The 139876-nt window shown below is 36.5% G+C and overlaps 11 protein-coding genes and 1 pseudogene across 16 annotated transcripts; 4 read left to right on the plus strand and 8 right to left on the minus strand.

Annotated features, from left to right (window-relative positions):
* Positions 1–13786: 13786 nt before the first annotated feature.
* On the minus strand, positions 13787–18236 carry LOC110691938 (aspartate-semialdehyde dehydrogenase-like). The gene is made up of 7 exons (XM_021868916.1): positions 17259–18236; positions 16403–16489; positions 16237–16281; positions 16047–16142; positions 15788–15889; positions 14097–14251; positions 13787–14010 (listed from the first exon to the last, which is right to left on the minus strand). The coding sequence occupies exons 1-7, from the start codon at positions 17865–17867 to the stop codon at positions 13929–13931; spliced, it is 1176 nt and encodes a 391-aa protein (XP_021724608.1). The 5' UTR covers positions 17868–18236; the 3' UTR covers positions 13787–13928.
* A 530-nt stretch (positions 18237–18766) lies between these two features.
* LOC110691939 (50S ribosomal protein L23, chloroplastic-like) lies at positions 18767–23293 on the minus strand. Of its 2 annotated transcripts, none has more exons than XM_021868919.1 (3): positions 22914–23293; positions 19613–19934; positions 18767–19348 (listed from the first exon to the last, which is right to left on the minus strand). In XM_021868919.1, exons 1-3 carry the CDS (start codon positions 23122–23124, stop codon positions 19252–19254), a joined length of 630 nt encoding a protein of 209 aa, XP_021724611.1. In that variant the 5' UTR covers positions 23125–23293; the 3' UTR covers positions 18767–19251. The 2 variants fall into 2 exon arrangements, with proteins under 2 accessions (XP_021724611.1, XP_021724610.1); XM_021868918.1 differs by having other exon boundaries at positions 19613–19940; positions 22914–23290.
* An 8023-nt stretch (positions 23294–31316) lies between these two features.
* Positions 31317–40298, minus strand: LOC110691940. 3 transcript variants are annotated; one of them, XR_002505362.1, is made up of 10 exons: positions 39882–40298; positions 38988–39415; positions 37806–37905; positions 35781–35837; positions 35131–35254; positions 34327–34409; positions 32750–32820; positions 32562–32658; positions 32155–32222; positions 31317–32047 (listed from the first exon to the last, which is right to left on the minus strand). XR_002505362.1 is itself a non-coding variant. In XM_021868920.1 (9 exons), exons 2-9 carry the CDS (start codon positions 39317–39319, stop codon positions 31988–31990), a joined length of 921 nt encoding a protein of 306 aa, XP_021724612.1. In that variant the 5' UTR covers positions 39320–39415; positions 39882–40298; the 3' UTR covers positions 31317–31987. The 3 variants fall into 3 exon arrangements, 2 of the variants coding, with proteins under 2 accessions (XP_021724612.1, XP_021724613.1); XM_021868920.1 differs by lacking the exon at positions 32155–32222 and having other exon boundaries at positions 31317–32044; XM_021868921.1 differs by lacking the exon at positions 32155–32222 and having other exon boundaries at positions 39882–40297.
* A 1706-nt stretch (positions 40299–42004) lies between these two features.
* On the minus strand, positions 42005–47793 carry LOC110691941 (TIMELESS-interacting protein-like). The gene is made up of 5 exons (XM_021868922.1): positions 47158–47793; positions 46379–46501; positions 45650–45749; positions 43677–43870; positions 42005–43302 (listed from the first exon to the last, which is right to left on the minus strand). Exons 1-5 carry the CDS (start codon positions 47500–47502, stop codon positions 42955–42957), a joined length of 1110 nt encoding a protein of 369 aa, XP_021724614.1. The 5' UTR covers positions 47503–47793; the 3' UTR covers positions 42005–42954.
* Positions 47794–51876: 4083 nt separating this feature from the next.
* On the plus strand, positions 51877–52752 carry LOC110692036 (zinc finger MYM-type protein 1-like). The gene has a single exon (XM_021869029.1). The coding sequence runs from the start codon at positions 51877–51879 to the stop codon at positions 52750–52752; it is 876 nt and encodes a 291-aa protein (XP_021724721.1).
* Positions 52753–52796: 44 nt separating this feature from the next.
* LOC110692037 lies at positions 52797–53684 on the plus strand. The gene has a single exon (XM_021869030.1). It carries the CDS (start codon positions 52797–52799, stop codon positions 53682–53684), a length of 888 nt encoding a protein of 295 aa, XP_021724722.1.
* A 456-nt stretch (positions 53685–54140) lies between these two features.
* Positions 54141–62805, minus strand: LOC110691942 (annotated as a pseudogene).
* An 11319-nt stretch (positions 62806–74124) lies between these two features.
* Positions 74125–79199, minus strand: LOC110691943 (reticulon-like protein B8). 2 transcript variants are annotated; one of them, XM_021868923.1, is made up of 6 exons: positions 78977–79199; positions 77237–77425; positions 76932–77112; positions 76688–76829; positions 75628–75697; positions 74125–74591 (listed from the first exon to the last, which is right to left on the minus strand). In XM_021868923.1, the coding sequence occupies exons 2-6, from the start codon at positions 77418–77420 to the stop codon at positions 74422–74424; spliced, it is 747 nt and encodes a 248-aa protein (XP_021724615.1). In that variant the 5' UTR covers positions 77421–77425; positions 78977–79199; the 3' UTR covers positions 74125–74421. The 2 variants fall into 2 exon arrangements, with proteins under 2 accessions (XP_021724615.1, XP_021724616.1); XM_021868924.1 differs by lacking the exon at positions 78977–79199 and adding an exon at positions 78856–78968.
* An 18238-nt stretch (positions 79200–97437) lies between these two features.
* On the plus strand, positions 97438–107757 carry LOC110691945 (UDP-glycosyltransferase TURAN-like). Its single transcript, XM_021868925.1, has 18 exons — positions 97438–97715; positions 97790–97926; positions 98176–98209; positions 99014–99069; positions 99144–99284; positions 100746–100894; positions 100981–101070; positions 101160–101226; positions 101309–101372; positions 101444–101555; positions 103438–103604; positions 103679–103789; positions 103909–103970; positions 104132–104184; positions 104280–104355; positions 105087–105215; positions 107106–107191; positions 107365–107757. The coding sequence occupies exons 2-17, from the start codon at positions 97834–97836 to the stop codon at positions 107127–107129; spliced, it is 1428 nt and encodes a 475-aa protein (XP_021724617.1). The 5' UTR covers positions 97438–97715; positions 97790–97833; the 3' UTR covers positions 107130–107191; positions 107365–107757.
* On the minus strand, positions 107687–110921 carry LOC110691946 (uncharacterized oxidoreductase At1g06690, chloroplastic-like). The gene is made up of 10 exons (XM_021868926.1): positions 110529–110921; positions 109918–110009; positions 109770–109810; positions 109418–109582; positions 109315–109337; positions 109130–109201; positions 108768–108935; positions 108513–108595; positions 108369–108431; positions 107687–108023 (listed from the first exon to the last, which is right to left on the minus strand). Exons 1-10 carry the CDS (start codon positions 110797–110799, stop codon positions 107838–107840), a joined length of 1164 nt encoding a protein of 387 aa, XP_021724618.1. The 5' UTR covers positions 110800–110921; the 3' UTR covers positions 107687–107837.
* A 2243-nt stretch (positions 110922–113164) lies between these two features.
* LOC110691947 (bifunctional bis(5'-adenosyl)-triphosphatase/adenylylsulfatase FHIT-like) lies at positions 113165–118451 on the minus strand. 2 transcript variants are annotated; one of them, XM_021868927.1, is made up of 6 exons: positions 118180–118451; positions 116178–116358; positions 115939–116049; positions 114036–114182; positions 113655–113753; positions 113165–113559 (listed from the first exon to the last, which is right to left on the minus strand). In XM_021868927.1, exons 2-6 carry the CDS (start codon positions 116340–116342, stop codon positions 113443–113445), a joined length of 639 nt encoding a protein of 212 aa, XP_021724619.1. In that variant the 5' UTR covers positions 116343–116358; positions 118180–118451; the 3' UTR covers positions 113165–113442. The 2 variants fall into 2 exon arrangements, with proteins under 2 accessions (XP_021724619.1, XP_021724621.1); XM_021868929.1 differs by lacking the exon at positions 116178–116358 and having other exon boundaries at positions 113216–113559; positions 118180–118430.
* Positions 118452–125615: 7164 nt separating this feature from the next.
* Positions 125616–132355, plus strand: LOC110691948 (probable polyamine oxidase 2). Its single transcript, XM_021868930.1, has 10 exons — positions 125616–126205; positions 128387–128502; positions 129135–129223; positions 129337–129450; positions 130119–130206; positions 130310–130395; positions 130476–130578; positions 131101–131198; positions 131285–131714; positions 131863–132355. Exons 1-10 carry the CDS (start codon positions 126166–126168, stop codon positions 132166–132168), a joined length of 1470 nt encoding a protein of 489 aa, XP_021724622.1. The 5' UTR covers positions 125616–126165; the 3' UTR covers positions 132169–132355.
* The last annotated feature ends 7521 nt before the right edge of the window (positions 132356–139876 follow it).

The raw sequence follows: 139876 nt of genomic DNA on the forward strand, positions 1-139876 counted from the left end.
CCCACTTGGCTAGCCTACCAGATTTTTCAACCTTGCCGAGAACTTTTTCCAACGGCTGATCAGTTAAGACCACTATCTGATGGCAATCAAAATAGGGCCTCAGCTTCCAAGCAGCTACTACTATCGCGAAAGCAACTTTCTCGAGTAGAGGATAGCGAGTCTCGGCATCCGTCAGTGTATGACTGACGAAGTAGATCGGTTGCTGACTTTTACTTTCTTCCTTCAGCAATACTGCGCTGATGGTGGCTGGGCTAACGGCCACATATAGGTACAAAGTTTCTCCTTCATCTGGGCTAGCCAGCGTTGGGAGTTGAGCCAGATGCTCCCGAAGCTGTTTAAAGGCGTCTTTTTGCTCTTCCTCCCAAACGAGCTCTTTTGTTTTCGGGAGTTTCAGGGCTTTGAAGAAAGGTAACCCCTTATCCGAAGCTCTGGAAATGAACCTCGAGAGGGCTGCCATTCTTCCGGTGAGCCGCTGAACATCCCGCTTCGTTTTCAGCTCAGGAAGGTCGAGCGCCGCTTTGACTTTAGAGGGATTGGCATCAATCCCCCTTTTGCTGACTATGAACCCAAGGAATTTCCCTAACTTCACGCCGAAGACACACTTCTTCGGATTCAGCTTCATTTGATGCTTTCTCAAGGTGGCGAAAGTTTCAGCCAGGTCCTTTACATGGTCCTCTGGTTTTTTTGCTTTTGACGATCGAATCGTCAACATAGACTTCCATGTTTCGGCCCTTTTGATCGGCGAAAACTTGATCCACCAGCCTTTGATAGGTTGCCCCCGCATTTTTCAATCCGAAGGGCATCATTTTGTAATTGTACACCCCAGCGTTCGTGACGAATGCTGTCTTTGCTCGATCGTCGGGGTGCATAAAGATCTGATGATACCCCGAGAATGCGTCCATGAAACTAAGAAAGGCATGGCCACTTGTCGAATCGACTAGCTGATCGATCCTCGGCAAGGGATAGAAATCCTTTGGACAAGCCTTATTTAGGTCCGTGAAGTCAACGCACATCCTCCAGGTACCATTGGGCTTCTGAACCATCACCACATTTGCCAGCCATTCTGGATATTGGCAAGGTTCGATGAATCCTGCCTCCAACAATTTTTTGACCTCGGCTGCGATGTCTCGGTTCTTATTGGCGGAGTAATTCCGCTTCTTTTGCTTAACTGGTCGACACGTCGGGTCAACATTAAGCTTATGGGAGATGAGGTCTGAACTTATCCCGGGCATATCAGCTGCCGAGAAAGCAAACACATCTCTGTTGTCCCGAAGGAGCTGAATAAGTTCACAACGGGTGTTCGGATCAAGGTCCATCCCGATTGTTACACATTTCTCAACGTCTCCTTCGGCCAACTCAACTGTTTCAGTCTGTTGGTCCATGTCCATTGCTGATGGACTGGACTCTTCATAATCTGGTCTGCTGCCAATGTCGGCAGGTGTCCCAGTCTTTTTGTTCTTCGGCTGGCTCTCTGAGTCTTGCGGCTCAGCTGAAGAGCTAGCCTTTTCCCTTTCGGGCCCTTTACCTCTGGGTACAGATCCTTGGGCCGAAGCACTTAGGCCTTTCGGCTTTTTTGTGCTCGGCTCTCTTTCTTTTTCTTTCTCCTCCTCATCCTTGTCATCTAGGCGACTATTGGATGGTTTGAGGTAGTTGCACCTTCGGGCGTCCTTTTGGTTGCCCTGTATCCTTTTGGGGAAGCAGGCGTCTGAGACGTAAATCATCAGCTGATGATAAGTTGAGACGACCCCTTGGATCTCGTGAATTATGGGTCCCCCCAAAATCACGTTGTACACTGAAGGAGCGTCGATGACCAAAAATTCAATCATGACGTTCCTGGTTGCCTCATCGCAACCGATGGTGACAGGAAGTGTCACCTTCCCATCTGGATAAGTTGAAGCCCCATTGAACCCGGATACCGGGTAGGGTACCGGCGTAAGGTGCTTGGGCTTCAGCTTGATTTGATTGTAGGCCTTTCGGAACAGAATGTTTGCTCCGCTGCCACCGTCAACAAGGACCTTACTGACGTCGTGGTTGGCCACCGTGGCGATGATCACCAACGGATCCTCGTGAGGGAACGTAATCCCCCGGCAGTCGGCGGCTGTGAACGTCATGTTCGGCACCAGCGACTGGGGAGATTGAATGTCAGCGTTGTTCACCTGGTGAGTCAAAGCTCTAAGGTGTCGCTTGTGCTCCCTCCGAGAGTATATTCCTCCCGAGATAACATTGATCGGAGGGAATTTCCCCTCCGGCTTTTTACTGTTTTTCCGGGGGAAGTCGAGGTCTTGCCGAGAGTCCTTTGCTGACTTCTCGGATTATTTTTTCTCGCGGCGATCCGCGATGTATTTTTTCAAGTATCCCTTCCGGACCATGTCCTCTATCTGGTCCTTCAGTTGGATACACTCCTCAGTGTTGTGTCCCGAAGACTCGTGGAACTCGCACCACTGATTTTAATTTTTTCGCTGATACCACTCTGGGAGTGGTCTCGGCTTTCGGTAACTCTGCTCCTCCTTCGTCACGCTGTAAATTTTGGCGCGTTGAAGAGAGAGCGGAGTGTAGGACTCGTATCTGCCTGTGTATGAGGCAGATCTTTCCTTCTTTGGGTCGCTGGCCAAAGATTGCTCCGAGGCCTTTGACTTTCCCTTTGCCTTATGGCCTTGGCCTTCAGACAAGGGTATTTGCCTTTGTTTCCCTCCCCCAAATTGAGGTTGGGTTTTCGCTTTGTTCCATTCTTCGGCTCGGATGAACTTATCCGAGGCATTCAGAGCTTCCTCCAAGGTCTGCGGGGTATGCATGACCATGAAGTCTAGGAACTTTCCGGGCTGAAGGCCATTCTGCATTGCAAAAAAGGCTAGCCCCTGGTCCAGCTGAGAGACGCTGGATGACTCGTTACTGAAACGGGTCAGATAGTCTCGGAGGCTTTCGGTTTCCCCCTGTTGTAGACTCATGAGCTTTGCAGTAGTCTTCTCTCGGCGGTTTGCCGTGGAAAACTTGCTCCTGAACTTGGAGGACAAATCATCCCACCCTGTTATGGAGCCTTGCCTTACTCCCTTGGAGATCCACGCTTGCGCGACCCCCTTGAGAGTGGTTGGGAAATATTTGCACCAAGTCGCCTCGGATCTGGGGCAAAGATGCATATGAGTCTCATACGAGGCCACGTGATCCTTCGGATCCGAGGTCCCGTCATATGTGATGTGCGACGGTATTTTAACCGTGGGTACGCGCTCTTCCAGTATCCATTGCTCGAATGGTGAACTGGCGGGTAGCATAACGGCCTTGCCCTTGTTCCTGGCCGAAGGGACCGCGCTCCGCCCTCTTAGAGAGGTAGGAGTGGTTTTCGTCCCTGGCTGGGAAGTCTGGGCCTCGGCTGCAGGGAACGAGAGGCGACTGCGCACGCTCGGTTCCTTGCCGCCGAGTCGGTCAAGGACGCTTCGGCGAACAGTCTCAGGTTCTCGGTGAGTAGATTCTGGCCGAGAAGCTGAGCTGCTGCTCTTATGCGCTTCTGGTCTTGAGGATGAGGATCCTTTTAAAAATTGAGGGTTCTTTTTCCTCTCTTTTTCATTTTTCCAGGAATCCTCTTCCCACTCTTCCAGTTCCCGGAAGGAAGGAAGCTTCCCACCATCATGGTCTAACTTCCTCCGCTGATGCCGGGTATGCGGAGGAGTTCGATCACGAGGTGGTGGCATATTTTGTGCCCTCATCGCCTCCATGAGCACTGCCAGCGCTCTTGCCACCTCTTCCGAGCTGGGCCCCGTCAAAGGGGTCCTCGGCCGAGTATGGGAATGAGGGCGCGCAGCCGACGGTTGGCTTTGGGGCACTGAATGTGTCCTATGATCGGACTCACCCCTGCTAGACCGAGAGTGACTCGGCCTATAATGAGAGTCATGAATTACGGGAGAAAGGGAATCCTCCTTGTATGATACTCCCCCCGAGCTGGCACCCTTGGGAGAGTTCCGGTCCGGCGAGGGTGATGGTGTAGGGGTTTTAGGCTTTTCGCCCGCTCCTTGACGGAGGCTTTTGCTCTTGCGGTTCTTAGCCATTGCTACTAAGATAATTGCAAGATGATCTTGGTTAGAAATTTGGCTTAAAGATTTTTGAAAGTCTTCCCCACAGACGGCGCCAAATTGTTTCGAGTGAAAACAATGGGACCTTGCCGAAGGTCCGCTGAAACGGAGAAGACTGGATTCGGTCCAAGTTATGCTGGGCCGAAGGTTTCCTGCACAGTAAACACACGTAAACTAGCCTCGGGGGTGTTGCCGAGGAAGGCCCCTCCGATGCTAAAGTCAGTACAATGTGTAGAAAGAGAACACTATGCAAGAGAATTAGTTGCTTGAGGCTTTTCTTGAATATATGAGAATGTATGGGAATCTATCCATTGATGAATGTATGAATATTGATGGCTTTTATACCTCTTCATACATGGGAGGTTGGGCCTTAGCCCAATTGGCTTGCTTTGAGGGCTGACCTTTGAATTTAGCACAATTGGAGAGTTGAACCTTGACCTTGGGCTTTTAATTGGATCATTTAATGCCTAGGCCCAATTGGACTAAATTGGACCCAAACAAATATTATTATGGATTTTTAGGCATATCATATTAATTATGTGACATGTTTATACAAAGATTAATGTTTGGATGATTGTATCCTATTACCAAATGTTGGATAAATTGTTCTTATCTAACTAAAAAGTTATTTTAGAATATCCCCACCACAAATCTAAAAACAAATGGGAATATTAAGGTCCCCCCAACTAAATTGACAAAACATAAAATATGGTAAATGTATGGCAACTTGATCTTGTTTGTCAAATAAATAATTGATTAAATTTTAGCGTAGTTAAAATAAATCGACCAGCCTGAATTTTTTGACTTACTAATTATTATACAACTAATTTGACTTACTAGTTGCATTAGATGCTTTAACTATTTTTTTTTTATAATGAACTAATAAATATCATTTAAAAAACCATTTTAAGAACAAGTATCATTATTTTATTTATTTATTTATTTTTTTTTTGAAAATACGAACACAAAACACAAATATTTTAGTAGCACTACCACATATAGTTTTTTAGTAAGATCTCTGGTAAAGGGATCCGCTTTATAATATTTTAATGAATTACAATAGAAATAACAAGGAAGTTCAATAGCCGAACACAGTTACAGGTAAATTTATCTTTAATTTCTTCGCGTAAGATACTAGCTAGAATAAAACACTTCATTAATCCCATTCCCGAATTAGTTAAGACGAAATCCCAACCGCTAATAATCAATGTCTTGATAAGATGACATGATTTTACAAAAAATAAAAAAAATAAAAAAAAAAAAAAAAATTGAACAATACTTAATATCACCACATAATTACGTATGAATGTGTTAGAAAGTTAGATCACCCCTATAAATTTATTTTTGAGCAAATAGGTTACTTCTATTTCAAAATAGTTATAATGCAAAAGAAAACAAATTATAATGAGATGGATACTCGTGGACTTGTGGTTGATTAGAATGTGTTTGTAAGGGTGCGTTTCCGCAAAATCTTGTACTTTTAGTGGATTTCTCTAATCTAAATTGAGTTGGACAACTTTTTCAAATCAGCTTATTAAACTCCTATTGATTATTTAAATAATTTATTATCAAAACACCAAAAGTAGTTGATTTTATGGTCAAACTAATACTATTTTATCCGTCAATAATTATTATGGAATGGAGGTAGTATAATTCATTTCTTGAGAAGAATTACTTGCACATTACAAGTTCAACTCTTTCGTATGGATAGTAAGGTTTTTTTTTATTATTATTTTTTTCTTTTTTCCTTTTTTTTTAGGAAGGATAGTTAGGTGTTGTTGATGATTAGGTGACTCGAATCTTGCAGCTTTCCTCTGTCCGACCGGGCATAGAATGCCCGACAGACCGGGAGGAGAGGATATGTGTGCAATGTATCTTGCAATCCCCACTGCCCGATCAGGCATGGCATGCCTGGCAGACCGGGTGCCCATGCCCTGACAGACAGGGCGGTGAGGGTAGGTAGTGCAAAATGTCTCGTATTGGATGTTGCTTCGCGCGCCCGACCGGGCATGGCATGCCTGGTCTGACCGGACGGAAGAAGGCTACGATAGAGATACGGATTTTGCGGTTTTTTTTAGAGTTATCTTATTATTTTATCTTGTAGCCCAAGTATCTTTTAATTAGGGATTAATATAAAAACTTCCTGAAATTAGTGCTAGGGTTACGAGAGACAGAGAGAGAGCCATTCTTGAGAAAGACTTGATTCATCTTTGTAATTCTTTGCAGTTTATAGTGAAATCTTTGATCTCGGTGCCCGTGGACATAGCTATCACATTGATAGTGAACCACGTTAATTCTTGGTGTTGTTCTTATTGTTTGCATTGAATTTGTTTGTTGTTTTCTTTATTGTTTTCGATCTTTGCTTCCACTGTCGCACAACAATTGGTATCAAGAGCTCAGGTTTAATCCTTGGAGAGTTTCTTGAGGGAAACAATGGCAGGAGATTCAACAATAAGAATTGAGAAGTTTACCGGGAAAAATAGTTTCGGGCTATGGCAAATTAAGATGAAGGCTATGTTAAAACAACAGCAGATATGGCTTCCGTTGGCTCCAAAGTGTACTACTTCGGGGTCAGGAGACGGACTGACTGACTTGCAATTAGAAGTTATGGAAGAGAAGGCTCACTCTACCATATTACTTAGCCTTGATGATCACATCATCACGGAGTTTGTTGATCAGGGAACGGCAGCTGAATTGTGGATGAAGCTGGAGTCATTGTACATGACTAAGTCATTGACCAAAAAATTATTACTGAAGCAGCGGATGTTTAGCCTCCGAATGCAGTCAGGTACTCCTTTCGCGAACATCTAGAAAAACTTAACTCTATTTTACTTGATTTGCGTAATTTGGATGTTAAAATTGATGATGAGGATGCTGCGTTGATTTTACTTGTGTCTCTACCGTCTAGCTTTGAGAATTTTGTAGAGTCCTTTGTTGTTGGTAAAGACTCACTGACCTTAGAAGAAGTGAAGGCAACACTTCATACTAGGGAACTTCGTCAGAAAGCTATAGGTGATGATAGGGATAATGGTAGTGGGTTGTTTGATAAGTCCGGGAAGTCTAAAAAGAAAAAGGGGTTTAACAAGGGGAACAATGTTGGGTCGGGTGCTGGAAACGGCATGGAGGGATTTGGTAAAATTGCTACTAAGACCTGTTATTACTGTAAAGAACTAGGTCACTATAGGGCTAATTGTCCAGTGAGGAAAAACAAGCCCCAAGCTGCTGTAGTCGAAGAAAAACCGAAAGAGAGCTATAATTCAGAGGAAGACTTAGCATTGGTCAATTCTGCTAGGCCTGGCGATTTATCTGATAACTGGGTTCTAGATTCGAGGTGTCCGTTCCATATGAGTCCACGTTGAGATTGGTTTGATACATATGAGCCTCGCAATGGGGGTACGGTTATAGTTGGTAACAATGCTCCTTGTAAGGTCACAGATATTGGGTCCATGAGTTTGAGGACTGTTGATGGGAGGAGGTTAACTTTGACTAGGGTGCGGCATGTTCTTGCTTTAGGAAAGAATCTGATTTCATTGGGTACCTTGGATGAGTTGGGGTACAATGGTGTGTTTTCGGATGGGGAGTTGTGCATTTACAGAGGTTCTGAGTTGGTACTTAAGGGTATCAAAAGGAACACCCTCTATGTTTTTGAGGGTGTTAACTGTCTAGTTTTGCGGTTTGTGCATCGGTGTCTCACCAGGAGATGACTAAGATTTGGCACATGAGGCTTGGTCATATGGGTGAGAGGGGGATGCAGCTATTGTCTAAGAGAGGTCTTCTATTCGGAGTCAAGGTTGCCAACCTTGAATTTTGTGAGCATTGTGTGTTTGGTAAGAAACACGGGTCAAAGTTCAGCAAGGGTGCTCACATTACTGATGTTGTGCTCGATTACATCCATTCAGATTGCTGGGGTCCATCTAGAGTTGAAGGTATGGGAGCTTACCACTATTTTGTGTCATTTGTTGATGACAAGTCTTGATACACATGGCTTAGGTTGCTTAAGTCAAAGGATGAGGCCTTTAAAGCTTTCAAGCAATGGAAAGCTTTGGTGGAAAATCGACAAGGAAAGAAGATAAAGAAGCTACGAACGGACAATGGGCTAGAGTTTTGCAAAGACGAGTTTAATCAGTTCTGTGCAGATGACGGTATAGGTCGGCATCATATCGTCCGAAAGACACCACAGCAGAATGGTGTTGCAGAACGGGTTAATCAGACACTACTAGAGAGAGTTCGATGCATGCTCTCTAATGTAGGTTTTGGGAGGAGGTACTGGAGTGAAGCTGTGTTGACAGCTTGTTATGTAATTAATAGGGGTCCTCATTTGGTAATTGACTTCAAGATTCCTTTTGAGATCTGGAGTGGTAAGTTGCCAAAGTTTTCAAATTTGAAGATTTTTTGTTGTGTTGCTTATTATCATGTTAGTGAGGGTAAGCTGGATCCACGAGCCAAGAAGGGGTGTTTTGTTGGGTACGGGGATGTTGTGAAGGGGTTTAGGATCTATTCACCTTCGGAGGATCGGATCATTCTTAGTAGGGATGTTACTTTCGATGAGAGCACCATGTACGGAGACTTCTGATTTGGGAAGGGAAGGGGAGAACTTATTACAGACAGATGGGGTGCTTGAGGTACATCAGTATACCATTGCTGATTTACCTCGGGTACAATATATTGATGATGATGCTGATGTTCCAGTGCCAGGTACTCCTGAACCTGATATTACTCCAACTCATTCTAACTCTAGGGAGGAGGTGGAGCAATCTAATCAGGGGTCATCTAGTCAACCTGACACCATCCTTGAGATGCCTAAACGAGTTATCAAGAAGCCTGTTAGATTGACTGAAGAGATGGAGGGAAGGACTTGTTGTGTTGATGAGTTGACATGTTATGCATTGAGTGTAGTTGATGATGTAGAGTCATTTGAACCTGCCACATATAAACAAGCAATTAGTTGTAGTGAGTCGGCGCAATAGCTTGCTGCAACGGGTGAAGAGATGCAGTCTCTTTACAAGAACAGAGTGTGGGAACTGGTAAAGGTACCGAAAGGGAGGAAGCTTGTGGGGTGTAAGTGGATTTACAAGAAGAAAGAAGGGTTATCAGAAACTGAGCAAGTGCATTTTAAGGCTAGACTAGTTGCTAAGGGGTTCAGTCATGTAGAAGGGTTTGACTTTGTGGAGATATTCTCACCTGTGGTTCGACACACTTCTATCCGTGTGTTATTGTCAATTGTAGCACACTTCGATTTTGAGCTAGAGCAGCTGGATGTTAAAACGGCTTTCCTCCGTGGAGATTTGGAGGAGGAGATTCTGATGAAGCAGCCCGAGGGATTCGAGGTTCCTGGAAAGGAACACTATGCCTACAGATTGCTAAAGTCATTGTATGGACTTAAGCAATCCCCCCGACAGTGGTACAAGAGGTTTGATTCTTTTATGGTTTCGCATGGGTTTGATAGGAATTTATATGATTGATGTGTGTATCATAGTAACCTGGATGATGGCTCCATGATTTATCTTTTGTTATATGTTGATGATATGCTGGTTGCCACAAAGAATAAATCTGATATTGCTAGATTGAAGGAGATGCTTAACTCGGAGTTTGACATGAAAGACTTAGGTGCATCTAGGAAGATTTTGACTCAGAAAAGCTACATTGAAAAGATTTTTTCTCGTTTTGGGATGGAAAAATCAAAGCCTATAAGTACGCCAACTACTGTTAGCTGTAAGTTGTCTTTGTCTGTGTCACCTCAAACAGAGGAGGAGTTATCTTATATGTCTAGAGTTCCATATGCCAATGCGGTTGGTTGTTTGATGTATGCTATGGTCTACACTAGGCCGGATATTGTGCATGTTGTTAGTGTTGTAAGCAGGTTTATGGCTCGACTTGGGAGGGAACACTGGCAGGGGGTGAAAAGGATTTTTCGCTATTTGAGAGGGACTGCTGATATTGGTCTTGTGTATAGGAATGGTAAGGAGTGCTTGGTGACTGGGTATAGTGATTATGATTATGCAGCTGATGTGGATACCAGGAGGTCCGTGACAGGGTATGTGTTTCCTTTAGGTGGTTCTGTGGTTAGTTGGAAGTCTACATTGAAGTCTTCGGTTACGTTGTCTACTACTGAAGCTGAGTACATGGCTTTAACTTCTACAGCTCAAGAGTCTATTTGGTTCAAAGGCCTTGTAGGTGAACTGGGTATTGCACAGGATTTTGCTACGGTGTATTTTGATATTCTAAGTGCCATTTTCTTAGCTAGAGATCAAGTACAGCATGATCGGACCAAGCACATTGATGTCAGCTATCATTTCTTACGTACTGACAAGATGATTAAGGTGAAGAAGATTGGGACTGCTGACAACCCGTCTGATTTCTTCACTAAGCCTGTTCCATTTAGTAAGTTTAAACATTGTTTGCACTTGCTAAATATCGATTACTATGTGATGTAATAGGCCCTTAGGGGCGGTGTTGGGGAGCTCCTGGTGTATGCATGTTGGCCTTAAGGTGGAGCTTGCCCGGGGCTTGTGATGCAGGTGGAGCATTATGAGTTGTTATACTTGGAGACGAGTATGTAATGGGTCTTGGTTGGAGGCTTATCGGGACGAGTCTTGGTTGGAGACTTATCGGGATGTATATCTTATGCATGAGCTTTGCATCGGGTTAGGCTTAAGATGTTTTTTCACTATGTGTTGATGGGATCGTTTTGCTGACTACGAGTTCTCGTCAAGGTGGAGATTGTTGATGATTAGATGACTCGAATCTTGCAGCTTTCCTCTGCCCGACCAGGCTAATGCCCTGGCAGACCGGGCAAAGAGGATATGTGTGCAATGTATCTTGCAATCCCCACTGCCAGATCGGGCATGCCATGCCCTGGCACGGGCGGCCATGCCCTAGCAGACAAGGCGGTGAGGTTAGGTAGTGCAAAATGTCTCGTATTGGATGTTGCTTCGTGCGCCCGACCGGGCGGAAGAAGGCTACGATAGAGATGCGGATTTTGCGATTTTTTAGAGTTATCTTATTATTTTATCTTGTAGTCCAAGTATCTTGTAATTAGGGATTATTATAAAAACTTCCTGATATTAGTGCTAGGGTTACGAGAGACAGAGAGAGAGCCATTCTTGAGAAAGACTTGATTCATCTTTGTAATTCTTTGCAGTTTATAGTGAAATCTTTGATCTCGGTGCCCGTGGACTTAGCTATCACATTGATAGTGAACCGCGTTAATTCTTGGTGTTGTTCTTATTGTTTGCATTGAATTTCTTTGTTGTTTTCTTTATTGTTTTCGATCTTTGCTTCCGCTGTCGCACAACAAGTGTTTTAGGAACACGAAAGCTGTAATTTTTTTTGTATCATACTTCTACTCCCTCCTCCCCTTGTAAGTGTAACTTCACCAGACGGTTTATCCGTTTATACATGGTTTACTACAAGCTATTGTTATGGCATTTTATCATATTACGTATAAAAGAGAGTATATTACATACAGATGTTTCTGAAATTGCTAAAAAAACATCTTTTGTAGATGTCGTATGACTTTTTAGTAATGAATTTTTTTTTTACTATTCAAAAAAATAAAAAATAAAGATGCTTCTGTATTATACTTGTATAAGATATATTGATGCAGTATACAGCTGCATCTTTTATTCATTTGATTTTGCTTCAAAGTTATTCACTAAAAAGAAAGATCATTGTGTAAATTTAAAATAAAAAGGGTTCATAATCAAAGTTTTTATGAGCAATTAAACAACTATGAACACCCATTTCAAGTGATAATTAATCATCAAGTCGAACTTCTTCATGATCAATTGTTATAGACATCGTCTTGTTGTTTATAACAACGTGAGCGGTATCATCAGTCTTAGGGAGAACCCAACTCGAGGTGTCAAAGTCATCTCCCTTCAAACAAAGATAACCATATACTTCCTTCAGTTCTTCTTCCATATGTTCGAGTTTTGTCTTGCAAGTGTTATACTGATGCTTCAGCTCCTGCACATCGTTTTCAGACGATTCCAACAACATCTTGGTGGCTTGCAGCTCATTGTTGGTTGCAGAGAGTTGCTCTTGTACCTTTCGGAACTCTTCTTCTGCATCTCTACTGTCGTTTTTATTGGTAAAAACTTGATCCTCAAGCTCTATTACCTTTCGAGCTGAGGATTCTAGTTCACTTCTAGTTGAGTCTAACTCGGTTTTCATACAATTAATTTCATCTTGTATCCTACGTATATCATTAACCATGTCCTCGTTTTCTTTCTTACAAGAGTAAATCTGAATCTCGAGTTGTTCTACCTTTTCATTCGAGGATTTCAGTTCATTCTTAGTAGACTGTAACTCTGATTCAAATTCCGTAATCTGAACCTGAACATTTTGATACTTTGTTTCCACAGCTTCATTTTCCTTCTTACAACTGCTAATTCCTTCCTCGAGCTCTGCTACTTTCTTCTTCGAAATCTCTAATTGATTTGTTGCAGACTGCAACTCAGAAGTCGTTGAAGAAAGTTGATCCTGTACTTTTCGCAATTCCACTTCTATGTTTTGGCTTTGATTGTTATAAACGGAAAGTTGATCTTGGAGCTCGTTGAATTCTTTCTTAGACATTTCTAAGTCAGCCTTGTTAGATTTTAATTCAGACACAGTAAAAGAGAGTTGATCACATACCTTGTGCAATTTCATTTCCACGTCTTTCTGAACTTTTTCACATGTCGAAAGCTGTTCTTTGAGTTCCTCTGCTTCCCTCTTCGAGGCATCCAAACTGGCATTTGTGAAAGATGTCTCGATCTTAATACAAGAAATCTGTCTCTCAATCTCGGCTATCCTTTGCTCGATTGCAGTAGATTGTTCAGCTCCCATGTTTAACTGTTGGATTATATTTTGGTGATAGAGATGTGAAATAGATGAGCAGGTAGAACGAAGCGAATGAATTTATTTATACATCGATGAGCTCTTAATTAACAAGTATAAATCATAGTACCAATTAGGGAGAACAGGTTACCCCCGTAATAATCTATACCTCGCTTGTGCGTGCATTAATTCATTTATGTTTCTCATATAGAATATTCTTGACTAAAGCAAAGAATAAGTTTGTAGCTTCTGACAGAAAGATATAGTAGCAGGTAATGAAGAGTAACTTGAGCTTCAGGTAGGATGCTAGAATAACACACATAATCCATTGGTTATTAGCTGACAAATAATCTCAACCTCTAATAGTCGACATCTTAATAATATGACATAATATTACAAAATAGCTACGGAGTAACACATAATCCCAACCTCTAATAGTCGGTAATCCTAAAGATATGACGTGATATTACAAAAGACAAAATAGTTGTGACACTTGTAAATTTGTAATATTACAACATAATTTAAGTAACAATGCGTTACAAAGTTGAATCACGAATCGTTACTATTTTTTAGGAAAGGACAACTTTTTCCAAAAATCCTATTAAAATGAATAGTAGGCTGAATACAGATACAAATATACAATAACTATCAATTCCAGACATACGAAAGATATTTTTATTTATCTTCTACCCCAGTGAATGTCAAAGCTTTCATCTTTCCTCAATCCCTTTCTCTTCAAATTCACTTATCCAAACACATGTTCACAGAGAGAATGGATTTCAACATACCAGAATTTGGGAAACCAATTCCCGGTATGTGATGTTACCTGATATTTGGGGTAAAAAAGAATAGATACAGGACAAGAAACGCCTTATTTCACCTCAGTAAGCCAAGTAATCCAATCATAAAGATCAGCATGATAAAGGTTTCTAATTGCAAAATTTTCTCAGAAAATTGGGGGCATCAAGCCGGCTGTTAGTAACCAAATATACCCCAGCACAAAGAAAAAAAAATACAAAATCAGGAATTAGAAACAAATCTACAAGTCTATAACAGCATCTCAGCAATCTGGACAGCATTAAGTGCTGCTCCCTTGCGTATTTGGTCACCACATACAAAAATGTCCAACCTGCAAAAATCACCACTCTTAGTCTCTTACTAAATTAAAAATGACAAGTAGAAGGCCAAGGGTAGATTAATAAGAGAGGCTCGTACCCATTATCTCCATCTAGAGAGACATCACGCCTTATCCTGCCAACAGCAACAGCGTCCTTGTTGGAAACTTCCAAGGGAGTGGGAAAGTGATTTGATGCACGATCATCTATTACCACCACACCAGGAGCACTCTCTAAAATCTCTCTTGCTGTGTCCTAAAAAATATTCAGTGAAGGAGTAGATCAATCAGAGGTTTCATACAATAATACAAATAAAATAAAAAAAGACAAATAAAGATCATTGTAGATGTCCAAAACAAGAATAATAGGAGTATACACTTTTTGTTTCATAAAATATTAATTTGTACACAGTTGTGTTAAATCGTTTATCATCTACAAATATGCACAGCATGCTTGGACTAAGTCAGGGAGGTAGTCGGAACTCTAGCATCCAAACGTGCTGAATCTAATATTTAATATCACAGTACAATGGTGAAAATGCACCAGTTAAGTTCTAGAGGGAGACCAGGAACAATAGTGCTGCCACACACAAGCTATTAGCACATCATCTTTGTAAGAGAACAAGTAACCAATAACTTAGGGCAATATCCTAGCGAGAGAATGATGAGCATGCCCACAAACATACTAGTTTCATAATCCCAGATATAAGAACACAATGGTTAACCAGTAGTAAAACCTTGCGGTGCCAGAAAGCTTAACCAATGCAAATGGAACATGGTGCTATTATAATGCAGAGTGCTCTTACATTAGTTTTTTTTTATGGTATATGTTTATCTTGCTTCTACATGATAGGGTTAATTGGCATACCTTCCCTCTCCCTAAGCAAATCCAAGGCTAAATCGGCTGACAGTGCAAAGTCAAACTAATTTAAGGCTCATGTCATCCAAAAGGTTTCCACTCTAAGATGTCTGGTGCGAAACCAACTGACTGTAAGAATAAGAAATTAAGAATAACTGACATCAATAGTCATTAATTGAAATTCTGAAGATATCCCTCCTCGAGCTCCTTTTATCTACCTTGGCAGATTACTTAAACCACCCACCCAAAACATATTCCTTCAAAACAATTCCCTCAAGAGGCCCATGTCAGTAATCATTAATTGAAGTACTTATGAACAAACTAGCAATCATCTCACTCAAAACATTAGTTCTTTGCCAACAACTCTCTCTCTCTCTCTATCAATTTCAGAAAAAAAAAAAAAAAAAATCTCTCTTACACAGGTATTAGTTTTAACATAACTTCATCTCTATCAATATATAAAATATATCAACCATATATTGTGATAACTTATTCATCATTTAGCATCAATCAAACTTAGGATCATGAACAAAGGGGTGAATAAAATATTCTAGCACGGATTCAAAAAACCTAAAGCAGCACAAACTGGATAGTGTTATCCATTTGGTGTTGTATAAAGGAAGGTGATGATATCAATACAATGCATCACCAAGCAGGCCAAACATTCTTCCTGTAGCCAGAGCGCTCAGATCCTATTAGTATTGTGAACAGTAATTTATCAAATTAGGGGCTGTTATAGAATCAATTTTCCTTGGCATGTATTTTCATAGCAAAGTTGTTACGTCAACAAATCAGCTCTGAACATGCACATTTGTAATTACAAGAAGATTTTTTCATAAATCTCATGGAGACTAGCAAGTAGCAAAAATATGTAATTGAAATAGAAAAGAGTGGGTCAGTGACAATCAGATCATAAAAAAATGAAATATGTACCTCGTCAAGGGGGTTCTCAAATTGAAGGTTTACACTCTCGGCATGTGCACGCATAACAGGGACCCTAATACATGTAGCAGTAACCCTGACAGTAATATCATCCTACAGAATAAAAAGAGCAAGGTTATAAAAATGTTTCATGGCAAAACAATACTCAAAAACATCCGAGTACAATGAAGAGCAATAACCAAAACCACAACAACAAAAACCGACACTAAGGTAAGATAATTAATCAACAGAAAGCCCTTCATATGCTTACCCAAATTTTCCTGGTTTCCTTTACTAATTTCATCTCCTCTTCATTGTATCCATTTGAAAGAATTGGTGCATTGTGGGAGAACAAATTAAAAGCATACTGCATAAAAGAAAATGATAAGAAGCACAACAAATGGTGAAAAGAGAAGAGAGTAAAAAGCATAATCAAGAAAGCCACATAGAAAAATATATACCTGCTGACTAAAGATGTTGCAAGTTGGAGGCTTGCCTTCCAAAACCTTCACGTAGAATAATGTAATATTGGATAAATACATGGGCCAAAAGAAAAACTGCTTTCAATTCTAATGGATATACTACAGATGGAAATTAATAAACAGTGAAATATGAATTATGATAAACCTCACGAGTTTGCAGCTCAAGCTCTTCCATCGCAGCAGCACCAGCACCACTAGCAGCCTGGTATGTACTAACAACCATGCGAGTAACCTGCAAAATACACAACATTGATTGATTAATAAGATTTGACGGAAGTAAAGCAGAGAGGAAAAAAAGCGATTCAGATGTGCATTATTAGAAACTCGAGTAGGAAACTAGTTATAGGTATCTTATTAATCAAGGTTCAAAGGCTCAATTTTTTCAACAACTAAGTAAAGCTGCTACCTGTCATAAAAATTGCTACATTATTACTGCTAAACACTAGCCCTTATGTTATATTTCCCCAAGTATCAAACTTTTCTCAAACCTAAATTGCAAAAATGGTTTTATTGCAATTAGCATACCACTTGCTTAGGCCCCTACAAATTAGCAACCCCTTTACCAAATCAACATTGCATAAAAAGTTCTATTACTATTAGCATATTTTTGCTAAGATCACGACGTTATCGATCCAATAACATCCTAACAATCGAATAAAATTGCAAACCTTTATAACAACCAATACTATACCATCAAAACAGAACACAAACAACAGTGTATATGAACCATCAATATATATCGTAATTCCAATTTGTTCAAGCAGCATTATATCCTAAAATCCAACTTCAAAACAAAATTTCATCTTTTCTTTTCTTTTTCCCCAATTACTGTAAAATTTCTTAAACTTCTGCCCATTAACAATCAATAATCAATCAATCCAAAACAAACCCAATTCAACATTTACCTAGAAATGCAAACCCTTTAAAGATCATCAACTATAAAACACAGAATTACAAGAAATCAATCAGATTAAAAAGATAGTGATAGAAGAATCCTAAACCTTGGCACGGCGATGAAGAGGAGTAGCAGCCATTAAACAAATAATAGTAGAACAATTAGGATTAGCAATCAAAGCACCCTTTCCAGAACCAAGCTTAATATGAGCCATAGCTTCAGGATTAACTTCAGGAATAACAAGCGGAACATCATCAACCATTCGAAAAGCGGAGCTATTATCAACAACAATGGTACCCTTTTCAACAGCCAAAGGTCCAAACTGCTTACTAATAGAACCACCAGCACTAAACAGAGCAATGTCAACCCCATCAAAGCTATCTTCATCAAGCTCTTCGACAACGTATGTTCGGCCTTCGAAGGTCATCTCTTTGCCGGCGGAGCGTTTGCTGGCGAGGAGTTTGAGGGAGCGGTAAGGGAAGTCGCGGTCGGAGAGGACGGAGAGGAATTCTTGGCCGACGGCGCCGGTGACGCCGACGACGGCGAGGGAGGGGCCGTCGTCGCGGAGGGACATGCGGATGGCGGAGGAAGAAGGGGTGGTGGTGCGGGGGAGAGGGAGGAGAGTGCGGCGGAGGGAGGTGGTTGTGGTGGTGGTGGTGCCGGAGAGGAAGGGGGAGTGGAGTTTGCCGGCGGCGAGGTTCATGGCGGCGGACATTGTGAGAATGGCGGCGGAAGGTGGTGGGGGGTTTAGGAGAGAGAAAGTGAAAGTGGAGGAAGTGTTTAGGGCTTTCAAAGGGAAAATGATGTGATGAAATGGAAGAAAACGGGATTATGTTGGATTTTAAAATATGGTTTATAGAGGATTTTATTTGTTTTTCTTTTTGGGAAAGGACAATAGCTCATGGTTTTGGAAGATGGGAGTTTGAATGTTCGACTTCAAAACAAATGTGGTTTTTTAAGTATGATGATGGGACAAGTTGAATTCTTACCATTGGAGTGGCAAAAGAGTGAAGTAGACTCGAGTTTTAATCTGATCAAGTAAATTTTGATAAAAATTACAAAGATGTAGTGTTTGGCATAACTCGAACTTGAATGTAGTTACATGATTCTAAGATTTCTTGTTCAAAATTGGCTTTTTAAAAGTCTTGCTTCATGGGCAATTGTTGCTAATCTGATCGGATGTTTGTACTAGTTTATGGTTGTTTGACTCATTATTTGTATATAAATATATTTGTTTGACCCAAATGTCTAAAGCCAAAAGCTACTCCAAGCAACTATTTCATTGTGGTTTAAAAGTTATCTTTTCAGACTTTAAGCTAGCTTAGAAAGTCATCTACTAAACATATTTTTGGATATTTGACCAAAGAAAAAGGCCATTTACCATTCAAAGGTCATTTAACAAAAATATTTCAAGGATACAACTTGCTCTTGGTTCATGAACATAGTCATTTGCATTTAGCTTGCTCTTGATTCATGAACGTAGTCATTTACATTTAATTTTAAGCTTGAGCTAGACCGAGCTTATATCAACCTTGACTATACAAGTGATCTTTGATGCGAATTTGTGAAAGTCAAATCGGCAAGGAAGTGTAAACAAATACTAATAGCAAGGCATAAGATAAAGCTAGTAGGTGAATTCATTTGCAAAGCAGTACACTAGTACATCCAGTCAAAAAACAATGATAGGAAGCATTGTTTGCTTCCACCTTGACCACCTGATATAAACTTTTTCAACCCAGCTCTCATCCACTGACTAAGACAGTAATTTACCAGCCTCAACCTTACCAATACAACAGTGTTTGCAAAACACAAAAATACAGAACGGAATACTCCAACCAGTGTTGCTCGAGAAGAAAACAAAGAATGAGTAAAACTGAAGAGAAATATTACTGCACAGCAGACAGAAGTTACACGCTTGATACACAATGGCCAAAAACACATTCACCTTACAACAGCTGGAGACTTGAAACGCAACCAGTGGAATACTTGATAATTGCAAATAACTAGTGATTCTATTTCCAAACAAGGCTCCAACACAGCTGCCCTCGTCAAGAAAGGAGAAAGAAGGCCACAACTATACATCTAACAAAATTTTAAAGTTAGCTACTGCTTGGGAAGATTCCTATCTTCTTCGCGAGATCTGAAGCATTGTACTCTTTACTTAACATGACATATGCTTTCTTTGTTCCATCAGGCCTGCAAAACAACATACAATGTATAAATTAAGAATAAGCTGAAAACTCTAGATCTTAGGGAATCCAATTGAAAGAAAATGAGTGATAATGCATTTGTTCAAAAAGTCATTATTATTTAGTCAAAAAAAAAAGAAGTCGCTATTATGGCATCATAATGCGATTTGCAAGTAACAATACCCTATGAAAACCATGTATAGAATGCCTAATTAGTCAGGGGATGATTTAGACGACAGGATAATGGGTGGTAAAAGATCTAAAAGTTTACCTTATCAAAGTGTTTATTTTGCGAACTTTCACACCAAAAAAGTTGCAGATAGCATCTCTAATCATCTTTTTGTCAGCACGAACATCAACAGTGAACATCAGTGAGTTCTCGTCAGCAATGTTCTTTATGGCAGCCTCAGTAATGATAGGGACTTGAAGGATCTGATACACATCAAGTACTCTCCGAGGATACTTCACTTTTTTATTCTTCTTTGAGGTTTTGGGTTGAGAAGCAGCTGCTTCCTCTGTGGCTGGTGCAACTGCTTCGGTGGCCTGGGCAACCATCAGATTCCTGCCAAAGCCAGGCTTCTTCATCGGAGAAACTGCATCTGGAAGTAATATTTTGTTAGATTAGCTCATAGTTAAACAATTAAATGCCAAAAAAAAAAAAAAAAGGTTTCTATTTTACACAATGGACATCCCAAATTTCCAATAAGAGCTGCTTGAACAGACTGATTGACATCACCACTGAAATCTAATTTGACAAGCTTCAAGTATGTCATGTTATTAAGAAATATGTAAAAGCATGACAATCAAAAAACACGGTAGTATACTGGACTACACAACTCAATTATATTAGATGAGGGAGAAAAAAGATGGCATAATACATACTCCTTCTTCCCGAACTAGGAAAGTTTGAAGTATTAGGTGGGTGCGTGTAAAAAACAAAAAAGGTAAAGTAAGAAAGACAGTAAAGGGTGTGAATATTGTGGGGGTAAGGGAAGTAAGGTGGTAATATGAGGTTGCCCAAAAAAGTAAAAATTGAACCTTTTGAAATACCCCAAAAACTGAGAGTAAGTTGAACATTTTGAAACACCCCAAAACAGAAAGTCGAACTTTCAGGAAAGGAAGTAGTAAATCAGTAAATTGATGTCACTCAATTTCCTAATTAAAACAATGATGACGCACCAGAAATTCCTTGAATGTAATTTAAGGACAGCTCAGTTCCTAACAGCACCATCTAGCTCAGCATCATCTTTACAAGCATCAAAATCATAGAATATGAGGGGTATTACGCATTCTCACTGATCACTAGATCAATCTGACGGCAGATTAAAATGCATACCAGAGCATGAGCACCATGGGATTGCCTGCTTCTAAGCACTAGAAGAAAGACCAACACATAGCTCAGACACACCCTAGTATGTTAGAAGCACTATAAGGTAATAATTCGACTGAAGATCAACCTGAAGTATACTCTGTAGACACTGAGCATGTCGAGAAGATTAGGCATGAGAGCTACAGAAGACCTTTAGTATTCAAATTGAATGCAGGAATATTTTTATTAACCTCAAGAAATGACATGGGATCTCAAACAAGTAATAATGAAGAAATTAAACATAGCACAATCCTTCGAGAGAGTATGGTGCACACCTTTACTCACACACACACACACTCACTCAAAGCTATGAGGAGAAGAACAGAAGAAATTTACTGTTATGTGGCATGCTTTGACTACTTAGAAGAAAAAGGGTGCAGTTTAACCATAAGCTGATACACTTACTGAATCCCTACTACGTTCCAATAAATTGGTATAACTCTTAAAAACCGTAAAGTAAAAGCTGCTAAGAGATTGAAAGAGTGCAGCACTGATTTTACAAACTAATCATGGCGGTGTAGAACAGTATATAAGTTATAATGACTACAAACTAATCTTTTTTACTAGACATGTCTTTGACCTAAGCATATGATTCATGCTAGTTTGAGTAATACCAATGCTTTTCTAATGTCATGACAAGAATATCTAGGATCTCTATGAGGAAGACACCAATGTTTTCAATACTACTAAGCCTCATGAACAACATAATGCCAAAAGGGGGAATAAATCTATTGACAGAAAAATTTTGTCCTAAATTCCTCCAAACCCATAATACCACCAATTGCCGAGGATAAGTCGGCAGAGATTCAACGTCACAGAATAAGTAGAAATAAGCTATAGAATCATCATGGTAGACAAGTAAAACAACAGATTTGTCAATTACATTGCTGGTGAATGTAACACACAAACTGATAAGCCACTTACATTATAACAATGAAGTTGATCTGCCCATCACAGCTAGCTCAAAATTTCACTAGCAAAAGGCACAATTAGTTTCTATAGAATTCTTTCCATGACTCATGTGACCAAAATACAAACATCAAAAGAGCAAAGCTTCAGTCTCACCCTTTACCTAGTTTCTAACCCAGTTCCCACAAAGTAAACCGTGAATAAAATGTATCTTGCACTCTAATCAAGCGATACTCCGGGTAAATGTCCTCACCAAAAGCTTTAAATTAGCTATGGCCATTAAAAGGTCAATAATAAAGAAAACCCAGTCCGAAAGCCCAAAAAGAGTACATTATACAATCACAAGATTGAGGTGCCATTTTCAATTCACATTAAAATAGTACCCTGCCCAAAAGGATATCTACAGTTGAAATTTAGACCCGAAAGCTTCAAAATCTATAATACAACTTTAGCATCTACGGGTACAGCTTCTTACTTTTGAAATGACAAATCAAGGGGTTTAATATAGCAAACAATCTTGACTAGGATGCATTCTCATGTATGCAAATCCTTCCTATAGTATCTAAAGTAATGCACCCTTTTACACAACCAAGAATTCCTTCAAACGTTTAGTAAACCACTTATAGTAACGGTCCAAAGTGACCCTACCACGCGGAACTATATTCCATTACATTCGGAAACACAATAAGTCATACTCAGGTAATTGTTTAGGCAAGCTCATAACCTTCCAAATTTCAGTGCAATAATTCATCACAGTTCCCACTAATTTACTCTCTTCTGCCAAAAAGACTTCCTGGGTGATCAAATATGTGAAAGGAATTCCACCCTTTAGATATATTTTCCCACAAACAACTGGTTTCCACAATAGAAGGTACACTTAAAAATGTGTGCTTTTCCTCAACCAAGGGTATTCAAATTGAACATGAATACCTTCAGACAAACATAGAAAAACCCAAACACAATTCTTCTTCACCTTAACACCATATACGCTTTTAAATGTGCAGATACCAACAAGCTTAATTGGTTAAAGTCTCGGGTATCAAATCCCGTCTACTATCTACACCATTGCCTTACTAGCTTTTTCTAAAATTCAAAAATTGTATGTTGTAACTCAGCAATTCAAGAGAAAATTATGTTCCAATTTGGAGAATAAACATCACCAATAATCCTACAAAAATTATGAAACATTTCCACCCAGAACAATTCAACATGAAATAAATAACTAACACCACCAATCAATGAAATTATTAATCATTCAAAATTAAACAAAACTCAAAGTTAGCAGGGAACATACCAAGAGCATTGAAACCCTTCTGGGTACAAGAAGCAGCAGTGGTAAGGTGAATTGGGTGAAGAAATGCTGGTTTTTTGGAGGAAAGGCATGAAAATTGTGGGGTTTTTCTGGGAATTTGGAAAGAGAAAGAAGTAGCAGAGACATTAGAGGAACGGTTAGAAAGGGTGAATGTCGAGGAGAGAGAATGCAGGTTTGGTGCGGTGCTGGCCATGGCTGATAGCTTCAACTCAAGTAGACGATTAGAGAGAGAGAAGCGGGTGGTAATCGGATAAGCCTCAGTTGCGCCCCTTTTCACTTTAAACACCTTCCCTATCTTAAAAGAAGTCTACAAAGGACTGTTTACTAATCGGAGATAAGTAGTTTTGTCGAACACGACCTATTCTGAAATTTCTAACTTATTCTAATTACTATATATACTATAAACTCTCCGTTTTAATTTGGGTGTACCATGCAATTATTATTATATATACTATAATTTCTTCGATTTAATCCGAGTGTACCACGCGCATAGTACACCCGGGTTTACAAACCACCAATTGTATATTTTCTCATCAAATTGCCCAAAGTCTCTTATTTAGCGTCATTGTGAGACCTACCGACATATTTTTTCGTTTATCTACCATATGTTCTTCGGTTTCTTAATTGTAAATCTAAATTATATAATTAAAACACAAAATTAGGTATCTAATTTATGAAATTGGGACTAATTATAAGATGGTGTTCTTCACTTAGTGTTTTAAAATGAAATTGAGAGTCTGTAATATTTTATTATTTAATGATTAATTTATAAAATTGGGATTAATTTGCATCAATTTCATGTATGATGTCTTCACTTAGTACCAAAATCGATACTATAGTTATGAAGAATTAGGGTTAATGCATGTGTATTTTGGGGGTTTTCTTGAATTCAATTATTTTTTTAAATTATGATTTATAATCGTAAATTGAGCATATATATTAGTTCACTATAGAGTTAATCAATGTAAATAATGCTTAATTTAAATATTATACCAATTTGAAAAATTACCCAATTTGAGATAAACCTTAAAGAAAGAACAACAAATTATAATTGATACATGTTTAGTGACTTGATTATTTTCGTGTGAACTCGAATTATGTTATATTCCAAATGTTTTCCCCAATCCAATTTTAAAGTTTGTTGAAAAAAAGGCAATTGAAGATGAAAATCAAGAAGAAGAAGACACAATGACATCATGTGTGAGGACTTGGGCAATCTGGTGGGAATTTTTAATGTTTTGAAAATAGTAGGTAGTAAATTTTTTTTAAAAAATAGGAAAAATTCACTTTGATAATCTCAACTATGGTTGATTTATTTCTACTAATCCCAGCTAAGGATTATTATCTAATAATCTCAACTTTGCTATCACTTTTCCTCTAGTAGTCCCAATGACCGGTAACCTGCTGAAGGGGAATTTTTTTTTGTTTTTTTTAAAGTCACGTGTTAGCATGTGATTGCTTCAAAATTAAAATAAAAAAAGTTAATTAAAATTTTTTTTTAAAAAAACCCATTCCTAGCCACCTACCTCCCCCATTGTGAAACTCCTAAGCATAACCCCTGGCCATCGGAATCCGGCCGGCCACCTTCCTTAACCCCCTGAAAATGGTCAGTAGGCTCCCCCTACTCCCACAACCACCTAGCTGATCCACCCCCACCTCTTAAACCACTCCCCTTCCTTCCCTCCCCCTTCGTTGGAGAATCGAAAAAAAAAAAACCTTAAGTGTCGCTCCCCTTCCCTTCCCCAACCCCAGAAAACGACCCCCACCCCTAAACCACTTCCCTCCCCCTTCGCCAGAAAACGAAAAAAAACCTTAAGTGTCGCTCCCTCCTTCCCACACCCCCCAAAACGCCCATGGGACCATTTTCGAGGGTTGGGGAAGGGAGGAAGGGCGGTTTCAATGGTGGGGAAATGGAGGGGGGTTGTTTTCGAGGGAGGGGTCGGGGTGGGAGTGGGCTAGCTAGGGTGGTTTCGGGGGTTCATAGGGGCCAACCGGCCATTTTCGAGGGTTAGGGGAGGCGGTCGGTTGTTTTTCGGTGGGTTGGGGACTTAGGGGTTGGCCCTAGGGTTTCACGGTGAGGGGAGGGGGAGGGTAATTAATAGTATGTAATAATCTAATTGTTCTTCTTGTTCTTCTTCTTCTTCGTCTTCTTCTTCTTGTTGTTCAACTTCATCGGCCAATTGAATTGATTGAGAACTAGTAGAACCCGACGTTTCTTCATCGTCGTCGTTTTGTGCATAAGTACGATCTTGGCAGCGAGTTTTGGCATCCAACCAATCCTTGAAACAAACATACATTTCAAGTGTTTCGGGTTTTAGTCTTGTTCTTCTATCGTCTAAAACCTTTCCTGACGCACTAAAAGCTCTTTCGGAGGCAAAGGAGGAGACTTGAATAGCAAAAATATCACGAGCCATTGCCGCCAAAATTGGATGTTTCGTGCTTTGTGCTTTCCACCAATCAAGGATGTTGAGGCCGTACTTCTCTTCGTCATCCATACCTTTCATGAAGTCGTAACTTAAGTACGTTTGCAACTCCGAAACATCGCTTTTTGTTCTCCTAGATGATGATTTAGTGCCTGAAAACTTAGACATCATGTTAGCAGCATGTGCAAATAATCCTTTGGCCCTTTTACTTACATTTTTGGATGTTTGAGAAGAAGCAAATTAGGTCACAGTTCCATATTTAGATTTAAACTCTATATAAGGAAAAAAAAGTTGATTGGTCACATTAGTTTTATAAGATTTAACATCATCTTCAAAATTCATGCATTGAAAATAAATATCAATTAATAAAAATGCACTACTAGAAATAGGCCGTTTTCCGAGGGAATTGTTCCGACGGACCCATATTCCGTTGGAAAATCCGAACTTTCCGGCGGAAATAGGGTCTGTCGGAACATTCTGTTGGAAAAGGTTCATTACGACGGAAACTCCGTCGGAAATATTGCGACAGAAATTAATTCCCTCGGAATAAAAGGCTTCCGACGGAATATTCCGTCGGAAAGTTAGTTTTCCTACGGAATATTCTCTCGGAAAACCCTAATATTCGGACGGATTTTTTATCCGTCGGAAAATTTCCGACGAAAAAATACGTCGGAACTTTATAATATATATAAAAAAAAAAAAACCAGAATTTTTCTTACTCCTCTTCTCTCCTCTTTCTCTCTCTTCTCCTTCTGTGATTTTCCTCCTCCCTTCCCCTTCGTTTCTCTCTCCTCCTTCCCCTTCTCTGCTTTTCCTCCTCCCTTCCCCTTCGTTTCTCTCTCCTCCTTCCCCTTCTCTGCTTTTCCTCCTCCCTTCCCCTTCGTTTCTCTCTCCTCCTTTCCCTTCGTTCCTCTTTCCTCCTTCCCCTTCCCCTTCCCCTTCGTTTCTCTCCCCTCCTTCCCCTTCGTTCCTCTTTCCTCCTTCCCCTCCCCTTCGTTTCTCTCTCCTCCCCCTTCGTTTCTCTCTCCTCCTTCTCCTTCCCCTTCCCCTTGTCCTTCCCCTTCCATAGACCACCGCGCAGCACAACCACGAACCACCGCCGCCACTACGCAACCACGAACCAACAAAATACGGTTTTTTATGTCAAATTCGACCATGAAAACCCTAGATCTAGAGTTTTCATGGTCGAATTTGACCTTTAAAACCCAAATTCAAGCCAAATTAGGGGTTTTGATAGAATTCAAGGTGAGTATTCTTATTCACTTTCTCTTATTTTTTTCGGCATTTTTACTTTTTTTTCGTCTTTTTTCGTTTTTTTTTTCTTCTGATTTTTCTATATTTTCGTGTTTTATTTTTTTTTCCGCCTTTTTCTGGTTTTTTTTTTCTTCTGATTTTTCATTTTTTTCGTGTTTTATTTTTTTTTGCCTTTTTTCGTTTTTTTCTTCTCATATTTCGTGTTCTTAAATTTTTTTTTTTCGGATTTATTCGTTTTTACTTTTCTCTGATTTTTCTTTTTTTCTTTTTTTTTTAATTCTGATTTTGTATTTGATTTTGGATTTTGAATTTGTTTTTTTTTGGAATGTGGTTTAGGTGGGTGGGTAGATCGGGGTTTTCGTGGTGGGTGGGGATCTGGGTTGTGGTGGGCTGGTGGTGGGGGTGGGCTGGTGGTGGGGGTGGGCTGGTGGGTGGGGCTCTGGGTTATGGTGGCAGGGGGTGGGCTGGTGGTGGGGTTGGTGGGTGGGGCTTTTTTTTATTGTTTTCTATTAAATTTTCCGACGGAATTTCCGTCGGAAATTTCCGATGGACTTTCCGGTACCGGAGAAACCTCTTCGGACGAAAAAATTCCATCGGAATTCCGTCGTAATAGTGTTTTCCGACGAAATTTCCGACGAAAATGGCTATTTTTCCGACAAAATGATCTCCAACAACGTGTTCCGACGGAATTCCGTCATTCCGTCGGAAATAGCCCTTTCCGACGGATTTACAAGGTTTACCGACGGAATTTTTCCGTCGTAAATAAGGTGTTTTCTAGTAGTGATGTGCCATCATACTTTTGCCTTGGATCTAATATAGAAGCAAAAATATAATCATAGGAATAGTAGTGTAATATTTACGCCATTTTTCCTCCATTGATGGAAGATATCCATTATAATCGTATTGTAATCAGTGTTCATCGAAAAGTTGTGCAAGTAAACATGCATTGCCAAGAAAAGAATGAGCACAAGGATTATAAACAGAAGAAAAACAACGTGTCATACTATATAATAATTGTAAAAACTGCATATATTTTTCACAATTTGACCAATCATCATCTAGTAAAGCAAATTGTGGAAATTTTTTATTATAAAAAATTTTTAATGGACCCTTGTACTCGATTGCCCTACTCAACATTTCATAGGTGGAGTTCTACCTAGTTGCACAATCTGTTGGTATTTTAATAGCCTTTATCCTTTGTTTCCTACAAAAAGCTTTCAATTCCTGAAATCTCATGTTAGAACTGTTAATAGACATAATAACATTCCTAATTTTATGATAAAATGGACCAATTGCTCGTGTTCCATCCTTCAGACACAAATTAAGAACATGACAAATGCATCTAATATGAAGTGCATCTCCATCGAAGTTGCATTATCAAAAGTCATAGACATGATTTTGGGCCTAAGATTATATGCATCAATAGCTTGCATTAAATGATGAGCAATATTCAGACCGGTGTGGGGGTATTCAAGCATTTTAAAATGGATAATGCGTTTTTGTAATAACCAATCAGTAACCAACCAATGACAAGTCACACACAGATATCCGTAACCATTATCCCATGCATCAGCAGTCAAAGAAACTCTACAAGTAAGATTACTTAATTCATCGTATAACTTCAATTTGTACTCTAGAAAAGATTTCATGGCAGCCAAACAGTTTTTCTAGAGATTTTTTTGTGTTGGGGTTGTAGTGCTCGGTTAATGTAATTGTTAAAGGGATCATTTTCGGCAAAAAGAAAAGGTTGTTCGGCATGTACTAACATTCTCCCAAGTTCATCTCTATCTCTCTGATAATTGTAAGTGAAGTCATGTGGATGGAATTGAGAAATTTTGGGCTGAGTTGGATCACTAGATGGACCACCACATTTTTTTATATGTCTACTAAGGTGTCCCGTCCTTCCCTTGGTTTCGGCCGAGTAAATTTTGTTACATGTCTTACACTTGGCTTTGGTTCCATCTTTACTTAATTGAAAATATCCCCAAACATTACTCTTTCGGTTGGTATTGACAAGTTCCTCTACGGTACACGATTCTAATGTGTTTGGAATTTGGGTGGATTGTTCACTTGACCCGGTGACATTTATTTAGCTACATTGGGTACTTTGATAAAAAGGTTCATGTTGTGAGCCGTATAAATCAGGTGAGAATTGGTTTTGTTGAAATCTCGAACTAGACATAGTCCAAGGAGACATATTGCCAAACTGTTCGAATCCTCCCATGGTTTGGGGATAGAAGGGGGTGGAAGTGTTCGGATTGGGCATGTTGGTGGGGCATTGAAGTGTTTGGATTTGGTGATTCACTACTAGTACTAGTACGTTCTGACTTGGCTTTCCTAGAGGAGGAAGAAGAGTTCGGGTTTGATGTCATGATTAATAATAATAACAATAATAATAATACAAATAATAATAACAATAATAATAATACAAATAATAATAACAATAATAAATAATAATAATACAAATAATAATAACAATAACAATAATAATAACAACAATAATAATAATAATAACAAGAACAATAATAATAGTGAAAAGAACAACAACAACAACAACAACAATAATAATAAGAAGAAGAAGAACAACAACAACAACAACAACAATAAATTAAAGAAACGTTGAGTTAGATCTTACAACGACGCTTCAATTGCTTTCTGCTAATTAATTTTCCGAACTTATAATTTTTTTTTTTAATTCATAATTGAGAGAATTAGAGAATTAAAGATTATATGAGATTTTTTTTTTTTTGAGAAGTAAAGATTATAAGAGAGTATGAATTAGAGAATAAGATATTTGAAAATAGATGAGTTGATGAATTGTGGAAAAAAATGGAAGAAGAAGTGAAGTATTTATAGGTATTAGGAAGCTGAAAGTACCGTTAATATAGCCGTTTGTGGCCGTTGGAAGAAAGTAGCCGTTTATGGCCGGATAATGGACCGTGCCTGGCCGTGCCGCATGCCGTGCTCACGGGCCAAATGACCGACCATGTCATGCCGATTTCTGAAAATTTTGTTCACGGCATGGCCCACGGCCCACTGCTGGGCCACCGTGCCGTGCCATGCCTATGGAGGGCTCATGCCGGGCCGGGCCACCACCGTGCCGGCCTGCGCCCACCTCTACTCTGCCTCATATTCAGAATGTAAGTTCCCTTTTCTGAAGTTAGCTATCAGAATATATGGTGACTAAAGTAAAGTTGTTTGGTTGATTAAAGTTAGTTTTCACGACGTTAATTTTGTCCGAACCCTCTCTCTCTCTCTAGTAATCTCTGTGAATAGCTAGCTTAAACATGACACTGGCAATTGGTCCGAGGAATGCTGTTGCTTTTCTTTAAGTTTATTGCATAACAGATTACTTGGGAGCTATATCTTAGCTGAAGGGTGTCTGAAATTTAGGTTATTGTTTGGGATCATCTCTACTGAATGTAGCTGTAGGCCTCATTAAATCCTCTACCAGTGTAGTTGGCTCTTAGTTAGTAGGGTACATACCATGAACATCGAAACCCGTCTGACAAGAAGCAGCAATGCTAAGATCAGTTGAGTGAGGATATGCTGTTTTTTGGGAGGAAAGGCAGGAAAATTGTGGGTGCACCGTGCACAAACTATTGCAAAGCTTCTACGGAGCACCTAACTTATTTACTACTCGTATCAATCTAGGTTGTACAAGTACGGGTAGGAAAAGAACACTTCTTACTACCATTATATAAGAAAGCTACTCTTTCTATGTTTTTTTTTTTTTTTTAATCAGTCAAATCTCTTACTTAAATATCTTGTTTGAATAAAAATTCAAATTAGAAATATTAATTAATCCTACTTATTATATTAATCTTTGAAGCCAATGGAACTCTAAAATCCAAACATATACTTGATTGTGGATATGATTAAGTAATCAGTACAACTACGAAGTATAGTGATGCTGTTTCTTGTGTTTGATGGGTCATGCGTGATTATAGAAAATATAGTGATGCTGTTTCTTGTAGAACGGGGTTTTGCTCTTTGGCTTCTAGAGGGGGATGGCAAAGGCCGCCTGCAAGGAAGGTGAGCATCAATACTGATGCTGCTGTGATGAAAGGTGAAGGTGCTGGTCTGGGTGCTGCTGTGCGCGGGAAATGATGGGCAACTGATTGCAGTGGCTGTTAGCAGTGTGAAGTTTGATGGTCAGGTTGCTATGGCTGAATGGGTCTGCTACTTGCACAACAACTTGGATATGAGCACGTTGAGCTAGAATGTGACGCGCTAGAAGTCGTGTAAGCAATCAGTACTGGGAAGCAGGGGAAAGCTCCTATTAACCTCATCTTTGACGATATTGGACTGCTGGGAAGTTCTTTTGCTTCTCAGCAGTTCCAATATCTCGTACATTATAAATTTCTCGCTAGTAATGAATAGCTAAACATCCACGAATGTTGATTTTGATTTCTCTTCCATATATTCAGCCAATCAATTTGTAATCCCAAAAAAATTATTCTATCACAGCTAATTTTTAATTTATGGTTGTGACATCAAAAGTCGTACATACGAAGTATCTGATTTTGAAAGTTGACTACTAAAAATCAATAAACCAACAAGGCGACAACAAATAATTCTTTCGAATTGATTACCAGGCAAGGGGAGTTAAAAATAAATAAATAAATAAATAAAAATAAATAAATAAATAAATAAAAGTAAAATAAAATAAGCAAACAAATCTAATTCTATAGCACAATTGTTCAAATAAACTTGCAAAAACAATTGTTCTAATATCAACATTTGAACAGCTAATTGATAACTTTTCGGCCAATTCAGTGAGAAAATTAGATTACAATGTAGAAAAAAAATAAATATCAGATCAGTACAACTTCTACAACAATGTCTTGTCTTTGGCAGCAGCACAAAGATGGAGAAATTAGTTCTACTCATCCACCATAATACACAATAAAATTAAAATAGAGCTTCTTAGGGCGAAATGCTCAAACGAAAGCTACAGAATCATCCTTGTTCGAGACCTAGCAACTACCATCACACTGACCTATTGGGGGTAAGAACAGGGTTATAAGTGTAAATGGCAACCCTAGCCTGTTATTTTCGTTACTTAATACTTTTCAGTGACATCATCCTATACACAGTTCAGCTCCAGATCAAGAGACAGAATGGATGGCCAGTGCTCTGAGACACGTGTTCTTCTTAAGTAGTCGGCAACCTCTGCAATTTCATGATGTGACGTGATGCCCAGATTCCATTTTCTTCTGATGTCAACCGGCAGGTTCAAAATTGTGTTCTCTACACACAGACCCAATATATGCAACTGAATCGTACACAACATAAAGAAGGTCCTAACTAAATTTACAGCAAAAGCTTCTGTACTTGTAGTTCAGATCTTCACCCAATACTCCTGCGAATCCTCTATCAACATCTTGACTCCAGCTTGGGTTGCAATCCTCTATGCATTCCAAACATCATTGTCTACTGGAACGTCAATGAAAAATAATTGTTAGTTTGCATTTAAATTATGTTCGCCACAGAATACAAACATAGGCATGATAGGTCATCTTTATTTTAAATTTTTGCCTTACAGGGTGAAATATGAAAGGAAAGAAGATTGCATGAGATCAGCATTAGATGGCAGCATTCTTCATTACTACTGTAAGACAATGGAGTGGTAAGCGAATGAGTCCATTTAGCATATACAAGTCGAAATTATTTACAGGTTTCCCCTTCACACATAATGCATGGGATAATCAGCAAGATGAGAAGTTGAGAACAATGATTGTGGTGAAAAGGTGGAGGGGTACAGAGGTGAAGAAAGAAATGAAGTGAGACAGGAGTCATGGGACAAAGAATGAATGTGATGGAGATTACTTCTCATTTTTCAATCAATTTCTCCAGAAATAATCTTCATAGCTAACTCCAAGGAATCCTTGGGACTATCTAAACGTACAAAACGACTGAAATAAGAATAAGACAAGACATGAGAAGCTACCGAATTGTCACGCGGCAAGATACTATTTGCAAGATTCTGATCAATAGATATTGGAAGCTCTTGCATCTGGCCAAGTTTTCCTGAAAGCTCTTTCATGCTGCAGTAGATCAAAGTTTGCAATTACAAAACCAGAAGGAAACATGGCAATTTTACTTTAATGATTAAGAAAAAAGGCGAACAATACATACTCATTCAGGATGGCATTGATATTGTTAATGTTGTCTCTAGTACGACAAAAGAGATCAATGTTATCCTGCAACTGAACACAAAGATTTGTTTAAAACAAACAAACAAACAAAAAAAAAAAAGCTACCAACCAAATAAAAAGAGGACAATATTGAGGAGCTATATCAACTATTAAAAGAACCCAAAAGAGGTGTTCACATGAAGGAGGCCGACCAAAGTACGATACCAGTGTACCACATTAATTATTATGTTATTCAGATTCAAATGGCAACACTCCAGACAACAAAAACACCTCAGGTATCTCATGAACATTATACAAAATTACAAAGTGGCAACCAAGTGGAAGTGGCAAGTACCCGTTACAGTGTCTTTGAGGACTTTGACAACTAAAGAGGAATTTAATATAATTTAATATCATTGCAGTTTGGCTAAATACACAAAAAGCAAGACTTGAGAAAAATATGAAGTTGGCAATTTGGCGTTATATAGTAATTACCACTAATAGTTAAGTAAATCAGTGGAACCCAAACCTTACAGGATCAGAAAATTCATACTCCCTCATTAGAATTATTACATATTTCATTTTGCACAAAATTCAAGAATAGTTGTTAAATATAAATAAAAATTTAAGTTATTACTATTAGAGGGGGAGGAGTGGGGGGGGGGGTAAAAGAAATTGTGAAGAGATAAATAAGTAAGAGAACAAGGGTGGACAAACAAAACTAGGCAATTGCAAATTATTTTGAGATATTTAGAAATAGGAAACCATGAAGCTTCAAAAAGGATGCAGAGGGTAGACATTTATAATTTGCAGGTGAGGCACTTATTAGGGTCATTTCTGGGGAAGAGTAATAAATTTTGGAGATTTTCAGTTGTAATTATAAGACTCATGGCCAAATCACTCCATATTATTTGTATGTACTATTATTCAGTTGCCTCTAACAAAGCTCCCAACTAGGTTGCTGGAGGAAGGAGGAAACTGGAAACCTACATTCTTGGGCATAGCAGAATGGCTGGCTGTTACTTTTGAATATATCCAACAATCAAGACTCAGATTATTTCTCACCTGGCATAAAACACATAGAACAAACTAGACAGGTAGTTTAACCCACTTGTTAAATGAGAAATGGAGTCCGCATAAATTTGAGAATCCCTCCCTTCCATGTTACTAGTCAAGCATCGTAGAAAGAAAAGGCAAGAAAGAGAAAGCGTAATTTGATACACCATCTTTCACCCCTTCTGCTTACTTTCTCCCGGTCAACTTTTAGATTTGTAAAAGTTTCAAATACTTTGGTAAATGAGTAATAGGTCTTAACAACTATTTTGAGACAAGTTGAAATAGGAAACTCGATATCTCACATAGGAGTATTTTCTTTTAATGCCAAAGTTGAGAACATATATAGGACAGAAGGGTAGTACTTAACATTTCCAAAGCAAACAAGATAGATGCAGATAAATCTGTTTGTAAAATCTGAGTTCACAATAAACAAAAAAAAAAAAAAAAAAAAAAAAAAAAAACAAAACAAAACAAAACAAAACAAAACCTTCCACATTTTTATTCCAGTCAGAAGAAGCTCACCTTCAGCAATGATATATTACTGTTAATATGATTTAAGGCTTGAATATTCTGCTCCAATAGATGCTTAGCTTTCCCGGTCAACACTGTTAACAATTAAAATCCAAAAAGAGATTAATAGGAGCAAAATGCCAATTGCATATAGTAAACAAGTGTGTACTTGACCAACTACCAAGACCTTTATCAAATTACAACTTAAACCGAACATAGGATATATATTGTCTAAACCAGTGTGTCAATTAATTTTGAGTTTTATTTTTACAGCTCCAAAAGTGAAACTTCATCAAGGAGATAATCTTATAATGCCTCAAACTGGCTTCTAGATATGATCTACACGGAGATCTCATTTTACCTTTGGTTCTAGACTCCACATTTATAACAGAAAACTTGGAATTTTGCTATGTTTTGAGCAGAAAAAGTCCTTCAGATATGGAAACTATATTTGCACAAAAGCCCGCACATGAGAATATGATACGTATTGGCATCAACGTTTCAGAAAATTCCTTCAGATATGGACAACATTTTTTCCAAGGTTCAAGGAGACAGCCACTAAACTTGGAAAGAAATGTCAAAAGCATATGAAGCATGTCAAGGAGCAAAGCTATGATGATAAAGTTGATGGAAAATTGCCATATGTACATACATCAATGCAAACAGACATAGACACTTTCTCTAACATAATAAACATAGAAAGACTTTTTTTTTTTTTTTGACAGGGACATAGAAAGACTTTCTTTCAAATAGTATGCTTCATAAAAAATAAGTGTTACACATCATGTCCGATTTTATAATTGTTGAAAGACAGACCTTGGCATTTTACACGCTGATTATGATCCATCTGATTCGGCTGAAAAGAATATGGAGTCATGTTCATGTTAGATATTGACGGTGATGGTAAATTAGTCTTTGAAGATGATTCCACGAATTTATCCTGGGAAAGTACGAAGGAAATCATTAGATAACCAATCATTAACACAAAATTTCAAACTTGCAACAGAAATACATAGGTGGCCTTACAACATGTTCACAGTTCACCAAGCATGATTTATACAGTACTAGCATACTGTCTCCTAAGAGGCAGATAAAATGTATGAAAGAAAATTCTACTATGTAGTGCATTACTTGATAAGCAAGCCATTCTTGCATTTCATTGGTTTTTACAAGCTTTGGAAAAATAATCACCAACAGCATAGAGAAGTAAACATACAAATAAAATAAAACATTAAAAAAAAATTAAAAAATTAAAAAAGAGAGAGAGAGAGAGAGAGAGAGAGAGATCAGAGGAAGTAACAAACACATTCACATTAAAGCATGAAGTGCACTTAATAAGTTTATTTATTGGAAAACCCAAACGGACGTTAACCCGCATGTCCACAACACTTATCAGCCTACTTCAAACAAGAGAATAAACCATGGAGGAAATGCATACAGCTTCATACAAACATCGTCAAACATACCTTTCTGTAATTTCCCTTCCTTCCTAAGTGTGATTCTTCTTGTTTTCTCCGCTTTCTCTGTGGAAATGCAAGGAATTTATTTGTCAGAACCAAATGCATATCTAGTTAAATAGTTTATATAAATGATATACTCTACTAAAAACTACTATATAAGACTATTTAGCATTCCATCAGCTGAAAGCACAATAAAATAACGATCTTCATAATGACAACTTGACAAGTAGATGTATTTCCCACAGGGGTACAATTAGGGTTCTGGTTACCCTTTAATTTTGAGGAATCCTAATAGTGACCTATGTTTTTGCTTCTTATATGTGGTAGCCAGGTTTATGGAGAGGAGGGGATAAGAAAGAAAGAAGAATCTAGAGATCAGGGAAACTAAGTGAGATATCACATGCACAATGAAGGAGAATGAATTAAGGGGGTGCCAGTTGAAATTGGTTACACAGTATGGGCCTATAGCGACAGGGGCTCAAATAAATCCCATTTAAAAGTACAAAGAGCTTTAGGTGGTAAGAATCATTGTTTGACACTAAAGCAACGCAGTAGCTGGGAATCTGGGATCTTAAAGCTGGATTTACTTTTAAACTAATTTGTCCACCAACTTAGATATAGAGGTTTCCATCAATCTTTGGTAGCGTACAAACAACTACAAATCTATGGGCACTCTTGTGAGTCACTACCTCTGTCACATTTTAGTGCACATATGCATCAAACTAATAGGCACGCCTTCAACACTATAGTGTCCCAACAAGATAATCGTCAGAAGAAATGAAAATGTACTGCTCACAAAAGTGTCATATAGAGAAGGTTACACTAGTGAAACAAATAAGCACAGAGTTGAGGACCTCTGGAAAGAAGGATGAACTGCTCCACTTTACCAGAGAATCTGATAAACCCCAATGGCATTAGCAACAATGTTCTAAGTCGGACCAAATTATATTATTTATGGGGAGATCAGGAAAATAAAAATACCCAAAACTTTCCACCTGATTTAACATCATTTAAATATAACCCCTACCCACTGAGGTGTGAAATAGGGAAGATGGTTGGAAATAGTGTTATACTTAATAATGACATCAAATTGGAGACATATCTAATGAGACACTTGCCTTTCGCAAACTAAATCAAAGGTGATACTGAAATCTCATTCTTCGAATATATGGTGTGGAATTTATCCTCGCATCACACATAATAAACATCCACATCCACCCAGAACAGTGGATTACCTTAATTGTGGTACCCTTCAATTACTCCCCAATATCTTCTCATTTGGGGCAAGGGATAACTCTGATATGATCTTCTGCATTTCACCATGGCCCTATGAAGTTTTGCATCAATAATTACAACAAATAAGGCCAGAAACGAAAGTTTGTTATACAACTAAGGCACTAGAAGCCTTAATCTGCTAGGCTCTGTTAAGGAGCAAAAAAGTGGAGCCACTGACTTCTGTGTGGGAAAGTTTCCATTACAATATCATTTTATTTTAAAGAAAAGTTTCTTCAGCACTTCAGCAGACTTCTTAAGTGATATTCCTGATATGTAACGGCAATAATTTTCGTAGAGAAATGCGTTATGAAATACTAGTGGAAAGAGCTGGTGGTAGCTATTGTACAACAACCTATCATAATGAATAAGGGATCATGGCAACATCACAAGGAAAAAGAAGAGCAGGTTGGTCTACTTGTATTTTTACTTTACATGTCACAAAGATCTTCACTTGAAGATTATTAGCTATATATGAAACTAAGTCTATACAAAGATTGTTTCATTGCCCTATACTTCCCCGATTATCCACTCCAAAATAAACCATATGTAAATGGAAAGAAAAAACAGGAATATCGACTACCAATCCTGTAATCTCAGCTCAGATATTTAAGTGACAACCTAATCATATTCCCATTGAAGTTGATATTAGATAACCATCTATTGCTAAAAGTAGACAAAGCTTGTAGATTTCATTATAATGTAAACTTACAAGGATGGGAGAGAAGATAGTAATTAAGCAAAAATTGAACAGCTTACCGTCATCCACCGACATCTGAGAGCAACATCACGTACAGTTTTGTCTCGCAAAAGAGCTGCAATTTTGATGTACTTCAAGATACTAGGCTCATCCTTATACCTGACAATCACATATTACAAGTAGGGCAGTAAGGTTAATACTAAATTTTTGCCAACTTAGATATAATGGGAAGTATAAGGGCATAGAATAGCAATGATAGGCTCATAGCATAAATGACTATATTGAGGGCATAACTTTGGAGATCACATTGAGGGGGCGTATGTCAGTAATGGAACGTACAACAGTTCAAAGATAAGGAAGGGGAATCAGGAAAGATATTAAAAAAGAAAATTAACTAATGTAGTTAGTTAAGGAGTGGCATCATATTCCCTCTCAAGATATTTGGTTCCTCACCAAAATAAAGATTAAGTCATTTTCGGAATCTTCTACCCTTATAGTTATCATGGCCAATGTGAATGCTTCAATTCCCTCACAATTCCACTCCCACCTCATCTCACACTACCCACAATGCCGCGATCCCTAGTTCTTCACTTTATACCTGAGACACATTTCCTCTAGCACCCAAAAAAGATTCTCTTGTAGATTGTAATGCCTATGGGAGGGCAAGGGAATAGAAAAACCTCCTATGATGAGTACAAGGCTACATGCTGCATAATCAGCAAAAGGCATTACAACATCTCAACCAACTACGTAGATTAAAATTTAGTAATGAGAGTTCTCTTTCCTTTTCTTAAGGACCCCCAGACGAAATGGTCCCTATTCCCTAATATTCAAGTTTCCCTAACAAACTCATTCTGACAAGGAATAGACGTAGCAAAACAATAAGGCTAACCGAAAGAACATTTGAGAAGTAATAAACATGCATAGATTTGTTAAAGACAATCAAGATGTTGACAAACTTCGCAGATGAAGTTAGGTATGCATGTCTTCACTAGCAATCTTCTACTTCTATACTTCACGGCAAATGATTACTGTAGCAGGGCAACAGAAACTTCTTTTCAACTAGATAGAAGACATTATACTAATATAGTTTGACAGTTTACTTTACACATTTCTAAAAATTTGGGAATATTAACATAGCAAATATGTTTAAGTTGAGTCATAATCCACAAAGATACTTCATATATACGTGAAAGTGTAGGTTTAACTACCAAACATAGCCTAAAGAATAGAGTACTAACTTGACAAGGCCATCTTCCAATTTGTACTGCTCTTCCTCTGTCCACTCAACAGCGAGGCCAGCATCGTGCTTTAGCCCAGGCACCGAATCCAAAAGAAGAGTACCAGATGAACTGCCAACAGGAGTTGTGGTGGGACTGCTACTACTAATGATGCTAGAATTGTCGCAAAACATTAGATTTCCATTACTATTATTCATCCCATAATAGTTACCAATCGGGATCATCTCCGACGTGCTATTTACTGCCCCCGACTGAAACGATATAGCATGTCGATGCAAACTAGCAGCTATGGCGTCTTCCTGATGAAAGCTTGTATTAGACTCTGCTGCCATCTCTACTGGCTCCAATCACAAAATTCACAAAGAACTACGCCCGCAAAAGAATCGTACTTTCAAATGTCACATACTCACATTGCGTGAACTCTACACCTAGAAATCAGAATCAAATCATAAAAAGCACTTTTAAGTCTATAACAACACATAAATAATTAAAGAAACTCAAAGGAAAAAAAAAACATAAAATTCAGCTCAAAACTTCAAATAACCTCATCTAGAATCACTAGGAGCAAACTTTAACTAAACAAAAAATTAATTATAGCACAAAAATTAATTACCTTAATCTAATTAGTAATTAGATACCAATAACAGCTGTAACTTGCTAAAAATAAATCAAACTGAAAAATTACGAGAAACCCACAAAAATTAGGAAAGAAGAAGAGATAATAATCAAAACCCAGTAAAAATTTACAAATTCCCAGAAAACCCCAGAAGCAGCTCAAAGTAGAAATCAAAGGGAAGCAAGAAAATTCCAAAAAAAAAAAAATCTCAACAAAAAGTACTAATCAAAGAAACAAGAAAACCCTAATAAAGAATCAATAGTAGAGAGAGAAGATACCTCTAGAAAAATTGAAAAGGGTGAAAATAGTAAGAGCCCTAATTGAAGAGGGTTTATGAGATATCTTTTTTATCTTCCTGGAAAAATTAAAATACCCACAAAACAAAACAAAAAACCCAAGCACCACCAACGCTACTACTTTAAAGTGTGTTGCTTTATTGTGAATTGAGGAGAGAGAATGGAGAAAGAAGGGTATCTGCCAATGGGAAGGCGAAGAAGGGGGGCAAAAAGGTGGGTGGGGGAAGAGAGAGAAAGAGAGAGTGAATGTATGCGTTGGTGTGTGAGAAAATTATGAATTTAATTTTCCAGGTTTTGTTGTAGTGTGTTGTTGCAGATCTTGGAATTCAGCAACAGTGAGAATCCCAATAAGGCAGCATTTGATGCCAATTATTGTGGAGCCTCACACCCCTCGCCTTTTTCTCTCTCCTCCCCTTTAGCTACGATCCGATTGAACCGGCATCTTTCACAAGTATACGATGTTATTGAACCAACATCTATTACGAGTATACTAATTCAAGTCATAATCTGAAGTACCATCGAAAAGAGAAAGACAATTTTCGGCCTGAAAAAATAAGCGATTTCTCTAAATAATGCTAAAAGATGTCAATATTTCTGAAATATGGAGTACCATCCATGTTAGCAATCAATAGCAAACTAAACCACTGATTAACATATCAAACTGCGCGCTAATTTAGCGAATAATTTTTAACTTTATTAAAAGTTAATGGGTTATGGTTAACTACCAATATGTCTCTAAAATCTCACCTCTCACGCCATTTACATGAAAAAGTCACTGATTAGGTTAACCGTTTTGCCTTTCACTAAAATGTCAAATCAAGTAGCGTTTTAATGATAAACCATTAAAATTCTAAACAAAATTATGTTAGTGTAGACAATATGTAGTGACATCATTGTAAATGTAGTGTAGTTGAACCCTTTAAGCATTACTCAATATATGAATTGCTCTAAAAAAATAAGTATTTATAATTTATTTTACGACTTTAAGATCATAAGTGATATCTCTTATCACTAGACTAAGTACTACCCTATAATTAGGTATATTACTCGTAGAACATTGAAATTATGTTTGTGTGATTTCTTTTATATTTTGTGTTGTGTTGTGTGTTTTTTTTTATTTTTTATTTTTTTTATTTTGCACTGTGTTTTTGACATGCTTTTTTTTTTTTATGTCCTTTCCACCCTTCTTTCCCAACCATTTTGCAACTTGCAAGGAAAAGAAGAAACAATGCTCAAAAAGAAATGAAAAGGAACAATGAAAGTGCGCCAAGAGGTGTGTGCATAACTACTATTATATACACATGCACTCTACATTTTTTTATTTAGTTGTACAAAGTAGTAGAAATCCATTACTTTCTTTGTTCATATCAGTTCATAACTAATTAATTATATTTAGCCTTTAGGCTATAAAATAAGGATTTATTGTACTTGTATTAGTTTTTGTTTTCTAGAGTAAGATGAAGTTAATCAAAGGGAAATAAATATCTCGGATTGTGCTTGGTAAGACTCAACCTTATGTTTTCGCATGGTAGTTATAAATTTGATCAACTACCCTAAAGGCCTAAACTCTCTTCTTTCTCTTAGTTATTGCATTGGTATTTCAAAGTGAAGAATTATAATGCACTAATAAATTTATGCACGGTGTTTTGGTCCACTGAATAAAAAGAGTTTAATTTTTATGATATAAAAAATAAAATAAAATAAAAATAATAAAAAATGGGCTAACATCGATCTGAATGGAAGCGAACAATTTTACTATACAAGTAATTAGCTCATATTGCAGTAAAGCTCTTATATGACTATCACAAGATTTGTACCGTGATTGATAAACTTTGGTGGCAATGAAGATAATGACATATGAGTAGTTCATGCAGCTTCAAACCTAACTTTAAAAAGTTTAGCTAGAATATAAATTCTAAAAACATCAATTTGTACATTTAATATGTGTCACAAGCACATTGATTCAATGACAAAAAACACTAGGATTATAATTAATTCTACAACTTGTTCGAACTCTATCAATAATGGATTGCACATTAGAATATATGACTCATGTATATTAATAATAGATATCCAAATTCAATGGTGTTTTATCACTCTTTTTGTCACTATCTTTGAAGAAACATAATTAGCAATTAATTCTAAATCAAGACAAAAAAAAATTCATTCATAGTTTCATATACTATCATGATTTTTCATTCTGTCGCTATTAAAAAATGACAAGTTTTTCTTCAAACCTATTTTCAAATATAAGAAAATACAAAAAGAAAGTTTTAGAATCATAACATGTTAATAATAATAAAAAATAAAAAATAAAAAAATAACACTTGATTTTGTGTTAAATTCACAAAGTTATACTCCGTACCATTTTAAGAAATATATTTAATTTTTTTATGTACTCCAAGAACTGTAAATATATTCATATCCGAAAAAAAAAAGTTTAGATGATTTCAAACCTTTCTTATTTTTAGAATTTGCCAAAAAAAAAAAAATTCCAATTTAGTTATGTTCTATAATTATTTACAGCTAACATCTATGCATCATCAATAATTCTCACTCACTCCCCATCCTAAACTTGAGTGCAGTAATGATTAATTTCGCACTATTGTATCAATCAAACAATGTACTCTGGAAAAAGAAGAAGTTTTATCTCTGATAACTCCATAATATCCACAAGCACAAGTCTTTGCAGAGGAAAAAGAAGATCAGAGCATCACTTTATAAAACAAGAATTGACATATCTAAGAATGCTTCACATAATAGTACATAACATTCAACCTATTTTCGTCGGTTTTTATTCCAGTCACTTATAGGCTTATAGCCCAATGTCAATCAGACATCCTGCCAGCTGCGGAACCTTTGAACGGACAAAGCTATATGTTATAGATTCTATCAGCAAGCAAACATAATTTCAGCACAGAAGCACAACAGCAAATTTACAAAAGCATATCAGAGAATTTACAGCTGATATTGCTCCTACCCCAGAAGAAAAGTCCTATTTGTTGCAGATTAAGTGTAAGAAAAACCAAGAGCATGTCTACTGCACCAAAAAAGGTCAAGAAGCTGGCAACAGCCGACTGCGAGCACGAGCTCTCTCAAGTGCCTGTTGTCTCTTGGCTTCCATTAGTGATTTTTGATCTTCTGTAATCTGAGTAGGGTTGGAGCTGCCAGCTCCTACACCTGATGATTGATCTGAATTCTTCATTGGTTTGTCACCCACAGCAGCAACTCTTTCAAGAGCCTTCAATCTCTTGGCTTCCATCAGTGATTTTTGTTCTTCTGTAATCTCAATAGGATTGGAATTTCCACCATCACCTAATGATTGATCTCTTTGTTTGATTGAACTGTCACTTGGTGGCAGATCAGCATTTATGGTGTTAGATTTCCTAGATATGGATGTTTCCTGTTGCAAAACAAGCATCAGTAAGAAAAAAATTTAGGCACTCCGGCCAAAATAAATAAGAAAAAGGTTGACACAGGTCTATTTATGATCAATTTATCAATTTATTGGCTCCAATGTATCCCTCAATTAACTTCCTTGAGCCTCAATAATTATTCCATTCTATTGCTTGCATTAGATCTAATTTTGACAAGTTCATCATGCCAAATAGCCAGTTCCTTTCTAAATTGTCAATCACGAGTCTAGAAGAAGAAATGCTTTTCCTTTTCCAATTTCTATACTGAAGAAAAACGGTATCATTGAATTATGCTTTTCAGAAAACAAACAAAATAAACTCAACCAAGAGTCTGAGACCCTGGTAGAGGTTTGGAACTTACTTCAACAGTCTTGTCATATATTTCATTGAGCATGTCTACATGCATGTCATCATCATCATTCCCATTGAAAGGCATGTCATGCATCTCATCAGCATTCATCCCATTAAAAGTCAGGTCATGCATCTCATCAGCATCATTTCCATTGAAAGGTAAGTCCTCTTGGCCGTGAGTAGGCTCGCTCACATTTAGGACATCTGAAAGAATTGGATGGAAACAAGCATGTGAAGAACTGAAATCCATATAGAAATTTCTAAGTGCAGATGTACACAAATGTCACTGATTGATTATGAGTTAAATATTCAACTTCAAACGTTATATATAGCTGCCTTAGAGTTGATTTCTCTTCGAACCTTAAAAACTGTAACTCAAGTCCTACTTCAGCAGTGAGGGGGTTTCCTTTTGAGGTGCACCTCAATGTTCAAACTTCAGCCAAGACAGATACACAGCTTAGAGAACATATATAAATATGTGATCAAAGTTCATCTTTATGGCAAAAGGGTCCTTAGCTCATTGTTTAAGGAAAGAAATTCCTACATATTCCCTAACATTACATATCAAAAGATTTTTTGTGAAGAAAACTTAAAACAGATATATGATGGTACAGCAAAATGCTAATAAAAATAGCCAAATTTCAACTGACTGGCTAACAAGGGTAACCTCAACCCCTTCAGCTATGTTTGGATTAGAGAATTTGAATGGAGGGGAAGAAAGAGTGAAGTATTAGTTTTCTTATGAAAAGAATTTAGAATCCATTTTGTTTTCCAAAGGAAAGACTTGGAGGGAAACGCAAATCTACTTCTCACTTCCCCCTCTCCTCCCTTTCCCATCCCCCCAACATTGCTATGAATGCTATCCAGACACACTTAATCTCATCATGTCAATCAATCATACTTGTATTAAAAGGAAAAAAGTTCAAAAACCTTCCTACTATCTTGTAAGAATACCAGCTTCCATGTTATGACTTCAAGAGAGCCAAGTAGAATAGGGCCCTAGCATAATGACCTTTCATATCACAATTAAAAAGGCCAATAACTTTAATCAGGCAGTCAGTTTCTTCACCATATTCGGATGGGCAGAACATGAACCTGCCAGTTAACAAAACTACTGCTCAGTGCTCACAATAATATCCCTTCCCATCATTTTTATTAAAATTTTAGGGGTTGGAGGTACATCAGAAAGAAAACAAAGCCCATGATTTTGGAGAAAGGCTGCCAATTAATTTCATGCTTCAATCCCTTGAGCACCCCCCCAATATTCAATTAGTTAACAACCATTTCAGGCCAAATTTAGAAAATGCAGCCCAGGCTTGGCCCATGGCCTACAAGGTGGCTTTGTGTAGGGCCAGGTCTTCCTGCTTAATAAACTGAGCCGCTGCTCACTCTAACCATGTTAAGGTTCATACCTTTATTCAGAATTTCATTCTAAGCCATATTGGTCATCATTGTCTGTGGGTAAAAAAGATAATAATAAGCAAAGGCTCATTTCAGGAGCTCTCTCAAATTCTAAGCCAGGTTGATGGGACAAACAGAGATTGAAAAGCATAAAGACGAACCTAAGATGGACCGAAAAATAATGTTAAACCTTAGATCATCATAACTAAAGTAGATCTGACTAATATTGGGTTCCCGTCTCTCAAAAGATAAGAGCAGAAACCAGACTATAGACTTATATTATGTCATTTATCCATTCAAAACCATTGTAAAACCAACTTGATATGACTGATAGCAACATATAAATTAAATACAAAATGATAAATTGTTCTTTTCTGGCACACAATAACCTCATTGAACCTCTTATTTGTTTTCTTCAACATGTCCACATTTTCTACCAATAAATAATAATTATAATTCTCCTTGTAAGCATTAAGGAATAAGATTAACAGTAGCTCAATCTTCAAAACAGTGACAAGTAAGCACATAAGACAAGTATTTCAAGTATATTACTCCGGATATATGCATAGCAAATTAGAATACCTTCTTTATCATACGAGATCTCATTTTCAGTAACTGTCTCGTTCAGTTTCGTGGGATCCCCTCCATTAGCAACTCTTTCTTTTAACTCGGCAATGCATGTCTAGGAACAGCATATCGAAGAGATCAGTATCAAAAAGTAGACAAAGAAAAGGAGAATTCACTCTAGTACCCTGAGATTTTGCCATTTACACAATGATAACATAGTTTAAATCACAAAGTAGATTAAAATGATGACAACCAAGAGGCAAAAAATTCTAGTGAGTGCAAAACAGAGAAGCAAGAGAGACTGCCAGGGTGTTATCACTTATGCATGCTCCCTATATATGAATATAGGAAAAAAAATGACTCAGCTTTTGCTTATTTGAAAACAATGGTCCGAACTCCTAATCCCCTTTGAAGTGTTTATTACAAAGAGAAAAATCACAGAATTATATTGATATTCAAATAGTCAAGTGACATTCACCAAAACACCACTCTAGATCAGGCAGCTTAGTGATAAGGAACAGCAATGAAAACAAAATACATTTTAATCAGCACTGTTATTGTTTACCAAAAGCACAAATCTGGGAATTTGAATTGAGGAAACTTAAGATCATATTTTAAAAAGTAGTATTAATAATAATATTAAGAAAAAAAACACTTGCCAAAAGAAGAGTCAAACTACATAGAGAGATAATAGCAAACATTTAAGAATGCTAGAAGAATTAATCGTAAGAAAAGAAAATCTACCTTCACTCGTTTTGAAGATCCAGCTTCCTCTACCTTGTGTATGAACTGAGCAAATGGAAAGTATGGAAGTAATTGCGCATGCCATTCAGCATACATACGAAGTAGATTCCTCAGATCATTAACCTGTAGTAGATAAAATTAACAATGATCACAAATTCACAATACATCAAATGGTTAATAACATGTTCATCCATTATTTTGTACTGCATAGTCCATATGTAAATTATAATTACAAAAAATAGAAGGCTCATTTGAGCAGTTTTTACTTCAATTGAGTCAAATGACTTCTATAAAGTTCAGACTGTACATTATATTCAATTTTTGAAAATATGTTGAAACTTTCTTACACGGGTGCTTGGGGCTTGGACATGGGTACATGTCAAACTTGGCTATTTTGCAAAAATAAAAAAAAATAAAAAAAAAAATGCCATGCCATTTCAATTACTGAAGCTCTGTTCACTTTTATTAGCCTGCGAAAGCCGTGCACACGGCCATATATGAATTAATTTCGAATCATACCAATCAAATAGTAGATTTTACAACCTGTTCACTACCCACATCCCAATCCACAACCCGGCTCGAACCTCTTCACAAGATCTTTCACCATAACAACCACCATTCTAAAATAATTTACCATCTCCACCCTTCACTAAAAGGGCGTTTTCAAAAGCTAAAAAAAGTGCAACTAATTGTCAAATGAACAAATGCACCATTTTTCCAAATTCATCCTCAATTCAATCAAACAATTAGCAGAAAACAAAAAAGGAATCAAATTTTACCTCATGGCCCCGGCCTCTGTACTTGAAATTACGAGGAAAATAGCGGAGAATGTACCCAAGACCTTTCTCAGAAAGCAGTAACTCCGGGGTAAGCTTAGGCCGAGTTCGAGGCGCTTTCTTCGGCTTCGAAGCAGAAGCAGTAGGCTTCAATTGGAAGCTACTGCTGCTGCCATTACCACCATCGCCGAACTTTGAGAAATTATTGGAGGATTTTGGGTAAGAAGAAGTTGAATTGACATTAGGGTTAGGGTTAGGGTTAGAAGGACAGTCGCGAGACCAGTGGCCAGGTCGGCCGCACTTGTAGCATCCCGTCGGAACTGCGGCACCGCCGCCGGCGTCGCTCATAATCGTAGGTTGGTGATGAAATAACAGATCTGATATTTGAGATTGGGGATTTGAGTTCTTCTACTATCTAATTCTATATAAAGGTTCTTCGTTTTGGCGGGTAAAATGGGAGGGAAATTTTTATTTTCGTTTCGAGTCAAATACCAACTACAGTTTTCATTATTGAATTCAAACTACAAGTACGGAATTAATTAATATGTCCTTGTTCTCAAATTTTTTTAAGTCTGATTTGGTCTCAATTTTTCTAATTTAGTCTGATTTGATTGGATTAATTAATTCGACTGAACTTTTTATTTTTGTTTCGAATCAAATACCAAGTAACAAAGTACATTTGCCATCAACCATGAGTATTATATTGCCTAATCGATTATCTAATTTTATTTCTTATTTGGATGATCTGTTCTCAATTTTTTGAGAGAAGGTAGGTTGTACCATTAGACATATGCAACACTAATATTGCTCGATCTAATCACGGTTAACCAACATGTTAACTAATCGATTACGATAAATTGGATCGGATTTTGCTGTTATAACTAAATCTAATTTTACACTACTTTTTTTTCCAATAAGGTGTGCTTAGATAAAGCATATTTTCTTTATTTTATTTTTCTAGAACTTTACTTGAACCATGTATTTGAGGATTTTTTTTTTTTTTTGAGATATATGCATAACATTTCAATCAACATTAATTTCAAATGAATTTTTAATATTTATTTATAAAGTATATTGGTTTACTATTGGTAGAAATTATATTAACTGCAAGGACACTCACTAGTTGGTTTATTAGAAATGATCTATTCAATATTACATACAGTACAAATATTCATAAGTCGGATGAAGATAAACTCATAAATCCCCAACAAAACAACATTAATAAATCACTAGGAAGACATTTCTTAGCACGTCACTAATTCTCAATGAAAGAACCTGATAAGATTTACAAATCTTCACCTAAATCCTAATGGTTCTGTTACACACCAACAATTTTTGGTATCAACAGTATATATATTTATATTAACTTTGGAATTGAGTTTACATAGGAATACATGTAGCTTAGCTACGACTCCAACTTGCAACGACAGAAAAGGCAGCAACGTCAATTTGACAGATAGAGCACAGAACAAGAAAACAAGGCAAAACAGGTTCTTGATCTGGAGAAGCAGAATCATGGTGTAGATGCACACTCCCATATCTTAATTGTTCCTTCATCGCTTGCTGAGGCAAGCAACGGTTTTTCCTGCATGACAATAGTGCATCAATCCATGCGAAGAATATCAATAATTGGGCATGTAAATTATACTTTATTGCCCGCCCATCAGATGGGGTCTCATAACCCCAAAGAAAATTATTAACAAAGAGGATGCAATAACAGCAGCCAATCAACTATGATGATGTCGCACCATCTGAAACCTGCACTCTTATCCCCCTTCCATGACCGATCATGGGAAGGTCCCACAAACTTTAGAAATTAAGCATACAGGATCACAAAGATGGTAAAAGGGATGGCCCAATGTCCAAGGTAAGGCTACGCTCTTACATCCAGCTTAGATATTGGCACTCTCATAATGCATGCCAGTTATACCTCAAATGTGCTTTTAGTGGACATTTTCCTAACATATCTAATCAGATAGGTGTGGATTGCCCAATCTGCTATTGCATACTGTAATTTGTAAGTTTGGAACCCTTTGCATACAATGTTGGAAGCATATGTGTTTTTAAAGCTACAAAGAAACAAGTACGAAGGAGACGTCATGTTGAGGCATAAAGTCTACAAATTTACTGATTGGTTAACCCCCCCGCCCCCCTCTCTTCCCCAAACCTCCCAAACATCAAAGAGCAGTACACAAGCTTCCAAAAGAAAAACACACCCCACGACCACACGGTGGCTAGGACTGAAGGCCATGGCCAACATGTGGAAAGCAAAAAAGGACACGAGGTTTATGTGGTTCGGTCAATAAAACCTAATCCAAAGGTAGGGAACATGGGAGCTTTTCTTAACCTCTAATGGTGGAATAACAAGAGGATTACAAGGAGTCTCTTTAATGTGGCTCAATTTGATGATCACCCAATGATTCCCTTTATAACATGATGAAACCCTAATAACAGCATAAATGATTCCACAAGAATCAACCTTATAGCTGTCTTGAGCAAGCCATGAAAATTGAAAAGTGGGACAAAATTACTCACTTTAGCAAGCCATAAAAAGTGACAGGGGCATTACAGCCATACTAACCCAAACAGTAACAAAGTGCAACGAACCCAGAGGCTCAGCCACGTGGCATAATTACATATGCGAGGAAGGGCAAGAAAGGACACAGATAGCTATTAGGAGAAGAGGAGGTAGTGGAGCAGCAAAATGTCAGTGAGCAACAACAACAGCAAATGACTGCTGCAGGGGGGTTAGGCGTATCCTAGGCAGCTTTTGTCAGATTGTAATTTTGGCTGTTTATGTATTTATAAAAAGGGGAAGATGGGTAGGGCTGAGTAGCTTGTTGGATGTATTGGCATTGTGAGACTAGTGACCTAAAGTCACCCTTTTGAGTGTAGTGGCCTTAAGCTACCACCTTTGTAAGAAAGTTCTGATCTTTGAATGAAAAAAGTAGTCTCCTTGCTTTCATCAGCTTGATTTTTTTTTATTACTTTCATTCAATCTTTTTGCTTGGTTCTGTAGTTTGTTACACCAAGTACTCAACCTATACCTAACATCTGTTCCCACCTCAACAGTCAAACCTCCCCCTCCCCCCCCCTCCATAAAAATAGGGAAACCCAACCCCACTTAATCAGTTTGCCAGATTTGTACTAACATGTTAGCCATTTATAGTAAAAAAAAAAGTTTCTTACCGTAGGACTCCATTGTACAAAATTCACATCCATTTCATGAGCCTTTTCTTTCTTTGATAGTAGTTTGTACATGGGGCCATCTACCTGAGCAGTGGCGGACCCACGTGTAGTCATAGTGGGTCCGCGGACCACCTATTATTTTATAAAAAAAAAAAACACTATGTATTAAGGATTTAGCTTGCAGCCTAGTGGTTTTTTTCCCATCCTACCACTCATGAGACGTGGGTTCAAATCCCATTACTCACAATTTTTTTTTTTTTTTGCTTTAGAATGAAAACATAAGTCAGAACCCCAATTCCCCCAAATTAAAACCCTAAGTCCCAAACTCACCTAAATCGAAATCCCCAAACTCCAGCAACCCCGTCGTCGTTCACCGCCTCACCGGCCGTTTTTCTTGCTCCTTCTCACCGTCGCGGCGTCCTATTAGCGGCGTTGAGGCGTAGCGTGAGAAGACTGAGAACAGAGCATCGTGAGACTTAGTTCAGTCCACTGCCCGCAACCGCAGCAAAACCACTGGCCAGCAACCCCGTCGCCGACCTCGCCAGCAACTTCAGTCGTCTGTCCCGGCGTCCCGCAACCGCGGCAAGGCTCTGCTCAGGCGTGAGTGTGAGGTCTTCATTCCGTACTCCGTGAATTCAATTTTGTTTTGAGGTTAGTTTTAAACTTTTAATTTACATAATTACATTGCAAATTGATTAGATTCTATATCAAATCATCAGTTTAAATGTTTAATTATCAAAATTATCAGATTATATGTATATCACGATTCACGAATTTACTGTATGAGTTGTTTTTTTTTTTTTTTGGTGAAATTTCTTGATTTTATTAGAGCTTGATTATTTGTATGACTTTATTAGAGCTTGAATCTTATGACTTGATTATCGTCACTTGATTATCTGTATGATTTTATTAGAGGTTGAATGTTGTGATTTGTGAATGTGAGTTGTGGCCGATATTTGACCATTTGAGCCCTATTATTTTATAGTATTATTTCTGTTTAATTGATAAATGATAATAGTTGTCCAACTTGCTTATTAGATATTGAGAATGGTGATTGCTAATTTGGAGATTTGGGGTTGAAGGATGGATTGAAATTGAGGTTAATGAGCGTTCTTTTGATAATATTATTAGTTTTATTAACTTTGAGAGAACCCTACCTTCTTGTATGATTTATCTAATTCAACATTTAACTTCAATTTCAGAATGAAAAGAAAAACAACTCGAGATATTTCAAGTTTTTTTACTAAAAAAGTGCGTACTCTAAATCCTCCTCCTCCACAAAATGATACTCCTCCTCCACAAAATGATACTCCTCCTCCACAAAATGATTTACCCTTTCAAGAAAGTGAACCAAGTTCTCCTTTACATCATGCTAGTGAACAACATTCTTCCCCATCTCACAATTTCCCTCAAAATGAAGATGGGCAATCTTTTCCCCAAGGTGGTTCGGATCCTAGTGCTCAAATTGGTGAAGGAAGGTTAAGTGCACTTGATATTATTAATCTTCCACAAGACCCCGGGAAAAGAAGAAGGATGTGTGATTTTCATCCCGATGATAGGGATTTAGTGCGGAGAACATACATTCAAAGAAAGCCATGTCAACCTAAAGATCATGCGTTTCCTCAAACACTTTTTGGGCCGAAAAAACGTCGATTTAATGTTAATTGGTTTGATACTTGGCCAACATGGCTTGAGTATAGTGTTGAGAAAGATGCTGCCTTTTGTTTCATTTGCTATCTATTTAAGGATGGTAACACAGCGGGAGTGGATGCTTTTGTTAATGGAGGTTTCAGACGTTGGAATAGAAGAGACACAATTGTAAAGCATGTTGGTGGACACAAGAGTGCTCACAATAATGCTGTGATTGCTATGAACTTTTTCATGAATCAAATGAGTAGCATTGCCACCGCTTTATCAAAACAAACAGCGAAAACCATGAGTGCCTATCGTAAGAGATTAGAAGCTTCAATTGAAACCATTAAATGGCTATTGTTCCAAGGGTTGCCTTTTCGTGGTCATGATGAAAAGGAAAGTTCATTGTCTAGAGGTAACTTTCTTTCGTTATTAACTCTTCTTTCAAACCATGATCTTGAGTATTCCAAAGTTGTTTTTAAAATGGCCCCTGGTAATTGTCAACTTACTTCTCCAAGTGTCCAAAAAGATATAATCAATGCTTGTGCTAAAGAAACAACTAAAGCAATATTGGAAGAACTTGATGGTGGATTTTTTGCTATTCTTGCTGATGAATCTGCCGATGTTTCCGTTAAGGAACAAATGACACTTTGTTTGAGATTTGTTAATAAAAAGGGGGAAGTGTGTGAGTGTTTTCTTGGTATTGTGCATGTTCCTGATACTAGTTCTTTGACTCTCAAAGCTGCTATTAGTCATTACTCATGGAACACTCTTTAACTTTCTCTCAAGTTCGAGGTCAAGGTTATGATGGGGCAAGTAATATGCAAGGTTCAATCAATGGCCTTAAAACTCTAATTTTGAATGAATGTTCTCAAGCATACTTTGTTCATTGCTTTGCTCATCAACTTCAATTGACACAAGTTGCACTTGCTAAGAAAAACTCAGATTGTGATTGGCTTTTTGTTGATGTACTTGCACCTCTCTTGAACTTTGTGGGAGGTTCACCTAAGAGGAAAGAATTTCTTCGAGAAAAACAACGTCAAGGGGTTGTAGAAGCATTATCTTTGGGTGAAATTGAATCGGGAACTGGTTTGAATCAAGAACGTGGCTTATGTAGACCTTGTGATACTCGTTGGGGATCTCACTTTAAAACCATTTTGAATGTGCTTGATTTATATCCTTCAATAGTTTTGTCACTTGATTCCATTGCAGAAGTATCTGATACACTTGATTCGAATAAAGCACAATCTATTACACACTTGTTGATGTCATTTGATTTTGTGTTTGTGGCACACTTGATGGTTGATATATTTGGAATTACAAATGCGTTGAATGTGGCATTGCAAAAACATGATCAAGATATTGTAAATGCAATGGTCATGGTTGATGTAACCAAGACTAATTTGCAAAAATTGAGAGATGAAGGATGGGATTCACATATGGAAAAAGTCACTTCTTTTATGGCTAAATATGGCATTGAGGTTCCAAACATGGAGGGGCAATATGTGGTTCCTCGGAGAAGAATGTATAGAGGTAAAGGTCCACAAGTGACTAATCTTCATCATTTTAGAGTTGAAGTTTTTCTAAGTGTCATTGATCTTCAATTACAAGAACTTGAAAATCGATTTCCCGAGGTAAGTAAGGAATTACTTGTGTGTATGTCTTGCTTTAATCCTGCAAATCGATTTCATTCTTTTGACAAAAGATAGTTAGTTCAACTTGCCAAATTTTATCCCGATGAATTTTCAAGCTCTGAGTTATTATTTTTTGAACATTCACTTGAAAATTTTATTGTTGATGTTCGAAATGATGAGAGATTTTGGAATTTGAAAAGTCTAAGTGAACTTTCTACGAAACTTGTTGAGACGGGAAAGTTTGAAACTCATGATCGAGTCTACTTACTTTTGAAGTTAGTGTTGATTCTTCCTGTTGCAACGGCAAGTGTAGAAAGAGTATTTTCCGGAATGACGCAAGTGAAAGATAAATTGCGTAATAGCATGGGAGATCAAATGTTGAATGATTGTTTGATTACTTATTTAGAAAGAGATTTGTTTTTGAATGTTAGCATGGATGATATTGTAAATCGTTATCAAAATATGAAAACTCGTCGAGAGCAATTGTAATAAAATTAATAATTTTTTAGTTGTAATACGAATTTGCATTACTTTATGAAATGAACTTTTTTATGTAATTTTTTTTTTGTTCATTATACAAGCTTTGACTTTTTTTTGATACTTTATGCGGTCGATGGACGATGATGGGACCACCTATTAATCAAATCCTGGATCCGCCACTGTACCTGAGAAGTACAAGAACAGAGCAAATCACCACCTCAGTATAGAAAACAAGTTAACTTAAAAGGTAAACCACACAGTTGAAAAGAATGCTTGCAATGTGTGCAATTTTTATGCTAGGCTTCAAAAATATAGATAAATTTAATCACTGAAACATCACCTAATAAATGCAAAAATACATTTCATCTTCATGTTCAATCGAGAAAATGCCCAACAGAACAAGTGAACGTCAATTCACCATCTCAAACTCAAAGAAAAAGTTCATAAATTAAATTCACAGTTCAATCCAGCTTCTGCCAGAAGTAGCAAAGGATAATGAAATCCTTCGGAAACAAATTAGTTAAAAAAAAAAGGCGACACAAAAACCACCTAATCAAAGCACACAGACCGTCAGACCCTCATTATCTTTGTGTTTGGTAAATTTTCATTTAATGCAGCTGAAGTACTTTTAAAATTAAGGACGAAAGTAAGTTTTCCATCCATCGAAAAATATCACTATATCAGTATGAGGTCAATAAAGCTTAGGTTCTCATGCTTTCTTCTCACTTCCACTTTCATGCCACTCTAATTGATGTCACCCCACACGATTGGTTGCTGTTTTGTTTCTTTGTTCCCTTTTTTATGCCTTCTCATTTCTCGTCCTCGTCTTCCTAATTAACCTTTGGAAAACAATGTGATTCCCTTTCTGGGAAAATAATTAAAATGAACAAAAAATCTGCAAACAAAATTTCTCAAATTCTAACTCATTTACAATATTAGCTCAATTTGAGATCTTATTCAATTTTTCTCTCTTAATAACAGTAAAATTCATGTAGAATAAGGAAATTTTGTAAAAAAAAATCTTTTAAAAGAACCATTTTGCGAAAAAAAAAAAAAAAAACCTTTTAAAGCTTGTTGGCATAAGAAAACTCGATGTAATTTTTTTTTGTTAAAGACAACCTAGTCCATCTAATTGACTTAATTAACTTCTAATTACCTTCTAAATCTCACTTAACCATTTAATAATTAAATTTAATTTATAATTTTTTAAAAAAACAAAAAAACACCATCAACATAAACCACCATCCCGACCACCACCCAACCACCCCTTCCCTTTCCCCCTCCCCTGGCAGCATCTCCTTCTCACACCTCCAATTCTCCAAACAGAGCATCAATGGCAGACTGGCCGGTCTGATCTTCCCAGAGAACTCCGAACTCCTCGATGAAATCTTACCCCGCCTCGATTTCCCAATTGACGCCCTCTGATTCCGCTCCGTATGCTCCAAGTGGCGCCAATCATCACCATCCAAGCTCAAAATCCAACGGCCCACAAACCCCCTTCTCTCTCCCTTCCCATGGCATTTCCCTCTCCAAACGCTCCATCTTCGTTCTCTCTCCTTCCAAAACCCCCATTTCTGAAATACCCGACAATGACAATCCCTTTTCAAAACCCGGACCCTAATCCAAATCCCAATCCAATTGTTGATCCTTACGCCAATCCATGGCCTCAATCTTCCGGTTCAGCTCCTCCGGGGGATCTGGGCAGGCAAGTCCGATGGGGGAGGCGGTGGTTGGCTGGTGGTTTGGGACTTTGGAGGTGATGGTTTTTCAATAAATTAAATTTGATTATTAAATAATTAGGTGAGTTAGAGGATATTTAGAAAAAGTAGGGGATATTAGAGAGTAATTAAGTAAATTAGAGGGTAATTATTTAAACAGGTTTCCTCTTGCAAAAAAAAATGAATGTGGTGGTTTTTTTTAACCAAAAAAAGGTTTTTCGCACAATGGTGCTTTTAAAAGATTTTTTCTGATAAATTTTCCTCAGAAAATGAAAATTTAAACACCTTGGCGATTGATAAAAGAATTCTGACCAATTTTTGCTTTCTACACCAGCCACTTTCTATCATCAAAATACTTGTCACTGACAATATTGGCTTGTAAATCAACTAAAGCTACCCTCATAAGCGTAGTTGCAGGAGAGCAGTTGTTACAATGTTTGGATTCATCAATAAAAAAGCATGTCTAATATATCAATTTAATTTACCCATAACCCAATCGATCAATGTAAAATAATTTTACAGGCAGACAGCAAGCTACTTGAAATGACAGTCTTCTTGTTTTCTCGTGTGTATCTACAGAAATTGCGTTAGAAGGGCATTGCTGGAACTAAATCTACCAAAACAACAGTCCAAGAGAAAGCCACCACCATCAAAGGAACTTTGCTTTAATGTATTAACTTCTACAATGATGAAAGGTGGTATGAGAGACATTAATTCAAGTTCAAGTTGTAGCCTCAATTGTATTAATAACTTGTTTCTATACCCCTAGAATCACAAATTAGTCACTAGATCGTAAAGAGAAAGCAAGAGATAATAGCATACCAGCCCATCATTATTCTCAATAAACAAGCGTATAGCATTATCTGCAGCCCCAGTGGCAATTACACCATTCCTACAAAGCCGGAAGTCCTTGATTAAAATTAAATAATAATGACGAAACAAAGGGGAAATAAGCAACAAAAATCTAAGGCAAACACCAAGAGTTATAGATGAACATAGAATACAAATACTAGGCATGAATAAGCAACTTCCTAAGCATGGTGATTAAGCTTAATCTCATCGTTGCATTTCTGTTCAATAAACTCGGATCAATATGTTTGCATCAGTCTATCAATGACACGAGCACATTTGAAAATTGCTGGTTGTTAAGTAATACACGAGAGTCTCTATTCTATGTTTTAACACAAAGCATTCAGAAAAATAAACAAATAAAACCGGACCAGCCAAACAAGTCATCAAATCAATCCTGTAAAAAATTTACTGCACACTTGCAGAGTTAGTGTCTAGTGTATTAAATCAACATCATAATATAATGTTTAGTTCTTTTATGCTTTCTAGAAGGTAAGGCTACATTTTCCCTCCAAATCTTTCCAACATTGGAAGGATTTGGTTTATTAAAGAGGGAGAGAATATAAATCCTTCCATTTCTCTTCCCTTCCCTCCTATCAAAAGGTATCCAAAGAAGGGAGGATGAATCCCTTCTTTTCTCTTCTCTTCCCTTCCCCCCAATTTCTCAATCCAAACAATTGTAAATCAAATACATCCATACAAGAATTAGCAAGACCACATAATAACAAAGGTTCAAGCAAAATGAAATACAACCTTGACCAATGAACTGAAAAAATCGTGCGATCGTGATAGCCTGAGATAGTGCAAAGGTGTTTCCTGCAATAATGTACCAAATTAACACAAAATGTCAAGATCTATATACCGAAAAAATGCTGCTGAACACTGGCATTACAATTTCAACCATCATGCAGTAATTTACCATTCATCCAACTAACATGTGAATTTAAATGGAGAAGAAGACAAAAAAACATGAGGGCCCTTTTTAGATTTTTCTTGATGTATACTCTCAAAATAATCAAATTTTAATAATTTAGTAAATTAATAGTAAAAGTTGTGGGTTGGGATGTATTGCGATAATAAAAGGACAAAGGATGCAAAATATAACATTATATGTAGCCTCCAATTGTTAGAACTTAAATCAGCTAATTTAATGGTACATTAGAGCAAATCGAACATGATGACATCATCTAAACCATGAAATCCAACAATTGTAAATACCAGAAGCTCGATAGTAAATGAGCTAAAATCATTCTAACTAACTAGATACAGGCCTTCCTGAGTTCAGCATGGGATAGACCCTTGATAGAAACATACACACGAGCATCCAATTTGTATCACAAAGAAAGATGAATAAACATCAATTACGATTTTCTTAACAAGGTGCAAAACCATCACCAGATTCTGCATACAGGCTGTCAGTTCCCCACACTTTAATAGTAAGATCATCACTGGAGAAGGGGTTTAAACAACACATTAGCTACAGCTATATTAATGCTTGAGAAAAAATTGGTCAAGATATAGGGTCACAGCGTACCTGCAGGTTACCATTTTGTCGCCACTAGCATTGAAAGACAAATCCCATACTGTCGAAGTATGCCCACTGAAAATGCACAATAGAAGTTTAAATAATCTGAGAGGGGGAATGTGCAATAGACTAGCCTAGGGGGAAGGGGCGCTTTAATGCATTTCAATTGTTTTTCTTATCTTGAAGAGGAAGACAGCTAGTTAGTTACGAGGTTTGAGAGAAAAGGGAAGTGAGAAAGGCTATAATTAAAAGAGAGGGGAAGCAAAAAGTTGTGGAGAGTTATTTTTCTTTATTTTGGTTAGCTTTGAATTTGGGAGTGTCCAGCCACTACAAGGATTTGGGTTGTTAACACCGCTGTTGATTATTAAATAGCATTAACATTACAATCATCTATCATATTTCCTCAAATTCTCTTCCTCTTCCTCATTTCAATGATTTTGATTTTCCGTTCTATAACAAAACATTTTTCCATGAGGATACCCGTAATAGCAACAGAAAGATATATACATGCAAACATTAACAAGGCTTCCTATACAGCTTTCAGATAAACAAAGGCGTCATGAGGAGGCAGAAGGACAAGGGGAAACGACTAAAGTTTCATATCAAGCAGCAGTAAAGCCATCACACAGTTTAGAACATAAAAAATCTGCTAATCGACCAAATAAGAAAACACACATGTTAACAAGTGCACAAGTAGTATTAGCAGGTAGCTAATGACTAATAAGAAAACACACTTTTATCACAATTTAAGACTTTGACATGGCAACCACTCTTAAACCAGATGAGAAGTATTTTCATTCCCACATTATGCACTATCTATGATTCATATTCACCATTTTGCCAGATATGAGTATTAGCCCAGCCAAATCAGACAGTAGTTAGATACCACTAGATATCTGCTATAGAAAGAGCTGATTAAGTGATTAGTCACTAACATTAACAGCAAAAAGGCCATGACAGTATCAGTGTGCAAGAGCTGACAAAATATGCCAAGACATAAGCAGACACAACTTACAGGACAAGGCATAGGCATTGAACACATACTGAAAAGTCAACACATTGCCAATCTACAAGCTTTAAACAGTTCAGTATAGACCAGAACAAGAGAGAAGGATGGAAAAAGCAAACCTAATTCAAAAACCTGCTATATCTGATCAAACTCATCTAACTCCTCATTAACACCCCTGAAACTGTCATATCATAATTCTCAGGAAGAAACAACCTTAATTAAGCCTAGGGGCTCTCAAGATTCACTTTTCCCAAGTTATAGCATATCAGTTTTGCATATAAATCCTAACTAAAGCAAGCCCAACAATCCCTGGTCGACTCAGAGAATCTACTGGAAAAATGTGCTCACATGGCATATCGAGACTATCAAGTATCTACAAATTAAAATATAGCCATATACTTACAAACAGCAACAAAGTAGGACTCAAAACAATTCCACAGTATTCTATGTGTGTGTGTGTGTGTTAAATTGTTGTAAGTATCATTTTCTTCTCTACTTCAGCTCTTCAATTTTCTACCCAACTTCCTTTTCTTATTACCCTATCTTCTATTCCGCACACTACATAAACGATGGCAACATTGGCAGGCATCACCAACATTTTTCTCTCTGTTGTGGGAGTTACTAAAAAGTTCTTACACGCTATGTTTTTCTTGAAGAAAATTGTAATTGTAAAAGAGAAAAATTCAATTTAAGATTTGAGAAACCTTCTTAATTCAAAATCTTATTTTAAACATTTTTAAAAAAAAATGAGCAGACTGCATTTGAACCACAGACACCACAGAATCAACTTTAAAGCATTACACCACAATACTCTCATCTTGTTTTCCCTTCCAGAGCCCACAAAGCAAACTTGCAGCAGATCCATAACAGTACCCAGTATTCCCCAATCCCCATACACAGCAAATATCCTCCTCCGGATACTAATTGCCATCTCACAAAGAGGAAAGACATGTGAATAAGACACGATATTGGAATGAAAAAATAGCCATTTTTGGTCATCTCCTTCGGAGCGTATCAATAGCGTTGATCACCCAAAGGAAAGGTCCACATAAAAGCTCTCACATGAAATGTAAACGGCATGAAGAGGGGTAACTTGGAAGCAAAAATTATGCTCATGCTTAAATCAACATGTAATTGAACATACTACATCCTGTCCGTACAAATGCTTTCCAAAAATTTGTGAATAATCTTGAGGCACACAAACTTTAACACAGAATATAACAATAAAAATGACAAGAATTTAATAGTCATATATACTCATATACCTGCTGGCCTCATTTAGTGTTTGAACACAATGCCAATCATCATCACCATCTTCAGCCCATATCTGTCATAATAAAAGTAGAATAATATCACATAAATCAAATCCTATGATTAATGACTAAACTGAAATTATTACTCTGTATAAGATACAAAGCCATTGTTCATACACAGAAAAGGCTTGCACATAATAAAGAAAGAGTTTGTACCTTGATACTATTATCATAACTACAAGAAAACAAGACATCTGTCGTAGGATGCCACTGGACCATTTTTACATCCTGCGTATGACCTTGCAAAACTGATACACACTCAAATTCATTTCCAGGCTCAACCTCCCATATCCAAACAGATTTATCTCGCCCACATGTAGCAATTAGAGACCCGGCTGCATTCCAAGATACACTTTTCACTTCATTTTCATGACCCTGAACAAATTACATGCCAGCATAACTCTATTAAATACAGGCAGAACTGAAAATAGGTATCAGTAAAATAAAAAAAGAAAAAAGAAAAAAAAGAAAGAAAAAATGGAATATAAAATTATGCGATTGAGCATTCATTCAAGTAAAAATTTAATCATTTCAATAATTTATGCTTTGGAATACAAGAACAGGAGTTTTAAGTCGATCAAAAATTAGTAACCACAAATCCAAAAAACAAGTCAAGCATAATACAGTGTAAAAGTGAAATCAAAGAATAGAGAGTTAGCATTTCCTTATCCATATCCAAACATCATCAACCATTACAATCCCCCCTACATGCCATACCTTATAAAATCCGAAGTTGCAAACTCATCAATTACGATTCAAGTTACTTTGTCTAACTTATCATATATGATTATCCAAAATTATTTATCTAAAATGAATACCTCCAAAGTTGAGATGCATTCAAAATCACCCCCAACATTTTCCCAAATGGCGGTAGTAGCATCAAAACTAGCAGTAGCCAACATATTCCCTGAAGGTGACCAAGCACATGATCTGATAGTTCTGGTGTGTGTTTCCTCCAATACCGCCTGCATAATAACACAGCCCACATTGTTAACGATTAAGGGTCGACTAACATGAATTTCCAGAAACAAAAAATCTACTTACCTTGCAGTGGAAGGAAGCAGAGGAGGGAGATTGTTCCCAGATACGAACAGTCTTATCGCCGCTACAAGAGGCGAGAAGATTGGTGTTTGTGGGGTTCCATGAAAGGCCCTACACTTTATCTGTATGACTTTCAAGGGTTTGGACATGTCTCAGCTCACCCATTTCGTCAATTGAATTCATCTTCTATTTCAACTTGTGATTGCTTGCTTCACTGTTCAAGGTTTTAATTTTCCAGTTTTGACTGATGATTCCTTTACAAAGTTTTAAACCCTAATTTCTTAATTAATAAAATCTGAAAATTAATTATATGCTTTATATATCATAAACTCAATAGATTTGCAATCTTTCACAATGTATATACATAATCAAATCATGATAGCAATAATCATAGAAAGTTTAAATATTTAAAACACGAGTATTGAAAAGAAAGGGAGGAAGATTGGTGGGCTACTAAACCAATGGTGGACTCGACTGGATACGGTGGCAGCAGGTGGCGAATTCCGGCGGAGGGCAGGCGGCAGTGGGGCGGAGCAGCGGCAGAAGCAGCAGCGAAGGAGATTTTTTTTTTTTTTTCCTGTTTACAGTTCGTCCAAGTAAAAGTAGTTATTTCAAGTAAAAGAATGATTTCCCACAATATTGCTAAAGCTAAAATAAATTTCCTTTATTGCGCCGGTGTAAAAATAAATTCTCATGCTATTGTTTAGAGGCCTATTCTATTCACCTTATTAGATTGTATCCGTACTAATACACAATATATACGTATATATGATGAATGTAAATTATTAAAAGGAAAAAAAGTTCAGTGAAGATATAGTTTTTTTTTTGTTTTTTTTTTTTGGAAAAGTGGAAGTTATTCCCAAAAAAAAAATATAAAAAATTTAAGGATGGAGTTTCAAGTTATGTGGTGAGAGTAGTGGAAGTGAAAGAGGAAGTCATAATTTGTTCCAAAAAAGAGGAAGTTATTATTTGATCAAAAAAAAATGAGGAAGTTATTTAAAAAAAAAAAAGAGAGAGAGAGAGAATGCATAGAATTGCTCCATTCAAGGATTGAAGTGTTGTGGTGAGAAGTTGGAAAACGACACTTAAATTATATAAAAGACTAGAGTGTACCCGTGCATCAGATATATATTTTATAGAATGATATTACAAAAAAAAACTAATAACAAAAATTATATTTCAAATACGAGAAGTTGATTTTGATATGGTAACTTACTCTTATAACACCGCGTGGCCAACTATTATAGGAGTTACTTTATCAGTTTTATATGGGTTATCAATTTAGCGTTATAGAGATAACCTCGTTAGTGTTATAAGGGTTACTTCGTCACTATTATAAGAGTTAATTTGTTTTTTTGCAAGCAGCCACACTGATGCCTTGTCGCACGGAAAACGTGTAGTGTATTTTTATTTATTTTTTTGTTCATGATTATTGAATTAATAATAAGGTAGTTACTAAACGATTTTTTGAAATATGTGTCAATGTTATAAAGGTTACTTTGTTCTTCTACAAACAGTCACACGGTGTGGCTAGTCACATTGAAAACATGATGTATACATTTTATGTTTTCACAAGTTTCATGTGTTATTAAATCTTATATGTTGTATACATTTTATGTTTCACAAGTTTCATTTTTTATTTTGATTATTATTGAATTAATGAAAAGGTGGTTATTGAGTGATTTTCAAAAATCTAAAAGAAAAACAATTGTGATTTTTTAAAGGAAAATAGTGGATCTTTTGGTGGTTATATTATTTTATTTTTTTTAAATGAAGTACACATAAAAAAAGGGAGAGAGAAAAAAAAAAGGGAGTACGTGAGAATTGAGGATTAAATGTCTAGAGTGATTTCCTAAAGTAATATAGTAACATAAACTAATTTATTAACTATTACTAAAACAAGTACGAAGTATTAACTGATGTCATCACTGTCTATATGTCACTCTCATAATAAAAAATTTCCTGCCTAAATGCAAGGATGATGTCATTTTTTTTATGGAGCTACCATATTTAACAATTTTGAAATTTGAATATTAGAAGCTTCTACATTACAACTGTAATACCCCGTAATTTTAATGTATTTATAAATTACTTATTTATTTATAAAATATATTTCGGGTCAAATGATTTTAATTATTGAATTATAGGTAGAACAAGTTTTAATCTTTGGGTCAATAGATATTCTATCCGAATACAACCCATTTACATAATAAACTCAATCATCGTATTTTTATATATTTGGGCCAACTATTTTATTATTCAAATCCATAAATTCTATGAAGCCCAAACTTATCCTAACCTACTTTACAGTGTTTACACTATAAATACTCCATTTATTCCCAAATTTTTCCCCACACAAAAGTCAATTGGTCAAGTAAGTTAGTTCCCTTTCCTTTTTAATTTTCCTTTTCTTCTTTCCTCGCTTTTTCTTTCCTTGATACCTTACGTGAGATCAAGCCACCATCGTGGCTGTCGCCACCTGCAGCCGGGCCAAATACTAGGAGATCCATATTGCTGCTCATGACGAAGTGGAGTCCCCGTAATTACTGAATGACATGACTCCTGTAATACACCGTATTTTTATACATATTTTAAATCTAAATAAGTATTTCTTGAAGTATTTAAACAATTCAAAATGAATTATATATTTAGGGTTTTCATTAATCCGAAAAGAATGATTTTAATTAAAAGTATATTTTATTATTTAATAATCTAGAAAATATTTTATTTCATGATTTAAAAATATTGGGGCATATTATTTTATAAAAGATAATTTATTTAAAAAGTCAAAAGTCTATTTTGAGTAGGAAAAGGATTTTTAAGGAAGGTAAGTAGGAGGTTATGAGAGAGGGTATAAATACCCATCATATATGCCTTCCTACTTACCTTACCCATCATATGTGCATATATGATTTTCAAAAATCTAAAAGAAAAACAATTGTGATTTTTTAAAGGAAAATAGTGGATCTTTTGGTGGTTATATTATTTTATTTTTTTTAAATGAAGTACACATAAAAAAAGGGAGAGAGAAAAAAAAAGGGAGTACGTGAGAATTGAGGATTAAATGTCTAGAGTGATTTCCTAAAGTAATATAGTAACATAAACTAATTTATTAACTATTACTAAAACAAGTACGAAGTATTAACTGATGTCATCACTGTCTATATGTCACTCTCATAATAAAAAATTTCCTGCCTAAATGCAAGGATGATGTCATTTTTTTTATGGAGCTACCATATTTAACAATTTTGAAATTTGAATATTAAAAGCTTCTACATTACAACTGTAATACCCCGTAATTTTAATGTATTTATAAATTACTTATTTATTTATAAAATATATTTTGGGTCAAATGATTTTAATTATTGAATTATAGGTAGAACAAGTTTTAATCTTTGGGTCAATAGATATTCTATCCGAATACAGCCCATTTACATAATAAACTCAATCATCGTATTTTTATATATTTGGGCCAACTATTTTATTATTCAAATCCATAAATTCTATGAAGCCCAAACTTATCCTAACCTACTTTACAGTGTTTACACTATAAATACTCCATTTATTCCCAAATTTTTCCCCACACAAAAGTCAATTGGTCAAGTAAGTTAGTTCCCTTTCCTTTTTAATTTTCCTTTTCTTCTTTCCTCGCTTTTTCTTTCCTTGATACCTTACGTGAGATCAAGCCACCATCGTGGCTGTCGCCACCTGCAGCCGGGCCAACTACTAGGAGACCCATATTGCTGCTCATGACGAAGTGGTGTCCCCGTAATTACTGAATGACATGACTCCTGTAATACCCCGTATTTTTATACGTATTTTAAATCTAAATAAGTTTTTCTTGAAGTATTTAAACAATTCGAAATGAATTATTTAGGGTTTTCATTAATTCGAAAAGAATGATTTTAATTAAAAGTATATTTTATTATTTAATAATCTAGAAAATATTTTATTTCATGATTTAAAAATATTGGGGCATATTATTATATAAAAGATGATTTATTTAAAAAGTCAAAAGTCTATTTTGAGTAGGAAAAGGATTTTTAAGGAAGGTAAGTAGGAGGTTATGATAAAGGGTATAAATACCTATCATATATGCACATATGATGGGTAAGGTAAGTAGGAAGGCATATATGATGGGTATTTATACCCTCTCTCATAACCTCCTACTTACCTTCTTTAAAACTCTCTTTCCTACTCAAACTAGACTTTTGATTTTTTAAATAAATTATCTTTTATAAAATAATATGCCCCAATATTTTTAAATCATGAAATAAAATATTTTCTAGATTATTAAATAATAAAATATACTTTTAATTAAAATCATTCTTTTCGGATTAATGAAAACCCTAAATATATAATTCATTTTGAATTATTTAAATACTTCAAGAAATACTTATTTAGATTTAAAATATGTATAAAAATACGGTGTATTACAGGAGTCATGTCATTCAGTAATTACGGGGACTCCACTTCGTCATGAGCAGCAATATGGATCTCCTAGTATTTGGCCCGGCTGCAGGTGGCGACAGCCACGATGGTGGCTTGATCTCACGTAAGGTATCAAGGAAATTAATGTCTAAACTGAAATTATTACTCTGTATAAGATACAAAGCCATTGTTCATACACAGAAAAGGCTTGCACATAATAAAGAAAGAGTTTGTACCTTGATACTATTATCATAACTACAAGAAAACAAGACATCTGTCGTAGGATGCCACTGGACCATTTTTACATCCTGCGTATGACCTTGCAAAACTGATACACACTCAAATTCATTTCCAGGCTCAACCTCCCATATCCAAACAGATTTATCTCGCCCACATGTAGCAATTAGAGACCCGGCTGCATTCCAAGATACACTTTTCACTTAAATACTTCAAGAAACACTTATTTAGTTTTAAAATATGTATAAAAATACGGAGTATTACAGTCTACCCCCCTTAAAAAAAGTTTCGTCCCGAAACTTGGGCAACGAAATTCAAACTTTTTCCTCACTTTGTATAATATTGTTGTACTCTTTTGTCATACTTTTCCTTAATCGTTTCTTCTAAAATCAAAATTTCTTGAATTAATCATTAGAAATGTGCAAGAAGCACAAAAATAACTTATAGGTAAAAAGCGCAAAATTCTACCGCGTTCTACCCCCTAAAGAGCACGGGTTATGCCCTCATGAATCGACATACCTCAAACAACTCGGGATATTACTTTTTCATTTCATCCTCGGCTTCCCATGTGGCTTCTTCATACTCATGGTTAGACCATAGTACCTTAACAATCTTAACCTCTTTGTTACGTGTGCTACGCACTTTGCTGTCAAGGATCTTGACAGGTCATTCCTCATAAGTTAAGTTTTGATGTATCTCAATAGTTTCGGGTTGTAACACATGTGACTTATCCGGGATATACCTTCTAAACTGAGATACATGAAATACATCATGCACTTTACTTAGTTCCATAGGTAAATCTATAAGCTACTTTGCCTACCTTTTGCAATACCTCATATGGTCCGATATATTTTGGGTTAAATTTTCCTTTCTTTCCAAATCTCATTACACCTTTCATTGGTGACACTTTTAACAATACTTTGTCACCGACCTCAAATTCCTCCTCTCTATGCTTCAAATCCGCGTAGCTCTTTTGGTGATCTTCAGCCGCTTGAATCTTAGCTTGAATCTCCCTCACTTTCTTAACTGTATCCTCGATCATTTGAGGCCATAGGGTCATTGTTTCACTTATGTCGTTCCAACAAATTGGGCTGCGACACTTCCTTCCATATAATGCCTCAAATGGTGCCATGCCAATACTCGCATGGTAGCTATTATTATAGGAAAATTCGATTAAGTCCAAGCTTTCTTCCCATCCCCCTTGGAAATCTATTACGCAAGCTCTCAACATATCTTCCAAAGTTTGAATGGTCCTCTCAGTTTGTCCGTATGTGGCAGGGTGAAAGGCTGTACTCATTTTAAGTGTTGTACCAAAGTTTTCCTGCACACTTTTCCAGAACCTTGAAAGAAACCTAGAATCTCTATCAGACACTATATCCTTTGGAACTCCAGGTAATCTCACCACATTTTTTATGTAAGCTTTTGCAAGTTGTTCCATCTTCCAGGTCTCCTTCATTGGTATAAACTGCAGATTTTGTGAGTCTATCCACCACTACCCAAATGGTGTCATTTCTGCTCTTTGACTTTGGAAGGCAAGTCACAAAGTCCATTGAAATACAATCCCATTTCCAACCAGGAATTTCCAAAGATTGCACCGTCCCTTACGGTCTTTTGTGTTCTATCTTCACCTTTTGACTAGTTAGACATTTTGACACAAATTCCGCAACTTCATTCTTCATTCTGGGCCACCAATACACCTTTTTCAAGTCCTTATACTACTTCTCCCCTCCTAGGTGTACTGAGTATGGTGTATTGTGACGCTCTTCCATTAATTTTCTCTTCACTTCCTCACGTTTTTGTGGTACACACCAACGACCTTTGTACCTTAAACTACCATCGTCATGAATCTTGAAATCCGTGGCTTTTCCTTGCCTTATTTTCTCACGAATCCTATCCAACTTCACATCTCCCTTTTGATTTTCCTTTATCTCATCAAATATTGATGGTTGAATACTTAGATTCGCAAGTATGCCTGCTGGCACTCCCCATTCTACCACCTCTAGGTTTATTTTTCTCATTTCCCTACATAACTCATCCGCCACTATCAAGGTATTAAGTCCAAGACTGGATTTACGACTTAGAGCATCTGCGACTACATTCGCTTTCCCCTCATGGTATTGTATGTCTAAGTCATAGTCTGTGGTGTACTCTAACCATCTCCTTTGGCGTGAGTTTAGATCCCTTTGAGTAAAAATGTATCTCAAACTCTTGTGGTCCGTGTAGATCCTACATTTCACCCCATATAAATAGTGCCTCCAGATTTTAAGCGCAAAAATAATTGCAGCTAATTCTAAGTCATGGGTTGGATAATTTACTTCAGGAGTCTTTAATTGCCTTGATGCATAAGCAATCACTTTCCCATTTTGCATAAGTACACATCCTAGACCATTCTTGGATGCGTCACTGTACACGTCACATATACCACTATCAAAATAAGTGGTAATTAATTAATTCAAATCCACCTCCAACTCCAGTTATAATTAATATTTCATCTGACGATGAGGGAGATGAAGATTTTGTGCAAGTAGGTCAAGAAGAGTCGCTTGAACCAATGGAAGAAGAAGATGACCCTGAATTCGATCCTGGAAGCTACAAACAATCTACCAACAGGAGAGACAATGTTCGAAAGGATTAGATTCATGTGGTTTCATTTCTTTTAGGATTCCTAGATTCGTTTATGTACTTTAGTTATTTCGGTTTCAGTAAAGTAATAAGTGGCATGTTCACAGTGAGTCAATAAACTTCCGTAGTTGCATAAGTTATTCAAACTCATTTATTTTCAGTATTCCATTTATTTTCTTACCTATCAATATAATCACCCTTAATTCTTTGTCAATTAATTTATTTTATTGACAAATCATTCATTTTGTTCTCGAATCATTCATTTCGTATCACTACTCCAAAAAGTCATTTCTCACTCCAAATATCCCAATAATGCACTTCTAAGCTCGGGGAAATCTATGGGAATTATTTTTATTTATTAATGTAATGCTTTATTAAGTGTATGATTAGTTAGCAATCAATATTTGGTTTAAAAGCTACCAATTTTGGGAGTTTTAAATTCCAAATTTTTAGCTTAAAGGTCCAATGTGTGTGCCTCAAGAGTGTTAATTACTTAAGTGGGTGTCTAACTTGAGGGCTAGTCAAAACCATGTTTAATAAAGACCCCTTTTGTTTAAATTCAGGCGAAAGAATATGGCGGGGAGTGGAAAAAACAATAACGGAGGAGACCTAAGTGAGGATGTGAGGCAACTGGTGGTGGTTGCCCAACAGTTGGCAAGAAATGCAACTAGTAATGGAGAAGCTCAAGGTGAGTTATTTAAGGTGGCGTAAAGCAAGCCACCAACCTATCAAGGAGAACATGACCCAACTATATTGGAAAACTGGTTAAGAGAATTTGAGAAGTTGTTCGGGGCAGTAGGGTGCCCAGAAAACTCAAAGGTGGGTTGTGCTACCTACTATCTTAGGGGTGAAGCAAATCTCTGGTGGAAACAAACTGAAGCTACCACTAGGGCAGTACCCGGATTTGACTGGAATATGTTTCAAGAGAAGATCAGGGACAAGTTTTACCCTAGTTTCTTACAAAAACAGAAAGCTGAGGAGTTTGCCAACCTTGTGATGGGGAAAATGACAGTCACTGAATATTACACCAAGTTTATTGAACTGTAGAGATTTGCTATGGAATCTGTTTCTACAGAAAAATCCAAGGCTAGGAAATTTGAGAGTGGCCTGACTACTGACTTGCAGTTAAAACTGTGTGTGCAAGTTTTTGAGACTTTGGATGAGGTGTATGGTAGAGCTGCGCATCTTTATGCGTTAGAGCTTAAGAAAAGAAAAGAACTAGATGAGATGGAAGGGAAAGAGAAGAGAAAGGAAGTGAACCAACATTCGGGAAACCCACAAGGTAACCTAAATAACTTTAAGAAGCAAAAGTATCACCATAAAGAACAAGTACCCTTTTCCAAGGATTGATGACCTATTTGACCAGTTAAGAGGCGCAACAGTATTTTCTAAGATTGATCTTAGGTCTGGATACCATCAGCTTAGGATCGCGGACGAAGATGTTCCCAAAACTGCGTTTAGGACAAGATATGGTCATTATGAGTTCACAGTAATGCCTTTTGGGCTGACGAATGCTCCAGCTATTTTTATGGACTTGATGAATAGGGTATTTCATCCATCTATGGACAAGTTTGTGGTAGTGTTCATAGATGATATACTGGTGTATTCAAGAAGTAAAGAGAAACATGGCATGTAGAACATTTGAGGACAGTTCTGCAAACATTAAGGGAAAACAAGCTTTATGCCAAATTCTTTGAGTGCGAATTTTAGCTAGAGAAGGTGGCAGTTTTAGGACATTTTGTGTCTAAAGAAGGAGTAGAAGTGGATCCAACAAAGATTGAGGCAGTAAAGAGTTGGCCTACGCCAAAAACAGTATCTGATGTTAAGAGTTTCCTAAGTTTAGCAGGGTATTATAGACGTTTTGTGAAAGATTTTTCGAAAATTGCTAGTCCTATAACCACATTGATGAAGAAGGACAAAAAGTTTGAATGGGATGACAAATGTGAAGAGGCATTCCAAACCTTGAAACAAAGCTAATTACAGTGCCAGTGCTTACATTGCCAGACGAAAGTGGTATCTGGGAGCTTTGTTTGAGATTTTATTACCACTAAAGCTAAAAACATGTTTTAAAGTGTTTTGTTTAAACTTGTCCAAGTGCTTATTTAATTAAGTTATTTTAAAAACGAGTTATTTTAACTCATGTAAATTTTTAGAAATAATTTAATTATTTTATTTAAAACTTTTTTTAGTTCGAAATTTCGATTTTTTTTTAAAAAAGAAGGGTCATCCGGAATATTTTGGTATTTTTCGGAAATTATTTTCGGAAAAATTTATATTAAAATAAGGAGTCAAAAATATTTTTGGTTTGTTCATTTTGCAGGAAAGCAAGGATTGAAGTAAGTATTATGTGTTAAAAGCTTTTAAAAACATGTTGGTGAGCTTGGATAGGAAAGAATTTGGGCATATGAGTTAGAAATAATCATGTTCTTGTATGCATTAATATTTTAGGTTGTGATGTTTGATCATGTGGATTGATAAATTGAAAGCATGAGACTATATGATTAGAATAAGTGAAATTATTTGATCGAACATTGAACCTAATTCATGCAAGAACTGTATTGTTTTTATTTTCTTTGGGAAGGGAATTCTTTTCTAAACCTTTTCCTTACAGGATGCCAATCCTTCCTCGCAAATTTACCCAAATTGGTACTCTCATAAAAAACGACCACGAGCATCCGTTTGACTATGTCAACAAAATTCAGTTTTTTTGTGCCCGAATGAGCAATGTGTTTGGTTTGACTTTTAAAGTTGACTTGATTTTAAATAGTTTTAAAGATAGTCTTCCGCTGTGTGCCTTTGATACTTGCCTTAGCCGTTTTCACGGTGGCGGTAATATCTTAGATTTTCCTCTTTCGTATTTTAAAAAGGGCAAAACAGGTACTTTAAAGGAAAGGAATTTCTAGGGTGTTACAACTCCCTCCTAATAGACGCATTCAAACGTCGGTGATATTGCATGACGAGCACCCTAACCCTCAATCTACATTAATTAAGTACAAAATCAAATATCAGTAATAATTACAAATATAACTATTTGATTGAAGTTGAACAAAAAATATTAATATTCAAAAATAATAATAATAATAATAATAATAATAATAAAAATAATGTTAATAAAAATAACATTACTACTAATAATAATATTAATCAATTTTTTAAAAATATTAATCACGAAAAAAATAGGACTTCCGCCTAAGATTCTCGGATGAACCAAGGAGGATCCGGAAATTTCAGGCTGATCCACCTCGGACATCCGGTATTTTTAGGCGGATGGGTAGATCCGCCTAAATTATCCTGATAAACCAAAGAGGATTCGGAAATTTCAGGCGGATTCTCCTCGGACATCCGAAAATTTCAGGCGGATGTGTAGATCCGCTTACAAATTTTGGATCTACCTTGGTTCTTCTGGAATTTTTAGGCAGATTCTACCTATTGCGATTTTTTTTCAATTTAAAGCCATACCTGGTCGCCTCCGGTGCCGCCGCCTCGACCACTGTACGTCACCCGGATTCGCCGCTGGTCCGCCATCGCCAAATTTCTGCTCACCTCCTTGGATTGGTGGCTATCGGTGGTGGGTTGTGGATGTTTACTTTTTTTTCGTTTTTAAGATTTACTTAATTTTTTTAAAAAAAAATTTAGAGAGATAAAATGAGATTGAAGTATGAGAGTAAAATGTGATTTCAGAAATGAGTGTTGTGAGTGTCGTGGGTATTTATTTACGAAGGGTAAATATGAAAATTCATATTAAAAAAGCGAGCGATGCCTAGTAAAATGGAAGCGTTGTTTAACAACCCCCAAAAAAATTAATAAACATCGTGAGCTTGCAACCTCCAAATTAACATTACTTGTAAATAAAAGTAGACAAATTAAAAAAATTACAAATTATTTATATGATAAGCTTATACTACGAGCATAACATAACAAAAAAAAAATGTTAAGATGGAGAAAGTGAGTAAATGAGAGACTCTAGAATTGATCCGTCTTCGATCGCCAGAGTTCTGGTCGTTTGCTGTTGGGTGGATGTCGCTGAAAAAAAATTTCAGGCTGCCCCAATCATATTGTGAAACAAAACTCGTTAATCAAATGGTTAAAAGAAAATATAAGTTTATTAGTCTGATAATCATTATTGTATGCAAATCAGGAGTATTAAGATCATTTCACTAAAAAAATAATTTTAGGTTAGTAACAAGCTACAAATGATTTAGATTATGATAAATGGGCAGCTTAGTTCTAGTGTATCACAATAACCCAAGCCCTAGACCAAAAAAAACAAAGTAAGTTAGTCTATTACATTGATGTAAGCACGAGAACAATATTATGCTTTACGCGCAGAAAGAAAAACGTATGAATCAACCAACAAATCTCTATACATCCTTGCTTTAGATACAAGCACCGAACATTAGACTATATGCTGATAAGGCTAAGTAAACTCTTTTAAGTTCAGCAAACACAATGACAAGGGAACTTGAAGATCAAGATCCATATCGTCTTATCGAGTTTCAACACACGAATACAAATTGGCCGAAGACAGCATACTAAGCTCCATCACACGAATACAAATATCAACTTCTCTAACTCCCCAGGTTAAATGAAAAGATATCGAGGCAATAACATGCATAGCTTTTATTTTCGGGTCATAACAATTTTGATCACAGCCTATCATCCTACAACTGATATCACCCTTGCCAAAGTGAAGTCTCAATGTGGTTATAAACTTACACTAAGATGCTTGCAATGGATTATCAACAAACTTCCTGGTATTAGTGAAAGAACAGATGGGACACAAACAATCAACCCGATATATTTACACACAGGGGATTTCTTAAAGCTAAGGCGCATAACCCCAGTAAAAACATCCCTCCATCTCTTAGATGATACACATGTAGCAACTGCATTCTTTGTAGGAAGACATGAAAGTATGTCAGTAAATAGAACATCAGGTAAATTGTTGATCCTATCTTTTAAGGGAAATTTATTATCAACATCATCTCTCTTTCTACATTTTCTGGGCCTCGTCATATCACAAAATTTACATACTGAATTCTGACACCTGAAGCAATCATATTAAGTTCAAATTTTAAGATTTTACAATGAAAATTTGTTGTTTGAGATTGAAGCATATCACCAAATTCCTTTAGAAGTTCAAAATCAGCACAATTGATTGTTCTCCATTAAGACTATGTTCTATACTTCTTATTCACTTTATTTTCACTTGTTTCAGTTCTCATAAGTTCAAATGAGATAATTTTGTTAATGTCAGATCTGCATTTAGAATATCAGCGTTTAGAATGTATTTGCATCAATTTTTAGTTGCATTTAGAAATCTATAATTGCATCAAATAAAATTATATCAGCGACAGTATTACAGATTTGCATACAATAGAATGTAGTACCTGACTCCTTATTCCTGAAAGAGATAGGCCAAACCGACAAACCTTTCAGGAAGAGATTAGTTTATCTATCTAGCATGAATTTCCATGTACATTAATGAAAGCAGAAGATCCTGCTAACAACAAATTACACTAAAAGACGATTCTGACAAAGAAACAATTGACAAACAGCTTACAATGTAGACCTGTATCACTCTTTCTTACTCATGTTTCTTTCCCCAGTGCCTTCTGGAAGGAAGCTTACTGAGAACACGAGCATCAACCTTCTTGTAATGGTGAGTCATTTGATTGCTGAGATTTTCCACAAAGCCATCAATTTGATCATCATATTTTTCATACAAAACTGGTAGTGTGTGTGCAGCAACAAAACCTGATGCCAAGAAAGATAAAGCCAAGACTATTCAATGAGTAATGATAACAGAAGCAAAACAATATTATCGCAGCTTTTGTCATATAAGGCAATACAAATTCTACATAATAACTAAAACCGTTATTAACAACTAATTAGAGTAAGAGCAAATCAGGATCCATGGAACATTAAGATTTAAACATAAGAACACTATGACGTGAACTGACAGGTAATATACATAATGTACAGAAAAAAAAAAAAAAAAACAAGCAGCTAAATTATAAGTTCAACCATAGATATGAGGTATAACCAAAACATTTTTTTGAGTGGTCGAAGACATTTCAATGAAGTTAATGAGGGTTGTAGAAAAGTGGGATAGAGGAGGGTAAGAAGTGGCAAATAGAGTTTTAAATTGACATGAGGTACAAGAAATTTCACGCATGTCATCAACATCTAGTTACACAAAAACCAATGGAGTTGTATAGGCAGATTTCGAATTCAGGCATCAAATAACTAGTGGACATGCTTTTTATTTGGTAATACAAGCCATGTGGAATTTTAACAATTAATTAAAAAAATCCCTCATGTAAAAGCAGAAAATTGATTGAGTATCACAATAGAGAAGATAAGTGAACAGATGACACAAACATGCTGATGTGGACTTTACGAAATTATCCAAGACAGGTGAGCGGAATGCAAATAAGGATATAAAGTCAACTTAGGTTACAATGGAATAGAATTAAGGTTGAGAAATAGACGGATATAGAATTGCACCACTTACTGTGAGAAGACTGAGAACAAGAAAGAAAATATTTAGTAAGATATTGACTAGTACACTGTGGGCAAGTGCAAATATTATAGTGTTAATAAAAGAAGTTCCTAATGTCCATAATAGAGCAATCATGTCAATATAGAACCACAAATGTTCAGAGGCATCCAAAAAGCAAAGACTAATGAACATCTAATGTAGTCTGTTTTATGACGCGATTGACAAACAATCAAAACATTGCAAAGGCAGTGATAACTAATATTACAATTAAGAGTCAACAACTCTTACCAATATAGATAACAGTTAGGAAATTGCACCAGCTCCCTATCATAGCAGCAGCCACCAATCCTGATACAACCTAAAAATGACCAACGTCAAACATTGCATTTCTTTTACTAAACTTAATTCTGGTTGATAAAGAAAGGAAAATTGAGCATGTGCAATGAGATAAGTAAGTTATCCATCAATCCTCGATGAGTCGAAAAGAACATACAGTGCATGCATATACAGAAAGAAAAGCAAAGAAATTGTACACTGCTTTAAACTAGATTTCAGCACAACACTCAGACAATGTACACATTTTAAACAGAACAAGAAAGAAAAAATTTATAACCAGATAACGATTGTGTCCTAATGTGAGTCCTCTTCAATTTGGAGTCCTAGTTCAGTAGAATTAATGGTGGCATTCCCTATATATTGGGGTTGTACCATAGTAGGCTACTCATGCTGTATCCCCATTCCCCAGCTTTAAAGAAAGCCTCATGTGAGGACGAAGGATTAGTACGAGTTCTCATTAATTATGAGTGGGACTGTGGGAGAGCTTGAGAGTTCTCAAACGAGTATTATTTCAGTAGTTATTGTTTGTTGTTGATAATAATATGAGTAGGGTAAAAAAAAATCTTTCACCAAAATATAAACCTTTGTGTTTGTATTGCCATTGTTATACCGGCCTTGTTGTATAAGGCCATGAAGTAGGAATGGCAAAATTAAATAGACCATTTAAAAAAGAGTCAATGCAACAAGTTCTGATATACTAACAGACTAACAGAACTGAGACCTCACTGAGTCACATCACTACTAAAGGCCCCACTAAATAGAAAAGGAACACATAAAAAAGGCAAAGCAAGATTCAACATAAAAGCTGCAATTCAAATGAGCCTCAAAAAAGATTCTTTCAGAATTACTTTCTACATCCTCATAATCATATACAAACAGGCAAGCCTTTCAGAGGTCTGTCCGAACCAGAAGTGTGAGAAACTTGGGACAGAAGCTGAGCCAGTGAATAGGACTTCACAGTAGATCATCAGAAGATTAGATAAAGGATAAAAGGTATAGATATATAACACACCAGAGCAAATTGCTTTAGGTTCCCACTGCAAGCAATATTTTGAAGATACATTAAAACCCGGTTGACTTCTTTACCAACTATCCTGCCAATATCAGCAAACCACTCATCTGGCACTTGAATTCGTGGGACTTCAGATGGTGATCTGTAATAAAGAGTTACAGAAAGTTTCAGACTTGATAGAAAACTCAACTTAAAATATTACAAAAAAAAAAACAAAAAAAACAAAACCTTGAGCTACAATAACCTATTCAAGAAACCAGAGGCATTTGACCAAAGAAACTGAGCAAGCATGCCCAAAGCCACAGCAAAGCAAGCAAGGGACAGAAAATTGTAATTCAACCATTCAAACATCACCCAGGTAGCAGTAGCACCGGCTAAAACACTGCCAGAGATTTTCTTGTTCCTCCATAACAAGACATCAGCAGCTGTTCTTACAAACAACATAAAAAGTTGGACATATTTGATCATTCCCGACATTGAAAGGATATAACTAACAACTGCTCAAGTAAGGAGACGAAAGAACAGGAAAGGATAAAAGAAGAGGCTTACATTTTCCGCCTCCCAAAACTTTATGCATAGGCTCCTGACGACCAAAAAGACGATTAAACTTAGAAGCTACAGGATTGGATACTTCCTCCTCGAGAAAAGAGCCAGAGTTCTGTTTTTGAACACTATCAGAAAATGATTCCATTATATTGTTGAGAAGATTCTCAGGTGATATGTTCTCAGGCATTTTCCCTGTACATCAATACAACCAAGAACCTATTCAGACAATGTTCCTTTCATTTCATTAACAGAGAAAATTTAGTTCAGAAGTAAAATGTGATTTCAACTCATTTCATACAACTAATACAAAACAAATCTAGTAAATCTAAATCTGTATAAAATCCAAATTTCCAATCAATCTATTCAGTATGCCTCATCCTACACACCTTTCCAAAAAAAAAATACAAATTACTAAATTGTACCAAATGGCCATTGTAATGGTCTCCAAAGTCCCACAAAATGATTGCCCGAACTTTGCTAAGTTGTCTATTCAAAGTGTAGCTCACATATTGCAAAGACAAAGTGAGAACATTTTAGCAGTTTAATTTTCAATGACAAAGCCAATCCATCCCCAGCTTAAATGACCAAAGCTCAGACTGAATCATTAACATGTAACCAATAGTCTCACTACTCCGCCACTTGTTTTTCACAAACTAAGCATCAAAATACCAACGAATAGAATGAATTGTACTCCAAACTCCAAAGTAAATAGACTAGGCAACTTAATAACCATTTGAAATGACAAGCATAACCATTTTGCATTGTAAACCATTATTGATGCAGTCATCTAGTGCACTACAACAAACTAAGCACCGTGAAACAGTGAAAGTGTGCCTATAATAAACTCAAGAGGATAAGCATTCACACAATCACACCTAAAAGACACGAAATTTTCAACAATTTTGTCAAAGCACCTCCTTCTCCCCCCAATAAAAAAGGTCAGGACTGCAGTTTGGATAAATCTCTCAATCAATGACATCAGTTTTATAGTGCTAAACGCTAGATATCATCATATCAAACACTCCTAGAAAGGATTCATACATCAAAAAGCGTAATGATGAGTTGATGACTACTTTTACATTTAAAAAAAAAAAGTAGCCACTTTTAATCTTACAAGAAGTGACTATCTATCTAATGTATATGAAAGCAAAAGAAAAAGCCACCCAAGAAAGGCACATGTAGAAGAAGTCACTCAAAGTCTCAAACCCAAATACAAAGGCTAGTTTGAAAAATTGAAAAGTATGAGGGGATAGCATAAAGAAATAAAATTATAAAAATAATAATCTCTATTTTTTCTTTTGTGATCTGTTGTATTTTAAATAGAAAACTTGTTCTCAATAACTGTACATATTACGGAGTATCAAAGACAATGATAAATGATTTTCAGCAAATTCCTTCACAATCCACTACTGAACTGGAACAAACGAAGCAATAAACCTCATACCCTACATCAAATCATAAGAAATTCAACAACAGATACCCATTTCACAAGGTGGGTAAAACCCAGAATTGACCAAGACGAACTGAAGAAAAAAGGAATAAATTTAAAAAAAAAAAAACCATTTCATAAACATTATAAAAAAATTACAATCAACCCAATACAATTGAGCATAGAAGCATACAAATTCAGGGTAGTACTAGTCCATAGAATATAAACAAAATCTGAGATAAACCCAATAAAGCAGACGAAGAAATCAATAAAAATACAGGAAATTAAAGAAAGAGAGAAAATGAGGAACAAACCAATGAAATTAAGAAGAAGGGGTAGATGGGGAAGTGTAGGAGGGTAGTTGGTTATGATGAAAGTGCGGTTAAAGTTTTTCTTCTCTGGAAAATTTCTGAAAATTGTGGTTTGTAATTTTGTATAATTGTATGATGACAATGTTATGTTAATAAAAAATTAAGGAGATTGTTGGTTTCATGGAAAAGTATCTCACGTTTTTTAATCTCACGTTTTTAATCTCATGTTTTGCGTCTCAATTTGGGCCAATTATTCTGATTATGCTGCTATCTATAATAACCACGTGTGTGCCTCTTCTCCTCCTTGGGAATTGTTTTTTTTTTTTGCCCTGGCTGTGGCTGTTGGTCGTCAATTACTACTCCCTCCTGGAGGTAATCATTAGGCGAGTCGGGCTGGGTTTGGGCCGGGCTGAAACTAAAAAATATGCTCACTTCTCGGATCGGGTCAAACTTTGGGCCGGAATTTTTGTGCCCAAACCTGTCTAAAATGGTCGGGTCATTTCAGACCGGCCTAAATAATCAACTAAATATGCATAAAAACGCATTTTCAAACCCGCAAAAAAAATCAGGTCGGGCCCAACCCGTTTTCGGGCCAAAAAAACCGCCCAACATCGAGTCGGGTCGGGCCGTGCTAACTTTGATCACCTCTACTACCTCCGTCCCATAATGTAGTTCCTTTTCATTATTTTGGAGATCCAAAATTTTGTTCCTATTTTCATTTTTGGATATTATGTAAAGATCATTATACCTAGAGGTGATCAAAGTTAGCTCGGCCCGAATTTTTTTTTTTGCGGGTTTGGGAATGTGTTTTTATACATATTTAGTTGATTTTTTAGGCTCGGTCCGAAAATGACCCGAAAACCCCGCACAGCCCCACCATTTGGACGAGTTTGGGCACAAAAAAATCCGACCCGAGAAGTGGGCATAATTTTTTAGCTTCGGCCCGGTCCGGCCCGCCCAATGATCGCCTCTAATTATACCCTCACTTTTTTTTAGCTTTATTCATTATACTTTCTAAATTACCCTTGAATTTTGCACTTGTCTTGTACATTTTTCCACTTTCTCTCTCTAACTTTTGGCTATAATTGTACTTTTCACTTTTATTAATGTAGTTCATCCACTTTTTCTTCCTATTTCATGAATATATTATGGGACAGAGGGATTAGTATATACCAAGTGTTTCGGGGTTTTCTGATGTCCTGCAGGAGAGTTACAATTCCGAGACTGGAACCGGACGCCTGTACCTGCAAAACAAACGGATGCTCCGGATGGTTGGAGATCTGCCTCCGACGGTTAAGTTAGTACTTGATTAAGGAGTAATTAATGCGGAAATTAAAGTGGTTGGGTCTCTCTAGGTGAGAGTGTTTAATGTGTGTAATCTGCGTTGTTCGCGTCCTCTCCCTTAATGAGGATTAAGGGAGGTATTTATAACCTCGGGAAACGTGCCAAACTAGGTTTAGGTTAACCTTGGGCTGATTGGGCTTCCCTCGGAAGTTGGGCCTAGGTGACCGGCTTCTCCATTAGGCATGGAGTATGCCACGTGTCATGACATAATAAGTCCAGGGTGGACGAATAAGCGTGTGCCACGTGGCAAGCCCTGAGATGTCCAACTGGGGGACACTTGGCAGGACCTGATTGGCCCACGTGGCGCATTCCGATTGGTGGGAGCAAAATCCCCTAATCATTTGCCCCTCACAGGTGGCACGTGACTGGTCACGTGTTACCTGTGACAGGTATCGCCCTGTAACAGGCGACGACCTGCTACAGGTGTCACTCGGCGAGAGGCCGAGAGATTCTCCCGCCAAAATTTTGAATTTTGGAAGTGACCCTTCGCCTTCTCACTTCGCCTATATAAAGGAGTGTTGACTTCGGTCATTTTCACACTTGAAAACTTTGTGAGAGAACATTCGGACCCCTGAACTTGCTCTGACATTTTAGACCCTTTCTGCCTACCGCCTGCTCTGACAAGCCGACTGCAAAGGATTTTCAGAACTTCATCAATCGTCACTCGTTCAGGTAACCGTCGGTTCTCTTACTCTTAATTTTCTCTTTACTTTATTCTTTTTTGAAATGGCACCACGGAAGCACACGACACGACCTAGGTTAGTGATCAGCCGGTCACCGGGGACGGCTGAATCTAGGACTAGGAGTGTCGCCTGCCCTTTTCTGGACCCATCTTTGCCCTTTATACAAAGTCCGACTGTATCTGTGTCTATGCAGAGCATGATGGCCAGAACAAAAAAGACTGTCAGGATCTCAAACTCAGACGGCTCCTCCCATAGGGTGCCGATTAGTGAAACATCTGACCAGGCGCCAGATGTGGAAGTGAAACAAAGCGTCTTGAAAGCCGGCAGTTCTGAGGGAGGAGTCAAAGTGACCCCTTCCCATTTTACAGTTGACAATTCTACATTCTCTCCTGCTCCTTTTAAAGGAGAGGAGGCGGGCCCCTCCGAGAGAGGGGAGCAGTCGTCCTCTTCGGACTCGTTAGAGGACGATTCCGAGTCTAGCTCTTCTGGCCATGCTTCTCTGGACACAGAAGAGAAAAACAGTCGCCTACAAGAGGCGAGGCTTTCTCACGCAGTTGAGAAGGGGGACGATTGGGCGGAGCCATCCGCCTCTCACCGAGAGCAAAATACCCCCTACTACTGCACGGTACCTCGGGGCCGGATCACGGCCATGCAAGAGAAAGTGGAGAGCTTTATCGAAAACCACACAATGGGCCCCGACTTTTTAGTGTTCGTGCCGGATCCAGATGACACAGTCGTCTGGCCGGCTGGTACCAGTTATGATGGCGCCTGCTTTGGCTGCTACGAGGCGGCCATCAAGGCTGGGTTGCGCTTCCCACTACATCCGGCTGTTCAGCGGATCTTGGATGGGTATGAGTTGGGGTTATGGCAGTTAGCCCCGAACTCCTGGGTCAACGTACTCGGCTATGTGGCCGGGTGCGAACTACATGGGGTGGAGCCGAACTTCGAGGCTTTCCCCCACATGAACTACCTCAGTCGGACCCCTAAGGCAGGCGGTACCGGCTGGTATCAATTGACGAGCCACAGGGGCTACCTCATGACGAGAGGTAAAGCAAACAAATGGAAGGACTGGCGGAGCACCTTCCTTATCATTGAGAGTTCAGACACACAGCTGAACAAGCGCTTCAACAGGTGGAACAGGAATCCGCCCCTTCTTGCAGGCGGCCGCAGCATGCCGCCTGTTCCCCCAAGGCTAAGAAAGAGATCCTAGATAAAGGACTCTTCAAAGTAGAGTCGAAGGTGAACTCTACTTCAGGGGTACGAGAGCAAGTACCCCTGCACTGCGTCCCGAGCTTCAAATGGCTCTACGACGAGTACTTTTTGGCCGCCTGTGGCCTCAGCAGTCGGTGCTCAAGAGGTAGCCGGCCTGTCGAATACTCTGTTGTTCCATGCATTTCTTGTTATGACTTTTATTAACTTTGCTATTTGTTTTTGCAGCGGACGCCATGAGCAAAATTACCGCCTCCAAGACTGCGGCGGCCATGTTGCGGGCCTCCATCATGCAACAGTCTTCAACCGACTCCCCTAACAAGGGGGCACCCTTGGTGGGCTTCGAACCTTTCACCCTCTTTTTGGAGTTGTGTTTATGCATATACTGACTCTTTTCTTCTTTTTTAGACGGGCGCTCCAAGAGCTTCTTCTTCCCAACAGCCGGACCCCAAGGCCCGGAGGACGACTGTTACGAGCTCTCCTGGTTTTGCCAGGAAACATGTGGCGGCTGAGAAACAGCCGGCCACTTCTTCTAAAACTCCAGCTGGGCCACCTAGAAGTATGAAATTGTCCTTGTAAATTTTAGACTTGCTCCTTCCTTTACTAGGTCTAATCCGTTTGTTTATGCTTGATGCAGCCGGCCCTCAGGAGCCTGACTTGGTCGAAGTGGCCAAGTCTATGATCAAAGTCGTTCCTCCAGCTGAAAGGGAGGCGGTCAGGGGTGTCGACACCCTTGACCTAGACGGGATTGCAGGGGTCCTTGCTGAGGTATACTTAGCATATTTTTGAGTATTTGAATTCCAGGACGCCTGTTTTCTTTTTTGTTTGGAAACTGACGCCTGTTCCCCTTTTTACTTAGGCCCTGCTCCGAGTGAACGGTCTTCGCAAGCCGCTTGACCGGAAGAACAAAGAGGTAAAGGCTGCAAAATCTATGGACGCCTCTGACTGTGATAAGGCAATGTTTCAAATTGCCCAAAATGAAGTTTTGACCATTGATATTCTTTATTATCAGGCGCAGGCTACCGCCGCTATCCGGGCTCAGTTAGAGGCGGCCCAGAAGAGGAATAGCGAGCTGGAGGCGACCATCAACAACCTCAAGGCCGAGCTGAGACCTCTTCGCCAAAAGATGTCCTCATACGAAACCTTGGAGAAATCCTTGGCGAGCGTAAAGGTACGCCTGGTGACCCAGGAGAAGAGTCTTACTCAGGAGCTCTCGGAAAAGGCCGAGCAAGAAAAGAAAGAGCTGGTCCGGGAGATGATGGAAGACTCTGCTCAAATCCAGCGCATGACTTGGGGCCGCCTCTTCCCCAATGCCGACTTTACCTCCTGGGAAAAAACGTATCACAAGTGTTCTGATAGATATAATCAAGAGATCCTGGTGGCTGCTGAGGAAGAGGCACTGGAGGAGGAGGAGCAGCCGGTGGTGGCGCTTGTGCCGCTTGGGGGTAATACATCAAAGAAGGATGCAGCTGAAGCCGAGTCCAGCAAAAAGAGTGCTGACCAAGCGGCAGCTGCTAATATTGAAGATCTGCCCCCTTCATAAGCTTTATGTCTTCTTTCCCCGGCCTGCGTGCCGTTTGTTTGTATTTACCCGGCCAGGGGGCCGGGGCTCTGAATATTTTGCCGGTCTTTAATGACCGGCTTCCTTTTAATGAATATTTTTGTTTTGCTTCAAATTTGTTTAAGTATTGAATATTCTGATATCCAATTGTACACTATACCGACTGTTTTACATGGCCGATAGTTGCAGACAGGTACGGATAGTTAGTCACGCCGCCTATGCCCCTGGACGACTGGTTGTCTGTTTCCAGGCTAGACGATCAGTCGGCCATTTATCCAATCGGTATTCGAAACATTTTAAAGATTGGATCCCCTTTAGGCAGGCGGTCCTGTCATTTGTAAAATTAACCAAGTAGGAAAGTGGTTTTAGGCCGACTAGCTTTTAGGCTAGAGACTTTAGGCCGTCTAGGCCGACTGTTCCCCGCCATATTTAATCTAGTGTGAACATGTGCTGTATGAACACCTTTTTAGTTTCATACTAAATTTTTAAGGAGTGACCGAGTAACTGAGTAGTAGAGGTATCAAGCGGTGGGTACCGGTTGTTCCCCTTTATTCGCCAATGTTTGTTGGCTTTTAACTCATAGGTTGTTAACCTAGCAGGAGTAGTGGTTGAGAGCCCCTGTTTGCTAAAAACAGGCGGACGACTCATACCTTTTAGGCTCCATACTAAGTTTGAGAGAGTGACTATAAGTTAACTTTGGTGTTACTTAGTCGCCGTCACTCCTGCTTGAGTAGTAAAGGTACCAGGCGGCGGAGGCCGGCTGAACCTTTTAATTCGCCAATGTTTGTTGGCTATTAACTCAAGAGATACCCCCTGCATTTATCCCAAGTAATACAGGCGGTCATCTGACTCAGATGTCAACTGCTACCACTGGTTTGGTTAGTGATAGAGTTATCCTTGTCTCAAAAACGGCTACGTGGTTGCCCTTGGGGACAGTCGTATAGGTGTCGTGTAATTAGTTTATAGAGCAATGTTCCACCCAAAAGGGAGCTGCTCTCTGCAACGAATTTCATCCGGAGGGATGCCGCCGGACGCCTGCTATGATGTTGGGACAAGTCGTATTAGTTTAAAGATTGGATCAGTTGGCTTGGCGCCTGGACTGATCATTCGGCTTGTGGCCTTGGTTAGTTCTTGGTGAACGAAGGTGCTAAGTAAGAGGAGGGTAGCCGCCTGTTTAGGCACAGGGTCGGCCAGGCCCTGATCATTTTTAGCTAAGTATAAGGGGGGTGGTTGTGTGCTTTGGAACCAGTCGACCCTCTTCTATGGAGAGTAGCCGACTATATATCCAGACGGCATGCCCCTATGGTGATAGAGTAAAATATTCAATGGAGAGTAGCCGACTGTAAAGGTACAGGCGGCATGCCCCTCTGAAGATAGAGTAAAATACTCAATGGAGAGTAGCCGACTGTAAAGGTACAGACGACATGCTTTGAAGATAGAGTAAAATACTCAATGGAGAGTAGGCGACTGTAAATGTATAGGTGGCCTGCCCCTCTTAAGTAAGAATAAAAATTAAACATGGAGAGTAGCCGACTGTTTGTCAGTAGGCATGCCCCTCTTAAGTAAAAATGAAAACTGAGTATGGAGAGTAGCTGACTGTTTGTTAGTAGGCGTGCCCCTCTTAGTAAAAAATTGAATATTAAGTATGCAAACTTTTATTAAGTAGCCCTTGACTATTTATATCATTCAAAAGAAATATTTCTTAAGATTATCTGCATTCCAAGTTCGAGGCAACGGTTGGCCGTCTGGTGTTTCCAGACGGTAGGTACCGTCCCTGACCTCTTCACACATTCGGTAGGGTCCTTCTCAGTTGGGAGTTAGTTTGCCAGACTCATTAGCCCTTCCAACTGCTTCCATTTTTCTAAGTACAAAGTCCCCCACTTTGAGTGGACGCCTGTGTACTTTTTTGTTGTATGATCTAGTCATTCTCAGGCGGTAAATTTCATGGCGCAAGACAGCATTGCCCCTCCTTTCAGGAAGTGAGTCTAATGCCAGGCGCATGGCTTCCCAGTTTGCCTCTTCGTCATATAGCATTACTCGAAGAGTCGGCTCGTAGTGTTCTATTGGAAGAACAGCTTCCGCACCATAAGTTAGGAGGAATGGAGTTTCTCCAGTCGCCCCTTTTTCAGTCGTCCTAATGGCCCAGAGAACATGTGGTAATTCATCCGCCCATAGGCCGCCTGCTCGTTCAATCTTTTTCTTGAGACCGTTTGAGATGATTTTATTAAAGGCTTCTACCTGGCCGTTTGCTTGTGGACGGCCGACAGATGCAAAGTAGTGTGAAATTCCTTGGTCACCCAACCAGCTTTTGAGAACAGACGTCTCAAATTGGGGACCATTATCAAAAACCATAGACATGGGAACCCCGAACCGAGTGATGACATTTTTCCAAATGAATGAAATTACATCCTTTGTCTTGATTCCCTTTACAGCCTCCGCCTCTACCCATTTAGTGAAGTAGTCGACGGCAATAAGTATGTACCTCCTTCCGCCTGTAGCAGGCGTATATGGACCCAGAATATCCATGCCCCACTTAGCAAACGGTAGTGGGCTATGAATGGTAGTGAGGTCAGTAGCCGGACGGTGAATTAGCTTGCCAAACCTTTGGCACTTGTCACATTTTTTCACCATCTCCATTGCATCTGCTTCTAAAGTAGGCCAAAAGTAGCCCTGCCGCCTTGCCCGTTGAGCAAGCGTCCTACCGCCTATATGGGAAGCACAGTAACCAGAGTGAAGATCGTCTAATATCTCTTGTCCCTTTTCTGGAGTAACACACTTTAAGAAGGGTTGAAGGTACCCCCTTGACAAGGGTTAAATCGGTCGCTACAATCTAACTCTCAATCAAACAATACTTATACGAACACCCTATAACCAAGTACAATGGCAAATAAAGGTTCGGTCCACGAGGAACGAGAGTAATTGCAAATCAATCTTAAACCTAAGCTAGTTCGAAATCAATGGAAAATGGTGTTCTAAAATACTACTAATAAGATGGAATAAATCAATAAACTAAGACACTAGGGAGAACGGGAATTCACCAAACCATCGGTAACTACGCAACAAGGAATCACAGAGACAAACGGGACATGCAAAGACTATATGTCTGATCAATATCATGTGATAGGAAGACAACGGGCAATACTAAGCTTGGATTTCTCATGCACTTAACATTACTCGATACATAATCAAACCACATTCAATAATGAAATACTCAATTCACAATCTCTTGTTCAAATCAAGAATATCATGCAATCAAATTCAAGATTCTAGGTTAGCTACTCCTATTATAATGAATTAACATGCAATCGCATATAATCAATTTAATCACAATCCGTTTATCAAAATCAATCCTCAATTACATAGATTACCTAGGCCGGGTTTCATCCCGAAACCCTAGCTAGGAGACTACTCACACATATTCATAATCAAAGCAATAATGAATTCCATAAGCATAATAGATATAAACATGAATTCTGATTAAGGAATAATAAAGCTTGATTAATAAACAAGAATGAATAATACCAATTGTATTGATGCGAATCAATGGAAAAGTTCAGAACTTTGATATCCGTCGTCAATGAATAAGACAAAGAATCTTCGCAAATCTTGCTTCAAATCAATCCAAGAAAACTAAAATCTCTAGAAAATTCTCTAATAAAACTAATGAATCTCTAATACTAAGAACGTTCTCCAATAACTCTCTACAAAGGCTCTCAAAACTATCTCTAAAAACTGTCTCCTAACCCTTACAATCGGGCTATATATATATGTTTTAAATTGGAAAGTAAACTGCAGGCTGCCCTTCGTGAATCGGCACGGCCGTGCTGGAAGTGGCACGGCCGTGCAAGCATGGTAGTAGCTGATCCGCAATATCTTCAATTATGGCACGGCCGTGCTGAATGTGGCACGGCCGTGCTAATGCCTGGCACGGCCGTGCTGAATCTGGCACGGCCGTGCTAATGCCTGGCACGGCCGTGCTGAATCTGGCACGGCCGTGCTGAATCTGGCACTGGCACGGGCATGGAAATTGGCTTGGCACGGCCGTGCTAATGCCTGGCACGGCCGTGCTGAATCTGGCACGGCCGTGCAGCATAGGCAGGAAGGTTGCAGGCACTTTGGTCTTCTTAAAACAGTCACAACTTCTTATCCAGAGCTCCGTTTGAGGCGTGCAATATATCGTTGGAAATCTCTTCAGATCTACTTTCTAATGCAATTAGAATCACTCCATTATCATTTGTATACCGAAAGTTGTGAGCAAAATAGTGAACAGGTGTCATATTTGTGAACTGTTCTGCCTTGCCTGCTACTTAACTTGCCTTTCAAGGCCTTGAGAACCGCAGCAAAGCCTTAGCTTGGTGGACTAGGATCGATAATAGCCTGATTATGCACCAATGGTTTGGGACTCGAAATAACTTGGTCAACTATACCTGTTAACACACCAAAAACAGACCGAAACCCGTGAAGCACGTAATATGAAGGAAACGAGTGTAACAAGGCAATATACGACCAAAACGAGCCTAAATACATCCAAAATCACCCATTTATATGCCTTAAAGCGCGCCCTAATGTGCGCTTGTCACCCCTTTTGTGAAGTTCTCCCTTTATTATTTCAAAACTGGTTGCTCGTTTTTTCAGTGCTGCCGCCTGTTGATGATCATCCGGCTGGGTACCGTTTGTCAGATATGCCCTGATTGGATCCATCCAGGTTGAGCTTCTGTCTAGGATTCCAATAGGGTCTTCCTCGATGCTTCTCTTCTCCATTACTTCCCAAAAAACAGTTCGAGGAGTATCACAGGAGGCGGATGATGCTAATTTTGAAAGTGCATCCGCCTGGTTGTTTTCTGATCTCGGCACTTGGGTCAGATGGAAATCCTCAAGGGAGCCGACTGCTTGTCGGACCGCCTGAAAATACTTGATCATGGCCGGATGGGTTGCTTCGTATTCGCCATTGTACTGACTCACTATCAATTGTGAATCGGAACAGGCGTCTATTTTTCTTGCCTCTGCCGCTTTGCACATGCGGATTCCGGCTAGTAAAGCTTCATATTCTGCCTCATTGTTTGAGGCCTGAAAACTGAAGCGTAGAGCATACTCGTACCTGTCGCCCTCTGGCGACTGACATATGACGCCTGCTCCACAACCATTTGAAGTAGAGCTTCCATCCACATATACCTTCCAGACTTGGTCTGGAACTTGAGAGTCAGGAGGACGAGTCATCTCAACAATAAAGTCAGCAAAGGCTTGCCCCTTCACTGCTTTTCTAGGCTCGAAGGTAACTTCGATGCTCTGTATTTCTATGGCCCATTTGATCATTCGGCCTGACGACTCCATGATGGTCAGTGGCCGCTTGATAGGTTGGTCTGTATACACGACGACTGCATGTGCCAAAAAGTAGGGCTTCAATTTTTTAACATCCATGAAGAGTGCAAGACCAAATTTCTCCACTAAGGGATACCTCAACTCGGCATTTTTCAGTACGTGACTGACAAAGTAGACCGGGAGCTGACAGCCGTCTCTTTCAGCAAGGAGAACAGCGCTTAACGCATGATCAGAGACGGTCAGGTACATGTAGAGTACTTCTTTGGGCAAAGGGCTGACCAGCCTCGGCAAGGAATGCAAGTGAACTTTCAATTTCTGGAAGGCCGCCTCAGCATCCGGCCCCCATTCAAACCTTGCCTTTTTCTTAATTGCCTGGAAAAAGTATAGGCATTTGTCGCCTGATCGGCTTAGAAATCTTCCCAAGGCCGCCAGACAACCTGTTAACTTCTAAACCTCTCGGATGGTACAAGGCGACTGCATGTCGATGACTGCCTGCACCTTCTCAGGGTTCGCCTTTATTCCTCTCTGATTGATAAGGAATCCGAGAAATTTCCCAGACTCAACTCCAAAGAAACATTTCCTGGGATTGAGCATGACATGGTGCCGCCTGAGTGTGGCGAAAGTTTCTCGGAGGTCCGACAGATGATCTTTCTGAAGTTTAGACTTGACAATCATATCATCAATATATGCCTCGACATTTCTCCCAATCTGATCAAAGAACACAGTGTTTATCATTCGCTGGAAAGTGGCCGGGGCATTCTTAAGACCAAACGGCATGACCGTGTAACAGTATAACCCCTGATCAGTGACGAAGGTCGTCTTCTCTTGATCTTTCTTCCATAAAGGAATTTGATGGAAACCAGAGTAGGCGTCCATAAAGCTCATCAAAGCATGGCCGGCTGTTGAGTCGACCAGGTTATCAATTTTAGGCAGAGGGTAACTGTCTTTGGGGCACGCCTTGTTTAAGTTTGTGTAGTCTACACACATTCGCCAGGTGCCATTCGGCTTTTTAACAAGCACCACATTTGCAACCCAGTCTGGGAAGTAACATTGCCGAATGAACCCTGCATCAAGTAATTTTTTAACTTCGGCGGCTGCCGCCTGACTTCTTTCTTCGCCATGGTTCCGCTTCTTCTGCCGTACCGGCTTCTTTTTCGGATCCACGGCCAGTTTATGTACCGCCAGATCAGGACTAATGCCTGGCATTTCATGGACTTCGAATGCAAAGATGTCCTATTCTTTCAATAGTTTGTGAAAGTCGTCACCCAGGTCCCTTAGAGTAGTCGTCCCAACCTTGATTGCTCTGTCAGGACGCGAGTTATCTAAGATCAGGTCCGTATGCTCACCAGCCGGCTGAGGGCGGAATTCATCCGACCGCTCCTCTGCCAATGATTGCTATTTTCTGTCTTTTCTTGCGGCCCCTGTCTGGGATGCCTTTCTCTTCTTGCCGCCTGCTTCTTGAACAGGCGCACTCTCCTTGACATTGTCAAGGTCTATTTTTCCACCGCTCGACCCAGTGGCCATAACAGTGGGCTTGACATCCGAGAGATAGCACTCTCGGGCCATCCTCTGATCTCCCCTTAGGGACTCGACTGTTCCATTATCCCTCTCAAACTTGAGCAACATAAGAGATGTGATTATAACAGCCTTGGAATTATTCAGGGTTGGTCGTCTCAGAATCATGTTGTAGGCCGAGAGTTCTTCTACTACCAGGAACCGGACTACCATGTGTCGTCCTTCCCCTTTTTCGCCCAGGCGGATGGGTAAATCCACTCGTCCCACTGGGTGGACGACTTCTCCTCCAAACCCTACTAAAGGGTGGGATGCCGAATGTATGCAATCAGTCTGATATTTTAGTTTCGACAGACATTTGCTACTGATGAGATCTGAGGAGCTTCCGGTATCTATGAGGATTCGGCCAACTCTCTGGTTGGCCACTTTACATTCAATAACGATAGGGTCGTCATGCGGCCCTCTTACCCCTCCTAGATCTTCTTCAGTGATGACAATCTCAGGAAATGAATATTTGGAGGGTCGTTCTTGGTGAACGGAATTTACATCTAACCGTCTGATATTGTCTTTGTTGCCCCTAATAGTGGGGCCGCCTCCTGAGAAGCCGCCTGCAATGGTGTAGACGACTGCATCATCTGTATCGGAGCTGTCGGCCTGTTGATTCTTTTTGGCCGACTGCTTTTTCGAGGAAGTGTTCCCCGTAGATTTCTTGACATAAGTGTCAAGATCACCTTGCTCAGCTAGGCGGTCCAGATACCGCATGAGACTGATGCATTCATTGGTGTGATGACCAACATCTTCATGATAATCACAGAATTTTTCTTGGTTTCGGTTGTTTGCAGAACCCTTCATGGGGACCGGCTTCTCAATTGAGATCTGTCCCTTGATTTCCTTTAGGATAAATTGGCTATCCTTGTTAAACGCATACTTTGGGGAGTATGGTTTGAATTCTTTTTTCTTCTTCTAGGCCGGCTGTTTAGAGGAATCAGCCGCCCAGACCTCTTTTCTCTTCTCGTCTTTGTTTGACGACTGTTTCTGTCGTCCTTCTCTTTTGTCGGACCTTCTCCCGTCTAATTGTTTTACCGTACTACAAAGATCAGTCGCCTGTATATAGGCTTCCGCTTCAATCAAGGCCTCTTGAAGAGTCGCCACCCTCTTTCGGACCAAATCAAATTTGAAGGTCGACCCGTCTTTGAGACCTCTGAAAAAGTCAGTATAGGCTACTTCATCCGGTAACCCTTGAATCTGTATTCTCATCAGGTTAAACCGCCTGATGTAAGAACGAAGCCCCTCCTTCTCGCCCTGCTGAATTGTTCCTAAATTAAGGGTCGTCTTCTTCGCAGGGATGTTCATGGCGAAGTTGGAGGTGAATAAGTAAGCAAGCGTCTTGAAGTTATTTACACAACCAGTCGGCAGGTTGCCGAACCATTGTTGTGCGATTCCTTTGAGAGTCGCTGGGAAACACTTGCACCAAGTGGGATCATCCAACCCTTGAAGGTACATCAGGTTGGTGAATGCCATCAGATGGTCTTCTGGGTTAGTAGTGCCGTCATAGGCGCCTACTAATACATTTTTCACTTTGGCCGGCTGAGCGGCTTCAGTAATTTCCTTGGAGAAGGCCGACGGCTGTTCACCAAGTCTAAGCAACCGTAGCTGCCAGTCCATAGGTTGGACATTTTTTGCTGCATGTCCACCAAACGGAGGTGGCTGTAAAAAATATTGTTGTTGCGATACAAACGGTAAGTTTGGTACCGCCTGGTCGCTATGAAAGCCGGACTGACGGGAGGTGCCGCCTGACTGACTCTCATGATACGACTGAGTATGCCTCATCGAGGTATTTCGCAGACTGTCTTGGAAGTATGAAGTAGAGGCCGACTCTGACAATCGGCCACTCTTCTTCTGCTCTAGCAGTAGCCGAGAGTCTGTGTATGTTTTCCTCGACCCGTCCGCCTGAATATGACGAATAGGTTTCCTATTTCCTGGAGTAGGAAAACGGTATTTTGTGAAATCAAGGGCAGGTGGCTCCCACTTCCTAGATTTAGGATGAGGGGTCGCCTCTCGCCCTTGAACTGGCTTCCTCTTCCGTGAAGTGGAGGGTTTCTTAGCCGACTGCTCCTTGTCCAGAGCAGGCGGCTTCTTGTTGATCAACTCTTGAATTTCTCCCTTGAAGTCCCTCATGAAGGTCATGAGTTCGTTCCTTGTGATGGGAGCAGACCCATCAGTCGGCTGCTGCCGAACAGGCGGTGCGCCTGCTGGCTCGCTTCCAGTCTGAAGATGTTCCCGTTCCCTCCTTTCGGTATGACGGGTACGTCGGGCCCTTAGGGTCCCGTCTGAAGCTGTGTGAGCTTCAACTTCAAATTCATTCTCAGTATCGTGGTCCGACTGAACTAGAGGATCGTCCAGGGGACGTCTCTCTTCAGGAGCCGGTACAAAATGTTTCGGGGTTTTCTGATGTCCTGCGGGAGAGTTACAATTCCGATGCTGGAACCGGACGCATGTACCTGCAAAACAAACGGATGCTCCGGATGGTTGGAGATCCGCCTCCGACGGTCAAGTTAGTACTTGATTAAGGAGTAATTAATGCGGAAATTAAAGTGGTTGGGTCTCTCTAGGTGAGAGTGTTTAATGTGTGTAATCTGCGTTGTTCGCGTCCTCTCCCTTAATGAGGATTAAGGGAGGTATTTATAACCTCGGGAAACGTGACAAACTAGGTTTAGGTTAACCTTGGGCTGATTGGGCTTCCCTCGGCCTAGGTGACCGGCTTCTCCATTAGGCATGGAGTATGCCACGTGTCATGACATAATAAGTCCAGGGTGGACGAATAAGCGTGTGCCACGTGGCAAGCCCTGAGATGTCCAACTGGGGGGCACTTGGCAGGACCTGATTGGCCCACGTGGCGCATTCCGATTGGTGGGAGCAAAATCCCCTAATCACCAAGCATTTACTACTCCATATGGAGTATATTAGCTCTCTTGCGATAAAAGTATTTTGTAGACAATATTTAGTTTTTTCAATACAAAAATGTGAAAGAGATAAAAAAAGTTTAGGCTAGAAAATGTAATACAAGCCTCTCTCTTCTCTCTCCTCTCTCCTCTCTCTAAAACCCTAGCCTCCATTGTTGAATTTTGGAGGGAATTCCATCGATATTTACCAGTGGAAAGCCCCAATTGTTGTTTTTGTGTACTTTTTCTCTTGTTTTAGGTTTATAATAACTTTTCCTCTTGTAGGAGGAACATTTCTCCTTCGAAAGACATGGTTTTTCATATTCTTTAGGAGGATTTGGCTCCTTCAAAAGACCGGGTTTTTCTTCTTTCTTTTGAGGGAACATTTGCTTTTTTTATTTCATGGATTGCTATACAGTTGTTTCATGGGTAAAACTTTGTATGAGATCGAAAAATAGGTTAATATTTCTATTATAATATAACAAATCAGACGAAAATTTTCTACACGCTACAATAGATCAATAGACCCCCTCGCCGAATAAGGTTGTAAATCACAGCGATATGAAAGACGGTATGAATAATGTACAATTTGCATCAACGATCGTAGCTTTGCTTACAGAATGTTTTATTTAATTCAATTATTATGTATTTGTTAGATCTAAATCTCTTTGTAGATGTCATATGACTTTTATTTATGAACCAATCTATTAACTATTACTAAAATAAAACGTTGTAGATGTCATCACTGTCCACATGTCACTCTCATAATAAAAGTGAATTGCTAAACATCGCCTGCAAATCTCTACACTACCATGTTGGCGGTGTCCCGACAAGACGCCACCCCTAAATTTCGTAATTTTTTCCCCAATTTACGTCGCTTTCCGGCGACGATGACGACTTTCTGATGTCCGTCTGCTCTCCGGTGTCCCTCAGCGATCCACTCCGGCTCCACATTTTTCGTGAGAGAGAATTACGTTTTCGGTAAAAATTAGAAAAAGGGCAAAAGTGTCAATTCACTAAAATTTGTGGGCTTTATGTAGAGATTTGCGGGCGACGTTTAACAAATCCCAAATTATCCCGCCTAAATGCAAGGATGATATGATGTCATTTTTTTTTTTTTTTTTTTTTTTTTTTTTTTGTGGAGCTATCATATTTCATAATTTTGAAATTTGAATATTAAAAGCTTCTACATTACAACTACAAACTATCAATTTATGCTTAAAAATGAAATAATTTTAAGTAGCACATTTATAAATAGACTCATACATTGAAATATGTATTAGACGACATTGAATAGGTATTATATCATAATTTTGATAAAAATCTAAAATTTTAAAAGTACATATATTTTTGTACAGGGTGCATAATTCTTATTTATATTTATCCATTTTTTAAAAAATGTATTATAAAAATAGTTTTTTTATAAATCATGCATCACACGGGTTCTAACCTAGCTTTATTTAAAAAAAAAGAGTTTAGGCAGGAAAAAATTGAAGGAGAAGCTGACACGTGTACAATTTAGATAAATTAATTATGTCAGCGGTTGTTTACTACTCTGTTTTGACTTAGGCACACTTTAAAAAAAATACTTGTAGGTTCAATTCATCAAAATAAGTAATTTTAAGAATGAAATATAATAATGAAAAAAAAAAACAGTAAAATAATCTCACTTAGTAAAAATAATATCAGTTTAACAAAATTAATTTAATTCAATAGACAAAGTACATAATTTCTAAGAAAATTATAATAAAACCAAAATTTGAAAAATATAATAGAATTATATGTAATAAACCAAAATTTGAAAAATATAATAGAATTATATGGATAGTATAAAATATGGTTAGTGGGAGGTTGGGATTTTAGTTAATCAAACTAATAAAATAAAAATTTATTGCAATTAATCAATAAAGAAGGAGGTTACGATTTTTAGTTGGAGGAAGAGTGTACTCCTTCCATTTTAGTTTTGCAAGTGCAACATTTTGGCTGACACAAAGTGGTAGGAGTTTGAGTTAAACTAATTAAAATAATACAAATTATTAAAGTAGTCAGAATTTGTTGGACATATTAAATTACGGAGAAGAAAAAATAGGATAAAACTTTATTTTAAACTAAGGATCGCGAGATAAAAATAATAAAAATAAAATGTACTTATAGTTGATTTCCATTTCCATTCCATAAAATGTTGCTTTAGTAAAAGGTCAAAATGTTATTGCCTTCCAAAAATTGAATCTAGGAGACTAGGACCTATGATTAAATTGATTTCTAATTCAAGCACCCAATTATTGGTGAATTTAGATTTCATTTGTACCAAGTATATACTTCATGCACCTCCTTTGTTGTATTTCACATGTTTCACTAATTAAAATGGATCAAATATATTTATATACATGTTTTAACACACCCTTTCGTCTATTAATAATTGGTTATGTATTAATAAAAAATATATACTGTAACACTCCTTGTTTATTTATTTATTTATATCTAATGCCAACATACAATTTTGAATGCAAGTCTTTTAAATAATATGATAATTAAAATTATTAAAAATAATAATATTATAAAAGTATACATTGTTACTAATTCCAACAAATAATACAAGTTAAGTGAATTTTTTAAATATCAATTAATAAATTGATCAAGTCAAGACTAATTTGCAGATAGTGTAAAAGGTCGTCAAACATTAACACTTAGAAAAATGGAGGAAAAACATTGGGATAAATCGAACAAAACTTCACAAGCAAAATGCAAAGTAGTATTAACGGTTAAGAGGTTTAAACTTACAATCAATAATTGGTGGTCTTATTGCACCAAAAAAAAAATAGTTAGTGGTCTTAAACTCCTAATTATAAAAGTATTTACCTAAATCTATCTCAATCCTATTGATCATGTTAACCAAATTAAAGATATCAATAACTTAACTATATATTAAAAACGAAACCAGGAGTGACACATATTATCTTCTGGTTGAAATTTTTTCCCTCCATTTTTTTTACGAATTGGTGCTCAAGAAATAAATGAACATAGATAAGGCAATATATTTTTAGAATAATATTATTACTCAATATTTTTGTATTATTATATAATTATTCTATCTTTTAATTGATCTAACTTCATTATTTGGATTTTGGGCAATGGATTTAATTTCATTAGTTAAAAATTCACTTTGGTAATATATATTACGTATTATTGTATATACAATAATTTTCTATTTTTAAAAGGCAAATCAATAATAACATGTGTCTGTAGAAAAAAAAAAATACGTAGCATATGTCAAAATTTGGTGCAAATATTTGCCACCATTATATTTCCAACAAATGTAAGAAAAAAAAATGTGTTCTTAACTAATTAATAAAGTATTGTACTTCGTATTCGTTAAAGTGTGTGAATAAAATAAGGATGGAGATATATATATGTATATGTGTGTGTATATCGCATGCACATTGTTTCTCTTTATTAAATAGAGCCTTATAGTTCTTAAATTTCTTTTATTTTTTCATAAAGTGGATCGGCTTAATGCAATAGTTACCCTTCATTCTAGTATGAAAAACAATTTAACGTCCTTCACTTATAAAATTAATTTAGTATACGGTAAACTATCGTTGAATTAACATTATAATTTATTGTAAAATTAATAAAACTAGTTATGATGATATCTTGGAATAAATTTTGGGTTTGTATATGGTAAAACAAGACAGACTATTGAGGTAAAAATCTCCGATAGAGATTAACTAGGGTTGCCTCTTAAAGATGGTAAGGATTGACCAAAAATAATATTCGTACTGCACAAAGTATATGCAAGAGGAAAAAATGATTTGGGAAATAAATTGACTAAAATAATCCCAAATTTGTCGCATTCGCTGAAAATAATCCCAATTTTCTAATGATATGAATTTAGTTCCAATGGTCCCAACTGGTCATTCAACGTGTTATAACAAGTTATTAGACACGTGTCAGCATAAGATTGGTCTAAAAAAACAAAACCCAAACCCATCCTATCAGGCCCTGCCATCCTGGAATCCGGCCACCCCCACCCTTCCCTTCCCCGATTCCGACTACCCCCTCCATATTCAGTCAATCAAAGTCACAATCTTTTTAATTTCTTCAGTCATCATTGATTCCATTGAAGTGTACTCTGAATCAGCTCCTGAGCTTTCTCTCCTCCATTTAAGCAGGTAACATGTCTTCTTTAATTTTAATCATCGATCAACATTTTCACAACCTAGTGTTAATTGTCAATTCAATTTAGGGTTATTCTAAGCTGGATTGATCATTGAATTTGATATTAAGAAGATGGGTAAACGAGGTAGAGCAGCAGTTGTTGTACTAGGGGATATAGGCCGGAGTCCAAGAATGCAATATCATGCCCTCTCGCTTGCTAGCCAGGTATTGATGGCTGTTTTGTTTCTATAAATGCAGGAATTATTTGCAGTATGAAGGATAGCTGTTTATGATCCAGATATTAAACAAATTCCCTAAAATTTTCCTTGGAGATAATATTATTTTCTAGTTCTTCTTTATCAATTTGCTGAATCCTTACTTCACAGCTGTTCATTTTTTTATTTAATTTTTTTTTTCCCGTAATATTTTTATTTAAGATTCTATTTGAATGACTCAATTTTTTTGCTGTCTTAGGCATCTCTCGAGGTAGACATTATTGCATATGGAGGTATGTATGGCGTTATGTTGCTTACTATGTGATTGTTGTTTGGTGTGGTTATTGTTTGTTTGTGACAGTCTGCATCTGATTTTTGATAATATTTAAACTCTCTCGAAGGTATAGAGTTCCAAACATGAACTTTTGTCTTAGAATTTTAGGCAGGTTGCTAATCGATTTGACCCACTGAACTCAAAATTGCTTGATCTAAAGCAAACTTGACTGACCTGTTTGACACATTTTGCTGCTTATGTTGGGATTTTTTCACCCAATTTTTAAGCTGTTAAGTTGGTATTCCTTGCTTATGTTTTTCAAAGACTAGGAATCCAGGATAGGTCTCAGAAGGTTCAATAAATGGAAATGGGGTTCATTCGTGTAAGTATATAGTTTAGGATAGGGAGCTACCAATTCATAGTGCGCGGCCCTTGGGACTTTGTGGCATCATTTTAGGTTTGTGTTAATATTATTATGCTGTGCGTTTTATTGTTGATTTATTTTTTATAATCAGAATGCTGTGTCTTTTACACTTTTATATGCTTAGGAGAAAGCTTGTTATCTGCCCTAGGAGAAGAAAAAGGAAGGCTCACCCTTCTTTGTTCTTCTATTGGCAATATTAATATGTAAAAACGGGTAAACAAGGGATAGCAAATCCTGCGTTGATTTTCTGATTCTCACAAGTTGTCTACAGAATATTTTTTTAGTTTACCATAAAGTTTCTTTCTGCCATCAACTTTCTCCATCAAGAAGCTTCATATTTTGTACAACACAATTGAGGATGTTATCGTACTTATCTAGCTGACCTGCATCTTTTTGTAGGTTCTGATCCACATGCTGCTCTTCTGAATCACCCTTCCATTTGTATACATCAAATGGTAACTGCTTTGGTTTATGCTTATAGCTGTATCATCCAATATCATTCCCCTTTAATTTTATCTTGAATTTGTAGGCGCAATGGCCTAAATTTACCCAAAAATTACCGTGGGTACTTCGCTATTTTGTCCTTTTGCTCAAGCCACTATTTCAGCTCCTTGTACTCCTTTGGCATTTGTGCATTAAAGTACCAGCTCCAGATGTTTTCTTAGTTCAGGTGAGCAAGTACACAAAATTATTTGTTTAAAATTGTTGGTTGAAGCAAATAACATTACATTTTTTTTAGCTTATCACAGGTCAATTTAGATAAATTTTGTGCTCTGTTGATCAATGTGGAGCATTTGTTACTTAATACGGGTCTCTTTTTGACAGTTTGTGGGTTTAAGATATTCTTGTAACTTAACTCAAGGAACTTTTTTGAGTTGTGATCATCAAGTCAATCCTTTTCATGGATGGCATTTGAAAAATATCTTAAAGTATAGTGGATCTGTGGAAGAAAAGCTTATCTTTGTTGGAATTTCCATTTCAGGAGACACTTACAAGAGTTGGAGTTGGGGTAGGTGTTTTGGAGTCTAGTTCTCAAATGATTTTGATAGGGGTTGTTTGGGTGGTTGTCAAGGTTAATTTTTTCCTTGTGGTGCTCTCTTTATGCACTTTATAAAACCTCGCCTCTACTGTGTATAAAATTTGGATAAGGTTATCTTTTATAGCTAGGGGTGTGCTTTTGAGCATCTAGAGGGCGACTTTGCAGAAGCAAAGTGCTTTAATATTGAACATTCAATCATAATTTTATGTTTTTGGAATGAAGTCCTTATAACGATATGCCTTGGATGCATCTTAGTCTCTTAGACCCATATTAATATTATGTGGTAATAGTCAGCTGAATAAAGGTGTTTTATTATATATTTTCCTACACTTAAAACCTTATAGTCACATAAATTACTATTTTAGAAACTAGTTTTGGAAAGATATGTACACTTAAGATTAAACTGTTTTTTTTTTTTTTTTCAAAATGCTTTTGTGATAAATTATATGATTGCTATTTCTACACAGAAATTGTGTCCACATCCTATAATTTGGAACTGTCATTTTCATGTCATTATTTTACCAGAATCAGCAATCATATCTATTTGCATGCCACCTAGCCTTCAAGTGCTCTTAAAGAATAGGCAGGAAAACCCACCTACTCTGAACCCCTCCACAAGTTTTTGCCAAAAATTAGTCTCCAGATTACGATGCAAGATTAAGTCATTTCTTGTTTTACCACTAGCAAACACCTAACTTAGATACATGAGGAGATGATGTTTTATTTATTGTCTGTACCTTCTATAATCTCAAGCATCAAACTTTATACAGTTTATCAATACAGTGGATGACTCATTTGTAGTCTTTTAGTTTTGTATATCAATTTTTTGGTGAGAATAATACGAAGTAAGTTGTTTGAAGAAAACTACTTTGGGTTTCAAGTTTGATGCTCGTTCCCATTAATAGAGAAGAACAGTGAATTATTTAAACATTTATGATAGATATATAAATTGATAAGTAAATCTAGAAACCTAAATCCATACGAAATGAGGCCTACATGGCCACATTAATGATAGTGTGTTTGTTACTTTGTCAGTACCTCTCGTATCTGAAAATTCTTCATATATATATATATATTTTTGGTTTTGCAAAGAATCCGCCATCTGTACCAACCTTGGTGGCTGTGAAATGGGCAAGCTGGATCAGGCATTCAGCATTCATAGTGGATTGGCACAATTTTGGATACACTTTGCTAGGGCTGTCTCTTGGTAGAGGAAGTCGCTTTGTTGCAGTATATCGTTGGTATCTTTCTGATTGGTTAGCTTTTCTTTTATATGCTCTTGCTATCATTGTGTGCCATATGTTAATGATTTTTGTTTTGTATAAAGGTTTGAGAAGCATTATGGACAGCTGGCAGATGGCTCTCTTTGTGTAACAAAGGCCATGCAACATGAATTGGCTCAGAACTGGGGGATCAGGTGAGAATTTTAGTTTTAATTTTGCAGCCTTCTTGCTGAAATGCTGGTATCCCCTCAGTGATGTTATATATAGCCTCTATTGCATGTAGAGCCACTGTGCTGTATGATCAGCCTCCAGATTTTTTCCATCCTGCTTCAATAGAGGAGAAGCACATGGTGAGCTACCTTCCCTGTTCAGTTCAGCTTTATGCTTTTGCTTTTATTTTTGAAGTTGAATTTTTTTGTGAATCATCTGTAGCTGTTTCTCAAATTGGATAAAGAGTTCAGACAATCCAAGGGAAATCGAGATTGTATCAACCATGGTAAGATGCAGACAATGTTTTTGAATAATTAAGGTGACATAAACAGCCTATTAAGCTTTCTACTTCTTCAGGAAGACATATGAGGACAGATGAGCCCTTTGATACTCTGTTTACTAACGTTTCTGGAGTTGGTATCACTGAAAAGTCAACCCGGCCAGCACTTGTTGTTAGTAGTACGAGCTGGTGAGATCTGAATCTGCAAATTAGTACTTGGTTGATGTGCTATTGCCTATACTACAACTAGACTTTAGATTTCTCCATGTTTACTGTTTGAGGTAAAATTATTATTTTTCTATATTCTGATGCCTTAGCCTGCTTAATTAAATAAAACTAGCCTTCTGGCCTGTGTAATGCACGGGTTGTTAATAGAAAAATGCATTGAGAGATGATTGAGGAAATACCAATAAATCATTATAGGTGTAATGTGTAACCAAAAACATGATTAAAGAAATTAAATGTTTGGGACTTTAATTCAAAATGAGGCTTGGAAAATGGGTGGAGGGACTAAAATTAAATAAAGAAAAGGAAAAGGTTGAATTGAAGAGGGGAGATGAAGATGAAGTATTTAATGAAAGAGTTAAGAAAGATAGTGTAATAAAAAATAAAAAATGTAAGAAGACATGTGGCACGTTGGGTTGGAAAAGATGACAGGGAAGTGTAATAGGATGGAGACATGTGTCTTTCCCGGTTTGAGTTTTTAAATACTAAGTATAGATAACCAACAATGGCAATAAGCTGCTGCTTTGTTTATCTGTTCATTTGTCCTTGGAGTGAGGAAGAGCGTCCTATAGTGATCCTCGTAATATCATATAGAAGTTAATAGTTTGATATGTGAGTGAATTATCAGGAGTTGTCTGTACAGCTTTGAATCTAATAGTCGCCTTTATGTAAATCATAATGTATGATCTCCAGAGAGTTTTTTGTATTTGAGCTCCTCTGTGAACTCTTAAGTTGATTGCATGTATAATTTTGGAATTGTCAAACTCAAGTTCTATTATAATTATCCTTAGTAACCAATGGCCTGTTTTTATACAAGTTTAAGGATCACTTGGGAATGTCAGAGCTTTTGATTCACGGAGTTCTGTTTTAGTAAACATTGTGACCTGGTTTGGTGTGATTTCATTAGAGCTTTTGATGATTTTTATGGAGGAACTGGGGATGATGTTGCAGCTGGGAGTTTTAGTAACAAAGCTTTTGCTCCATCCATCCCCACTTCACTGGAATGGAGGAAATTCTTTGGGTAATCGCTTTTTTTTTTTTTTTTTTATGAGATTATCTAAATAACTGTAATTTGAGTAAAAAAAGTAAGATATAGTGTAGTATAGATAAGGATTTGGGAGACGTGTGACAGAGAAACCCAAACTTCATATATGGAAGAGCAAATGAGAGAGATTGGCTTTATTAATTATCAATTTTTGGATCAAAACACTCACTATTGCTACTACTTACAAATTGTGATTTGAAGGTTTTTCAGAGAAAATGAGAACACTGGAGGTATTTGACTATTGCTTTAAGGAAGATCTATATGGGTTTGTAAAGGTTTTACTGGTGTTGTACAATCCTGACACAGGTTCTTAAATTCACATTTGGTTCTGTAATTAACTGATTGTAATTTTAACTAGTTTGACAATTCAGTATTTAGTATTTCTTTTGTTTCCTGGTAATTGGGTTCTGTACATGGTCTATGAATGCGTAAACAAATAACAATGTGCCATATTGATAAGAAGTGATTGGAGAAGATACTTAAGGGCTTGTTTTGATTGGCAATCAACAGATGTAATAACAGGTTTGACTTGAACTTTCTGTAGAAGCTGTCTGGTAATCTAGTTGTCACCAATTATTCTATTTACAAAACAGCTAGGAAAGATGCTAAAAGCTGACTAAAATGCTTAATGCTATTCCCTTTGGCCTATATTACATCTCATGAGAGTAATCGTGGGTATGCAAAACCACATTGTGAAATGTAATGTGGCTCAGATGGAAAAAGAAAGAAATCCCCTTAGTTTGAGAATGATCAGTTTATGATATGTTGTATTACTGCTGATTTGTCAATACATACTGCTAGGACACCAGACGAAGATTTTGGTATCCTTCTGGAGGCAGCACTTATGTATGACAGACGTGTTGCAGCAATCTTGAATGAGGATGATTCAATTAAAGAAGAGGTCCTTTGGGATGAAATGAACGACGGGAAACAAAATATATACCCTAGATTGCTATTTGTGATAACAGGTGCTTGTTGTCTAGACTTATGTATGTTTTTTCTAGTGCTTAAGAAATAAGCTTTGACACCCTTCATATTGCAGGAAAAGGCCCTGAAAAAGAAAAATATGAACAAAAAATAAAGAACTTGCACCTTAAGCGTGTTGCTTTCCGCACAATGTGGTTGTCAGCCGAAGATTATCCCCTACTTCTTGGTACTATTATTTATATTGGCTGCTTGCTTCCTTTTCTCTATTGATTGAATTCTCCTGCTGCATAATCTTTTTATTTAGCAAAAGGCGTAGTTGGTGATTACAGTTTTGGCTGTCTATAGGGTCAGCTGACTTGGGGGTTTGTTTGCATACTTCCTCGTCTGGATTGGATCTTCCAATGAAGGTATTAGATTCTAATCTTAACTATAGGGGTGAACCAAAAGTTTTACTTAATTGTGTTTTTTTTTTAAAACACTTTTTTTTACGCTGGTTAGATATATCAAAGAAGCTGCCACTGTGCATGGAATTATTGATATCTAATGTGTTTAACAATTCTGTTGCCAGGTTGTGGACATGTTTGGTTGTGGTTTGCCAGTTTGTGCTGCTTCATACTCATGGTAAAATCTTAAGCTTTTGTTTCTTGCAATGCTGTTTCAATGTTTCAGTAATTTCTCCATTTTATTAATATTCACTGGTTTGTTGAATCGTATAGCATTGAGGAGCTTGTCAAAGTTGAAAGGAATGGTCTTCTTTTCTCATCTTCTTCTGAACTGGCAGATCAGCTCTTGGTAAGGCCTCTTGAGTCTTGAATTATGTTTTGTGCCTTCTACACTTTTTAATTTTTGGTTTATTGACTGGGTTGTGGACAATGGCAGAGCCAGAATTCAGTGATTTCATTGTATGTAATCATACATACATACATACCCTGTACTCCCATATTGAACATCAACTAGTTTAACTAGTTAAAGTATTGGGATGGTATCCAATAACTAAGATCAAATCCCTTTTACCCTCTCAGTCCTTTCCCTAACAACCCCCCCCCCCCAACAAAAAAAAGAAATCCTTTTTCTTTTTGCTAAAACTTGTATAAGCATAGCCTTACAGTGCGGAACAATTTTCTAAAAGTAAATTGTTAATCTGGGATTATGAGGAGCAAATTTTAGGTTTGAACAAACACTAGCATTGTACATGATGAATGATGTGTCTATAAAGTGATTGCACCTCAAGATCGTATTGGTGGGTATTAATTATGTAATCTTGTATAAAGTTCTGAATACACTAAGACAATCTATTATCTGAAGTATTCTATAAATGCTGTTAAAAAAATTCAAAAGTGACTGTCACATTTAGGCAAAGGCCGCAAAACAAAATGACACCGTTCTGGACATACAATCAGGTTTTATGCCTTGTAGTTGCTGTTTATCTGTAATTTGTGGCTGTACTGTACCATCTTGGTATATTGCTTATGACTACATGCCTTGCTCACTACTGATTTAAAATTTATTTTCTCTTTTTTTAGATGCTTTTCAAGGGTTTCCCTAATGAGTGTTCTGTGCTCACATCGCTGAGAAATGGAGCCCTGGAAACAAGATCTTCTGTAGCTTGGGGTACTGAATGGGAGGAGCATGCAAAACCCTTGGTACTAGAGGCAAGTTTGTTGCTTCTGCCTTCTTCTATCCATCTGCTTCATTGTTTCATTTCTCTTTAAGTTTGCATTCTAGCCTATAAAAAATCTAAAAGGTATCAAACTTATATGGCATATATGAATACAAGTTGGAATTTTTCGTGTAGTTTTACTGTACCTTCCTATTATTAGATCAAGTTCTTTTTTGTCTAGCACCAATTTTAATATCCAATTTGTGAGGAAGTACCATTCATCTTTTGTGGGTTAAGACTAAAAGTTTTTCACTTGCAGCTTAACACTACTACTTTTGGCAAAGAAGTCAACCTTCTTGCGAGTTACACTTGCATTTCACTCCATTATCCAATAGAATGAAGTAATAGCTCCATTCTACACAGGATACGCAATTTAAGACAATAAAGTACAATAAAGTAAGATAAATTATGTAAAAAAAAAGTTTGGGTGTAAGAAAAAGGTAAATAAAGTAAGAGAAATAATGCAAAAAAATGGGTGGGTGTGAGAAAAAGGTAAATAAAGTGAGAAATAATGTAAAAAAGTGGGTGGGTGTAAGAAAAAGGTAAATTAAGCGAGAGAAATTGTGTAAGAAGGTGCAATTATAGTGGGGTAAGAAGGGTAAGATTGTAAAGGAGGTATGCCTAAAATATAAAGCAAAGTGAGTAGAACAAAAAAGAACGGAAAATGGAAAGAGAGTAGAATATAAAAGAACGGGGGGTCTCACGTCCTTCACATCGTTCATGTCTTTTTCTGATATCATTATTCCCCCGGAACCCACCTCCTCCACCTAACCTCCCTTGCTTATATGTGTAAAAGCTTCTCACCCATTTCTTGACAATCCTCACTTGATTGTGTTAAAGCTGCCATTATTTTGCAAAGATCTGCATTTATTTATCACTTTCTGCCAAAATCACTTTGGATATTGGCATTGATTGCTTCCTCTTGGCTGCTCCTGTTTATTCAACTTGAGCAACACATATATCACAAGAATATCTTCTAAGTAACTATGTATAAGAATCAATTCGTGAAAACTGAAAAGTACTCAACAATTTTGCTTCCGTCATTTAAATCTTTGAGCTCTCTCCAACTGCCAAATTCTCCCATCTTCTATATTGCCTGTTTCTCAACTAAATCTGAGCACCTTCTTTACCTTCAGTAACCAATTTGTCATTGTTACTCGACTCTTCTTTTGTCAACTTTTGGATGTACCCTTAACCTTAGGTTGCTCAAATGTTTGTTGCTGTCTCGGACCTGCAGACTGCGCAAAGTATTCCTATTTTGTGGCATGTTTCAAGCTGCCAGCTATAACTTTACTGGATTTTAGAAGGCTGGACAGAGAGACTTAGAGAGTCTAATATAAGTTGGCGTCATCTATGTGTGACATTTATTGCCTTACTATCTATTGCTGCTCTTTTATCTCAGTAACACAATAAAAGCTGAATGGTGTTGGTGGCTGGGTCAAGGGTGAAGGGTGGCAGGAAGTGAGGAGGTGCTGATGGCCAGCTGGGGTAAGGATGAAGAGGTGTGGGGGAGGGAAGGGGAGATTTAATGATGTGTTGTTTGCTTGGTATTATTATTGCACCTCAAGAATTGAATGTGGATTAGAATAATTATCCAGAGGGTGAGAAGGATAAAAAGAGGGAGAGTGGGAAGCAAGTCAACTTGTTGAAGTTTTCTTGCATGTTGGAAAGCGCTGGTTGACAATTATTTTCTCCGAAAATGCGTTTCTTCACAAAATCCATTGATCTCCTTGTGTGCCAGTTACTCGCAGTTGATGTGGTTATTATTGCATTGATAATATCTGATTTTATTAAGTGTTTTCCTTCATCTTTGCTGTCATTGCATTCATAATCTTATGATATTAGTGTTCCTGACAAACAGATTAATTTCTAAAACATGCAGGTTATATCTCTAAATTCTAGTTGATCTTATAGCATACTCTTATGTGGCCCGGCAGTCATCTCTGTGTAATGATACAGAATACAATGGTATGTTATCAGGCCTCTTCCCTCTCTCTCTTTTTTTTTTTTTTTTTTTTTTTTAATCAAAGACTTTATGACGACATGGTTCTCTGTTTTTTATTTTTAACATATCATCATCAAAGAAAACTGGTATTTACTTTGTTGTGTAGTAACAGGTAAATTTGTTGCTATGAAATCAGGTTTATATTCGTTCAGACAATACCTAATCGATCATAGATGAGACTTGAATTCATGTAGAAAGAGACTCCTGGTACAGTGAAGATCTTACAGAAAAACGCTAGTCCTTTTGCGGCACTATTTACAACAGCTTGATTTTGTGTTAGTTACTCGCTTATCTGTACCAGTCAATTTAGTGTAATCCTTTTTTTTTTTTTTTTTTTTTTTTTTGTCTGGACATAGTTAGTCATGTATACTATTTTTGAGATGCATAGAACAAAATTAACTCATGAAAAGTGCGTCAAATATGGTAAGACATAATGAGTATGCAACAACAAAACTGGATTCGATTTGATTCAAATTTATTTACAACAATATAGGAAGTATATAAATGTATAGTATTGTGGCTTAGATTATATCAATAATTGATGGGACTTTGTAAATATACAGTTTGGTCGGCTGCAAAACCAAATAAATGATGAAACCACTAGGCATTTTACAACTTCTCAACTGGGAAGCCAACAATAGGCTTTACTTCTTTTGCTAAAGAACGCAGCTCCTCAATTTCCTCGCCACTAAGCCGCCACCCGAGTGCACCAGCAAATTCTGCTGCTTGTTCCCCATTTTTAGCTCCTGGTATAGGAACTACATTCTCCTGTGCTATTAACCAGTTGAGAACTACCTGCATGAAGGTTGTGATAATCTTGCTTAGAAAAGGATGCCACAATATTGGCAGTGTTGACTCAACATAGTTGCATTGTGCAATTAGAAATTTTCATTACACCTCAATTACCCAGTGACGGGTTCTTGAAACTCCAATATGTTACATGGATACTATTACTTGACACTTCAATTTGAACAAAGCATAAAGAAGTTTATTGCAAAATAGCCGAGCTCAACACGTAAATGTGTCTTAACACAAGTACCCGATTCCACGTAAAATGCTTGATGAAGTTGGATTGAAGATTTTTCTAGGATCTGACACCAATGATTGGTGAAGAAACTAATCCAGTATTAAGTAATTTACCTGGGTAGAAGTTTTATCGTAGTTCTGTCCTATCTCTTTTATTCTGTTAACCAGAGGTTGCAGCTGCATTGCATAAACACAAATTTCAGCAGCGATCTTATAATCCAATATTACAATCACAGTTTCACAGAAACCAATAGTTACCTGAGTCAGGTATTCTCGAGTATATATGCTGCCTCGTGGACCAGAAGGTGGATTTTCTGGTGTGTACTTTCCAGTCAAGGAACCTGCACATATGAATTGTTTCGTATCACAACATCATTCTATTGATGATGGTTTATGGAAATATTTTGGATATCCAGTTCAGGAAGCTTGGATAAGAGGAAAAAATCATATGAATATGTGATTGTTATTCAGGTTATGTAACAAGCATAACTACATGGTACCAAACACACAAACCTTGAGCAATTGGTGAATAAGCAATCAAAGTGATCCCAAGCTCGTCGCAGGTAGCCTTGACACCGTTCTCCTCTGGGTTCCTGTAGATAAGGCTGTAGTTGACTTGGTTTGAGGCCAGTGGAATGCCTCTCTTTTTTAGCTGCTGATAAGCATCACGTAGCCGCTTTTCTGCAATAGATTAGGCAAAAAATCATGAAAGCAAAGATATAACCAAATCCAAGGTTCCAAGAGTTACCTTAACCAAGATAAAGGATGCAGACACTAAATTAAAATGAGTTATCTTGTTGGATATATGATGGATTCTACACTAGTTTTTTTGACTTAAGATAACAGAATATGTCGTCTGATATCTATAGACATACCGCTATAATTGGAAACGCCAACAGCCTTCACGAGGCCTTTCTCAACAGCATCACCAAGACCGTCGATGTACCCTGGAAAGTAATTCTTACAATGAAGTAATACTGCTTAAATTCAAGATGTGGAGGGTAAAAATTTCAGCTCAGAAATCGAATTGAACTAGATGGAGATATTATTAATGAGCAACCTTCATTTCCCCATATTCCAGGCCTGAATCAGCACAAGACAGTAATTAACTTCACAAAGAGAATAACATAGATATTGGCCATTTTCTGTAAGATCATGCTTACCAGTGTAGTTGATACAGCTCCACTGAGGAGAGTTCTAGGCGACTGAGAGAATCCTTTAAGGCTTTGACAACACTTTCGCGTCCTAATCTCCATGGCAATGCAGCAAACTTAGTCGCAACTGCAACATCCATCTTTGGATCCTTCTCTTTCCGCTCCTTAATAAATCTATCAAAGAATTTATTCCGAAAAGGAAAAAAAAAATCAATTTTCATGAAATATCAAGATAACAGACCAGAATCAGCAGCTCTACACTTCAGACTTCAGAGTTCAGATGAGCTAAATGCAAACAGGACGCCGTTTCTAGAAATGTAGAGACAAAATAGCATGTTGTAAATGAAAATTCTTGTATTACCTTCCAAGAAGAGTCTCGGAATTGATTGCACCAAGAGAAAACTGCAGGTAAGGCAAGTGAATCTCAGTAACTGGATTTGGATGCCAAGAAACATAACCCTGTTAATTCGAACAACTAAACATAGTCGAATAATGAAGTTAAATCTCACCCTGGAGCCATAGACCTCAGCAGTGTCAATGAAAGTTATTCCATTATCAAGACTAGTGTCAAATGCTGCCTTTGCTGCTTTCATCTTCCTGTCTGTCATATCATAACAATATCAATTCTGTTGGTTCTTCAATGTGCCCAAGTAAGATAAACATGCAGGTACAGTTATTCAGTATTGTTTTCCTGTCTCTTCACAACTTCATTAAGCTAGCCAATGTCCATTAATTACAAGTTATTCATGATTGTATGATACCCCACCCTCCGTCAGTAACTAATCGTCACATGCGGTATGTTCTTCTAGGATGTCCGAAAAAAGTTATCACATTCACAAAATTAGAAATGGTTTACCATTCGAGTTTTCTAGTATGCCACTACTTATATCAAGTGATGGGGCAAGACTAATTCCAACATAAATCATAATATATGTTTCCAAATCATAAAGGGTATCATTATAATCAAAGAGTCATGATGAAAAGATATACTTCCAAGTTCCAACATCCAGATTCAGTCGTCACAGCATTAATTAAAATTACACTATCAACGCGACTATTAATCCTGAACAGGCGAAAAAACAATTGAGGAAGGACATTAACAAGGAAGAAAAAAGATTACCATCCCATTCAAAGTTGTTCCAATAACTGGTATCACCCCAAGACCAAGCACCAACACCCAACCTAGTGATTTCCAAATCAGACTCTCCTAATTTGATCTTTCCTTCATCAATTGGGTTCATCTTTACAGAAGTAGCGGCCACATTATTATCCTCAAAAGATGTAACAGCCCTTGTAATCATACTCATACTTCTCCTTTCTTGCTTCATGATTTTGCTACCATTTTTACCATACAAACACCAATTAGCAGCACCATTTAACTGCAAAGCCATCTTCTAATCTCACTTTTTTTGTTAACTTTTGCTTAAGTTATTGTAATGTTATACAATATGTTCTTTTTCTAAATAGTTGGTTCAAAACTCAAAAATGGAGTATGTAGTAAGTCAAATATGAACTGTAATATTTTATGGTAAATTGGGGGTGTTGGTGTTTGGACCCATACCACATGATTTGCATTGTTTTCTTGTTTTTTTGTGAGTTTTTGGGAAAAAATATCTCAAAAAATATGATCATAAATTCAACAGCTAGCTTTGTGGGCCTTCGCTCTTCTCATAGTCTCATTTTGTTACGTGCAATTTTTTTGTTGCCAAAAAAAATGTGTATCAGCCCATCAGGTGGGTATGGGTTGATTTTTTTTTTTTAAAAAAGTAAGGCAAAAGACTCTAACCAGATTATCTTAAAGTTATAAGGTAAATTTCCTACCACCAACTACTTGATGCGTTTCTAAAAGGTCTATGTGTTATGTGGACTCCTCATAAGGAGGTTCAAACACTAAACCTCTTAGAAGAAACATTATTGTTTAACCATTTAGACTAATTGTCAATTATGCTCTAATCTTGCACACAAATTATTATTTTACACCGAAGTATTGAAGACGCATATTACATACATACCGGAGTATTACGGAGTAAATGTCTTTGAAAATAAGCAGTTGCATAACTACAAAAGTAGTCTCTTGAAGCAAAAAGATGTACGAGAAATAAATTATGAAATTTAAGAACAGATCACATAATTACTCCATTTTTTTTTATTTTTTTTTTGAAACAACATAATTACTCTGTTTGATACTTTGATTTGATGGAAATTATTTGATGAAAAAGTATAATTTACGAAAAACATTAATTGAAATACAATACTCAATACAGTAGTAAACTAGTTTTCGGTTTCTTTGTTTATTTTTTAGTGTGTGCCTTGTATTTAGTTTCTTCCTATTAGCCTAGGTTGTAATTTGCTCTTTATTTACAAAGCCCTCTTCGTTTTTTTTTATTACTAACCAGAGTAGTAATAACGAAAGTAAAATGGAAGTGAAAGCCTAAGAGCTAGACGGGAGGATAGGCAAAAATTTTACTTTTTAAATTTTCACATTCAGAAAGTAAAAAAGAAAAAAAATAAAAAAATATTCTGATATAGTTTAGATAAAATTTGATGAACCAAAGATGATATTGATATTAGGAGTAGAAAAAAAAACTAGCTAAAATAAATAAAGATTGGAGTTTGAAATCAAATAAAATTTGTAATTTCCTTATAAGAGAATAACATAGTTCTGGGAATATTGAGAGTGATTCTAAGAAAAACAAGCTTTCTGAAGAATCAATCATACGAAAAAAGAAATTCCAACGAATTTTTGTGGAAAGATTGCGGGTAATGATGCATTTATTAAGAATTCAGCACAAGAATTGAACGATGCATTGAAGTCTTTGGATATCAAAAAGAATTCCAAATCGTGCAAAAAAATCATTGATGAGAATCCGGCCAAATTGAGGAACAAACGAAATCGTTGTGAAGATGATGACTAAGGTAGGAGGTCGTAATGCTTATTTAGAGACTAAGTGTTCATGTTGAGTTTATTATTAATATATTTGAATTTTTCTCAGAATAGTGTTATTTCTCGTTTACAATATTTCACCAAACGTAATATAGCAGTATAGCTTTGCTTCTGAACTTCTCAAACTGGTTCCAGAAATCTGTTTAATCCTCACTTATCGCATAATTAATTGATTAAATTGCTAAGCCTAATTGTAATTTTTGGCCATGGTTTGATTTGACAAATACTATCTCTGATGTTTTAGGTGTTCATATCCTAAAACCCTAGGGTTTGTTCGTTTGTTTTTAGTTTTTTTAAATAAAATCGAAAAAGGAAATTAGAAAAAGTTATTTTCATTTTTCCTTTGTAAATTTTCAAAATTATTATGAATTTAATAAGTTTGACCAATTTTTGATTTATTATATAATATATATCATATGTTTTTTTCAAAAACAAAAAAACCAAAAAAAATTTCCCCTAAAGAATGCAATATTGCAGTAAAGAGTTTATATATATATATATATATATATATATATGGGAATAATGGGATAGCTTGATACATGTTGACTTAGATTGGGGAATGCTAAGCCTTGGTACAAAAATCACTTCCTGGCGTTAGGATTTTAGACCAATAAAAGTTGCTCCGTATCCATTACCAGTTTAACCTGAAGGCGCTAGTGAGAGTCGCAGATGAAGCCACCAATGGAAGAGTAGCGAGTTTAGATACTCCCATTGGAAGACTTAAACTAAGTATATAAGTAAACATAACACAAATCTCCACAATTCATTTGGGTTGAATTGTGGCATTCAATTAAACAAGTAAAGAATATGTATAAAAATTGAATAGTAAGCTTGAAATAACATATCTTTTTGTCAGGATATAATTTTCAGATAGCATCAGCAATTGATTTTTAATTAGAGTGAAGAAAGATGCTAAACATAGTAAAGCATCAAGTACTGCATGACCTAGCATTAAATTTTCAATCATATTGTATGATCAATAGTTAGTGCATAATACCCAGTTTCTGAAAAAAAACAGTGTGTTCTAAACGAGCAAGAAAGTGAAATCAGGGCGAAATATGAAGCAAATATGGGCACCAACGCTTAATAGTTACTTGAACAGAGCCCTGTATTCCTCTGCCTCCTGATTCATTTCTTCAAGGGTTCTATCCTTCCTTTCATTGTCCAAGTCCAGCTTTTGAGCTAATTCCTTCTCCTTAACATCAATCTAGTGCCACAGAGACGAGGAAAGGGTTAAGTGAGCAAGCTACACACCACATCGAGAGATGAATTAGAATCTACAAGTAAACGTACTAAGCTTACCACATCATAGATTTCATCGTTCTTCTCAAAGTCACCAGTCTTCCGAGGAATTATATGAATGTGGACATGTGGTACGGTCTGTCCTGCTTGAGGCCCATCCTGATATTTCATAATATACTTGCATAGTTAAATTGACTTATCAAAAAGAATGGCATGCATTAATTTATAATCTTAAGGGCAAGCTGATTGAGGATAGTTAATCATGTATACATTCCATCTAATTTCATAGAAATGGAAGATGCTAAATCCTGCAGCATATTCACTATGAAGCAGGTTATAAAAAATGTATTAGCAGTGCCAATTACAAAAAAACAACCGAGAAATACTGAATTGATGAGTACACAGTTGGCCAACAAGATATCGTGATGTTACTGTACGTACTTGAATTGTAAGAGTTAGTGATGATGCTTTATGGTAATGCTCCAACTTCCTGCCAACTTTTTGTGCTGTGAGCCATAAATCACAGGTCTCATCACCAGTGAGATCGGCAAAGCGCTTTACTTCACGCCTTGGACAGACGAGTACATGTAAGAAATGTTAAGTAAACCAAACAGAAAATACAAGCATTGACATATGTTGACTTTGTTGAGAAAGAAATTCATAAATTCAGTTACGGAGTATAAGTTTGGATTTAAGTATGTGAACAATACATTAATACATTATCATACATATGAAAATCATGAACATCGTCATCTAATGTTGATTTGTTGACACAAGTGAAAAATACTTGGTTTTTTTTTTTTTTTTTTTTTTTGGTAAAAAAAAAAAGAAAAAAAAAAAAAAAAACCATAGTTCAAAGTGCTACCATCAGCAGAAAGTACACCAATCACTAGCAAATTCACCCCACATACGAAGGTAAGATGATCAGGCATAAGTCAATATAGTTGACTGATTTGAAGCAGAACCTTAAAATCCAGTACAAACCCTTAAAGGGAACCTGCATCAGGTTAGTAGGGGAAACTCTCTGTCCTTGTATAAACAAGGCAGAGTTTGAATATAGAGCCTCAGAAAGACAATGAGAGAAGGCACAATGCCTGATGTTTGAAATGAATATGAGCAGAATATGAAGTTTCACTTTATTTTATGCCATGATCGGATATGTAATAAAGTTGTATATAGCATTTATTAATACTTGCATGCAGTGTGTGTGGCATACTGCAGTTGTGCAGGCATTTTATGTTGTCATAAAGTAACATATATAAAAAATTTACAGAACATGGAATTAAAAAAGGAGCTCGATGTCACAAAATATCAGAGGATATGACCTGCAAAAGAAAACAAAATAAAAGAGGTAGCTTAGACAATGGAAATAAGCTTAAGGGTGATTGGGTGAAGGGTAGAGCATAAAGGTCAATCTTAAGTTTGAAAAAAGTCCCCAGATCCTCAGCAAGTCAACAACAACATAAGCAGAAACCCGTCACCAAGACGCTACTTTCTGTATCATTGACTATTAACTAATTAGGTGCATATTAGCTTTTTACCTACTTGTACACGCATATATTAAATATTTTGCAAATCACAATAGTTCTTTTAAATAAATAGTACATTACAATATTTTCCTTTGAATGCAACAACTACAGCAAGAAAACTAAGGTTGATCTAAGCTGCATCTAAGAATTCAATATATATGTCTTCCATACATAGTTAATCTCTCTAATTGAGCTCTTGTACAAGAAAAAGTTACGCTTTATATGCATGACATGTAAGAACTAAGAAGTTGCAAGGGATCAGCCCAAGCCTATTATCCGTTTCACTTATGCAAGAAGGCCCAAGAATACTAACAATTGATGACAGGGAAGTTGTTAAGAAATCAGTTTTGGGGAGAGGGTAAAGTAGTAATTCATGAATAAGTTAGTTACTGAGTTTGTTATTTTGATTCCTTTTGCTAGCTGCTTCTAGAGTTTGTTAGCTTGCTTCATTTTTGGGTATTAATAGGATTTTGGGGTCAAGGGGAAGGCAAGAAGAAAAGAATATTGTTAAGCATTTGCTTAGTGGTAGAGCTCCTTTCCCCTCGAAAGAAAGGTGTATTGAGTGATTGCATTGATCAATTCAAAACGAACTATCCTCAACCTTACTCGAATTGCTACCATTACAGATTTCCTTGCCTGAGTTCATGCTAATTCCTAGCAGAAGTGAGCAGCCAATTGATTCCATAATTACAATGCATGTTAGGACACCAAGGGAAGAACCAATTATGTGTCTGTTTAAATGAGTAAATAATACATCCAAATAATCAACCACTATGGCTAACAGATAAATAATGCTAAACAAAGTGAAAAGGTTTACCAGGAAGAACAGGACGCAAATTCACCATGGCATAAGAGAGATTGGTAGAGTAAAATACTTCTTTTGGATCTATTTTGTAAGGCCCAAACGCAAAAGAATCCGATTCCATCTGCATGTAAATGTGATAATGATTAGAAGTTGCAAAATATCGTAGCCATTATTCAATACAATTTAACTGTCACAATAGATACATGTGCTGAAAACTTGACAGACAAAGAAGAAAAGCTTGAAACCCGCCTTCTTGCAGGATCTAGTAATCGTGGTGGATAAAGTTCGAAGACCTCTTGATGATGTGAAGAGCGGGGTGATGAAGGAACACCTCATGCTCTGAAGAGTGGAACTCCTGGTAATGGCAGTAAAAGTCTGTGACAACATTATGTGCTCCAATTGCCTTAATATCATCTTCCCTAATCCCAACCTGGATTGATATAATGATCTAAGAATGAAGGCAAAATCTCACAAAATGATCAAGATCTTTGCTAGATACTTGAGAAAGGCTCATATATTATCAAAAGTCGGTCAAGAGATATTTCAGCAAAAATTGCCTTTTCTAGGATAAACATGGGAAAAATTGGAATCAAGGAGTATTGCCATGAGTTATACCTATCGAATTCTACACAGGCTAGTTAGATTCGGGAAGTTATCCAAAAAATAATGGGAACAGGTTCTCTAGTCTAACCCCAAAAACTTAATGAAACTGCACCAATGTATATAATGAAGAGTTGAAGACCTTTAGTTTCATCCAGCAAAAATCGGAAGAATCAGACAGCACTCATGTAGAACTCTAGCTTCTGAAGTCAAATAGTACTCCAAGAATCTCATAGTCAACCTTTGTTACAGCAACACTCACACTCTAATTTCTTATAAGATAACAAAGAATTCCCAGTTATTGCTCAAATCACAGCAAAGCAACTAAAGAAACACTTAACAAATAAAAACAATGACTACCAAGTGTATCTTCTATATAAGGTATGGGTCGTGCACATCCTTACAACAAACGCTGTTTCTATGAAGAAAACAGAAAATCTTCAGTTACAGTCTGTGTAATGACCCCCAACCCTTGCACACCCACAGATAATCATAAAAGATCAGGATCCTAGCTCATAAACATTCAAATCAATGCAATTAACTCTTGGCATTCCTAGCAAAACTCTATATTCGGCTCCACTTTCAGTCCTGTTCCTGAGACCCAGACCAAGGCAACAGCATCATCTCATTTCACAGGTAAATTAGCATGTTCCTCTTCTGATTCATCAAGTAGATGTGCTTGTTACTCTAGCTATCTGAGTACACAACCTTTGATTAACAACCCTAGTGCGAGAGATCAAATGTGACACCACAACCTTTAAAACTAACCCTTTCATATCACACTACCAAACCCTCAAAATATCATCATAACGCACTTGGGTACAGCTCTGCTTTTACAACAATCTTTGATACTATTAACAATGATTTTCCTCTACAAACACTTGAATGCTGATTTTGCGAAATAAAATATTATGGCCCTTTTAATGAAGAACCCATTTGTTGAATATAAAAATTGTAACTTGATAGACCTGCAAGGGCTGCAACTTCAATAATGTTGTCTGTGATTCATAACCTTGTGTTCAAATAACTATAGGTCAACTACTCTTGCACACACGGCTGTCTAATTGTAAAAATGGGGCCTTGAAAATTCAACAAAGAGTTGATAAGTTATCATCCAAATATCCAAGTTTGAATAATCAAGAAAGTGTTAATAACTCTCCCTTTATCTTCATTTACACTAAAAATCGGATAATGTATATTTGTACATAACTTCGATGATGATCAATCAATCGATGCAAACATGAAATTGGCCATCAATCAATTACGGAGTATATCAACAATTAACCACAAACATATTCATCCGTCAATCGATTCAATCAACTCAATGACCAAATAACAAAATCAGCTGAACAACACAGCTAATTACCAATAATCAAAACCAAATGATGAGAAAAATGCAAGCCCTAATTCCTAAACATAATAAAAGTTGAAACCCATTATTTTGATCAACCCAACAATTGCACCAATTAATCCAGTAATCAAACAACTAATGCGCCAATATATAAACAATTTAAAGTAAATCCCATCAATTATAAACTTAGTCAATTCACCCCATTAATAATTAGACAAATATCATAAAACTCAAAGATATTTTGGGAAGAAAATTAAAAAAATAAAACAAAAGAAAAGCAAAAGAGAGTAAAGTACTAACAGAGATATAGTGCTGTCTTAATTGGGAGTTAATAAGTTGAATCAGCTGCCTTCGAGGAATGCGGAGTTTACGATTGTTGCTGGGAATGATGTTGGCAAAAGGCTTGTGCGCAGATCTTGCTCCAAAGTTCCACTCTTTCTGGGTTTAGAATAGGGAAGAAAGAATTTGCCTTTATTCTTTTATATGCATCTAATGTACACAAAATCAGTGATCATAGACAGTTAGACACGAGAGCACGGTGACTCAAAAAACACTCGGATTTACGATGTTGCATCTACTAGCACGTTTGTCATTACACAGCTTTAACGATTATTATCATAATAAATTTAATATACTTTCTCCCTTTTTTTTTAGTTGTATCATCTTGTAAATTGCAGAGATAAAGAGAGATAGAGAAAATGAAAAAAATGGATCTACATGATAGGAGAGATTTAAAGAGTTTATTAATTAAAAAGAAAGTGATGTAACTAATTTGAAATTTTCGTTTAGGAAAATAATGCAACTAAAAAGAAATGGAGGAAGTATTTAGACTGCTCGTTGAGATGATGAATATGATAACACACATTCGAGTATGATCTTGTTAAAATTGTTAGAATTTTATAAACGTCTTGATGAATATTTCCATATTATCAATTTTTTATAATTGTTACTTATTTATACAGTAAGGTTTATATATAAGTAACAATTATAAAAAATTGATAATATGGAAATATTCATTAGTAAGGTTTCATTCACTTTACCTTATTTTTGTTGAACTGAAATTATTTTTGCTGAACTTAAATTATTTTTGCTGAACTGAAGTTAATTTTACTGAACTGAAATTATTTTTGCTGAACTGAAATTATTTTTACTGATTTTCTGTTATATTTCTTCTTTAAAGTTACTAATTTTTACTGAACTGAACTTATTTTTACTGAACTGAACTTACTTTTGCTGAATTAAAATTATTTTTACTGAACTGAAATTATTTTTACTAAACTGAAATTATTTTTACTGAATATTATTTTTTAAGGTGGATTGAACAAGGCCTAAATCGTTTGATACAACACGTTATCTTTTTCATTATATACATAGGAAGAACAGAGTTAATCTTTTGACCGTGATTTTTTAATATAAAAACACATGTAATACATTGATCTCAACTTTTCAATAACATAATTTAATACCTGGTATATAATTAGAGTTACTAATAGTCAAAGTTGTGCATTAACAAGTTTGATATTCAACATGTTGCATTTTCACAATATAAATTTTACCCTTAAAAACACAATTATAATGTACTAAATTAATCATATTAGCCTTCACATCATGTATACATTAGAAATTACATTAAAATACAATCAAAAAAATTACAAATTTAAAATTACCTTTAAAGGGGTTAAAGTTACTATATAAATTGTTTAAGTTATCCTTAAATTAATAGTCTTACAATAAAATTAACGTAAATCCGCCTTACATAAGACTTATTGAAAGAGTATATCGTGTTTTTCACTTCGTATTTTTTTTAGTAGTAAAATAGAATTCGGGAAAACAAAGACTTAATGGGTCGGCCTGTGACGAGGTGAGTTTACTAAAGACTCATGGTGATCGTTTTAGATTGAGTTGAGACCTTAGGTCCAACCCTTATTTTTTTTTTTTTACGGGGAATTGTACCTAAGCAATACTTCATATGTACGAAGTGTTTATTCCTTTCATTTTCAAGGCTTAAAAGTCATTATATTTGTTCAAAAATGGGAGGATTGAAAAAAAAAAGAAAGAAAGAAGAGAAGATACATGGTAAGCATTGTAACTAACTTTCAATTATCTTTATAGTGAAGTGGATAAAAAATAAAAAGGCCGGGGGGGGGGGGGGGGGGGGAACAACCAACAAAAGACAAGATATGGGTTATATGATCCCAACTTATCTTTAAATTACTGTGCCTCAATTTTGAGCGATTAATAGTGTGTGGATTAAATTACACAACAAACCCAAGTACCTAACACATCTTTGCCAATATTCAACTACAAATGTAGGTTGCTTTGGATTGTTTAGCGAAAAATTTTGAACTAATTTGGGGGCGCGCGGTAATAAAATGATGTATAAAAGTGATGATGTTGATGGAAATCAGGTTTTAATGCAATATTGATAAGAGGATAGACGGATAGTCATTTGAATTATGATAGAAGACCTATCAGACAATGAGGCTATATATGAAATGTTATTCCTACTTTTTCATGTATGTTGTATTGTCCTGCAAAAAATTCGTCCTGCCAAAGGACCCATAATCAAGAATAACAACCTCTCTTTCAATTAGATTTGATAAATAGTGAAAAGATAAAAAATGAATTATTTATTTATATAAGGAGATCTATAAAAGATAGTAGTGTTGTGGACGAGGCTTGATCTCAAATTTTTGGTACAATTCTCAAAATTTTAACCAACTAAAATAATTAACATGCACAAAAAAAACAATATGATGACCAATTAACATATATACACTTGCCTCCCTAATTTTTCAAGTAAGGACGAATCGACGAATATTGCATGATTTTGTCAATAAACATTGCATTCTTGAAAAAAGAAAAAAAAAGGAATGAGACTCTAACTTATGGAAGTGAAAAGCCATAGAAAAATATACTCTTTAAATTATTAGAGGGTTGATGTTAGAAAATACAAAGTGATAATAGTTAAAATATATCAGATGCAAGAGAAAATTAGCATTAAAATTTGTAATATAAGAAAAAAAAATGTAACAATTAAGGATTTGTTTGGTTTTTCTTATCTGTCTTAATTCATATAGAATAAGTTATAGTAATATAAGTTCAAATAAAATGAGGTTTTTTCAAAGAACTTTAGATACAATTTCAAATATTTTCAAATTGGTTCATATAAACTAAGGTTAGACAAAATAATATAAATTTGAGAAATATAAATTCAAAGGAGTTTAGACAAAATATTAAAAGTTTAGATAAGTTTGCATAACATAATTTCAATCAAAATTAGTGAAGCAAACAAATCCTACATTAGGATAAAATCATAAATGATAAGAAAATATATAATAAACTTAAACTTTTTTTGTCTTTTATTTTCTTTTTTTAAAAAAAAAAAAAACATACACGTAGTAAGAAAATGACATTTACAATCACATTATTAATTACTTGTCACCATATTGATAAAACTTATGTGATTCATATGAGTTATTAGGACCCCATCCCAAAAAGTTGTATAATTGGTTCACATAATTTAGATGGATATATCACGTTTAATTTTTCAATACACAGTTGTATATATCTTTAGCTAATATCCTGTTAATACAAATTTTAAAAAGTTGATGTTTTAAATATATACATTTAAATTAAATCAACACTTCCACGAAAGGTAGAGTTTATATCTTCTTCGAAAAACAAGATTTTTTCCATCTTTTTCAAAATGTAGGGTTTTCAATTTCCTTTAAAAGATAGGTTCGTCCCAACCTGATTGACCCTGACGAGCCAAGGAGACTTCTTTTACTTTAAAATCCGAGACTAACTAATGGATTGTTGTGAAATTATTTCGTTGATGAAAAAAGTCGCAAAATCAAATGAATCAATCAATTAGATGAAAAAAAAACCTAACAACTATAAAGGAAGTGAATTGTTAGATTGTATTTCTAACACGAGCGATATAAGGGGAAAAAATTCCACAATGCAAGATCTACTTGATGATTGTAGTTTTTAAGAAATAAATCTTTATTTGATCCATTAAGTTATGTATTTTAAAATTTCTTTTGTAGATGTCGTATGACTTTTTATTAAAGAACTAATTTCACTATTCTACAAAAAAAAAAAAAAAAAAATTAAAGCAACAATGATAGCATTTATGTATTATATCATAAATAATGTGGTCAAATTGATATACAAATCGCAAAAGGTAATTGTTGCGATAATTAATGAATGAAAGAAATATTATTAATATATCGAAGTTAACAAGGCAAGAGATCAATCTAAAATAGAGGATTATAATGTTATCTCGACGTATGGAAAGATTTTCCCTTTTGTCGTTCTTTTCGGGGCGGAAAAAAAAAAAGTGCAAGGGGATAATAATTATAATTGTTAGGGTGATTATGTAGTGATTTTGTGGTGATGGGTGAAGAAAAGGGGATTGCTATCCTCATTTTAAGGTAAAGTTATTCCAGGGTGAAAGCGAGTAGCCATTACCAACGAGGATAATAATTCCTCCATCTATCTCTTTTCCTCGTGTTACCACTTCGTGATTTCATAAGTTAACACTTTATCTCCTTTGACATCATCTTTAATTAAGTATATTTTTTCTACTTTGACTTTTATTACTCTTTTAATACACTACCTCCAATCTCAAAGGAGATATATTGAAATCATGAAAGAAGACCATCTTTTTCATGTCCTGGCCTGTTAAAATTCGTCTAGCCCAGTCAAGGGCCCATAATCAAGAATGACCTCTCACTTCATATCATTCAATTAGATTTGATATAGCATAAAGATACAAATTTATTATTATTTAATATATATATATATATATATATATATATAAAATAATACATAATATTGTTAATTATTACTACTACTACTATTATCATTTTTTTAATGTAGATAGGGTTTGATCTCAAACGATAAAATTTTCAAAACTTAATCAACTTAGAAATGTAACATAAACATGATTTAATCTCGTATGCTGGGTATAATTTAAGGTAATTAACATTCATAAATGATGGCTCAATATACTTGCCTCCCCAACTATTTAAGTAAGGATGGATATGCAATATTTATTGTATATACACACGATTTTGTTTAAAATTTGTATATAATAAAATAGATTTTCTATTAATAAAAAATAAATTGCTATAAAATATCTAAACCATATTTCAAAAGAAAAAATATCTAAACTATATACGTAGTAAGAAAATGACTTTTTCAATCACATTTTATTATTTGTCCCCATATCAACCAAAATTATGTGATTTGTAGGAGTTACGACCCATCACAAATAATTAGGCCCCATTCATTTCACCTTAATAAAAAATAACATTTAGTAACAATAATTTCAGTTCAGCAAAAATAATTTCAGTTCAGTAAAATTAAGTTCAATTCAGTAAAAATAATTTCAGTTCAGTAAAATCAGTAACTTTAAAGAAGAAATACCATAGAGAATCAGTTAAAATAATTTCAGTTCAGCAAAAATAATTTTATATTAGTAATATTAATTTCAGTTCAGTAAAAATAATTTAATTTCATCAAAAATAATTTCAATTCAGTGAAAATAATTTCAATTAAGCAAATATAAAGTGAAGTGAACAGGGCCTTAATTGGTATGTACAATTGAGATTTGTCGTTTGTCATACACAACTTTGACCATATATATCATTAACATTCTATTAAGAGTAACAAATGTTTTATTACGTTGATATCTTGAAAGTAAGCATTGAGAGTAAACCAATAATAATAACAATTATTTATTTTTTGGTGTTTAGAGAGCCATAAGAGTGGGTGATGAGAATCGATTAGGGGAACTTTTGAAATCGGGAGGAAAACTATAACCACTTGATCGAGCTATCCCTCACTCCCCATAATAACAATTATTTATTAATATAACATAGAAAAATGTGGTCCAATTGGTATACAAATAGCGCAAAAGTTCAACTGTAGCAAAAAGCGATTATTAAAGAATATGTATCAATTCATATTTGATAAGACAAGAGATTGAACTAAAATAGAGGATTATAATGTTATCTTGACTTATGAGAAGATTTTCCTTTTTTTTTAAAAAAAAAAATAGGGAAGATTTTTCCATTCATTATTGTTCCTATTGGAAAAAAACTACTCCTTATGTTTAAGTTTTCTTTTTAAATTTTATATATTTATTAAAAGTGTTAAATTGGAGTTGGACTTATATTCAAACCTTTATTATTAAAAATCCTAAAACTTAGCTAAATAACAAAATAACCAAATTGAATGAATTTTTTGGTGAGAAATTGATCAATTATTCATTTATTTAGCTCCTTTTTTTTATTAAGAAAATAAATATTTTGAAGTTTTCTCAAAGAAATAAATTTAATAAATAAATACTACATCTGTTTCATATTATTTGTAATGATTATGAAACGAATGTAATAAATAAATAAATACAAGTAAACATTTGGAGTTTAATTTTTACTCCGTATTATTTTATTTTATTTAAAATATGTTAAAGTAGTCAACTATGAACAGTACTGTAGTATTACGTATGTTGGATGTCAGAGTAGCCCTCAAACTTTTTACTAATTGGGATGGGGTCCTACGATCACATAAGCTTCATCTATATTTTGCCAAGTATTAAAAATGTGTTTGTAAACGTCATTTTCGTACTTGGTTTTGATTTTTTTTTTTCCAGCTTTTATGCAATTTCAAATTTATCTCCATCTTAATTTAATCTATATTTTTTCTATTGTAAAATTTGAAATATTACACGTTTGAGTAATTTTGGACGCATATGCCATATTTGTTTGAGACTTTATAAGAGGGTAATTTCGTCATTTTTCTCTCTACTTTGCCAAAAAAAAAAAAAAAAAAAATGTAGCATTACATTTTTTGCCATCTTATAGCCAATATTGTAGTATTTTATATCCTCTTAATACACATAAATTAATATATATTTAATTAAGCACAAAAAAAAAATCAAATAATTGTACTGAGAATTATTCTTTTTAAATTTTTTTTTTTTTTTTTTTTTTTTTTTTTTTTACTAACATTATGTTTATGTTTCAAAGTAACAACTCTGTGCAACGCCCGGACCACACTAGTTTTTATATATTAAAAATCAAAGTCGTGTATTGACACGTGTGCTAGTGAAAGTGATGCATTTATTTAGATACAGTAAAAATAATATTTTTATTTTATTTGAATGACTTTAAAATTTACCTTTTTCCTCTATTCAATTTTTTATTTTTAACTTTCTTCCCATTTCATCAACATTAAATACCAAAATTACCTATCAGATATAAGTCACAAACATAGACCCCTTCCCCATCCCCACCCCAAGTTACCCTAACCCCAACAGAAAAGGACATAAATCAAAATTTAGCGCCCAACCCCAACAGAAAAGGACATAAATCAAAATTCAGCGCGTTTTCAATTTGGCTGGCCACACCGTGTGAATAAGATTACTTATTTATGGGTTACTTATTCAGGAGTCTCTTGGTCAGGGGTTATTTAGTCAGGGATTACTCGATCGGTCAGGGGTTACTCAATTGGTTCGAAATTACTCAATCGATTAGGGATTACTCAATCAGGAGTTAACTCTGAAAACTGAGTAACCCAAACTACATATAAAAATTTGGGATCAAAATTTCATACAACATAATTTTACAAAGTTACATTACCAATATAATCGCGCTTAAATTAAAAATTAATTAGTCCAAAAAAAGTTTAGGCAATTTGGTCAATTTGCCTATATATATCCGATTCCGATTCCCCTTTTCTCCCCATTCCCCAAAAACAATACACCCACCTCATATTCATCCATCATCACCTTACTCACGTCTTCTTCCTCTTTCTCTCTCCTCTCATTTCCCAATTATTCCTCCCGATTCCCCAAATTTAATCAAATTAATCCCCTAACTTCTGTATATTCGATTCAATCGGAACCCTAATTCCCGAATTTATGTTGAAATTGCCCAGAATTTCGATCGTTGTCATCTGAAAACCCTAATTTGTTTCCTTCTTTGGTGGTGTTTTTATTTGAAGAATCAATCATACGTATGAGCTGGTCGGTATTGAATCTGGGTCTGTCGTCGAATTCAAATCACTTCATTACTTGTCTTTTGATCTTTATTCTTCATTATTCACCTCAATTAAGCCCTACTTTGCTGTTTAATCTTAATCAACATAATTTTAATTCTTCATTATTATTATTATTATCATCAAATTCATCATCTTCATCTACCACGTCGTTTTTGTCGAATTCGACCTTAATTCTTCAGTCTAGTAATAATCCCAGATCATCATCATCATTCAATGGAGCTCAGAAACAAGAATAATCGCCAATTACGTCAAGGTATAATTTTCTCCTTTTTTTTTTGTTTTAAATTAATTTTTTAAATTTCTTTTTTGGGATATTTTTACTATTTCTGGGTGAATTTATTTTTGTAAGGAGTTTATTTGTCGGTTACTTATGGTGACCCCACTTATCGCAGTTATGTGGTCGGTGTGGTGGGTTGTTATGTGAAATCTTTACCATATCAATCACACGTTAGACGTTACTTCCTCGTGCCTTATTTAAACGTTCATTTTTTTTTTGGGTTTTAAAATTACATGTCTATTTTTATTTAAATAATATTTTTTTAACTATGTATTTTTTTTGATGAGTTGTAATTTTTTTACTTTTGATATCATTTCTCAGTACTTTCTCTCTCCATCTCCTGCCTTTTCTTTTTCTCTATTCCTCCCTAACCCACGTTTATATTTGTACTTTTCAATCATGGCTTTGAAGTTCCTTAGTTTCCGCCTAAAATGGGAATTAGACATGTAAATAAGTGAGGAGGAAGCACTTATTTTTTTTTTCTTTTTAATTTTCTATTTTTATCTTACTTGTATTATTGTTATATGATGATGTCGTTATTTTCAATGTGTACTTTATATGTAGTGATTAAAGCTTGATTTATTAGTTACCCTTAAACAAAAAAGTTAGAGTAATCAGTTTGAGTTACCCTTTGCTGCGCTTACCTTCCGCGGATGATGGTTGTACTTGTAGTCTCACAATCATATTCTTACCTTGATTTATCTTGGTTGACACCTCTTTAAAGCGCGTACGCTATTACTTCGTACACCATTTAAAACATCAATAAATTTAATTATCAATAAGTAAAAAGTACAAAAAGTTTGGTTAACATGAGTCTAACAATATATATATATATATATATATTTCAATTACATTATAAGTGGGAAAATTAAAATGTCGCATGTGAATATGTGATGCTAATTACATATGAATCCAACGAGTTCACGTTGTCTCTTGTAAATGATTTCAGCCTTCTTTAAACTTTATCTTAAGATGGATTAGATATGTTGATTTATATTTCTATTATAAAGGTAAGAAACTAAGAACAAGATTAAACATTAGGAAACCTTCCTCAGTCCTTACGAGGGGAGTTTCTAATGAGTAATATGGGTTGATAAATTGCTTCAGAGAACACACTTGTACTATGAGCTTTTGGAGATTGAGTATGGGCTCTGTTGTCTTACTAATTAACCTTTGGAGGTTTTAAGAAGACAGATGACAATGTGGGGTTTGACTTATTGATGATGTATGTTTGACCCAGTTTATCGTAACTAAGTTTTTGGTATGTCTACTTTATCTAAAGGTTGGATACTTGGATTCATTCTAGGCTGTTGATTAATTATTTTTGAAAGACCAGCTTGTATTTAAGAAATAGAAATAGAGTTATTTGGAATTTGTAAGTGCCTTTTTAATGAGGGTTGGATCTTGTAACTAATACCTTTTGGCAAATCTCTGCTATCTGTTAAAACTTGTGAAATATTTGTCATCTTAGTTGTTGAAATGTAGTCACCTAATGTCGGGAAGAGGAAGACGGGGCATGTGGATGTCGAATAGTTTATTACCAAAAGTCCAAAAGGTGATGATTATGTCCTTTGACGATGTGGATGTGCATGTCAAACAGTAAGGGAATGGTAAAAAAAGCTAAGAAGGCGCCTTTTAATATTTTATTTTTATTTTTATGGTAAAACAGTAAGCCAGTAATTGTGTCTGCCTTTTCACTTTCATATGGATTGTGTATCCTGCCTTAATGAAGAAGAGATTGAGAATGAGCAACTTCTTAATCACTTTAGACGATCTGCTCCTTTTGTGGTTTATACAAGGACCCAAAACTTTTTTAGTCTTCTTGAGTGAAGGTCTTGGCACATATAAATTGAACTCAAAGTGACAGCAAGTAGTTGTGGAATATAAATAATATTTTTGGATGAATGTTCTCAAGAAGACTTTTTGGAGGCTTGTTGGAGAACAGGAGAAGTAAAGGTTAGAGCCTTGTTGGGGGGTTTTTAACAGTTCCTCAATGGTTGTGACTATACATGAATATGTGAATAACCATATTGTTTTAAGTTTTGAACTTTCATGGTTTAATCTTGATCCAATACATAGTTATATTCACTTTACTTCTTGTTGTAATTTAGTTTTGATGGATTATGCAAATGTTCTGAACATACTTGTATCTTGCAGGTCTATGCTCTTCTGGCAATGAGGGGAGGCAGGGTGCCTCACCATCTGTCATAGTAATAGGTTCTGGTATGGCTGGTATTGCTGCTGCTCGTGCTCTTTATGACAATTCAATTCAGGTGCTTACTTAAATTACTCTAGATCAAACCTACAAATTGATGTTACTTCCTACTTTATTTGATGGGGACTGTTGATCTGTTGTATATTTTCTTCAAACTTGAATGTTTTAGGTTGTTTGATTTAGCAAGTTTTTTTGAAGTGCTGGAGAGGGGATATTTTTAATCTGTTTGTCTTCTTTTTACTTCCACGAGTATTTTTTTTTTTTTTTAATTTTAATTTTTTTTAATGATTCTTGTCTTTAGCTCAATATAGGAAAGAATAAGAGGCATTTATTGTGGAATTTGGAAACTTAAAGCATATCACTATATCAGTAATTGACTAATATGAAATGGCTCATTTGCCTGTATTTTTTTGTTGTCATGAAGAAGTAAATGCTATTTGTATTACTGTTTAAATTTAATGGGAAATGCCTTTTTTGAGCCCGTTTTTGGTTAGGATAGGACTGTTGGAGCTTCTCTTAACAGTCAATTAGGTGTATTAATGTTAGAGATCATGCATAGTCCTGCACTGCATTTTGATCATGTTGCTATATGTGTGGTATTTGCTGTATTTGGCGATGAAAACTTGAATATTATGTATTTTTTTAAAGGCTATTTCAGTTCTCAATGATATTCAGTTGCTGAAATTTTAGGTCACGGTGCTGGAGTCACGTGATAGGATTGGAGGTCGGGTATGCACAGACTACACATTTGGTTTTCCAGTTGACCTAGGTGCATCATGGTTAGTTTCTCAAGGACTTGAGTGATTATACATATTTTGGTATTTGTAGCTTTTGTTGTTCCTTCTCTCCCAATGACTGATATTAACTCATCAAGCTACTAATGATTCCTCAGGTTGCATGGTGTCTGCAATGAGAATCCCTTGGCACCTTTAATTGGCAGACTTGGCCTACCCCTTTATCGTACTAGCGGAGACAACTCTGTTTTGTATGACCATGACTTAGAGAGGTAATTCTTCTACAATCAACTCTGTTTCTTATGATGGTATTAATTTCTATTATCAGTTGATACATAATTGAAGTCTATTCAAGAATGAAGTTCTATCAGTTGTTCTTCAGGTGCTTCTGGGCCAAAATCTACACTTTTGGCTGGATGATTAATTTGAGTCTGAGTTTCTTATCTAATTTCCATCATTGAAAAGGTTGGTCTGAGAATCTTTCTGCCAGACAAATTTTTAGGTTCTGGAACTATAAGTTCACCCATGCTCAAGAGTCTTGACTTAAGAAAGCTCAGGATAAATCTAGTGATGCAGTCCTCATTCTGAACCTTAAAACCTGTGTAAATGGATGGGGTGGAATGGTGTATAATAAACAATTTTGAAAAAAAAATTGTGTATGTATCATTGCATCTCCACTTTCTCGAGATGCTTTTAGGCTTTTGTATATCTTTTTCACCTGATGAACATCATGATAGGGGGCAGGGGAGGGTGGTGGTAGGCTTTTTCTTGTCTAGTTTAATGTGTTTCATTAAGTATCACTACTAGCCTGACTTTTGATAGTTTGACAGTCAGTCACTCGGTTGTCAGAGGATTGTATTTTGTTTTATTAACTATAGTTGAAATATACCTTATGTTTTTGAGTTCTCAAGTGTTGTGTCCATGGATTTCTTTGATGTAGCTATGCCCTTTTTGATTTGGAGGGGAATCAAGTACCTCAGGAGCTGGTTGTCAAAGTTGGCGAAGCATTTGAAAATGTTTTAAAAGAGGCAAGTAGCAGTTCTCATATTGTTTATCATGAATACTGTTTTTCCCCTTAGAATGTCATTTTGGGGGTCACAATATTTACTCTGGTTGGTTTTTGATATTCAGACTGAAAAAGTACGAGAGGAATGCAAAGAGGACATCTCTATACAGGAGGCATTTTCGATTGTCTTTGAAAGGAGACCAGATTTGAGGTGAGTAGTATTTCTATTTGTTAAAAGTTATGCCTACTTGTTGTCAGGAAAGGATTCATTGCAAGTGATAATAACTACAGGTTAGAAGGGCTTGCTCATAAGGTACTACAGTGGTACTTGTGTAGGATGGAGGGTTGGTTTGCCGCAGATGCTGAGACCATATCTCTAAAGTGCTGGGATGAGGTATATATTGTTCTCTCTCTTCTTCTCCTCCTTTTGCTTTGTTATTAGTATTATTATTATTTTTTTATTATTACATATTTACATCTGTTTTGAAAGTTGTTATTCTTTCTGTTGTCCGTTGCATAAAGTTCTCAACACTTTTACTTTGACAAATTCCTTTTACTACCTTACTCCTCTTACCAAAATGTGTACCTCTTTCCAGTCTCTTACTTTACTCACCTTTTTCTTACACCCACCCACTTTTTTTACAACACTCTCGTCTCTCCTACTTTTGTCACTTTTTTTACACCCCGTCACCACTCACCAGTCTCCACATCAACTCTCTCCAATTGCCTCTATTAGTTCCAGATAGTAAATGTTGTGAACTTTAGGAAACCGAAGTATTATGCTGCTAATTCTGATGCATCATAGTTTGATGGTATCCAAGTACCTAACCTCTTAAACTAGGCACTTTTTTCCATTAAAAATGCCTTTTTACATTTGTTATTTATTCTGAATTTCTGTCGCTTCCTTGATCTGTAGGAAGTGCTCCTCCCAGGTGGACATGGGCTTATGGTGCGGGGATACCTTCCTGTTTTAAATACACTTGCCAAGGGTCTAGATATACGTCTGAACCACAGGTTAGAACATGGTATTTTCTTAAAACCTTTTATATTTCATACACCTTTGTCTAGATGCATGACTTAATGCTGTCATTGTTCTCCAGAGTCACAAAGGTCACAAGACATCATAACGGGGTGAGGGTAATGATAGAAAATGGCGGTACATTTATAGCTGATGCAGCAGTTATTGCTGTTCCTCTCGGTGTCCTAAAGGCTAATACAATTAGCTTTGAGCCAAAGCTTCCAAATTGGAAAGAGGATGCTATCTCCAATTTAGGAGTGGGAATCGAGAATAAAATAATTTTGCACTTTGAAAAGGTCTTTTGGCCAAATGTGGAGTTCTTAGGTGTAGTTGCAGAAACTTCATATGGATGCAGCTACTTTCTCAATCTCCACAAGGCTACCGGTCACTCTGTTCTTGTTTATATGCCTGCTGGAAAGTTGGCCAAGGACATTGAGAAAATGTCCGATGAAGCCGCTGCAGGTTTTGCTTTTAAGCAGCTGCAAACAATTCTTCCAGATGCATCTGCGCCTGTAAGTTCTCAACTCTTGTATTGATGTTCCATCTACCAGTTTGTGGGAAATGGATAACAATGTCAAGATCCTTCTTTTGGTTTGGTAGTCTTGACTCTTGAGGAACAATATTAACTTAATTTTGAAATTATGCATGTGGTTTATGCAGATTCAGTACTTGGTGTCACACTGGGGCTCTGATATAAACTCTCTTGGTTCCTACAGCTATGATAAAGTTGGGAAGTCTCATGATTTGTACGAGAGGCTTAGGGTTCCAGTAGATAACTTATTTTTTGCGGGGGAGGCCACAAGCGCTAGTTTTCCTGGTTCAGTTCATGGTGCTTATTCAACTGGCCTGCAAGCAGCCGAGGACTGCAGAATGCGTGTCCTGGAACGCTATGGCGAGTTAGATCTGTTCCAGCCAGCTATGGGTGATGATTCATTCAGCGTCCCCCTCCTTATTTCTAGGATGTGATCATGGAGAAATAATATTGTTTCTCTAAAGTGGAGTTTATTGCATGTAATCTGTTAAAGTGCAGCTTTGGTTAAGCCAATTGCTGTTCTACTTTGTACCTTATATCATATGTTGTAAACAAACTTCTCAATATCTAAATCAACGACTTTGCTTGTGTGTAAATGTATATACTCCGTACTATTTTTCAGTGATAGCTTGTCAAATATGAAGTACTTAAAATTAAGCAAACACGTTTCTCATTTGAAATATAGTGGGAAGTTGTCGATCCAGGAATCTGAAGCTGAAGCTGATTGAACCAAGAATGTATTAGCAACAGTTTCGTCGGTATTTAAAAGAACCGAGTTAAATCCCAAGTTGAATGATTATAGGTACGGATTGAAACACGGGTTGAGTTGTATGCGCACTACACAATGTATGGCGTTCAAAGAAGCCACGAGATGGGTAGAGTGAAGAGAGTATCAATGTCAATATAATCATTGTAGCAAAAGACTTCCTTTTGTGGGGTGACAGTGAAATAAACAAAGATACAAGAACCTGAAGAGGCTAACGTGAATAACGTGTATACATGAGTCGTTCCAAATCAGCTTGTTTGTTAACAACGTTTGTCAATGTATAACTTCAACTAGGGGTGGGACTTCGGTCTGGCGGTTCGGTTTGACCTCGGTTTGAGTCAGTTTCGGTTTGAAGCGGTTCGGATTGAAACGGTTTAGTTTAGCTGGCGGGTCGGTTTGGTTCGGTTTGGGTTAGTCAGGGCTCGGTTTGGTTTCGGTTTATTTCTTTGCGGTTTAAATTCGGTTTGGGTCATAAGCGGGTCGGTTTATAAACGATTCGGATTATGTCGGTTCGGTTTGATACGGGTCGGTTAAGGGGGCGGGTTTACCCGGGTCAATGTCAGTTCGGTTTACAAACGGTTTGGATCAAGCCGATTTGGTTTGAAATGGGTCGGTTTAGGGGCGGGTTTACCCGGGTCAATATCGGTTCGGTTTATAAACGGTGCGAATCATGTCGGTTCAGTTTGAAATGGGCCGGTTTAGTGGAGGGTTTACACAGTTCAATTGGTTTGGTTTATGAACGGTTTGGATCATGTCGGTTCGGTTTATAAGCGGTTTGGGTCATGAATTCATGATTGTTTTAAAGATCGCGTCATGACCATGATTTAATAAGTTGATACTTATAATACGATAAATCGATAATTAAGAATGTACAAGTATTCAATTAGATTGATCAACAAGTGTTTTAAACTTTTAAGTTTTAATGATCAAATATGTAAATATGTTTATCGATTGTAGTACATACCAATAATTCAATGAGGCAATGATACTTATGATAGTATGATAATGATACCAACCGTACATTCGTACGATATGATATACATAATAATTAATCTATAATTACATATACATTAACAATATCGTATTGAATCAATTTCCATTTCCAAACATTGCATTTCTTATAAATTATAACTTACACGAGATTAAATGGATTCGTTATTTAGTTTGTTACTTTATTTAGATTACTAACTCAAACAACTTAATAAGTTAAATGGACGAAATCACGAAATCACTAATTAAAATGGTGATGAAATCATTATGCAATACTAATGTACGAATAGTCAAATATACAACGGTTAGATTGAATGCCCATGAAAAACAATGGTTAGATTTTCATTACTTTATTAGTTATTAGTATTACTTATTAAGTTATTATTAGTTTATTATATATATATACTGATATACAGTCACAGACTCACAGATATATATAATATAAATATAAAGATGTCAGTGATGTGCATTAACTCATTAAGTCATTAACTATGTCGTATTGAATCAATTTCAATTTTGAAACATTTGCGTTTCTTACAATTTATAACTTATAAGTAATAAACTAATAATAATAATAATAATAGTAATAATAATAATAATAATAATAATAATAATAATAGTAATAATAATAATAATTATAATAATATTATAATAATAGTAGTAGTAAACTAGTAATAATAATAATATTAACAAATAATTATACTAACAATAATAATAATAATAATAATAATAATAATAATAATCCCTCAAAATAATAATAATAATAATAAATAATTAAAAAAAACGGTCAAAAAGACCTAGAAAAGCACAAAGAAAAATCTAGACCGTTAGAGCTAGATGAATATTCTGGAATCTACAAAAAAAAAAAAATGAACGGTTAGATGTTGAGATTGAATATGGACGGTTAGATCAACTGAACAAGTAAAACCTAAACCTAGAAAAAAAAACCCACTCTATCAGCCATTCAGCCGTTTTACTCACTCATAGTTTCTCTCTCTAACTTCTCAGTTTCTCACTCTTTCGTTCTGAAATTCTCAAGAATCTCAAGCTCAACTTCTCAACTTTTAAAAATCCTAATTAGGGTTTTTGTTTTCGTTTCATTTGTGTTTTGGATCTACATTTCTGATTTCTCGTTTTACATTCTCGTTTTTTTGTTTTTTCAAATCTTCCTCTCCTTCAATTTGAAGGCTTCAAGCCGTCAAAAGTTCAAAACTCACGGTAATTTTTTGTTAATTTTTGTTGTTTTCGTTTTGATTTTTTTCGTTTTTGTTTCGGTTTGTTTATTTAGGGTTTTTGTTTTCGTTTCATTTTTGTTTTGGATCTAAGTTCTGATTTCTGACTTTTCCATTCTCGTTTTTTCCAAATCTTCCTCTCCTTCAAGCCGTCAAACCTCAAGGTAATTATTTGTTAATTTTTGTTGTTTTCGTTTTTATTTTTTTCGTTTTCGTTTTCGTTTTTTACTTTTTTTATTTAGGGTTTTTGTTTTCGTTTCATTTTTGTTTTGGATCCAAAGTTCTGATTTCTAACTTTTCCATTCTCGTTTTTTTTTTTTTCAAATCTTCCTCTCCTTCAAGCCGTCAAACCTCAAGGTAATTTTTTTGTTAATTTTTTCGATTTTTTTTGTTTTCGTTTCGGTTTTTTTTTATTTCAAGTTCTGATAATCTACATTCTTGATTTTTACTTTTGATCTCCAGTTCAGGCAGTTCTCCATCTTCAAATCTCCTTCAAGCCGTCAAAGGTAATTACTTTTTCCTTTTCGTTTTTTTTTTAATACAGTTTTTCTGTTTTTGTATTTGATTATTGTTGTTGTTCTTGCTTGAATATAGTCGAAATATGCCTAAAATCTGTTGTTGATTGTATTTTTGTTTTTTACGGGAAAATGGTAGATTTGTGCTGTTTTGTTGTTTATTATGCACGATTTAAAAGTAATGATGATGGGTTGTTCAGATTATGTGGTTATTGGCTTTTTTACCTAATAAAAGACCAAATTGTGTCACTTTCTGCAGTTATGTGCATAAAATAAATGCTAGTTTAGGGCTAGTAAAATAAACATCTCATGTTTATTTATAGGTTCATAATTTCATTGGAAACTTTTGAAAAAGTTTAAGCTTTTCTTATGTATGTTTTTTTCTTTTTGAGGATATAGGGGTAAACTTTTGCCAAAGAATGTTGAGGCATTGGTTACCACCCAAAATTGGTGCCATGGTTATCAAGCGGATGTTGAGGAAGACATCCTCCTTATTGGTAAAGAGATTGAAGCCGAAAGTGCTTCATCTGCATAACTGGTATTTGTGTCTCATTGTGGTTTATTTTATCTTGAAAAATCGTTGCCCTTGTCATTTATTTTCAGACTTGCTGGCAGCATTTTTCAAGACTTTTAAAATCGTTGTCCTTGTCATTTATTTTCAGACTTGCTGGCAGCATTTTTCAAGACTTTTAAAATCGTTGCCCTTGTCATTTATGTTGAGGCTTAAATAGTTAAATGTATTTTGGTACTTGCTGGCAGCATTTCTTAAGTTTTTGTTAAAACAACCATTGCTCAGTGATGTAAATCTGAGAGCAATTTTAAAAAAACAAAAGCTATAATTTTGAAGTTGCTTGAACTTGTTATGAGCTGCTGCCTGCTGGTAGTGCTTTTGCCTTTTGGTTGTTGTCTCTGCTCATTTGTTATTGCCTATATTGTTGCCTGCATGAGCTGGTTCCTGCCTCCTGCCAGCTTGAGGTGCTGTGTTGCTGCCTTTTGTGTTATGAATTTATGATAAGTTTTGTTGCTGTTGTTTCTTATGCTTGCTGTTTTAATTTTTATTGAATCATCGTTGCCCTGAGACTTCAATGTATATGTACTTGCTGACAGCATTTTTCAAGTTTTAAGTTAAAACAGCCATTGCTCAGTGATGATACGATAAACGTAAATCTGAGAGCAATTTTGAAAAACAAAAATAAGTTCATGCTGAGTCCCTTCTGCTTATATTATTCCTTGCTTCTGATAAGTTGCTGATCTGTTATTCCGTGTGCTGGTTCCTGCTTGTTGCTGCTATTTCCTCTGCTCTTGGGTGCTGTGCTGCTGCTTCAAGATTCTGCTTCAAGATTCTGCTCCCAAATCACTCACATTCTCACTCCTCCCTTCATCTTATAATGTATCATTTTTTGCAACCCTAAACTTGATGATGTTTCAGTTGATAAATCTGAAATCTAATCTGGGTAGTAGTGATAGTAGTTTCATTATGTATTGGTATATGTATTGTGAATTTTAGTCAATGAAAATGTGACTTTTTTTAATTGCTTGTTGATATTACTCTAATTTCAATGCTATTTATCTGCTGGATTTGTGGTAATGTTATGAAATAATTGTGGCTACAGATTTGGGATGCCTCCGTATTTATTAAAATTCTTTTACTTAATATCTGGTTTAATATAAGAAAAGCTAAAAAAATGTGTTTTATAAACATTTTAGTCCTCCCCTTTACAAAATACTTGTATAAGAAAGTTTTATAAAGTGATAATGTGAATGATTGTACGCCTTATTGACTAGTACAATAATATTCTAATGCTTATGCCACTTGTGTAACGCAATCTCATACATCTCCAATCTTATGTTACCTTTGAGGCTTTGAGTGTTATTGGATGATCATGAATATCAAGGAACAATGAAGATAATTTGGGTGGACTAGCATTATTACTGGAATGAAAATGACACAAATGATATATCTTGTAATTAAAATAAATAAGTAATCTAAAACGATATTAATAATGCCGTTGGCCTAGATCTAGGTGATATAAACCTTTGTATAAACCTAAGCCGTTTGATTAGATCTACATTTATTAACATTGATTGTATTCACTATTTAGCCATTTAGGTTGTAAATAATTCAATTTGAGTTAAGCAGTTTGTAATCGGATTAGTTTAAACAGGTTGCAATTCGAAAACAGTTCGATTTTAACGGTTTAACGGGTTATGGCAGTTCATTTTAGACAGTTAGCGGATTATAACGGTTCGGTTTATGCGTGCGGTTTAAACGGTTTCAGTTCATAAACGGGTCGGTTTAAACGGTTAGCGGGTTACAAATGGTTCGGTTTAAACGGTTTTTTTTCGGTTTAAACGGTTTCGGTTTATAAACGGTTCGGGTCATTAACGGGTTTATAAACCATTCGGTTTGGTTTCGTTTCGGTTCGGATTTGCGCAGTTTGGTTTGTTATCGGTTTACGGTCCGTAACGGGTTGACATTGAGCGGTTCAATTCGGTTTCGGTTTGATATTGAACGGTTCAGTTCGGTTTTCGGTTTATATTTATCGGTTTATAAACGGATCGGTCCGTGATGGTTCGGTTCGGTAACGGGCGGTTTCACGGTTCGGTTTGAAAAGTCCCACCCCTAACTTCAACTATTTAAATATCTGACTATAAATTGTAAAATCTTGATATTTTGAACATACACATTACAAGGAATCTAACACACGTGACTAAATTTCTTTCATCTGTAAATTACAAAATCCAGTTAAAGTATAGTTTGTAAATAAGTGTCACAAGTTAAACGTGTCTAATTGGAAATATAGAAAAAAAATATCCAAAGCTTCTAGTTCTAGGCCATTCACAAGAGTCAAAACTCACTTTTGAAGGATGGAAAATAATGTAGGCAGTAAATTTATTGTAGACGAAATTTGATCGCAAGTTGTATGTATCCCTGTTCAATGTTCTACTCCGTATCTATGAAAAAATACACATGAGACATTATTATTATTATTATTATTATTATTATTATTATAATTTTTTTTTTTTTTTTTGAAAGAACACATGATTACTTGAATAACCGGTATTTTGACTTTTGAGAACAATAATTAGCCCTTTGGCTTATGTATCATAAATTCATAATTATCCTTTTTGGTTTTTGTTGGGCTTGTGGGACTACAAGAAACACATCATGTGGTTTAGTGGTTGTCCTAGCCTTACCAAACACAAGTCATCCTTTCTTCCTATGTTCATCTTTTGATTGGAAAAGTATAACGTTAGCCATATACTTGAGGTAGCTTTCTCATGTGAGGCCTTATTTAGTTCAACTTATTTTTACTTATTTCAGAAAAAATAAGTTCAGATTAGATCAGATAAGAAAAAATAAGTTCAGATCAGAACATCATTTTATGTGCGGTTTTTTATCATTAAATATTCTTAATTCCGTAATAAAAAAAATGTGAAAATTACATATTAATAAACTACACATTATTACGAATTTAAGAAGATCCCACTTGATATATTTTTTCCTTATACATTATCGTACACTTAAGGTCAAAGTTTGGTCAAATCAAACAATCAGATCAGATCAGACCAGATCAGATCAGATCAAAGCAGTAAAAATAAGGTGAACCAAACAAGATATAAGTACGTAACCTTTTATTGACTATTTATTTGTGTTTTCTCTCATGATATAAACGGGATTAAATCGTGTCACACTATTCTCCACATTTAATAACTAACACAATCATCATCATCTTTATAGAGTGATTGATAATTTAGAGAATTCGAGAATGCCAATAATAAGCCCTTTAACTATGTATCGTAAATTCATATTTCATAGCTATACCTTTTTGCTTTGTTTGGTTTGTGGGACTACAAGAAGCATGTCATGTGGTGATTCAAGTCCAAGCCATCCTTTTATGAGAGGAGAGTCAAATAGAGAATGATGGGCCTCGGAAGAACATGTTATTACCCCTTGCCAAAAAGACGTGACAAAAAATTTCTCTTATTGCGACAAGATTCGTCAATGTTAAGATTAGCAATTTTCTCATACAAGTATATTGTATAAATTTAACATTTTTTGACTCTCTTGTTGGCAATCCCAACTAGAAAATAGTTGTTGAACTAATAAAATGTATTTTATTTTATTCGATAAAATTTTGACTTGACCTCATTCTATGAAAAAAGATCTGTTTTTGATAATTTAGGGTAGCTTCTTGGCTTGCCTTATAGCCAAAGTATGACAAGACAATGCCTAGAAAGACAAGGCAACACTAGGTAAAATGGTCAAGACAAGAATAGGGAAGACATCTTACGATCAAACATGATGGCAAGAGATGGACCAAGTCACCAAGGCATGAATGATTATGTGCACCATGTTGGCCTCTTAATTGGGGCCTTATGGGAACCCGGGAAGCTCCTCGTTGCATAAGCTTCCCAGATCCAAAAATATTACGTTGAAGCCAAATTTAAAAGTTATTATACAGAAAATCAGACCAATTTTGGAGATTTCAGCATCCTAGGGACATATAATGTTAATTGGAACTGTAGGCGACCATTATTTGGTCACATAAAGGCCTGTGGTAGTTTGAGTCAATGGAAGGAGGTGTATACATAGATGGCTAAATTGATAGTTTGGAAACAAAGTACATGGCTACAA

This window comes from Chenopodium quinoa, unplaced genomic scaffold (assembly GCF_001683475.1).
Source record: "Chenopodium quinoa cultivar QQ74 unplaced genomic scaffold, ASM168347v1, whole genome shotgun sequence".
NCBI classification, from domain to species: Eukaryota; Viridiplantae; Streptophyta; class Magnoliopsida; order Caryophyllales; family Amaranthaceae; genus Chenopodium; species Chenopodium quinoa.

Excerpts from the sequence above, each read along its gene's own strand:
- LOC110692036 (XM_021869029.1), top strand. The coding sequence starts at position 51,877 with ATGTGTGATTTTCATCCCGATGATAGGGATTTAGTGCGGAGAACATAC.
- LOC110691939 (XM_021868918.1), bottom strand. The coding sequence starts at position 23,124 with ATGGCCAGCACCGCACCAAACCTGCATTCTCTCTCCTCGACATTCACC. Across the intron at positions 19,941-22,913 it reads GAAGGGTTTCAATGCTCTTG|ATGCAGTTTCTCCGATGAAG; the intron begins GTATGTTCCCTG and ends TATTACTTCCAG. Across the intron at positions 19,349-19,612 it reads AAAATAAACACTTTGATAAG|GCCTGATGGAACAAAGAAAG; the intron begins GTAAACTTTTAG and ends GTTGTTTTGCAG.
- LOC110691947 (XM_021868927.1), bottom strand. The coding sequence starts at position 116,342 with ATGATATTAAGGCAATTGGAGCACATAATGTTGTCACAGACTTTTACT. Across the intron at positions 114,183-115,938 it reads TGCGTCCTGTTCTTCCTGGT|CATGTACTCGTCTGTCCAAG; the intron begins AAACCTTTTCAC and ends TAACATTTCTTA. Across the intron at positions 113,560-113,654 it reads ACGATGAAATCTATGATGTG|ATTGATGTTAAGGAGAAGGA; the intron begins GTAAGCTTAGTA and ends CTGTGGCACTAG.
- LOC110691945 (XM_021868925.1), top strand. The coding sequence starts at position 97,834 with ATGGGTAAACGAGGTAGAGCAGCAGTTGTTGTACTAGGGGATATAGGC. Across the intron at positions 101,373-101,443 it reads TCGAGATTGTATCAACCATG|GAAGACATATGAGGACAGAT; the intron begins GTAAGATGCAGA and ends CTACTTCTTCAG. Across the intron at positions 103,790-103,908 it reads AGATTATCCCCTACTTCTTG|GGTCAGCTGACTTGGGGGTT; the intron begins GTACTATTATTT and ends GGCTGTCTATAG.
- LOC110691938 (XM_021868916.1), bottom strand. The coding sequence starts at position 17,867 with ATGTCCGCCGCCATGAACCTCGCCGCCGGCAAACTCCACTCCCCCTTC. Across the intron at positions 14,252-15,787 it reads TTGAGAACCCCCTTGACGAG|GACACAGCAAGAGAGATTTT; the intron begins GTACATATTTCA and ends AATATTTTTTAG. Across the intron at positions 14,011-14,096 it reads TCTCTAGATGGAGATAATGG|GTTGGACATTTTTGTATGTG; the intron begins GTACGAGCCTCT and ends TGATTTTTGCAG.
- LOC110691946 (XM_021868926.1), bottom strand. The coding sequence starts at position 110,799 with ATGGCTTTGCAGTTAAATGGTGCTGCTAATTGGTGTTTGTATGGTAAA. Across the intron at positions 109,338-109,417 it reads GAGCTGTATCAACTACACTG|GCCTGGAATATGGGGAAATG; the intron begins GTAAGCATGATC and ends GTGCTGATTCAG. Across the intron at positions 108,024-108,368 it reads ACGATAAAACTTCTACCCAG|GTAGTTCTCAACTGGTTAAT; the intron begins GTAAATTACTTA and ends ACCTTCATGCAG.
- LOC110691941 (XM_021868922.1), bottom strand. The coding sequence starts at position 47,502 with ATGAGCGACGCCGGCGGCGGTGCCGCAGTTCCGACGGGATGCTACAAG. Across the intron at positions 46,502-47,157 it reads ACAGAGGCCGGGGCCATGAG|GTTAATGATCTGAGGAATCT; the intron begins GTAAAATTTGAT and ends TATCTACTACAG. Across the intron at positions 45,750-46,378 it reads GATCTTCAAAACGAGTGAAG|ACATGCATTGCCGAGTTAAA; the intron begins GTAGATTTTCTT and ends TGCTGTTCCTAG.
- LOC110691943 (XM_021868923.1), bottom strand. The coding sequence starts at position 77,420 with ATGCCTGAGAACATATCACCTGAGAATCTTCTCAACAATATAATGGAA. Across the intron at positions 76,830-76,931 it reads GCCTCTGGTTTCTTGAATAG|ATCACCATCTGAAGTCCCAC; the intron begins GTTATTGTAGCT and ends TCTTTATTACAG. Across the intron at positions 74,592-75,627 it reads CCTAACTGTTATCTATATTG|GTTTTGTTGCTGCACACACA; the intron begins GTAAGAGTTGTT and ends TCTTGGCATCAG.
- LOC110691940 (XM_021868920.1), bottom strand. The coding sequence starts at position 39,319 with ATGGCAGCAGAGTCTAATACAAGCTTTCATCAGGAAGACGCCATAGCT. Across the intron at positions 32,659-32,749 it reads ATCAATGCCATCCTGAATGA|CATGAAAGAGCTTTCAGGAA; the intron begins GTATGTATTGTT and ends GATCTACTGCAG. Across the intron at positions 32,045-32,561 it reads TCTTGCCGCGTGACAATTCG|ACAATGATGTTTGGAATGCA; the intron begins GTAGCTTCTCAT and ends ACGTTCCAGTAG.
- LOC110692037 (XM_021869030.1), top strand. The coding sequence starts at position 52,797 with ATGCAAGGTTCAATCAATGGCCTTAAAACTCTAATTTTGAATGAATGT.
- LOC110691948 (XM_021868930.1), top strand. The coding sequence starts at position 126,166 with ATGGAGCTCAGAAACAAGAATAATCGCCAATTACGTCAAG. Across the intron at positions 130,396-130,475 it reads GAAAGGAGACCAGATTTGAG|GTTAGAAGGGCTTGCTCATA; the intron begins GTGAGTAGTATT and ends TAATAACTACAG. Across the intron at positions 131,199-131,284 it reads GATATACGTCTGAACCACAG|AGTCACAAAGGTCACAAGAC; the intron begins GTTAGAACATGG and ends ATTGTTCTCCAG.